At 47.8% G+C, this 141,245-nt stretch overlaps 3 protein-coding genes across 5 annotated transcripts in view; 2 read left to right on the plus strand and 1 right to left on the minus strand.

Annotated features, from left to right (window-relative positions):
* MINPP1 (multiple inositol-polyphosphate phosphatase 1) overlaps positions 1-1,886 on the minus strand; it is a 16,083-nt gene extending 14,197 nt beyond the window's left edge. The window contains exons 1-2 of the mRNA XM_058810365.1: positions 1,343-1,886; positions 636-824 (exon numbers count right to left, since the gene is read on the minus strand). Of these exons, the coding sequence (XP_058666348.1) occupies positions 636-824; positions 1,343-1,886 (733 nt within the window). The remainder of the gene's footprint in view (positions 1-635; positions 825-1,342) is intronic.
* A 23,244-nt stretch (positions 1,887-25,130) lies between these two features.
* SGMS1 (sphingomyelin synthase 1) lies at positions 25,131-121,165 on the plus strand. 3 transcript variants are annotated; one of them, XM_058810448.1, is made up of 10 exons: positions 25,131-25,262; positions 30,331-30,431; positions 54,532-54,647; positions 84,864-85,086; positions 106,414-107,239; positions 110,951-111,068; positions 114,272-114,425; positions 115,143-115,309; positions 119,129-119,307; positions 119,477-121,165. In XM_058810448.1, the coding sequence occupies exons 5-10, from the start codon at positions 106,620-106,622 to the stop codon at positions 119,496-119,498; spliced, it is 1,260 nt and encodes a 419-aa protein (XP_058666431.1). In that variant the 5' UTR covers positions 25,131-25,262; positions 30,331-30,431; positions 54,532-54,647; positions 84,864-85,086; positions 106,414-106,619; the 3' UTR covers positions 119,499-121,165. The 3 variants fall into 3 exon arrangements, with proteins under 3 accessions (XP_058666431.1, XP_058666433.1, XP_058666432.1); XM_058810450.1 differs by lacking the exons at positions 30,331-30,431; positions 54,532-54,647 and having other exon boundaries at positions 25,134-25,262; XM_058810449.1 differs by lacking the exons at positions 25,131-25,262; positions 30,331-30,431; positions 54,532-54,647 and adding an exon at positions 74,708-74,831.
* An 8,337-nt stretch (positions 121,166-129,502) lies between these two features.
* Positions 129,503-141,245, plus strand: part of LOC131561459 (putative neutral ceramidase C) — a 16,814-nt gene continuing 5,071 nt past the window's right edge. The window contains exons 1-15 of the mRNA XM_058810764.1: positions 129,503-129,629; positions 131,014-131,102; positions 132,072-132,221; positions 133,203-133,379; positions 133,705-133,832; positions 134,227-134,304; positions 134,779-134,899; positions 135,488-135,613; positions 135,905-135,991; positions 137,354-137,458; positions 137,606-137,687; positions 137,991-138,106; positions 139,467-139,561; positions 140,394-140,433; positions 141,229-141,245. The exon at positions 141,229-141,245 is cut by the window's right edge and continues 79 nt beyond it. Coding sequence (XP_058666747.1) covers positions 129,503-129,629; positions 131,014-131,102; positions 132,072-132,221; positions 133,203-133,379; positions 133,705-133,832; positions 134,227-134,304; positions 134,779-134,899; positions 135,488-135,613; positions 135,905-135,991; positions 137,354-137,458; positions 137,606-137,687; positions 137,991-138,106; positions 139,467-139,561; positions 140,394-140,433; positions 141,229-141,245 — 1,538 coding nt within the window. The remainder of the gene's footprint in view (positions 129,630-131,013; positions 131,103-132,071; positions 132,222-133,202; positions 133,380-133,704; positions 133,833-134,226; positions 134,305-134,778; positions 134,900-135,487; positions 135,614-135,904; positions 135,992-137,353; positions 137,459-137,605; positions 137,688-137,990; positions 138,107-139,466; positions 139,562-140,393; positions 140,434-141,228) is intronic.

The raw sequence follows: 141,245 nt of genomic DNA on the forward strand, positions 1-141,245 counted from the left end.
ATTACATCATGATAAGAGGGAAAACAATTGCATTCCACATTAAATGCTGTCCATCAGCTGATGTGAAACAGGTGTCAGCTGCTGGTGCAGCCACACAGGTCAGAAGAGTCAAAGGGAAGATGTGAGCTCATGGACAACACCCCCTCCACATCAGCAGCTGTGTACAAGCAGCACCAGGTTGAACTTTGTCTCCAGCATGTCCCTGATGCTGCAATCCCAACAGCAGCACTTATTTTGGGGTGATTTTCCCCCCAAAACCATACAGGGAAATCCAGCACTTCTGTTGTGGACAGGAGTTAACACACAGGACTGCTTTTCCTCAAGTCATTTATGTGCTGGAGTTGTAATGGGTTTCACAAAAGCAAAATTAAAACATTCAAATCCCTCCAAAACCAGGTAAAGCTGATTTTATCTACGAGAAAGATGTTTTCAAGCATATTTTTTCTTCTGACCATTATCCAACAAGCATTCATTACTCCACCATCAAAACAGACTTACAGTCTCATGCACTTAATTAAAGACTGCATCTCCAAGTCACAGCCACTCCAAATTACCTTCTCTGCATAATTACACATCTTGGAAGCTGCTCTTGGCCAGCCTTGGAGCCAAAGCCACCTGTGATAGGAATTCCTTACCTGCATTTAGCTCCTCCATTGGTAAACATAAAGCACTGGCCACCTTCTCCAGGACCTTCTTCATCTCAGGCCCCTCTTTGAAGGCGTTCACCTGGCCCATGGCTGTGTCATTCTCCTCCACCAGCACCACAAACTTGGCGCAGTGATCAAAGAACCGCATCAGGGAGTCGTTAACTTCAACCTCCACCTCTGAAAGAAACGTGGGCGTCAGAGGGAGCAGCACCACCCCCAAAGGCGCCAGGACGTGACACCCACCAAGGGACAGGCTGTGTCCCCATGGAGGGGGTGCAGGGTCCCTCTCAACCACGGGGAGAGCAGGGAACATCCCCAATGCCTCTGAGAGCTCCTTCAGGGAGGGATTCTTCCAGCCACCCATCAGGAGTCCTGCAGACCCTCAGGGATGGATCATGGCTCCAGCCATGAAAGCACAGGGTTCCCTCAGGAAAGGGACGGAGATCCCGCAAAGAGGCTGTGAGGCACCTCCATCTCCTGTGGTGGAGCTGGGAGTCCCAGGGACTGCCCCAGTCCCTCAGGGTGGACACGGGAGCCATTCCCTCAGAGCATGGGTCTCCCTCACCCCTCAGGGAGCAGGTCCCCAGAGAGCACCTAAAGAAAGCACGGGAATTCCCCCATCCCCTTGGGACAGCTGGGACCACCTCAGCCCTTCAGGAAAAATCTCAGGGAAGGGGGCGGTGTCGCTCACTCACCGTCGCCGCCGAAGTCGAGGGTGGGCCCGAGCCCGCGGCGGAAGGCGGCCCCGCTCTGCAGGCAGCGGTGCTTGGAGCTGCTGGCCAGCGCCAGGCGGCGGCGGGCGGCGAAGAGCGCGGGGAAGCGGGCGGCCATGCGCCGCGCCAGCTGCTCCATGTCGCGCCGGCCCTGCGGCGCCAGCCGCCCGTCCAGGCTCTCCTCGTACCACATGGGCCACTCGGCCAGGGCGGCGGCGGCGGGGCAGGCGGCGGCTCCCGCGGCCCGGCGGAGCAGCCGGGCGTGCAGCTCGCCCAGCCGGCGGATCTGCCCGGCCGTGGGGTAGCGGGTGCCGTGGCGGAGCACGGCGCGGAGCTGCAGCGGAGTGCAGGAGGCGGGCAGCGACCCGCCCGCCCCGGGACCCAGCGACAGCGGGTCGCTCACCAGGTGCGGGTTCACCTCCTCGTAGCGGGACTTGGTGCCGAAGTAGCCGCTCAGCCCCGCGCTCGCCAGCGGCAGGACGAGGAGGAGCAGCAGCATCGGAGCGGCTTCCCGGCGAGGCGCCATGGCTGCAAGTGCGCGGCTGCCGCAGGAAGAGGCGGAGCGGGGCCGACTCTTCACGGCTTCAGTGGCCCCAGGGCCCGCCCCAGCCCCAGCCCCAGCCCCAGCCCCAGCCCCAGCCCCAGCCCCAGCTTCTCCCGCCCCTTCAGGGCTTCACTCGCCTCACACCAGCTCCTCATGGTTCCTCACAGCATCACCTGCTCCATCCCAGCTTTAGCCGACCCCTCTCGGCTTTACGGGTCCCCTCACGGCTTCGTCCGCCCCAGCCCGGACGCCCTGAGGGGAGCCATGGGCCGTCCGACCTATACTGGCATCGGCTTTGCCTCTGTGAAGCCTCGCTGGCTTCGCGGAGCTCAGTAAAAGCAAAAAAAGTCGATACGCAGTCAGACACGAGGGGAATGGTTTCATTTCTCCGTACAGGTAGAACTGGATGGACTGCAGTAGGGAAACAGAGACAAGGTATGTTGTCTTTCTCTGTATGTAAAAATCAGAGCAAACTCCGTGAAGCAGATGGGCTCAGGACAACCCAACCTTCTTGGTGGTCAGTGTCCAAGATGCGCTAGTTCTGAAAAATTTAAAATTGCTCCTCTTTCTTCTCTACAGTTGTGCAATGTATTACCAACTCTAAGGTTTATTATTACCAAAAATGCACTTTGTTTAACTGGTAACAAAATGTGCTGCTGTCCCTTGGAGTCCTGTTTTAGAGAATCTACCTCTTGACATAAAGCAACAGCAGAAACTTGCTAACAAGTCCCTACCATGTTTTATTCATAAAATTAGTCTAATTAGCATTTAAATTAGCGAAATATTAAGGCCACTTCAGTCAAAACCCTGGGCCTAGGCAGTGTTGGGAATGGGGCAAGTGAGAATGTGGAAGTAAACTGTAAAGCTATCTCTGTTTCTCAGAGCTCTGTGAAAACTTCAGCTTTGTGAATGATGTATCTCCATCATTAGAGAAGCTGTGGCATAGATAGATTTTTTAAAAGTTAGTACAATCTTCTCTATATTGCTGCTTCATGGGAGAAATTCATCCCAAACCAGGAACACTGCCAGGGACTGCAGCTCCCCTCAGAATTCACTTTATTCTCCAACATGAGTGACCAAAGCTAAGAAGGATCTTTCACAGGTGGTTTTGGCTCTTTTTTTGCTAAAAACCAGCTGGATGGCACTCAAGGTAAGGTAGTGATGGTGTGAGGGGATGGGAGGTGGCTGCTGCAGGGGTTGGCAGCGTGGGGCATGTGGAATTTCCAAAGAATCATAGAATCTCTTGAGTTGGAAGGGACACACATAGATCACCAAAGCACAGAATCCAAGGGTCACTGAGGTGAGAAAAGTGGAGTCCCAGCTGTGCCCAGTGCCCACCTTGTGCCCAGCCCAGAGCACTGAGTGCCACCTCCAGCCCTGCCTGGGACACCTGCAGGGCTGGGCACTGCAAAGCTCCCTGGGCAGCCCCTGCCAAGGCCTGAGCACCCTTTGCATGCAGAAATTGCTGCTGCTGTCCCAGCTGAGCCTCCCTTGACACAACTTAAGGCCATTTCCCCTTGTCTTGGGACCTGACTCTGATGCTCCCCAGGCTGCACCATCCTGTCAGGGAATTATGGCGTGATAAAGACACCCCTGAGTCTCCTCAGAGGAGTCCAACTCCTTTTAACTCTTTTAGCTCCCAGCAAGAGCAGGTAGGAATAAGCAGCTGTGTTAAAACAAGTGGAAGCGCCAAGTCTGCAGCCAGGGATGCTTCCAGCTGGGAGCTGTGTCCAGAAGGCCACCAGTATTGGTTATAAACACAGGATGCCAGGGTGTGTGAGGCTGCAGGAGCTGAGTGTCACCTGGTGTCCCCTCCCTGCCCCAGCAGGGCCATCCCAGAGCCCAGGGCACAGCATTGTGTGCAGCCAGCTGTGCCCCAGCCCCAGGGAGGAGAGCCCCCAGGCCGTGTGGGCAATGTGCTCAGGGCTGGGCACTGCCCAGGGCACAAGTTGTGCCTCCTGTGCAGGGCAATTGCTGGGCTCAGGCCCTGCCCGTGGCTCTGGTGCCATCGCTGGGCCCCGGAGCAGAGCCTGGGCCCTGCTCTGCCCCTCCCTGCAGACACTCACAGCCCCCTGGCACTGCTGGCAGCATGGAATGATGGCATTGTAATGACCCATCCAGAAAAGCTTAGAGAGGCTTAGAAAAGCAAAGAATAAAAAGAGGCATCCTGTGGAAAAGCCTGAGCAGCACAGTGGTGACACATCAGGTTATAAAACAGTTTGGGCAAAAGCATAAGCAAAACATCCCCATGCTGATTGTAGCCATTTTCAGCTAAAGCCTCACTGCTGAATCGATACCAGCTTGTAGCTAAGGAAACAGAGTCATCTGAGCTTTTGGCCCACAGCACATCCTGGGCAAACCTGGATTTTATTCAGAGTCAGACTTCACTCCCTGCCTGCATATTCAGGCTATTGAGAATTTTCAGTGAATAAATAAATTTTCATGATCTATTTAATCCACTAGTGAAATTCTGTTGGAAAGTGTGTACCTCACCTGTCTCCAACCTCCTCAACATCCAAAAGAGAGTGTTAGTGCAAGAGTGTGCTAAGGCTCAAACAGGGTAGGGAAAGCTTGTAATGGTGAAAGAGAAGAGAAAATATGGGAATAAATAAGTGGTTTAAAGCTTGTGGGCAAAGTCATGGGCTCTCTGTTAGAGCAGGGCAGTGTGACTCAGCTGTCTCCCTGTGACTCTGTGCAGGGCTATTTGGCCCCTTTCCTGTGGCTCAGTTAGTTTATATTAGACATTTCTCCCACAAATCACTTCTAGCATATCATCTTTTATAACAAAACCAGCATGAGACTACAGGCAGTGTTGATTTGAAACCTATTGAGGGTATTTTATAAATACTGAGAAAAATTCCATTCAATTTTCTGTATAATTATTCACTGCAAGGAATCTGTAGTTGGTTTTAGTAGGAAAAGGATTTTACATATTACATATAATATTTTTTTCATTTTATAGTGTGCCTGTGAGCTGCTGTGAGGGAGAAGAAGAGAACTCAAGGAGTTTTCTGTCAGAGACAGAAACTGTAATGATTATAAACTTCACTGTAAATGTGAAGTTAAAAGGTAATGAAATAAAAACTGGTTTGTGATCCCAGTTTCCGTTCCACAAAGGAATTTCTGTGTTCTGAGTTGTCAAGGGCAGACAGTTACCCCACATGGGATCCCTTCCTTGCTCCTCTCACATCCCATTAAATCATCACAGCCTATTGTATCCCATGAATGTATTTTGAATGGTTTCACAGGATATTTTCTATTAGGACAGGGAAAATCTCATCAAGAAAATATCATTCCATGAGGAGTCACAACACCTGTAGCTCATATCCCAAAACTCTGGACAAAGCATTTACACAGCAGCCACATTGCCATTTTCACCCTCCACAAGTGTTGTGATGTCCTTTTTTTGGTTCTTTGTGTCTTTTTTACATCTAAGTTAGAGGCCAAAACCATTTACAAATGTTCCAAATGCAACATTATCAGATTGTTTTCCTTTACTGTTTTTTTTTTTCTTTCCATCTTCAGTTCTGGTGCTGCTGAGGGTGGTGAGTTCCTGACTCACATTTCCACAGCAGCATTGTTTTTTTTGTTGTTGTTCTCTTGTAGTGCAATCAAATAGCCCTGTCCTGAATAATTTCCTTGTTTCTGCTCATCTATGGATTTTCTGTAGAGGTACAGCCATTTCCAAACCCAGCTCTATTCAAAATGCAACTGAGAAAGGTAATGTTCCAACCTATTCTGAAAACACCTTTTTTTTCTTATAAACCCTTCTGCTTCTCCCTGCTTTGCTGGCCTGTAATTGCCATTAATGGAAGTGTATTTGTTTAGCAGTGAAAGAGAGAGAGCCCAAATTTTCCTGTGTCCCCAGCTGAGTGTATGGCAGGTCCCTGCTGCTCCTTTTGGGGTGTGGGCTCTCCACAAACACTTTCTGCTCTTCTGGGCAGTCCTGTGCCCTGTGTGTGTGTGTGAGTAGGGACAGTTTATTCTCCCAATTAAAACAATGGGATTTTCCATAGCTGATGCCACATTTTGGTTAGCAGTGAGAGAACTGGGAAAGGAATGATACAAATAATTACTGCTTTCTGCAGAAGGGCCTGAATTCAGATCTCATCCATGAGTGCTCCACATGCTCTCCCCTCAGGCACAATCCCATTTAAATGTGTGTGACACAGCCTGTTCTCCCAGAAAACACAGAAACCTCTGGGGATCCTGAGTGGTTTGACCTCTTTGCAAGCAGAGTTTCTGGTCTTGCAGTGTGGCTTCACCCTGTGTGGGCAACATTGGCAGCCTGGCCACCCCATAATTATGTGGTTGCCTTTCTGGAACAGGGCAGGCCCTTCCAGTTCTGGAGCAGCATGACCCCATGTCAGGCTGGGGCACAGCTTGGAGATTCAAAAACCCAGAGATAAATTCAGAAAGCCTCAAACCCCAGCCAAAGTGGGTTTTCCAAAGGTAAAAGTAAATTTAAATAAGAGTTTCCTTTTCCACATAAGTAAGAGGAAGACAGAAACTACAGAAACTGTGTGGATCTGTGCTCTGTATATGGAAAGGTAAATTTCTTGGTTGTATTTCCACCAAAATACAGGCACAAAGAAAGCTCAAAGATTCAGGCATGCTAAAGGCAGGGGACTGTTCAGGATAGTCAGGACTGGGACAGGACAAGGGGAAAGGGCCTCAGGCTGGGCCAGGGGAGGCTCAGCTGGGACAGCAGCAGCAATTTCTGCATGCAAAGGGTGCTCAGGCCTTGGCAGGGGCTGCCCAGGGAGCTCTGCAGTGCCCAGCCCTGCAGGTGTCCCAGGAAAGGTGTGACAGTGTTTATAGGGGTCTTAGGATGAGGGAAGAGATGAGGATCTGACTCCATGTTTCAGAAGGCATGATTTATTATTTTATATGTTTCATTAAAACTACACTAAAAGAATAGAAGAAAAGGTTTCATCAGAAGGCTGGCTAAGGATAGAATAAGAAAGAATGATAACAAAAGCTTGTGGCTCGGACAGAGAGTCAGAGCCAGCTCACTGTGATTGGCCATTAATTAGAAACAACCACATGACACCAATCACAGATGCACCTGTTGCATTCCACAGCAGCAGATAATCAATGTTTACATTTTGTTCCTGAGGCTTCTCAGCTTCTCAGGAGGAAAAATCCTAAGGAAAGGATTTTCCATAAAAGATGTTGGTAGCAGAAGGGCTGGAGGTGGCACTCAGTGCTCTGGGCTGGGGACCAGGTGGGCACTGGGCACAGCTGGGACTCCATGAGCTGGCAGGGATTTTCCAGCCTCAATGATTCTGGAACTCTATGAACAATTAATTAATCAATTAATTAATCCAGTTCTTTTTAGTATGGTTCTGTCAGACAGGGTTTTTCTGACAGAAGACCATGGTGAGGAAGTTTGCTGACAGCACAGTGCCCCAGTACAGAGAACAAGTGACAGATAGGATGGAGTTTTAACAGAGAGCAATTCTTGCAGCAAGCAGGATTTCTGCTGCAAACTCCAAACTCAGAAGGACAAAGGAATAGAAAGGTTTGAGCAGACCAGCAGATAATTTTAACAGAGAGAAATTCTTGCAGCAAGCAGGATTTCTGCTGCAAACTCCAAACTCAGAAGGACAAAGGAAGAGAAAGGCTTGAGCAGACCAGCAGATCTCCAGGCAGCTGGGAGCCCTGGGTGTGGCACGGCCACCTAACGGCAAACAGGAGTTTGGGCAGGTCAGAAGTGACATTATCAGCACACAGGGAGAGATTGTCACTCCCCACTGTGGGTGCCCACAGCCAGCCATGGGCAGGGCTGCAGGGAAGCACTGTGATGGTGCACAGCTTCTGAGAGGGCACTCAGGTGGCTGCAAACCAACATGAGTGAGCATGGATCATGGATGGGACATCAGGAGGAGTCTCAGCTGGAAAGGCACATTTTGGGAGCAGCCTTCCTGCAGTAAATTGTAGCCCCACATTCCTCTGCACAGAGAAAAGCAAGGCACAGTTCTTCCCAAGAACATTTCTGGGATTCACATTCTTTGAACCTCAGAGAAAGAAAACACAATTCTTACTGTGATAAATAGGTATGATTCGTGCTGATAAAAATTGAAACAGTAATCAATATTGATACAGTAATTAATATTTGAGAATAATAAAATAGTTAATAGCTAAAAGTTGTAATGCCAAAGAAAAGAGGGAAAGGAGGGGCTCCACCCACTCCCCCCTTCCCAGCGGATGTTTTCAAGGACCACAGGAAAGAAGCTGAAGATACAATTGCTAAAAATGACCAAGAACCTGGTTGGGTCCAAGAAAATGCTAATTATAAGGGACTTATTGCTTTGATATGGAGATGCAGTGATACGTTTGTCTTGGCTTACATTGTACTGGCTTGGTGCGCATGTGTAACCCAAAGGTGAATTACAGGACAACGAAGAAGACTACAGGGCCTTCATCAGTGACGACCCCCAAAGACTTGTGCGACCACCAGACCGAGTGGTGGCGCATGCGTGGTAAAGGTGGTGAGGAGGCGGGAGACAGAAAAGTGACGAACCAAAAATAGGAGGAGATGGCATTGACACATGGCATATAAGGGGTGACTTTCACTTGGCAAGCTTGTACGTGAAGTGGCAAGGGTCATTGAACCCTGCCCTCTGTACCCCGCAGTATCTTTTGCTTATGCGCTATTATTTGAACCAAATTATCCCTTGTTTACATATTTTCTAAACTATTTAATTAAAATTGTTACTACTTTTAATAGTTTGGCCTTTTTATGATGGGATAACTGGGCAAACATAACATTACCTCATTTGCTGTGCCTGTGTTGTGCAGAAGTAAAATGCAATATGGAGATTGTTTACCCAAAGTGATGAGGTTTTGTTTCCTTGGCCTGTCAGGGCCAGGTGTGTGTGTGTGTTGGGATTGTCAGCTGACAGTCATGAGACTCAGTGCAGGGTGGGCAGGGTGGAGTGCTTGGCAGATTCAATTTTAGATATACAGAATAATATAGTATAATAAAGTAATTAATTAGCTTTCTGATATCAATGGAGTCCTCCTCATCATTCCTCCTTTGTCAGGACCCTCACAGCATTGCCAGAGTGAATGACCCAGCTGACCTCAGGTGAATTCAGCAATCTCAGTGAGGTTCTCAATCTCAGTGAGGTGTTTGATTATTGAGGATCTCAATCAAGGAGCTGCTTGGTGACATGGGATGTTTCCATCCTGTTCCCTGTTCTTCTCCTCTGCTTCCAGCCAGAGGTTCCAGCCTGCAGAGCTCTTTTACAAGCCAGCTCTTACCCAAGACAAAAGGGATGCTATGGCAACAACAATAGTGTCATTTCCCCTGACCAGTGCCATCCATCCCTGCAGGAAAACAGGGGTGGAAAAGCTCTGAAAGAGCTTCAGAAAAAATCAGTGTCAGGAGTTGGCATGAAACAAATCCAACTGTATCACGCTGCATTCAAAGCCACATCTTATAAAATCATTCAGGACCAAGGACTGGAAACAGGGGCAGCTTGCCAACTTATTCAGCAGATGTACACTCACAGCTGGTCAGCAGCTTTCTAAAATTACCACAGTCATCTAAGACAGATTTTCTTCAGACCAAGGCAGGTTTTTAATAGATTCAGGAAACAAAATGTTATCTGGTAACATTTCTCCTAATTCTAAGGCAGTAAATTATCTTTGTGATACTGCTTTTTAATTCCTTCTGTGTTTTCTATTGCAGTTCAGAAGTTTTATTTTCTTTTAAAAATGCTGATCACCTCCATTTACCCTTAGAAGAGTGAAGGCCATGCTAACTTCTGTCTAGTTGTAAAAGGCTGGTTTCATGGGAATTATTTCAAGAAGTTTGGTGGCAATTAAGGTACAGTTCAAATTTTTTTTTCCGATCTAGACAAGTTAACTTTTGTGACTTTATTTTTTCTGCAGGATGTAACAACTCACTGCTGCTCACTTTGCTTCTCTGCCTGCTCTTCACTGCCCTGTTTTATGAAGTTTAGCTTTCATCTCCTCTAGGCTTGAGAGAAAGTGAGGCATTAGGAAGCCAAGCAAATTACTGTACTTGCCAATACACTCTTACAAGAAGAGAGGCAAATATTGAGAGTGAACTCCCAGAACCTTCACCATTAGAATGAAGACAGGTGCTTGTTGTTGGCTGCAGCCATGCCAAAGGTACCTGATGGTTATGGAAGGTGAGGGCAGTCCATACCAGCTGTCATACAATCATAGAATCACAGAATCCCAGAATTATTGAGGCTGGAAAATCCCTGCCAGCCCCTGGAGTCCCAGCTGTGCCCAGTGCCCACCTTGTGCCCAGCCCAGAGCACTGAGTGCCACCTCCAGCCCTGCCTGGGACACCTGCAGGGCTGGGCACTGCAAAGCTCCCTGGGCAGCCCCTGCCAAGGCCTGAGCACCCTTTGCATGCAGAAATTGCTGCTGCTGTCCCAGCTGAGCCTCCCCTGGCCCAGCCTGAGGCCCTTTCCCCTTGTCCTGTCCCTGTTCCCTGGCAGCACAGCCCGACCCCCCCTGGCTGTCCCCTCCTGGCAGGGAGTTGTGCAGAGCCACAAGGGCCCCCTGAGCCTCCTTTGCTCCAGGCTCAGCCCCTTGCCAGCTCCCTCAGCCCCTCCTGGGGCTCCATTCCCTGCCCTGGACACGCTCCAGCCCCTCCAGGGCTCTCTGGCCAGGAGGGCCCAGAACTGGACACAGCCCTGGGGTTCCTCAGCAGGGCCAGCCCATGGGACAGGCCCTGCCCTGGCCTGTGGCCACCTCATGGCTGGCACACCCAGGCCCCGTTGGCCTCGTGCCCCCTGGGCACCCCTGGGCTCCTGCCCAGCCCTGGCACAGCCCCCAGGGCCTTTCCCCAGGGCCCTTTCCAGCCCCTGTGCCCAGCCTGGAGCTGCAGGGCCTGGGCTGAGCCAGGGCAGGACCCAGCACTTGGCCTTGCTGAACCTCAGCCCATGGATCCAGCTCTGCAGAGCTCCCTGCCCTCAGCACAGCCACACTGCAGCCAGCCTGGTGCTGTCTGTGAACTTACTGAGGGCACCCTTGGGAACTCTCACACTCAGATCTGTTCCCTGCACTCACACTCTGGTTTTGGCTCTTACATATTGTGCAGTTTTTATGCTCCCCAGGCAGTGTGGCTTGCAAACAAAACATATCATCCATTTATACTTTTGGCAAGGTTTTGCCCCACCCAAAGCCAGGCTGAGGCTGGTGGCAAACAGAGCTTTGCAGAGGAAATGTGTTGTGTGCTCCCAGCTCTGCCCAGGGCTCTGCTGATGCTGTGTTTAGAGCACATTCCAATAGCAGGAATGAAGCAGCACATCAGTCACCAGGCCCTTTCTTTTAGCACTGTTAGCAGTTACACCACAAAAGGCAAATGAACATAAAGAGGCATTCAGCTGGGGCTAGCTGAGTCTTGGTCTTTTGTCTGGAAAATCCTTAACATCCCCATTGAGGGCTGGAGTAACAAATTAAAAACTTTTGTGTGCTTGCCCCTCGCAATCAGCACGTGTGAGTAACACTGGGAGTGGATAAAGGAAAAGGGAGTTGTGGGCTGGCTTCACCATTCATTAAGGTAAAGTCATTTACTCTTCTTTACACAGGCTTGAAAGGGCTGCCCAGTGCAACAGTGCTTGGGGCATGGATCTGGGCACAGCAGGGGTGGAGGAATGGTGCTGCCATGTCCTGCTTTGGGAATGGCTTTGAGTCCTGTGCTGAAAGCAGAAAGCTATGAAAAATATCTTATTTTCTTTAGGTGTGCATGGAGAATCCACTCAAATTAAACAATGAATGGGATGTTTTATCCCTCTTCAGGATCCTTGGTGTTTGCAGGTCTTTGGTTACAGAGTGGTTAAAGCCAAACCTTTCCTGGCAGGGACAGGGAGGGACCAATGGCCCCTGACCCCAGACTGCAGCTGGGGGGTTCAGGGTGGGAGTGGGCTGGCACTCCTTCCATGGAATCACACAATCACACAGTCATTATGGTTGGAAAAGGCCTCCAAGGTCTCCAACCTCTGATGGAACACCACCATGCCCACTAAGCCAGCAGCCCCAGGAGAGACACCAGGAGGGTTTAGGAACCTCCCTGAAACAGCCCATGGATGAGGGACCAGTGCAAGACTGAATGGAAGAGATGGGAAAGCTTCCTGTGAAGCAAAACTCCAATACTTACCTTTGAAGGTAACTCAAATTCATGTTTGACAGCAAAAATAGTGTTTTTCTCTTTTCAAGTTTTCTGTGTTGTTGTGGCTGAGGAAACAAAGCCCTGTGCACAGAAACAAGCTCCATGTGGGAGGTGCTGCCTGATAACATGGTCAAACCCCAGCAGTTTTCCTCTTGCTTTCTGTGGGAGGTTGCAGGGGCTGTGGTGGTTCTGTGGAAGGCACTGCTCCATTCAGGAGCCATGAACTCAAGCTTTAGAGTTTCACAAGCAGCAGAGTGTGAAACTCTCTTTTTTAATCACTGCTTTTATGTCTTGGGAAGCAGTGTAGAATGGAATTCTTATTTCTCTTGGCTTTCCTGACACCTACCCTGATTGAATGTCTGGTTTTGTTTCACTCCTGTCAGGATAACATCTCTTGGTTTTGGCAGATCTCCCGTGCTGGAATTCACTTTTGCAGCTGATACGTTAATGGCGCACGGCTGCAAATCGATTTTGTAAAACATTTTACTTAAAATGCCAGGATAATCATTTACCCTGCTTGTCATTAGATCTCTTTTTGCTCAGGCACTCCCTGCACTTCTTGAGCTCTGGATGTGAAATAAGGCTCAGTGAAATCTGGCAGGATGTGAGCTGCAGCATTAGTTGTATGAGGTGGTTGTACCCAAACCCATCATTTGGGAAGTTCCAGTGCCTCTCCTCCATAAGGTGCTGTTACACATGTTCACTACATGAACACAGGCACCTTTGTGGAAAATGTTCTTCAGCAGAGCCACAATGTATGACTGTTAAATAAATTCACTTGTGAACTGATTCTGTGTAAAAAGGGAGCCTTATACTCATTTATCACAATGAAAGGAATTCCTTAAGCACTATGGAAAACAGCCACCTACAATTATCACTCAGTAATTTAAAATGCCAGTTGCTTTCCTTTCTGACACAGAAAATATATGTCTACGCATGCAGTAAAGGTAGTTAATGATCACATGCTGCATTAACAGGATGGGAAAATTAATCCCATCCAATATAAAAGTATAAATATCATTAGCTGAACCAAGATGAATGTGACGTTCTTGGTGAGTGAGTCTATTTTTGGGAAATCACGGGGTTGGAATAAGATTAAAATAAAAAAAGGTGACACTTGGCTCTTCTAACTAACTGTAAAATACTCCCTTTTCCACTAAGAGGTTACAGCTTGTTCCTTTCATAAAGCCTCTGGTTTAGCCTCTCTATAATTTCAGCCTGAGAAGAACTTTAGGGTTGAAGGACTGCAAACCATGGAGTGACAGGACAAGGGGGAGTAGGTGTAGATCAGCTTTTAGGAACAAATCCTTCCCTGGGAGGGTGGGCAGGCCCTGGCACAGGGTGCCCAGAGCAGCTGTGGCTGCTCCTGGATCCCTGGAGGTGCCCAAGGCCAGGCTGCACAGGGTTTGGAGCAGCCTGGGACAGTGGAAGGTGTTCCTGCCATGGCAGGGGTGGAATGGGATGAGCTTTATGCTCCCTTCCAACCCAAACCCTTCTGTGATTCCATGTAACCAGTGTTGCTTATTTTTGCAGAACAAGTTTACAAAGCAGCTCAACTTGTGCCACCCATAATATTTCTCCTGACCTCTGAGACTACTTAAACTTCTTATAAAGTAAAATTCATTTGGTTGGACATAGCCAAAGCTGTTGTTTATCTCATGGAATATTTTAAAAGCCAATCTGTTCCCTCTGTTGGTGTATTTTTACTCTGATTTAAATAGACACAGAAAAAAACACTTGTGGTCTGTGTGTTTAATGGGCTGTGTGTTTAAAGATCCTGCCCTGCCTTTTCTGGTCCTACCAAAGCTGCTGATGGCAGCCTGAATATCCTTTGGTCATTATAAATCTTCCTGCTAATGAACAAGGCTGGTTCCTCAGAGTTTATTTAAGCAGGAGAAACGCTGGTTGCATTTGAAACCATCTCACCATTATGATTTTAAGCCCCCAGGTATTTTGCACAAGGAAAAGACACTTTGCAAAGCTTGGGTCAGAGATCTCCTCCTGGAGGCTCTGACTCCTGATGCACGTTGGCATCTGGCTGCTGAGGCAGCAGCAGCAGAGTCAGGGAACCCATTCCAGCACGTGTGCTCAGAACAAGGGCTAATTCATCCCCAGGAATAACTTTGAACTGACACAGAAAGTCAGCACTTCTCCCTGCTCAGGGAAGCCAGCTCATTCTTCCCAGGCCTTATGTTTAGCTGGAGATAACCATGGGCTGTTAAACACCCAGAGAAGCTGCTAGAAGCCTTGTGGCACCAGGAGAGCCCTGCTGACTACACCTGCACAACAGCCCCCATGGCATGGAGATAATAAAGTGGGGTTTGAAAAAAGAACCTTTCTACGGTAACAGATATCATATATATACATACATACACACATACACACATACATACATATATACATATATATATATATATATATATATATATATGTATGTATATGTATATGTGATTTGCTTTGCTGCTGCCAAGCAGACAAGGGCAGGAGGCAAACCCACAGGCAGGATTTGCCCACTGATGTGTTTAGATACAGTAAGTGGCAGATCTTAGGTGGAGAAAAATGTTCTTTAATCAGTATCTTTTACTTTATCACCATTAACTCTGTCATGCTAATACAGTGTTACTGATTAAAGCTCCTGAGCTTCCCTGTAATAGTCCTGAATTACTGTCAGGATAATGAGATTTCCATTTTTTCCATTTCTAAATGTCCTGTTCGTGCCATCCAAATCACATCTGCATTCAACAGGAATTATTCTCCCTTCCTGCATCAAAGATACCACACCACACTCAGCTGGAAGCAGCTTTCCCCTGGTTGAGTGCTTGGTTCAGGATTATTATTACCAGCCCTGGGTTATTCTGCTGTGTATTTAAACAGGCATTGAAGGACATTGGTGCACAAGGCTGAGCTCTGAGGGACAGGGGATAATGGGTGACACCAGATAAATTATTTGTGCTTATTAATCATAAATCCTCCTTGTACCAAGGGTGCTCCTGCAGTGGTGATAATCACACCCAGTGATGGTTGGGCATGGAGATCAAATTGCTGCTGCAGGACAGAGGCAGTGCTACCAGAAAAGAGAGAGCAACAAAGGGAATGATGGCCAGGAGGTCTGACAGTGAAGCCACCACACTGGCAGTGGCATTTGCTGCAGTTCTGTGACAATCTCCAGCTCCAAATCTGGACTCCAGCACAGCCTATCTAACAAGAGGTGTTTCAGCCACCTACAGCTTGTTTTAGGGTGAGGCTGTGTGGTGTTGTGAGGTCCCCAGGATGAGGTGAGAGATGAGAATTTCACTCCAAGTTCTCAGAAGGCTGATTTATTATTTTATGATATTATGTTATATTTAAAAAGTGATATACTAAAAGTGTACTAAAGAAAGAGAAAGGTTAGAAAGGAATGAATAATAAAAGCTTGTGAGCGACTCCTCAGAGTCCAACACAGCTGATGATGATTGGTCATTAATTAGAAACAATTCACATGTTTGGATAAACAATCTCCAGACCACACTCCAGAGGAGCAAAACATGGAGAAGCTGAGGCTTCTCCTCTTACCAGGATTTTTCAGAAAATATCACAGAGGCAAGGCTGCTGTGTTAACCTGAGCTTTGGAGGATCTCTCATGATGCCATGTCCACAATCTGCATTTTTATGCAAAAACTCAGGGCAGCCTCTCCCTTTGCTGGCTGCCAGGTCACCTGGGTGTCACAGCACCCTCCATGACAAAGCCCAAGCCTTGGCTGACTTGAGGGGCTTCAAATTTGGTTTTGTTCCAGCTGTCTCATTCCAAGCCAAGAGCAAAATAATGTTTAGAATTGTATTATTATCAATCAAAAGATTGACAAATTTATGTTGTGAACATATTGACATCTGCTTTGTGCAAGCAACAGGGTTTGGTGACATGAATCACCTTGTTCAAGCCCCTAGGTTGTTCTGGAGCTTCATTATTCAGGCCCCTGTTCCACTGTTGCTCTTGTATAACTTCAGGTACCCAATTGAAATCAACTTGAATTTGTATGGCTCTCTCACTAGAATATGGGGAGACAAAGCATAAAAGATTAAACCAATCTCTAAAAAACCCAGCAAAATACCAGTTAACAATCATTCCTTGGCATGAAAGCAAAATCACATTATGATCTGGAAAAAGAAGAAAGTGCAAATAGGATTTCAGTGGATAAATACAATAATGGTTACCACTCTCATGCAAGAGCAAAATTCCAGGAACAGCTGAGTACAAATTAGTATTCTTTTCTTCCATCTAGAAGTGCTTACAGCCAAAGAAGTGGATCCTGCAAATAGAACACATTAGATCCTTCTGGGCTCCCACTGATGGTTTCCAAAGCAGAAAATATTAAATTAATAGCACAAACATGGGGAAGCACTAAAGGCACAATAAACACATAATATACTATTTTTTGCAGTTATTTTTAGATCAAATTTATTTTTTAATACAGCTCCTGAACTTGGTTCAAAGGTATGTGATGAGTTCCAGAGAAAGACCAGAACAACAGAAGATTTCAGCCCAGGTAAGCTAAAGTTAAGGTAAAATCTATTTGCAATACCCACTGCTAAGCAATTAAATGTTCAGCATGACTCTCATTTATTGAACAATTATATAGATTGAGAACTGAGGAGAAAAGAAGAAATCACAGCAAAATTTGTTTGCTCTGATTTCGGATGTATTAAACACTAAAAAGATGGTGGTTGTTATTAATGACATGGAAGCCTTCCCTAGCTGTTATTTACCCTAAGATTGGATCGGAGCTAACACAATTTCAAGGAAACATTCTCTGCTGTGATCTCCAAACACGGTTACACATCCTCCTTTATGCTCCGCACAATATTAGCCCCATTTGCAGAACAAACACATTCAACCCTGAGCCCTGGGGCCGTGACCCGTGAATAACAGCGCTAATGGGATTGTGCTCCACACAAAACTCCCGCTGGATTTGTGGGAGCCGCTCCACCTCCCACCTCCTTCCCACACACTCTCTGCCATCCTCTCCTCCGGGCCCCAGCAATGCCTCAGCCACCACGTTGCTTTGAGCTGCCTTTTCTTTCTTTAGCACCGGTGGAAATGACATTTTTTTGCAGTTATAAATTGTGTGGCCACGCTGAAGGGGTCCAGGCTCAGCAGGAGTGAGGAGGTTGTATCACTCTGAGCTTTCTATGGCTTATACTGCATTACAATCCCACCAAGTACTGTACTCTAGCTCCACTAGGACTTGGGTGTTAAATCTTCAAATTATCATCATTTGCCATCAAAATGAGAACCTTATCATCAGCTTCTCCTCTTGTTTCATTTCTTCCCTGAGTGGCTGGCCCTCTGCTGAAATTCCATATTGCACAGGATGCCTCCAGACCCAAGCTGCCACCACTGCCAATTCGGGCTGCTTTGACAGTGCCAAGTGCCTCCTGCACAGTGACACCAGGAACCTGGACTGGTGAGTTTTGTTTCCCAGGGAAAAGGGGTGGTCTTGGTGTTTGGGGGCCTGTGGCCCTGTGAGGGTGACTGCTTGCAAGGATTCTGAAATCCACAAAGCCCAGAGCTCCAGGCATGCTGTAGCTGCAAAAGGCATCCCAAGGGGAACACAAAACTGCCACAACATGGCTTCCACCAGAGCTTTCTCCTTGAAGCAGCCTTAGCTCTAGGCTGTGTTTACTGCCTAGAGTTAGGGTTCCAGCTAGGGTTAGGGTTTTGAAACCACAAAGCCCAGAGCTCCAGGCACCCTGCATCCCAAGGGGAACACAAAAGGATGCCTCCCAGACCCAAACTGCCACCACAGCCAACTTGGGCTGGTTTGAGAGTCCCAAGCACCTCCTGCAAAGTGTTATCAGGAACCTGGGCTGGTGAGTTTTGTTTCCTAGCAGCAACAGGTTATTGAATCCAGAGGCTGTTGCAGGGAAATCTGTAGAAGCCCCTGTAGAAGTGGAAAAACATTTGATGCTCCTTCTCACATGGAGAACCTGATGCCCTTCAAGGTTTATTTAAGTCTATATATTTATCAAGCTCATAAGAGGATATCCACATGTTTTATCTGATGTTTCCTTGAAAGGATGAGAGGATCCATACAGAGATTTCACCTGTTTTAAGGAGAGAAGCATAGAACACCCAGAGTTGGAAGGGAACAAAGGGATCATCAAGCCCAGCTTCTGACCCTGCACAGACATCCCAAAATAGTCTCACTGCTGCCTGGGAGGGCTGTCCAAACACTCCTGGAGTTTGGGCAGCCTTGGGGCTGTGCCCATTCCCTGGGGAGCCTGGTCAGTGCCCAGCACCCTCTGGGTAAAGAACCTTTCCCCAGTAACATATCCTGAATTTCCCTCACCTGAGGCATGACCACAGCAGTGTTGGGAAGGGAGCTCTGGAGATCTCCACTCCAGGGCAAGACTATTGCCTGCAATCAATCAGGACACTGAAGAGATATTTTATTATTAGTATTGTTGTTGTTGTTATCATCATCATCAAAAGCAGCTTGATTTATAGACCTTATGCTAATTTGAGGAATGGAGCTGGCTTGGGGACACAGGATACAAATCACTCAGCTATAGGCACTGAGTTCAACATGATGACTGCTAAACCCACTTAGCAGAAGCTTATTCTGACCTTAGTGCTGTTATCAGAGCTGCAGTCACTGGGAACAGGAGTTTGTTTTTAAAATACAGATATTTTTCTTCCTTTGGGCTGGCTGCAAAGGCAACTGCTGCCCCTACAGGGAAAAGCGAGAAAATCCAGCTTGGCAATGAAACTCGTGCTCTCCCCGGGTGCCAGCACAACAGGAGCACAGAATCCCCAAACCTTTGTTTGGCAATGGCAGCTCCCAAAATCACATGAGGTGAAGGACAAATAGAGGGGATGATAGGAATCAGCCTCCAGGATGGGATCCTGGCATTGAGCAGGAAGGAGACCTGGAGCCACTGGTGACTGCAACATCTCTGGGCTCAGCAGAAAACCCCACAGAGCTTCAGTGGGAGCCTCCAGGTGTCCTTTTGCTCTTGCCCCTTGAGCACCATGGAGGTGACACGGTCTGGAGCTCAGTGGCCAGGCACAGGGGGACAGCCAGGCTTTCCTGAGTCTCCAAAAGAGGTGACTTCAAGATGATCTGGAGGCATCATCCTGTTTGTCAACTTGACATCAGGTTAAGGGTGGACATTTCCTCCTGTTCTGCACTGGGGAGGCCGTGGCTGGGCACTGGGACCGGTTTGGGGCTCCAAGGCATCTCCAAAGCAAAGTGAGCCTGGGGACACCCTGGCAGGGGTGGGAAAGCAAGGAGAGGCTGTGGGAGCCAGAGAGGAGGCAAAGGGGGATGCAATGGCCTCTCCTCCTGCTCACAGACATCTTGGGGACATTGGGGATGGGCTCTGCTCCGGGGGGCACAGCTGCATCACGGGAAGCCCCAGCCAGTCCCAAGAAAACAATTCTTATTCTTACAAATTCACTGTCAGCCCCTTGCCTCAAGAAATCTGCCTCTTCCCAGCCTCTGTTGTGCTGTAAGCTCAGCCCTGAGCGCTGGCAGAGCCTTTCCCTCCTGTTTTCCCAGGATTTCAGCATGTTGCTTGCAGAATGAACCGGCTGGCAAAGTGAATTCAGGGAGCATCCTCAAGGTAATCTCTCCTGAAAGCCTGGAGCTAATCAGGCTTCCCTGAGTCACTGCAGAGCCACAGCACTGCTAAAACCCCACCTTGGTGCTGCTGGTTTCCCAGAGCAAGGCTTTCTTCTCCCAGCTCCTGCCTGGAGAGCTAACTGAGTTTTAATGACTCCCTAATTAATGGCTTTGGGCGGCCGGACCTGCCCGAGCACGCAGGCTCCGTCTGCAGGGAGGAGGATGAGGAGGATGCAGCAGCGCGGGCTCCGCTCCAGGCTCAGCTCAGCCCTGCTGGTGCGTCTGGAAATCCCTTTTGGGGACAAGCACCGGTTTTCCAAGGAAACAGGCACGCCGGGACATGCAGCACAGCAACCATCCACATCCACTCCAAGGTTTATTTAGTCACAGTTCATGTGAAGGAGTGGGGGAAAAAAAGCTTTTGGGATGAGCAGTAGGAAAAGCCAAAGGGCTGCAGCACGTGAGGCATTGTTTCTGTAGGAATTTCACAGCAAATCAGATCCAAACTCCGCAGAGATGATGGCCCCGTGGAGCTGCTGCTGTCCCTGTCACCCCGTACCACCTGGACAGAGAGAGGGTGGCACCGTGCCCTCCTTGCTGACTCAGCAAAGCGCTGCAAAGCACATGCAGGTGTACAAGGGGGTTGTTAGGAACACCCTGCTCCACGAACGGCTGCTGAGGAGCTTTGCCAGCCCGGGAACGCCTGGCGGGTTTTGACAAGCCTGGTCGGGAGCAGTGCTCGCTGTTTGGGAGAGGAGGCAGTGCCAGAGCCAGGCACAGGGAAGGAAAGGAGTGAGGGATTTGATGAGCCTGGGAGCCACCATTCTCAGGAAATACAGCACTTCTGGAAACTGCTTTTACCCCTAAGAGGAGAAGCAAACCCCGTTAGCAGCAAGGAAAGAGGGAGCAGAATCACTTCCTGGGATGCTGGAGAAGCTCGCTCGCTGAAGGGGCCGGGAGTGGGGATATCTGCAGTGGGACACCTGGAATCCTCAGCTCCATCCTGCTCCCACCTACTCATCATCCTCAGCCCAGTGGGAGCTGCAGCTTTTATCCCAGAGCCGTTTTTTGGAATCCTCTGTCACCCTTTCATTGTCTCATGGGAAATGCCTGGCATAGGGCTAAAGGAAATGCTGTAAGGATCCACCCAAGGCACGGAATGGTGCTCCTGTTTCTAGTCCTGAAGCCCAGGGACACGTGCAGTCCCCAGGACCCTGGGGAGAGCAGTGCCCAGCCCAGCCAGGATTGCTGGGCTCTCCTGGAGCTGTTTTTCAGATCCTCTGTCACCTGTTCATTAGCCCACGGGAAATGCTGTATGGATCCACCCAAGGCACGGATTGTGCTCCTGTTTCTAGTCCTGAAGCCCAGGGACGCATCCAGAACCCTGGAGGGAGCAGTGCCCAGCCCAGCCAGGAGATCTGGGCTCTCCCAGAGCTGTTTTTGGGATCCTCTGTCACCCTTTCATTATCCCACAGGAAAGGCTGTAAGGATCCACCCAAGGCATGGATGGTGCTCCTGTCCTGAAGCCCAGGGACACATTCAGGACACTGGGGACAGCAGTGCCCAGCCCAGCCAAGACATTCTGCTTCCAAGGGATGTTCCAAGGCAAGGCAATGGCAGCCTGTGCCTCTGGAAAACCTACCAGTCCCATCTGGAAACCTGCTGATTGATTTCCCCTTGGAATTGTCTTGTCTTCCTTCTTTTACCATCTTCCACACTTCATTTTTCTTTCTTCTGTTTAAACGGGGAAATATTTTTGCCCTCCCTCCGCTAAGAGTTTCTCCTTTTACTTCCAATTTTGACGCATTTCCCCCAGACGTGCTATTTTAATCAGAAGCAATCAGCCATTAAAGCCAGATTAATTAAAGAAATGAGTTTACGTATTTTCCTAATGATCTGAAACAATCTTGCATTTCTAATGCTGTTTGTCTGCAACCCATCACTGCTTAATATCCCTGATCAGAGAGGATGACGCCACCTCACCATTAATCACTGCTTGAATAACAAAGTAGCAGAATCGGGATCTCCTGCATCCTTTGGAACAGGGGGATTTTGGTCTCTTTTGCCATTTACACTGCAGCTAACAGCCCTGCCCTGCAGTTCCTTAAAGCCACAGCATGTGGATTCACTGTGCTTTTTGCTCAGCTCCATTCACTATGTATTTAATTCTGATTTTTGCTCTGCTCCCTTTTTCTGAACAGCCCTTGCTACCATCAGGGGACAGGGACAAAGCCCTGTGGGACTCTTCCCATTTGGAACAACGACCTCTGTGTCTGTTTCTATTTCTAAAGCTTTTAAAACCATCACAGTCAGTACAACCCCATCAAACATCAGGGTTTGGTGTGAAGATGCTGAATTAATGGGTCAAAATGATCCCAAAATGACATCTCAAAGACACTGAGCTGATGGTGCTGTTTGGTGTAAATGGTGTCATGGATAAAGGCACTAAATGAATGATGCAACCCACAGAAATGATGTCATAAATACCATCAATGGGGGAATGATGTCACCAAGTGGTGGCATAAATGAGGGGTATGGGGTCATTGCTGCCCTCAAAGAAGGACCCATGGTGAGTGAGGTAAGATAAAGGTAATTGGAATTTTACTTAAGTTAGTTGAATATTATTTCATTAATAAAGTGTCAGCATGCTAATAATCAACATACCTTTCTAAATAAAAATATCTCTTCCCTTGGAACATCATTGATTTATGGATTATTGATCAGTGCCTTATGATTATGACCTATTAGCATCTCACTGTTGATCCATTCCCATTGATTCTGATTAATCAATTTATTCCAAGCTCCAGCAGAAGAAACCCAACATGGGCAGGGACACCTTCCAGGGCTCCAAGCCCCATCCAACCTGGCCTTGCTGGAATGTCCCCCACATTTAGGGGCTGGTAATGCTGTTTGCAGTGGCTCAGCAGGATTAAGCCCCGGCAGCAGCTCAGGACAGCCATTCCTAAGCCTCTTGGATGGCCCTTTGTCATTCCCAACAGGGAGGTCAGGCTCCCAGGGAAGCAATTTGCACAGGCTTCAGGTTCCTATTATCTGCAGGAAAACGCCCATCCTGGGGGAACAACCCCGGCAAGGGGGGATTTATTGTACAGGGAAGTGTCAACAACATTAATCCTATTAGAGCATTGTGAGATGGGATGGCAAGAAACCATAGTCAGGAAGGAAACAGCGCCTGCTGAAAAGCAGGAACCCCCTCAACCCCCCCTGCCTTGATGGCATCGCACAAGGGGGGCAAATGGAAAGATAAACTGGAATTGGGATTGCCAAGCCCTCCACTGCCCCAAGGGAGATGCAGCAGCACCCCAAAAAGCCTTCCCTAATCCTAAGTTCTTCCTGGTTTACTCTTCCTCATGCAAGCCAGCCTGATCAACCTGGGAAAAACCAGAACAGAGCTACCAGCATGAGATCTACTCACAAATAAATCCCTCCTCAGGGATGACAGAATCAAAGCTGTTGGCATCTGGTGTCCCCAGCACCGCTCTCCTGGACTTCTCCAGAACCCTTCTCCAAAGCCGTTCTCTTCCATCTGCATTTCCCCTCCTAACTACCAGTTTGCACAGGGTGAAAGCTGTTGCCTGGATCCTGAGGTCAAACAAAGCTTGTCCACTCTTCACTGGCACTGGTGAAAATCTGTGAGGAGCTGCAGGTCACAGCAGACTTTAAAAAATGAACTAACTGGCTCTAAATTTTCATTTTATTACACAGAGAATTTTCTCTCAGAATGGCTCAACTCCATTTTTAGAAAGTGCAGGATCTGACAGCTCTTTACAGAGGCCCAGGACACCCTTGTGTTTCACCCGTCCCACTGCATAAATTACTATTTATTCAAAATTAATTCTTAATTTTGCTTGGGTAATGTCTGCAATCACTTGTTGATTGGGGTATGTCACGAGGGTTTTTTTTTTTTTTTTTTTTTTTTTTTATTTTGTTTTGTTTACGTGCCAAGATCAGCAAAACATGTCTCTTGCTCGGTGTTACTGAAACACACCGGTACATCCAGTCCCTCCCATGTGTGTTGTCATCCTCCCATGCCTGGGACAGGGGGAGCTGGATGTGTGGCTGTGCTATCTGCACAATCTCCTGGCTGGAAAAATGCCTGAAATACGGGAAAAGTTTTAATCAGATCTTGCAGATCTTCCCAGGCTGGGGAACAGCCCTGCAGGGAACCAGGCTCAGCACATGCAGGGACCCCTCTGTGGGCACCAGGAAATGATTTTGACTTTTTGGCATGGAAAAAAAAAAACAGTTTTGTGTTAGAAGTCATAATTTATGAAGCACAAAGTTTGAAATGGATGTTAGTGCTCACAGGACAAAATTTGAGCCTCTTTCTGCCTGGAGATGGTGACACTCAGGGGTTGTCCCGAAGCTAAATTGTCCCATGAGTTTATTTTAACTGAGATTTTATTAATAACAGCTGACTTGTCACAGCTCCAGAGCTGACAGAGAGCTGAAGCCCAATGGCCAGTAGAGCTCCTGCAGAGTGAAATAAAGGCAGGTAGCAGAATTTGCTCCAACACCCTGCACTCCGCTTTTGGGGATTTTGGTTGTGGATTTCCTATAGGTACTGGAAAGCTGCCAGATGGATTTAGGAGGAGAACTCACACACTGCTACTCCTCAAGTGCTCTGAGCAAGCTACACTGATGGCAGAACTTAATCTTTTGGGGGCACCCTCCTAAGGGTTCAGGGTGACTTCTTTGAGGGCTGTGTCCAGTTTTGGGTCCCCAGTGCAGGAAGGACATGGAGGGGCTGGAGCGTGTCCAGGGCAGGGAATGGAGCCCCAGGAGGGGCTGAGGGAGCTGGCAAGGGGCTGAGCCTGGAGCAAAGGAGGCTCAGGGGGCCCTTGTGGCTCTGCACAACTCCCTGCCAGGAGGGGACAGCCAGGGGGGGTCGGGCTGTGCTGCCAGGGAACAGGGACAGGACAAGGGGAAAGGGCCTCAGGCTGGGCCAGGGGAGGCTCAGCTGGGACAGCAGCAGCAATTTCTGCATGCAAAGGGTGCTCAGGCCTTGGCAGGGGCTGCCCAGGGAGCTTTGCAGTGCCCAGCCCTGCAGGTGTCCCAGGCAGGGCTGGAGGTGGCACTCAGTGCTCTGGGCTGGGCACAAGGTGGGCACTGGGCACAGCTGGGATTCCAGGGGCTGGCAGGGATTTTCCAGCCTCAGGGATCCTGGGGGTTCTGTAAAACACAGCGAGCAGGGGCTGGTCCTGTGCTGGGCAGGGGAAGCTGTGGATCCCTCTGGCAACGGGAATGGGGATGCGAATGGGGATAGGAACGGGAATGGGGATGGGAAAAGGAATGGGAATGGGAATGGGAATGGGAATGGGAATGGGAATGGGAATGGGGATGTTGAGGCGCAGCGCTCCCCGGCACGGAGGGACGGGCACAAGATGGCGGCCGGGATGACACGGCGGTCACGTGGCGCGCGGTGCCCCCGCCCCGCCCGCGGCCGCCGCACGGGACACGGGACACGGCAACGGGGTACTGGAAACGGGACACGGGCAGCGGGCTGGAGCCGCCGCACCGCCCGGGGACCCGCCCGGCGACCGCACCCACCCGGCCCGCAGCGAGCCGCGGCTCCGCACGGTGAGTGAGCGGCCAAGCAGCGGCCTCCGGCTCGGCGCAGGCCCGCGGCTGGCGGCGGGACGGGACACCGGCGGTGACAGCGGGGACGCGGCCGCCGCCGCCCCAGCAGGGACGTGCCGCGGCGGGTTCCGGCTCCTCGTCCCGGCGGCGGCCCCTGCAGCCCCGCGGGGTGCGAGGAGAGCTCCGGCCCCCGCAGGCTCCGGGGGGGCTTCGGGTGGCTCGGCTCGGGGGTGTGACAGAGCTCCGGCCCCGCAGCACGGGCGGATCTGGGCCCCGGGCGCACCGCGAAGGTGCGGTCTGCTCAGCCCTGGCCGGGCTGGGAGCGCCGCTCGGAACCGCGGCCATGGGAGCCCAGCTCGGGACTGCGGCCATGGGAGCCCACAGGAGCCCTGGGAGCCCAGCTCGGGGCTGCGGCCATGGGAGCCTACGGCAGCTCTGGGAGCCCAGCCCGGGGCTGCGGCCGCAGGTGCTCCGGGAGCCCAGTCCGGGCTGCGGCCCCGGCAGCTCGGTGCTGTGCCCGGGGGAGCTCCGCATCCGCGGTTCGGGGGCCGCAGCCCTTCGGGGGAAGCTGCGGGTCCCCGAGCTCGTGGGGCCGCAGCGGGTCCCGGGGGAGCTCCGGGAGCCCGAGCCCGGGCGGTTGCAGGTGGTTCCGGGGAGCTCTGCAGCCCCCTCAGCCTCACGAACCGGCTCTGTTCCCTTCAGCCCGGCCAGGTCTGTCCCTCCTCCGTTGGGTCTGGTGCTCCCTGCCCCAGAGGCTCTGCGGGACATCTGGTGCCCTTAGCTCCGGTGGCAGTGTGGGGGTGAGCCCGCTCCCCTCAGCCTCGGGCTCCTCTGCTTGCTGGGATGCAAAGGCAGGGTGCTGCCTGCTCCAGAGGGAGCTGGAGGTGCCTGCTGGGAGTGCGAGCAGCTCCATCCCATCCCATCCCATCCCATCCCATCCCATCCCATCCCATCCCATCCCATCCCATCCCATCCCATCCCCATTGGGGCTGTGCAACCTCGCTGGGGCTCAGGTTTAGCAATGGGATGATGGCTTTGTCCCCCTCTTGGTGATGTACAGAACCGGGGTGAAAAGGAGAGATCTCCCCATCACGGGCACCCCGGCAGGAGGGTGTGCTCCCTCTTTGCTCGTGGAATGGTTTGCTGACTGCCTGGCTGCAGTGTTTGGATTTTTCACGGTGTATAAGGCATGGGGCTGTCTTTGTACTGTGTTCCTGCTGGAGGCCCTGTTTTGATCAAGGTTTCTAATTTATTCTTTCTTGTGTGAAAACCTCATTAAAGAGTGCCTCGGTGCCTTCAAGGCACTGTAAATACAGGGAGAGAGGATGGGAAGAGAGAGAAAAAGATGATTATTTGTAAAAAACGGGAGCTCTGCCATATTGACATGGTGCTGCTGAAGCTTGCTGATGCAGGCAGGCTCTCCTAGCAGAGCAGCACCGGGATGTCGATGAACGTCCTCGTGTCACTTTGGCTGATGATGCAGCCTGGTGTCACAGCAGCATTTGTACTCATGCCTTCAGACTCCCTTCTTCCCCAGGTCCACATGGCTGAAAATGCCTTTTTTTTTGGCTTCTGTGAAGCAGTGCAAAACACAGAACCAGTGCAAACCACCTGGCTGAAGTCAGTGGAGGTGGTGCTGTGAATCTGGGTGGGTTTGGGCTTGGCTTTGTGTTTTTGGGGAGTGGATGCTGTACTGGGGTTGCATTCTGGTTTGTTTTGTGTAGTGTTTTGTGGGTGTTAAAATTGCTCCAGCTTTGTGAAGTTGTGTGGAGTTTGGAGAGAAAGGGCATTCGCCCTGGTTGGTGGCAGACAAAATGTAAAGGCTGCTTTTAAAATATGGGAAATAAACCCTCTCTAAATCCAGAGAGATTTTTTGCTGTGATTTATCTGAGTTTTTGGGCATGTGGAGCAGAACTAAATTCAGCTCAGATGCCTTTAGACTGTGTTTGTGATCTGTGCAACAAATGCTGATTCCCAAATTATTACACTTCTTTCTCCTTCCACATTATCAACCTGGGAACAGCGTCTCTCATATTAATTAGCTTTTGATGTGACAGAAATTTAATAAATCCAAATAGGTGGATGATTTTCTGGACTTGGAAGTGTTATGGATGTTATTTGACTGCTCAGAGTTAAAGGCAGTGATTTGTTGTTTTCCATGGATCTCATTGTTTCTGTCAACACTCATTGAATAGGGGCTACTTTTAATTAGATAATTCTTGAGTTCCCTTGAAGTGGACCCATGCACTGTGGGTGATGGTGACTTAAAAGTTCTTCCTTCTTCTGGCTGCTGCCTCTGTGCATCACTCAACGTTGGTTAATTGGTGCACTAAATACGGGTGGCCTGGGACTTACTCAGATTTAAAAGCAATTTCAGCCTGGCCTTAAGGAATGGTTGTGGAATTAAAGGCTTTTTAATTGGGGCAGCAGGACATCCTGTGAGGGGAAAAAAAAATAAATTGCTCAGAAATAATCCAGATCCTTGTTGGAGAAAGGGCCTGTTTGAGTGATAGAATAAATCCATGTAGCATCACCAGAAAGTGAAAGGGGTGCTGAACAGATGCTTGAATGGTGCTGTTGTTGGCCATGGCATGAGGTCCCTGTCCCCTGGGGAGGTTTGCAGGCACTGCTGGAGGGCAGGAGGGATTTCTGAGGCTGCCCAGCCAGGTAGGTCCAGGCTGTTCTGTGCTGAAGTGGAGCAGAGCACCTGATGCTATTTCAGTCGTGATTCAAGTGCAGCACATCAAACCCAACCGTGCGGCTCTGAAGTGGAGCTGAGCTCAAAAGGAGCTCAAAAACCTGATTTTTTTAGAGGTTTCTTGGATCTGGTGGTCACAAACTGAGCTCCCAGGTACTGGCAGTGCTTTCCAAAGGATTTCTGGTGTCATTGGAGGCTTTTTGGGGCAGGAGCCTTCTGGAAGGGCTGATGTTCTGCATGGAATCTCCAGCTTTTAATACAGCTTGAATTCCCAAAGTGTGTGGTGTGATATCATTAACTTAATTATTAAATCCTGTCCCTCTCCTTCCCCAAAATGCTGGTGGAAATGCAAAATACTGAGGAACATGTGAAACCTACCAGCTTTTTGGGATGATTTCATCATCATCATATTTTATTATTTGATGATTATGATGATTTAATCATCATATTTTATTATTTAAAAAATCTTAGCAGAGGCAGTGTTTGGTGCAGGTTACTTTGCCTTTTCATGAAAGAGCATCCATCCTGATAAGCTGCCAGGTGTAACTGTGTAGTAGGGCTTGGTGGAAGGTGTCCCTGCCCATGGCAGTAGGGTGGAAAGAGAGGGTCTTTGAGGTTATTTCCAACCCAAATCATTCTGGGATTTAAACATCTCTAAAATATTTGTGTGTATTGTTTCTGGTCTTTTCAAATGTGGTGTTGTAGTTGAGGGGAGGAAAAAAAAAAACCCAATTCCTAGAAAGTGACCCATGAGCTTTGTTCTGATAGTCCTTGATCATGAGCTGGAAAGAGAAAACTTGATTTTGGAGACTGTAACATGTTTCTTAAAGAAATGCAGTTATGCTGTTGCTGGGATTTACAGTTGTCTCATCCAAATCAGGGAGCAAATCTCGAGTGGGGCAGATGTCCTGTTGGAATTTCCTTTGTGCTGCTGCAGTCCTGCTCTGCTGCCCCATTACACATCCACAATCAAAGAAAACCACTAATAAATCCTTATTGGGAAAGCATCTTCCCTGGCTTTTGCCTGATTTGCTGATTTGCTTGGAGTTAAATGCACAACAAAATAAATCTCCCTCTGTTTAGAGCCAATGCTCCAAGACTGTTTTTCTCTCTGACTTCCCAGCCTGGTCTGCCTTGTGTCTCCCTGACTTTGAAACTGCTTGAAGGTAGCTTTTTCTGTTTAAATATAACTAAAGCAAAGCATATTACCAGTTGGGAAACAAAAAAGGAATCTCTGAAGTGCAGTAGCTTTGGGTTTTTCTAGTGCAGGAAAACTGGCAGCTTCCTTAGCAAGCTGGGTAAGGAATTAATTAATTTAATTAATTCCTTACCCAGGTGTGGTAGCAGAATTGCTCAGGTGGCTTTGCTGGCCTGGCTCTTTGGGTGCTGAGGGCACTGTCACATCCCTATCAGCTGTGTGGGACAAGGCTTGGGAATTTTATCCCTGCTCTCTGTGTCTGGGGAACAACTCACAGTGGGGGTGTGCTGTCTAAGCTTCATCAAAAAAAAGTAGGAAGAAGCAGAAATAAAACCAGGTAAATCCCGTCTGAAGGACTGAAAGAGCCTTAAAAATGCCCCTTTCTGAGCAGGTGGATCTGGAGAGCTTTTGCAGGATTTTTCATAGCTGCCATCTCCTCCTGTCCACTGCAGCCTAGTCCTTGAATTTCCTTTCCTAAAAAAGAGCATTGCAATTGGGAGTGTTTTACAATTTCCCTTGCTGGTCCATTAGTGTATTAGCTTAGCTCCGTGTGTGTTGAATGCCACTAAATGTCACTTGCAAATTTAATGTTGGGAGCACTGAGATTTGTGCTAATTGAATTTAAAGTCTTATACTTGAATTTGTTAAAATGGCAGAGGCAGACAATTGAAATGCTTTAATGGGAGAGTGGAGGAGCACTTGCAAATCTGCTCTTAAGAGAGAGTGAATCCAACATTTGTGTAGATGGAAGGGGAGACCCTGAGCAGACAGATCAGGGTTTGATGGGGTTTTAGTGTCCCTTTGAACATTGGTGACAGCTGCCAAAATCCACAGTGTTGAAAGTCTTAATGCTTGACGTCTGCTCAGGGTCATTGTTGACACCAACTTAACCTGAAATACTTAAAAATGGTAAAGATTATTGAGCCTTTCAGTGCAATTTTAATTTCTGCTTCTCCAGCCATAGTTTTGGGCACTGCTGGAGAAAGGTGAATTGTTTGGGTTGTTGGTCTTTAAACTCAGTTGTCTGTATCTGTCTTCTGGGGTTTTTATTCAGGATATTAGCAACTCCTGCACCTGAGGGTTTGTTGTTCTGGGAGGGGCTGGGGTGTTTTTTGTTTGATTGATGTTTTCTGTGGTTTTTTTTTTAATTATTTTTTTTTTCTGTTAAACAGAAACTGTGGCCTTAAACACTTCTTTATGCTTAACTTCAGCCAAATACCCAAGGATTGGCTAGGCACAGAAAAGGAGACCCTACTGCTGTGCTTTTTGTGAGGTAAAGTGTTACAGAAATAACCCTGGCTTGGAAAAGAGTCATAAAGCTTGGTCCTTGGCTTTCCAAGTGTGTCAGTCTGTGCCTCCCTAGATAGCACAGAGCTTTTAAGAAGTTTGTCTGGAAACACTTGCATTAAATCTCCTGATACCAGGCTTTGACCTTGTGCCACTGAGCTGGCATTTCATACAGGCTCCTGGCATGGGCCCTCCTGCCACTTTCAAGTAAAATCTTATCAGGCATTGAAAAGTTTGACTCTGCAGTCGAGCACTGTGCCAGAGCTGTAAAAGCCCTATTTGTACACAAAATAGATTTTTGCTTGCTAGGAGGGCTGGGGTAGTGCTCCAGTAACTGCAGGAATGGCTTTGAATCTACATAGTAATGAAACAGCTCCATCAAAATCCAGTGTCTCCTCCTCCTCCTCCTCTCTCAGCTCTGCTCTTTGTCTTCTGTGTGTCCCTGCCTGGAGTTTTACACAGCCAGCTTATATTGCTCTGGCAAAGTTTCTCAGGGAAAGTTAATTTAAAGCTATTTGAAAGGCTTAAAAATGGCTCTGCTGTTAGGATGATGAAAAAGACCTTGAAAGTGCCTTGAGGGTGATTGCTGCTGGAATACCTGCTTGGCCATGTGAGTGGTGAGCTGTTCCCAAAGGGAGCACTCCAGGGTGTCCTCCTTCAGTCCTGGCAGCCACAAAAATGGTGAAATGTCCCAGGCCTTGTTGGACAGAGCTTGGAAATGTCCAAGGCCAGGTTGGACAGAGCTTGGAAATGTCCCAGGCCAGGTTGAACATGGCTTGGAGATGTCCAAGGCCAGGTTGGGCAGAGCTTGGAAGTGTCCAAGGCCAGGTTGAACATGGCTTGGAAGTGTCCAAGGCCAGGTTGGGCAGAGCTTGGAAATGTCCAAGGCCAGGTTGGATGGAGTTTGGAGCAGCCTGGGACAATGGAAGGTGTCCCTGCCATGGCACTGGTTGGATTTTAAGGTCCCTCCCAACCCAAACCATTCTGGGATTCTGTGATGCACCAGAACTCAAAACCCACTTGCTTTAACTGGGAAGGAAAATCCATCACTTGAGGGTGAGCTCGGAGTGCCAGTGGTCTGAGGGATGTTAAATACATTTTTAGTGGAATGAGAAAGTATCCCAGACCTAGAGGAAGGGAGAGGAACACCCATGTTCCCAGGGGCTGAAGTTTGGGGTGCTCAGCAGAGGCAGAGAGGGGGAGGTGATGCCCAAAGCAGAGCTGTGAACAAGGCAAGAGGGGACAGAGAAGGGAGAGTGCAAGCACATGAAGATCCCTGCTAAATGACTCGACAGAACACATTGTTCTCTTTCCCTGGGTGCTTTAGGGATGGCAGGATCCCTGTTTAATGGAATCCACCCTTTGCCAAAAGCAATACTCAGTAATGGGTTGGGGGTTCTTATCTGCTCTCCATGAAACACTGCAAAAACCTTTTTTTGCAGTAATGAGCAATTACCCACAAATTAACAAAACTCTTTGTCAGATATTGCCTTTGTTTTTGTGCCTGTGCAATTTCCTAATTCATTTTTTCTCCCTTTCAAAACATAAATAGATGGGTTATCAAAGGCCATTTTAAAAACAAAACCAGAGCCCTCAGCACATTTATCAGAAGGGGATTATTTGAGTTCTGATGGTTTGTTCAGAGTGTCTGTGCTGAGAAGACCCAGACCCATCCAGCCACATGTCTTGTGTCCAAGAATTGAAATGTTTTTGAGAGGGAAAGCCAGAGTTCAGGGTTGAGGAAGTGCAAGTGGCTGGGAGGGCACTTGTGGAGGTGACAATCACAAACCACAGGCAAATCTATATGACTTCCTCCTCTGAGCAGGCCTAACCCCAAAGAAATGTCAGGTTTCTCAGGGTCCCACTGGGGTTTGAAAATACCCAAAGAAGGAGATGGGGAGAGGGATTCCCAGCTGGTGCAGGGAGATCCCTGCAGGCTTGGTTCAGTGCCAGGGGAGCAGAGGGAACCTGAGACCCAGCTGATATTGGATCCAGGTGCTCCAGATTGATGCACTAAAGGCCATTTGCTGTTTTCTCCTCTGAGCCTGGCCAGCTGAGCTGATGTTCTTAATGAACTACTCCTTAGCTGTCTTAATTTCTGACTGCTGCTCCTTAACTCATGGAGGGAATTGAGCAGCATCATTCATAACTGTCTGCAGGGAATTTCCTTGGCCACTTTATTGAGTGGCTTCCACTCTGAAATCCTTTTATGATTCTTCCTGTTAATGCAAACAATCTCCTTTAACCTCATAACTTTGTCATCCACCCTCACACTGTAATTGTGCTTTAATGCTGCCCATTTGTAGCTGGATATAAGCAAATATTTAAAATAATTGTCCACTCTAGAAAATGTTGATTGATCTCATAGATTGTTTTGATTTCTGTTTATTAACTCCCTGAGGATGTTGTTTCCATGTTCAGGACATCATTTAGGTCTTTCCAAGGTAAAAGATTGGAAAGCAGATCAGAACTCCTAGGGAATGCTGTATTTCTTCACGTGCTTGCACTGTCATGGCTGTGTGTTGAAATCCAGCCTGCAGGATGTGATGTCATGCTAATAAATTAATGACTGGTGTTTATTTGAAGATTGGATAATAACCCAGGCATGGGATAATAACCCAGGGAGAGCTTGGCCCTTCTGCTCTGAGCTTCCCAGAAATTGTGACGTGGCTCAAGCTTTGCCTGCCTCTGTCTCGCTGCACTTTTCACCATGAGTATGATGGGGTGGGAGCCTTGTATTCATAGAGACACCTTGTAAAAGGGGTTTGGATGTGTGCTCTGACACAGGCAGCTGTGGGGACACAGAGATCCCAGCCTTTGCAAGGTGCAGGTTCCAAACTCTGGGTTCTGAACTCATCAGAGATTACCTTGAGGGTCCCTTCCAAGGCAGGATGGGATGGTTCTGTGCTCACTGTTGAATTTCCCAGCCTGGAACTCCGCTGTGTTCCCTGTGAGGGAGTGGTTGTGGTGGCAGGGTGGCTTGTGGCAGGCAGAGAGAGGTTCCCACCCTGGCACTGTCACCTCTGATCCCTATCACTCAACCTCTGCTTTCAAACCCAAGCTTGGGGCTCATCTGTTCCAAGGGAGCTTTCTGGGCTGATTTAATTCATGGCTGTTAAAGAGCAGTCTTTTCTTCCCTCACCTTCTAATCATATTCCACATTTAAAGGGTGCTCCATGAGGTTTTGGAGACAGGCTCTGTGGTTTGACAGGCAGGTGGGGCCTTATCAAGAGGGAAATAACAGCACTGAGGGAAACAGCAGCACAAGATATATCAGTAATCTTCTTTTAGGTCTGGCTCATGCAAAGCTTTCATGACATTTTCTGCACCCCTAAACTGGAGTAACTTCTGCAGTGACTCTGTCAGCTGTGTCAGCAAGTTTTGTGCTTGGGACTGAGGTATTGTTGAGTTTTATTTTTATTTAAAAGCTAAAAAAGGCAGCTTTATTTTTATTTAAAAATAAAAGAGGCAGCTGAGGGTCTGCAGTGGGCTGAGCTGAAGTGGGTCTTGCTTTTGGGAGGACACTTGCTGGTGGTGAGCAGCCAGTGCAGTGACAGGATGGAAATGCTCAGATTTGCTTGCTTCCAGTACTGCCCTAAATTAGGATAGTTGGGATAGAGCCCAGTGCAGCTTGTGGGGTATTTTCCAGTGTAACATTTGCACACCAGGCTGTTCCCTGTTCAGTTACTCCCTGTTGGGAAGAGATACTCAGGTGTTGTGGAGTCTCTTTGCCTGGGATTCTGGATTTGGGGGTGCTGGAGCAATGCTTGAGGGAGAAATTGTGGTTGTTGCACCCTTTTGTCTGTGTGGTGTTGGTGGTAGTGGAAGAAGCCCCACAAACTTCAGCTGGAAGGGATGAAAAGTCCATTTGTTTCCACAGACACTGCAGAGTGACAGGAGAAGGATTTGGAGAGCTGAACATGCTGGTGCTGCTGTTTTTATAGCCTTAAAAGTGGGTGAAGAGTTAAAATAAATAAAAAGAGGAATGGTTTCTGTAGTGGCTTCTCTGGATGCAATATTATCTTCTGGTTCTGAGGATTTGTTTCCTTTCCTGGTCTGGTTTAAAAACATTTCCTTTTTCATAAAAGCACTGAATTACTCCATGGACATTTATGTGAAGGAGCTGCTGAGTGCTTAATAACCTACTTATTTTATTTGGGCTGGACTTTTGAAAAAATGAAGTGTTCAAGTGAGGCCCTTAGAAGACAGATTGTCCTGCCTGATTGTCTTGAGCAAAGTCCCTTTTTGGCTTTAATTGGGGTTTTTATTGCTATGATTTACAGTGGCAGGGTGAGGGCAGCACCGTTCCTGCAGTGCCTCAGACAAGTGGGAAGGGAAGGAGAAGGAGCAGAGCTATTCCTTATCTGGACACTTTCTTAGGTGCTTCCAGAGCTGTGGACTTAAATAATTCCTCCATGGCAGTGTTGATGTGCAGCACAATCTTTAATACAAGTATTCTCAGCATGACTTTGCAAATATTCCCAGGTTTGGTTTAACACCTCTGGTGCTGCCTCTTGGCATCAGAGTGAGGGGCGTTTGTGCAAGGCTCAGAAATGCAGATAAAGTCACCCACTTGGAAATCACCTCTGGGAGCAGTCCTTGTGCCTTTCCTGGACTGGTCTGCCTGCTGTTCCTCTGTGCCCACTGCCACCTTCTGGTGTCCACTGCCATGTCGTGGTGCCCACTGCCACCTCCTTGTGTCCATTCCCACGTCCCCCTGTCCATTCCCACCTCCTGGTGCCCGCTGCCACCTCCTCGTGTCCATTCCCATGTCCTGGTGCCCACTGCCACTTCCTTGTGTCCATTCCCATGTCCTGGTGTCCATCTCCACCTCCTTGTGTCCATTCCCACCTCCTGGTGCCCACTGCCATATCCTGGTGTCCATTCCCACCTCCTGGTGTCCATTCCCATGACCTGGTATCCACTGCCACCTCCTCGTGTCCATTCCCATGTCCCGGTGTCCACTGCCACCTCCTGCTGTCCATTCTCATGTCCTGGTGCCCACTGCCACCTCCTGGTGCCCACTCCCATGTCCTGGTGTCCAATGCCATGTCCTGGTGCCCACTGCCACCTCCTGGTGCCCACTCCCATGTCCTGGTGTCCAATGCCATGTCCTGGTGCCCACTGCCACCTCCTGCTGTCCATTCCCACCTCCTCATGTCCACTCCCATGTCCTAGTGCCCACTGCCATATCCTGGTGTCCATTCCCACCTCCCCCTGTCCGTTCCCACCTTCTGGTGTCCATTCCCATGACCTGGTGTCCACTGCCACCTCCTCATGTCCACTCCCATGTCCTGGTGTCCACTCCCATGTCCTGGTGTCCATTCCCATCTCCCCCTGTCCATTCCCACCTCCTGGTGTCCACTGCCATGTCCTGGTGTCCATTCCCACCTCCTCGTCCCCACTGCCACCTCCCCCTGTCCATCCCCACCTCCTGGTGTCCATCCCCACCTCCACAGACCCTGTCCTGTCCTGTGAGCCCCAGGTCCTGCCCTGCTTTGGGGCCCCTGTGCTGCATTTGGGGTTTTTGGGGACAGGGGAATGTGGCATTTCACAGCAGCTGCCTTTGGCAGGTCAGCCCCCTGTCAGTGTGTGCTGTTCCCTGTGCTCAGCGTGCAGGAATGTTGGTCAGACTTGGACTCTCCTGTCATGTGCAGATGCAGTGAATTTCCTAGAAACTTCAGGGAGGGGATGAAAGTGATGTAGATGGTTTGTAACAAGTGGTGATTCAGTCATTGGAGCATAAATTGGATTTTTAATGTGCTGAAGAAGGAAACGAAGCCTTCTTCAGCTTGGTGAGGTCAGCGTCAGAAATTTAGGGGCTGTGTTGATTTTTCTTTTGTATCACAGCTTATGGAGGATATTTTATTTTTCCCTTAATTAAACTGCTTTTGCAAGGTGTGTCAGTCCATCTTAAATCCTGTGTAGGAAGATCTGTGTCTGTATTTGATAGGTGGAAAATTGAGCTAAATCTTCCATAAAATGGGAAAGTGCTGCAGACAAATCCTGTGCTCAGGAGCAAGGAGTCACTATTAGCAGAAAAGAGCTTCCCTGGTGGGAATGGACTGACACACCTTGGGCAGAACCTTCTGCTGCTTTTGGGACTTCAGCTCCCCTTTCTGCAGCTGGGTTGTGTCACCAAGTTGTTTTTCATCCTTTCCCCTGTCGGTTTGTTGAGCAAATTTCCAAGTGCAGGACTGTGGGCATTGGGACACTCCTCAAAATGCAGGATTGGGACATCCTTCCAAGTGCAGGAATATGGGGATTGGGACACTCTTCCAGGGAAACTGGGACACCCCTCAAAGTTTAGGATTCTGGGGGACAGGGACACCCTCAAAGTTTAGGATTGTGGGGATTGGGATACCCCTCAAAATTCAGGATTGTGGGGACTGGGGCACCCCTTCAGAGTGGTTTGTGGGGATTGGGATGCCCCTCAAAGTTCAGGATTGTGGGAATTGGGACCTCCCTCCAAGTTTAGGATTGTGAGGATTAGGACACCTCTCCAAGTGTGGGTTGTGGGGTACAGGGACATCCCTCCAAGTGTATTGGGGGAATTGGGATACCCCTCCAAGTTTAGGATTGAGGGGATTGGAACACCCCTCCAAGTTTAGGATTGTGGGGACAGGGACACCCCTCCAGGTGTGGGGTTGTGGGGATTGGGACACTCTCAAAATGTAGGATTGTGGGGACTGGGACACCCTTTCCAAGTGGGTTGTGGAAATTGGGACACTCCTCAAAGTTCAGGATTGTGGGGACAGGGACACCCCTCAAAGTTTAGGACTGTGGTGACTGGAATACCCCTCCAAGTGTGGAATTGTGGGGACTGGGACACCCCTTCAGAGTGGTTTGTGGGAATTGGGACACCCCTCAAAGTTTAGGATTGTGGGGATTGGGACACCTCTCCAAGTGTGGGGTTGGAGAGGATTGGAACACTCCACAGAGTTTAGGATTGTGAGGATTGGGACACCTCTCCAAGTGTGGGTTGTGGGGGCAGGGAGGATGCTCTGCCACACTTGCTTCCCTTTGTTTAAGAACCAGAGCGCCGAGCAGAGCTGCAGGGCAGAGGAGGGAGGATCCTCACCCTGCAGGGTGTCAGGGAATGTGTCTGCCCTCTCCCCAAGCTCCTGTGGTGAGCCAGGATGGAGCTGGAGGCATCCCAGTGCTGCTGATGCCAGGTCCCAGTGTCCCTGTGCCAGTCCTGCCTGTCCTACAGGACATCTCCTGCATGTTCCCCTCCAGGATCCCATTTCCAAGGGGTCCCTGTGCCAGGTCCTGCTTGTCCTACAGGACATCCCCTGCATGTTCACCCCCAGAAGTGCAGCCAGGATCCCATTTCCAAGTGCTGCTCCCTCCCAGGTCACAGGTGTCCCTGTGCCAGGTCCTGCTTGTCCTACAGGACATCCCCCTGCATGTTCCCCTCCAGGATCCCATTTCCAAGGGGTCCCTCTGCCAGGTCCTGCTTGTCCTACAGGACATCCCCCTGCATGTTCCCCTCCAGGATCCCATTTCCAAGGGGTCCCTGTGCCAGGTCCTGCTTGTCCTACAGGACATCTCCTGCATGTTCCCCTCCAGGATCCCATTTCCAAGCTGCTTTTCCCAGCACAGTGCCTGAAGCTGGAGTCAGGGCTCAGCATCCCCCCAAGGGCAGGGCAGGGAGGGAGAGCTGGCTGCAATTCCAGTTAAAGGTGGTCCCCTTCCAGCAATTAGGAGGAATTAATTGTTTGGCCAGAGCCCCAAGATATCGCAGATGGCTCTTAGAGGGATGGAACAGATTCCTGATGCTGAGGTGTGTCCAGTTTTGCAGAGGTGGATCCAGAAACTGCATTTTGCCAGATATGAGGTCAGCTGGCTCGTCACATCTGCAATAGAAAAGTTTCTTTAGCTGAGAAATGGGATATCTTGTTCTGCTGGTATTTCTGAGGATGAGGGAGCTTAAATTTCTTGCTTGCATTGGGAACTGAAAGCAGACAATCAATCCCCACAGAAATGAGGACAAGCAGCCATTTTTAAATGGGTTTGGTTATTTGATGACTTTGGTGGTTTTATGCAGTGCTCCTCTTGCTGTTGTATTCCTGTTATCCCTTTTGAACAAGGCATCTCTGCATTCCAGGAAGCTCTTTTCTGCTAATAGTGACTCCTTGCTCCTGAGCACAGGATTTGTCTGCAGCACTTTCCCATTTTATGGAAGATTTAGCTCAATTTTCCACCTTATTTTCTCCTAATTTTTAGCAAAATTCTGTTGCTTTGTTCAGGTCAAATTTGCAAATTTGTGGAGCTCAGTTTTTCTCTTTCCTGCTTTTGCACCTTTCATAAATCATCTGATGAATGTTGAAGCTGGAAGAGTCTGTTTGGCATTTACAAAGCTGATGGAAAACTTGAGTAAAGGATGCTTTGCAGGAAATGGCCTCTCAAAAAGGGAAGTAGTGCAAAAGCCAGTTCTGTTTTCCTTGTTCACAAACTTGTTTGGAAGATATTATTAATTAATCCCTCACATCTGTGCAGGTGCAGCCTTCAGCCTCCCAGCTGGGTGTTTTAACAGGAGCAAACCACAGCAGGGAATTCCCTCCCCTCTGTTCCAATCCAGTATTTTGGTTTCTTTAGGGAACTTGTGATTCTTTCAAAAGCCACAGTTTGGTAACTGAGTGTCAAAATTTACCACAGAAACTTTCAGGAGAAAAAAGGGGAAGGCAGCTCCTGCTGAAATACCAAAACCAAGTGTGAAAACTTTGGGGTGGGATGGATGGGACTGAAGGGGTCAGAGTTAAATCACAATCTGATTCTGCTCAAAATGAAAGTGTGTGTTCACTTATTGCAGCTGTTTATGCTGGGGGTATGGGGGGAATTCCAGGAAAAGCTGAGGAATTCCAGGAAAGCTGAGGAATTCCAGCAAAGCTGTGGAATTCTAGGAAAAGCTGAGGAATTCCAGGAAAAGCTGTGGAATTCCAGCCAAGTGCCCCTGCCAGGTGCCAGATCTCATGCTGAGAGTGCACGGCCAGGTTTGCGTGTCCCAAAGGGATTTTTCCATGAGGAAGGCAGAGCCTTAGCTAACAGAGTACTCTCCTGGATATATTTCTGAAAGGATATATTTCTTTTTATATGGAATTTCTACCTGTACACCCATCAAATCCTGGGAAATTCCATCCCTTACCATTTGTTTACCTGCACAGGAGGATTATTGCAGCAATGCCTGAAAGAAGCAAGATTAAAAAGCAATTACTGCAGCCTGGCAGGGGTGTGTTGTGCAGAAAATACCTTTTCCAAGTTAAATTCCTTCTCCAAGTTGATGCCTTTGAGGTCAGGACAGAGGGTAAAAAACCTCTGAAAAGATTTTTTCACATGAAACAAATTTCTGCTGCAGTCTATGGGAACCTCTGAAAGTTGACATAACTTGTGTAGCTGGAAGTTTCAATTTGTTTAATTTATTTTGCTTCCTTAGGGCTCAGCTGTACTTGTTTTGTCGAGTTAGTTTATTTATGGACACATTGTGCTGTTCTTCCACAGGAATGACCTCTCAACTCCAGCAACTTGTTAATGTTGGTGTCAAGCCTGTTTAAAATCTCTTCCTGAGGTTTGGAGGTTTTTTCCATCAGTCTGGGGAGGTGTGGATGGTTAGCACAGAGCAATTGCTGCTCTTACAGCTGCTTTTTACTAATTAAACACACTGCTGATTGGCACAGGTGTCATCTTGTAATGAATCAAGTGCAAACCCAGCTTGGATTCCTTGTGTGCAGGTGGCTCATTTGTGCTTTCTTTGCAGTGGCCAGAAGAATCTCTTTACCCAGGAGAGGAAATGTTCCTGCTGAATTTGATGTGTGGGGCAAAGCCTTGCTGGGAATTTGAGGTCTGTGGTCCCTCCCTGGGTGTGATGTCCTGGCAAGAGCTTTGCTGCTCACCTGCCATGAGAGAATAAAGCACTGCCAGCACCTGGAGAGCACATCCTCAGCCTCTGGACACCCAGGGAACAGGCTGTGTTTGTAGGATTTGGGAAAATAAAGCTCCTGGAGAGCACATTCCCTGCTCTGGACACTCAGGGAACAGGCTCTGTTTATGAGATTTGGGAGAATAAAACACTCCCAGCACAGGAAGACACATCCCATGCCTCTGGACACTGAGGGAACAGGCTCAGTTTGTGGGATTTGGGGAGAATAAAGCGCTCCCAGCACATGGAGAGCACATCCCCTGCCCCTGGACACTCAGGGAACAGGCTCTGTTTGTGGGATTTGAGAGAATAAAGCCCTTCAAGCACCTGGAGAGCACATCCCCTGCCTCTGGATACTCAGGGAACAGGCTGTTTGTGGGATTTGGGAGAATAAAGCACTCCCAGCCCATGAAAAGCACATCCTCTGTCTGTGGACAGCCAGGGAACAGGCTCTGGTTGTGGGATTTGGGAGAATAAAGCACCTGCAGAGCACATCCCCTGCCTCTGGACACTCAGGTAACAGGCTCTGTCTGTGGGATTTGGAGAATAAAACACTCCTAGTACATGGAGGGGACATCCCCTGCCTCTGGATACTCAGGGATCAGGCTCAGTTTGTGGGATTTGGAGAATAAAGCACACCCAGCCCATGCAGAGCACATCCTCTGTCTGTGGACAGGCAGGGAACAGGCTCAGTTTGTGGGATTTGGGAGAATAAAGCCCTTCAAGCACCTGCAGAGCACATCCCCTGCCTCTGGACTCTCAAGGACCAGGCTCTGTCTGTGGGACTGGGGAGAATAAAACACTCCCAGTACATGGAGAGCACATCTCCTGCTTCTGGACAGCCAGGGAACAGGCTCAGTTTGTGGGATTTGGGAGAATAAAGCTCTCCCAACCTGTGCAGAGCCACTCTGGAATTGTTTTCTGTGCCTGTACCTGCACTTGCTGCCTTCCAGCTCCTCCTGCTTGCCTCTGATGCCTGTGGCACCAACAGGAAAAGCAACATGTGAGACAATTGGAGCGTAAGAGCAGAAATGCTGCCTCACTTGAGCTGCACTTAACCCCTGGCTTTAAGTGGCTGTGAGAGGCTTGTGAGATGTGCTTGATACATTTAAGAAATGAAAAGCTGTGAGAGAGGGGAGGAAGGAGCTGCAGCAGCGCTTCAGGCTGCTGAGGCATTTCTGGGTGTGCATCCCTTCCTTGCTGGCTGTCTGAGGTGACAATGGGCTCTCCAGCAGGAGAGATGCTCCAGGAGGAGCTGTGCTTGCTGATGGGCAGGGCAAAAATCAGTTTGCTGAATTTTCTTCAGCTCTGTTTTCCTGCCTTGTGCAGGATTTGCTGCCCAAGTCTCCCTGTCAGCTCTTGCTCTGATGTGGTGTGTTGGGTTTGGTGGCTTGGAAAGGAGTTTCACTCACTTCTGGCTCCTCACAGCAGACATTTCCCTGCTCAGGAGTCACCTGCTCAATATTCCTCCCCCACACCTGACCCAGCTTGTTCAATCCTGTTCTTTCCCTGTGAAGCAAGAGACAAAAAAAAAAAAGGAAAAAGCAGAATTTGCTGTAGCTCACAAAGCTCCCAGATGCATTTAGGTTGGAAAACACCTCCCAGACCACAGAGTCCAAGCTGTACCCCATCCCCACCTTGTCACCAGCACTGAGTGACCTCCCTGCTCACCCTTTCCAGGAAGAAACTCCTCCTGGTGTGTTGTCTTCTATATTAAGAGTTCTGTTATCATTATAGTGCCAGGATTCCATATCACCAGAGCTTCATACCTCCTCAGTGTTTCTCATAGGCATCTCCTCTAAGCACTGACTCTTCCTGGTCCTTGCAGTAACCATCTGACTCCAGTGCCCACCAATGCACTCTTTTATACCACTGTTCTTATTGGCTACAGCTGTGGCCTGTTATCAGCCTTGCTCCTCATCTTTAGTAATTGGTTCAGCTGCAACTCTTTAGGGGATAAGATTACATTCTATACCACCTTCATTTACCCATACTGTATCCCCCTACAATTCCCCCTTTTTCTTCTAATTAAAGAGTTACAGCATTTCTAGAAGGACATATTCAAATAAATTACCATTATGACACATTTATGCATTTCATTTAGAGCTAAGAGTTACCCAAATGTTCAAACAACATATTATTGTACAAATACGTATATATTTAAAACATTAGTTCAGTTTTGTAGCTTTCCTCAGTTTACAAAGTACTTTAACAAACATTAATAGCTGTAATTGATAGATTTTGCCAATAGTTTAGTATTCAAATCTGTTTCTACCGAATCCACATGGCAATATAGTTTAGACCTGAATCATGTCAGGAGCCACCACTTGTTGTCTTATATATCAACAGTTCTGTTATCATTGTAGCACAAGGATTCCATATTGCCAGAGTTTTGTGCCTCCTTGATGTTTTCCATAAGCACTGACTCCAGTTCCCACCAATCCACTCTTTTATATCACTGTTCTTATTGGCTACAGCTGTGGCCTGTTAACATCAGGCCTGCTCCTAATCTTTAATTGGCTCAGCTGCAACTCTTTAGGGGCTAAGATTACATTTTATACACCTTCATTTACCCATACTGCACTGATGTCCTACCTGACCCTCCCCCGGCACAGCTGTTGGGATGGTGACAGGCTCTGTGCCTGCTGGGAAGCCACATGAGAAGGTGACATCCATGTGCCAGGACAAATCCTGGCTCCAGAAATACTCAGTGTGAGGTGAAGGTGTAGCTGTTTTAACAAAACATCAAGTGGAGGTGGCTTATTTTTGGTTTGCTTGCAGCTGTTGTGCCCTTCTTTCCATCCTGCATCAGGAGTTATGACCTAAAAATAAACAGTGTTGTGCAGAGGAGTGGGAAATGAGACAGCATCACTGATTTCAGGTTTTATTGCTGTGTACACACACACACTCTCTGTGCTGAGAGATTTTCTGCTGGGGCTGAGCAGTGCAGGCTGTCACCACCCAGCTGGGACCCAGCTCTGCTCTCTGGCCTGCTCTTAATCCACACCCCAAATTGAAAAAAAACCCCAGGATTTAGACAAGGCAAAAATGTTGTTAGAGTTTCCCTGAGGTGAGGATAACCCTTGTAGATCTCTGAAAGGGAAGGGACAGGTTTATTTGCTGTGCAGTGGTTTGGAGAGGTCTCAGGTGAGGTGAGGTGGCCATGGGCTGCTCTGTCACCACAGAAGGGCACTGTGCTGGGTTTGCTCTGCCTGTGCCACGCTGATGGCTTCATTGGGACACTTGTGTCACTCCACTGCTGTTTGGAGAAGAAATGGAGTGCACAGTGAGGCCTGAAGGTCACTTCTGTATTCCAACTTGTCTGCTTTAGTGTTGACATTAAATTCTGGGTCCAGGGCAGCTCTGCCTGTTGCTCTTTGTGCTTTGGCAGCAAGGACAGAAATCTCTGTTTGAGCTGGCAGCTGTCCCAGCTGTGACCGTGTTCACAGGGGTTCTTGGATCAGGGAAGAGATGAGCATCTAACACCATGTTTCTGAAGGCTTGATTTATTGTTTTATTATATATATTACATTAAAACTATACTAAAAGAATAGAAGAAAGGATTTCATCAGAAGGCTGGCTAAGAATAGAAAAAGAAAGAATGATAACAAAAGTTTCTATCTTGGACAGAGAGTCCGAGCCAGCTGACTGATTTGCCATTAATTAGAAACAACTCTATGAGACCAATCACAGATGCACCTGTTGCATTCCACAGCAGCAGATAATCAATGTTTGCATTTTGTTCCTGAGGCCTCTCAGCTTCTCAGGAGGAAAAATCCTAAGGAAAGGATTTTTCATGAAAGTTGTCTGCGACATGGTGCCTCTTGCCTCATGGCTTCTGTGTGGCTCAGAATTACTTTCCAGAGCTTTGGAAAGTGTCTTTGGACAAAGAGGGGGAGGGATCCCCTTTTTACAGGTGATGGTGGTGCTGAATGAGCCTTTTGGTGAATTACAAGCCTGCCTTTCTGCCCCTCCAGTGCTCTCAGAGGTGTAAAACAGTTCTTTCCCCTCCTTTTTTCTCTTTAAGCACTGAGGATCTTGTGTGACTTGCTGACTGTGTAGTCTGTACCTCAGGAAGTGCTGCAGCTGGGTTGGTGTGTTGCATTTAGGCAAACCAGCTAATTTTGGCACTTTGCATGCCTGGTGTGTCTACTTTTCTCTCAGGTGTAAGGAAAAAAAAAAGGGGAAATAAAGTCTGGTTTAAAATCACACCAGGCAAATTCCAGCTTGGAAGACAGCAGGAGTAAGTGAAGGTCTGTGTGGGGTTTTTTTGTGTTTACACTTGGTTAATTCTACTGTTGCAGCAGAAAGAGGTAAGTCCATTAATTAATTAGGCAGTTAATGGATGTAAGGAGCTGGTGCAGAACCAGCTGCTGGTTGGGAATTCCCTGGCAGGAGGAAAACAACCAAACCATATCCCAAGAAAAACATGGATCTGGAGCTCTGGGTGGTGAGCCTGTAGAGAGAGATAAGGATTCAGCCCAGGAAAATGCACTAATTGATAACTGCTCCAGAACCAGTGGGGTGGGAGATAAATGTCCCCTTCCTCTCCCAAAGAATTCCCCAGGCTCAGCAGGATGAGCAACAGGGTCCAGCACATTTAATTTCCTCTGCTGAAACAGGGATTGTGTCTGCTGCAAATGAGAAGAGCTTTGAGCTGGAAAACGAGCTGCTTTTAGGCAATAACATTCTAAATATTCCTGTCCTGCAGTCCTGGGATAACTGGGATCAGCTGAATTGTGATTGTTGTTTGATGTCTCTGGTGACCACTGTGCTTGATTCCTCTTGTTTTAAACAGCAGCCTTGCCGAGTGCTCGGGGCAAAGCTGTGTTTTAAGGTGGCTATGAGTGTTTTAGGGCTTCAGGCTGGCGGGATTTCACTCCTGTAAAGGAAATTGTGGGCCAGGCTGCAGGGAAATTCCCTTTATTTTCATAGTGGTTCTCTAGAGCTGCTCACTGGGGAAGACCCCATAAGTTTTGGTTTCCCTGCTGCACCCTCAGGTTTTTCCTGCTGTTTGATCAATTATCTGCTCCGAACAAGTGAGCAAGACAGAAATTACAGCCTTGCTGTGACAACCCTTTGCAGCCCATTACTAAAAGATGACACTTTTTGTTTGTGGCTTTGCTTTAACAAGATAATCCTTCATAGCTGGAAAGCCTTAAGGAAAAAAAAAAGTTTCTGGCTGTGTCTGTAGGAGTTGCAGTTCTTTGCTGTGCAAATGCTGAAATCTACATCTTGCTTTAATGTTTCTCAGAGCTAAAATATTTTTGGATAAACAAAGCTTTTCATATACTGTTCAAAGTGCTTACAGGCAACCTTTACCCTTGGAGTGGAATGCAGCCATGGGGAAAAGTGCAGTGGGAACAAGGACCTCAAACAGAGCTGATGGCCAGGAGTGGGATGGAGTGGGGCAACATGTCAGATTTAAATGTTCATTTGGATTGGCATATCACATTCCAAGCCATTCATTGTATGAAAAATTACTGGCGTCCATAACCAGATTATTTTTTTGTTTTATGGAACAGTTTGCAGTCAGCTTTTCTCCCCCAAATTTCCACTGGATATTGCTGGGTAAGTAATTAGGAGCAGCTAGTAATGTGCTGGAAAACCATAATGTGGCATCTTAGGAATCATGGAGGAACCTAGTGAGCTAAAATCTGCTTTGCTTCCAGAGGAGAAGCACATTTCTGGTATTTGCTGATTTACAGTAAAGAACTTCCAAAGTCTCTTCTACTTGCAGGGTAGAAGAGTTTTTCCCCAACCTGCTGTCTGTGAGAGAGCAAACCCTCCCAGCTTGTTAGGCAGCAATTTAAACATAGCTACATGGCCAGAAAAAATGATTTTTTTGCATTCTTGTGATTGGGAAAGGTGGGATGAGGCAGGGACTGGAATCCCAAGGAGTGGCAGTGGCACTGAGACTCCTCTCTTGGGGACATGTCAGACTCCTTGCTAGAGAGTGTTGTGAATACAGAGTTTCAGTGGGATCAAGTTGCAGGGAGTGGAGGGAAGCTGAGCAGCTCTTGGGATGAGAAATTTCCCAAAAAGTTGCTAAATCCAGGAAGCTCCTGGAGCAGAAAGCAGCCAAAGCCTCAGGCAGAGCCTGGTCTGGTTGGGGCAGTTTAGCTGCTCTGAAATGTTGATTTAACTGCTAAGGCTGAGCAGCTTTGAGGGTTTGGGTTTGGGTCATGGTTTATTTTTGCTTCTTCTCTGTGCTTTTGCTTGTTTGTGGTTTTGTGTTGCACTATGAGGCTACAGAGGAAATAAAAACCCCCTAAAGCTTGGGGTGACTGACTTTGAGGCTTGTAACAGTGGAGGCAAAACCCTGACTTTGCATTGAGTGTTTGCAGCCCCAAGGGGAATCTGCAAAAAATTCATCCGTGGTCTTGGCTGTGCTGACTCCTTCCATGGGGGCCATACTTTCCCTTTTCCCATTTTTCAGCCTTTCTTTGGTGGAGTTTTCCTGGGCAGGAAGATGAATTACAAAGGTTAACAAGGGATGGCTGCATGCCTGGACTGATATCAATACAATTATTGATAAAATCCTCACTTTAGGTGAGACCCACATATGGAATTATATTTTAAGAGCTCAAAGAAGCCTCCTTTATAAATTTTAAGCGCCAGCAGCACATTTTTTATACTCAGAAGATCTTTTAATTACTGGAAGCTGCTTGGGCTCATTGTGAGGTATTTGCCACATTGTGTTTAGGTGTGCTTTTTCCCATTTCAGTGGAGCTCTCAGGGTTCTTCATGGCACAGGTTGTTTTTAGCTGTCCTGAAAGTATCCCCTGACCTCCCTGCCCAGGGGAACCACAGCATCCTTGCGGAATTGTGGAGTTGGCTGTGCTCCATGTGTCCTTGGAGCAAGCTCTGTGCCTGGGGTGGCTCACAAAGGGGACATTGAGGCAGTCACCAGCTCAGGATCCTGTCCCCCTGAGTCTGCACTAATGCTCTTAACCCTGCTGGGGCTGGAGAAACAGCCAGCAGCTCTGGGCTGCTGCCCTGCTCCTTTCATATTGCTCTGTGACTACATTTATCTGTCTATATTTTATATTTTATATTTTATTATTTATATTTATATTTATATTGTATATATAATTATATATTATTCTATTGATATTATATATTATTATAATATCTATATTATTCTATTTATTATATTCAACTATAAATGTTCCCCTGCACTAATGCTCTTAACCCTGCTGGGGCTGGAGAAACAGCCAGCAGCTCTGGGCTGCTGCCCTGCTCCTTTCATATTGCTCTGTGACTACATTTATCTGTCTATATTTTATATTTATATTTATACTATCTATATAATTATATATTATTCTATTGATGTTATATATTATTATAATATCTATATTATTCTATTTATTATATTCAGCTATAAATGTTCCCCTGAGTCTGCACTAATGCTCTTAACCCTGCTGGGGCTGGAGAAACAGCCAGCAGCTCTGGGCTGCTGCCCTGCTCCTTTCATATTGCTCTGTGACTACATTTATCTATCTCATCATCATCATCATCATCATCATCATCATCATCATCATCATCATCATCATCATCATCATCATCATTATTACTATTATTATTTTTACTATATATTATATAGTATATATTATATAGAATACATTATATAGTATACATTGTATAGTAATATAATGTAATGTAATAGAATATAATTATTATACTAGTGATATTATTATATTAATAAATATAACAACACAACATATCTATATATTAATAAATATAATAAAATAGAAAATATATTAATAAATAAAATAATAAATATAGTAAAATAATAAATATAATAAGATATAAATATATATATTGTATTATTTTATATTATTTATAGATAATATATAAATTATATATTATGTAATAAATAATATAATATATGTTATTTATACATTATTTATATATTATATTATATAAATATAATAATCTAATATTTTAAATGCTATTATTAGTATTATTATATTCTATTTATTACATTCAGCTATAAACCTTTGTATTTACACTTTTTATTTGTACCAATATTTAAATTTAAAGGGACTTCCTGTAGCTGGGGCTTTCACAGACCTTTCACCCTTGCTGGGGAACAATTTCTATAAACAGGTTTTTCAATATGAATTGCAGGAACAGGTTGGGTTATGTTGTGTGAGGAAAACATAAATTCCCTAATGAGATGTGGTCTCTGCAGGCTGTAAATGCTCTGTCTCTGTGCTCTGCCCACCCTCCTTTTGGGATGTGCAGGGATCCATTTATGCTCTGTCTCTCTGCTCTGCCCACCCTCCTTTTGGGATGTGCAGGGATCCATTTATGCTCTGTCTCTGTGCTCTGCCCACCCTCCTTTTGGGATGTGCAGGGATCCATTTATGCTCTGTCTCTCTGCTCTGCCCACCCTCCTTTTGGGATCTGCGGGGAAGCCCCAGGAGCCATCCTGGTCTCTCTCCTCCTTCCCAGACCATCACACCCCTGCTCTGCAGGAGTCCTGTTCCACTTAGGGAAGTCTCATCCTCCTAGGGATTGTTCTGGTGCTAAAAACTTGGAAATCTTGGAAATCTGATCCTTGAGGACCTCTTTTTCTGAAGGAATTCTTGTGATTTCTGTCTTTGCAATGGCTGAATCTCAGCTCTTACCTGTTAGAAGGTGGGATATGTCTGAGGTGCTGATGTTTCAAGGCACTTGCAGAGTGGGAAGAGCTAAATTCAAACTGCTGTGGCTCATTTCTGAATCAGTGGATAGCTTGACAGGCTTTTGGCTGTGAAGTGATGGGTTTAATTACAGTGGGAATTCTAACTTTATCTGCAGGTCAAGGTGAACCATTCCTGTCTCCATCTCTTTAGCAGGAGCATGGAGACCAAGCTTGTCGTGGAGTCCTCAGCTCTCATCCCATCCTCCTGCAAAACCAGAATAGGTACAGTCACAGGAAAGTGGTTCATGAGATGCCAAACACCAGTTTGATTGGTAAAATAAAGCTGTAGAATAAGCAATGTGAGGTGGTTCTTGTTGGTGATGGACAACAGGAAACTTTCTGATGTCATTACAGTCCATAATTCTGGTCATTCCCTGAATTCCCTATCCCTAACATGTCTAAATGATCAGATTCTGGATTTTTATCTTGGGTCTGGCTGTGCACATCCTGACAAGGCCTCAACAGTGAGCACTTGCACTGTGTTTTGTGTTATTAATGTATTCTGACCTAGCCATAACTTGCTTTCTTATCATTAACCAATCTTTCCTTTTCCCTTCAAAGTATTTTTGGGTGAATCTGGGGAATTCTGAGCATCTCACCCTTTGGGGACAGTTGAAAATATCAATCAGTGTGTGTACCAAGTCACTTCTCACTGTCCAGGCATCCATGTGGGGCTGAGATTTCCTTGGCTCCCTAAGGGGTGGGAAGGGTCATAGCAGCACTGGGGCCAGGTTTGTGGGGAGGAATGTGCCATGGAAGGTGTTTTTTGGAAGGATGAGCAACAATAAGGTGGGGGAGGAGGTCTGGGGACAGAAATGATTATTTTGGAAACAGGGAAAGAGTCTCCTGCTGCAGAGGTCGGGTGTATTCAGGTCACCATGATACTGCAAGAACTAAGAAAAAAAATAATCCCATGAGCAAATCCTCCTAATTCACATAATTATGTTGTTGTTGATTGCAGTAATAATTTTTTTTTTTTACTTTTTGGGACACTAGGAATGAGTTTGCATCGTGCTGGCAGGTCTCCTAGCAGCTTTCCATGCCCAAAAGATGGAAGGGATGTTTCTGGGCTGCCTCCCTGAGTTCATCACTGCACTATTTAGTGGTTCCCTAGTGCAGATCTGTCTACTTAAACCAAATGAGGATCATTCCTTCCCTTTCACATTGCTATTAGCTGGATGATTTTATTGTCTCTGCAGGAAGAGAGCACAGACAAGCAACTGTAGATTAGGAACAATTTGCAAAATAGTTCCCTGATTAGCACGCCTGTGGAGATGTTTTTCTGTCTAAGGTCTGCACCACAAATTTTACTGGCTCCCTACACTCAAAGAATTAACTGTGAGCAGGATTAAAATGACATCTTAGACATCAGCTAAACGTCCTCTCAAAATCCCTTACGTTGTCTTTAAATCAATTAATTTGATTTCTTCAATCCACAAGCAAACTGGGTTGTGAACTTATATGAGTGATCTATTTAGGCTGAATTTCTCCAGAGTATTTTAAAGAGCACTTCAGTGAAATGGTGCAAAAAAAAAGCAGTGAAATATGGAAATACTCTGTGCCAGGCTGCTCTAGTCATGGGGGTGCCTTCTCCGAGCAGCTTTCTTCAGCCCTCACAGACATTCCTGATCCCTGCTGGTTAAATGGAATAATAACATAAAACAAGAGCCTGCTCTTGCTCTTTTTCCCACAGTGCTGCTTGTGTGGATGTGGGAAGTAAAAGACACAGGAGAATCCTCAGCTCCAAAGCTTTGCTGATGAGCAGCACAAGGAGTTCTGTAAAGTCTACAAAAGTGGCCCTCAGCACTCAGATGTGGCCACTTAATTCTCCTAAATCCTGGTTTGGCTGTAATTCCACATGGATAATAAGGATGGTGGCATTCACCTGGGGAAGATTGGAATATTAATGAGAATCCTGAAGCTCTCCACTGGCTGTGACATCTCCAGGTGCATCAGTCAGAGATGGAGCTCCCACTCTGAGCCTGCTGCAGGCTCTGCTGGGGACACTGTGCTGGAAAATGGGGAATCTTCTGGGAATAAGGCAGCAGAGCTCTGCAGGTGTCTGGGTCCTGTTGCCTGGTGGTTCTGAGCTCTGCTGTGACACAGAGAATGAGGCTGCTGCTAATTTCACTCATTAATGCTCACAGCACCAAAACCTCCTACATTTCTTCTCGGCTGGTGCTCCTGCATAAAAAAAATGCCACAGCATTGCTGTCAGAGCAAGGGGTGGCGCAGCCAGAGCTGAGCATGGTCATGTTAGATGCAGAAGTTCACAGAATCTCTGGGTTGGGTTGGAAGAGACCTCCAAGATCATTGAGTCCAACCCAGCCCCAACACCCCAACTAAACCCTGGCACCCAGTGCCACGTCCAGGCTGGTTTTAAACACATCCAGGAATAAAGTTCTGCCATTCCAGAACTTTATCACCCTTTCTGTAAATAGCATTGGGCAGGATGCTTTTCCAGCCTAAATAATTCTGATTCTGTGGCACAGAATTGTCATTTATGTGCAGATATTCCCCAGCTCAGCATCACTTAGCAACTCCAGGAGCTGCACTGTTTCCACAGGGATACTGAGTTTAGGGAAACGGGGCCCTGAACCTTCTGCAAGCAGAAGGGTGTCCCTCAGGGGAGGGAGGGGTTTGGCTCATTGATTTGGGGAAGACAGCCCTTGTGTTTTCTGGAAAGTGTATCAGCAATGTAGAGTTGGGCAGTGCTGTGTGTGAGCTCTAATCAAACCTTGCCAGGCAGTCCTGCTGCCAGCATTGCTGCCAGTACCCAAACTGTCACTGTGCATTCTCCTCCTGTCCCTTCAGCAGCCCAGAAATCATTGTGGATGTGGCAGGAGACGTGTCCTTGCAGGGAGAGCAGAGGGAGAGGCTGCAGCTGTGAGGGAGCAGCTCGGGGTTCTCCCAGCAAATGCTGCTGATTCACAGCTTGCTCATCAAAAATGTGTGTGTGTCTGAGCACCACTCTGGGATCCATGAGAGCTGTCATGGCTGGGAGAGGGGCCAGGCAGGGTGTGGAGTTTCCTCCTGGGCTGGCTTTGGGGGCTCAGCAACTCTGCAGATAAGGGAGTGTGATAAGGCTGGGAGGGCTGCTCTGGTGAGATAATGGCCAGTTACCCATGGAAACATTCCTGGTGTGGCTGACACCTCTCATGGTCCTACAGCAGGCAGGCCAGGAGGCTGGAAAGGCTTTCTCTGGCTTTCCCATGGCTCTCTCCAAACAGACAAAACATGTTTGACTCCCAGCTTGTAGCACAGAAAAATCTTCTGGGATGGTGACACCTCTCATGATCCTACAGCAAGCAGGGCAAGGGCAAGAGGCTGGCAAGGCTTTCCCTGGATTTTCCATGGCTCTGTCCCTGGCTTTTCCATGGCTCTGTCCCTGCCTTTTCCATGGCTCTCTCCAGATGGACAAAAGCTGTTTGATTTCCAGCCTGTGGCACAGAAGAATCTTCTGGGATGGTGACACCTCTCATAATCCTACAGCAGGCAGGGCAGGAGGCTGGCAAGGCTTTCCCTGGCTTTTCCATGGCTCTGTCCCTGGCTTTTCCATGGCTCTGTCCCTGCCTTTTCCATGGCTCTCTCTAGATGGACAAAAGCTGTTTGATTTCCAGCCTGTGGCACAGAAGAATCTTCTGGCATGGTGACACTTCTCATGGTCCTACAGCAGGCAGGGCAAGGGCAAGAGGCTGGCAAGGCTTTCCCTGGCTTTTCCATGGCTCTGTCCCTGGCTTTTCCATGGTTCTGTCCCTGCCTTTTCCATGGCTCTGTCCCTGGCTTTTCCATGGTTCTGTCCATGCCTTTTCCATGGTTCTGTCCCTGCCTTTTTCATGGCTCTGTCCCTGTATTTTCCATGGCTCTCTCCAGATGGACAAAAGCTGTTTGATTTCCAGCCTGTGGCGCAGAAGAATCTTCTGGGATGGATGACACCTCTCATGGTCCTACAGCAGGCAGGGCAGGAGCTGGCAAGGCTTTTCCATGGCTCTGTTTGTGTGCCTGGTGTCCCCATCCCTGCAGCACTCACTGAAGGTGAGGCAGTGTGAAAACTCCAAAGCAAATTTCCAAGCAATCCTAAATGCAGCTAAAAAGGAGTCTCAAGAAATTAGAATTACCAGGCTTCCATCTGGCAGACAGCTCCTTGGGTTTGGTGCTGCTTCAACAAGCAGAATTTGATTTATTTATCCCCCCCTTCTTCCCCAACTTGTGTTTGAGTGGAAATGTATCAATTGCACTAAGAAACGTGAATGGAGCAGGGAGACTTCTGCTTTTGCTTTATCTAAGAGTGAAAGCTGAGTTGGAGGAGCCCTGTGCAGCACAGGGCGGGTTCTATTCCAGATCTCCACCCTGGTTTTGTCTCCCTTGGAGGCTGGAGGGATGGGATGAAGTGTGGCTTTGCTTCCCAGGGCAGGATGAGTGGTCTGTGTGCTGCTGCTGGCCACAGGGATGGGGACAAACCCGGTCCCTGGTGCTGCCACCTGAGGATTTTGGCCATGAGCATTTTGAGTTTGCTTCTCTTTGCTTCTTCCCCTCTCTCCTCAATGATTCTGGTTATTTTGGAGACTATCAGGAAAGGCTTCCAGCCTTCCTCCTTTGCTCCAGAGTCACTTGAGCAGCTCCCTTCAGAGCAAACATTGAGGTTAATTTCTTTACTTGGGGCTCCACGTGGCAGTGTGTATCCCATGAGTTCTCTGGATTGCTCCTGTAGTTAAGAAAAGGTGCTCTGGGTGTAGCAGGGTGGTCAGCAGTGGGAAACCCAGGTTGTTCTGGGAGTGGTGGTCTTCTCCTGTAGTAATTCCATATCCTCTGAACAGAGAGAGACATGGTTCTCCCAGGAAAATCATGGCTAGCTGTGTAGAAGCTGTGGGAAACTTAGAGGAAAGAATTCAAACAATAATTATCTCTCTTTCTATGACCATTGTTTATAGATATGGTTCTCCAGCTATTCATAGTTCACCAAGACTGTGAGAGAAGTTCCTAAAAGCCTATCAGGTCTTAGGTGCACAATTGTTTCTATAAGAACTGTGGATTTCTAATAATAAGGTGGCTTTTCATGCCTTCTGAGGATGGAGAGTCTGTATCACTCTTGGCTGTACCCCTTTGGTGATACCCTCCAAACCTCATCTAGGCCTGCTTGGACACAAGGATATTCTCTCTTTCTGAGTCCTGTGGGAAATACTATTTTTAAAAAGTAGCTGCTCTATCCCTGGAGGTGTCCAAGGCCAGGTTGGTGGAATTTGGAGCCACCTGGGACAGAGGAAGGTGTCCCTGCCATGGCAGGAGTGGAATGAGATGAGCTTTGAGGTCCCTCCCAACCCAAACCATTCCACGGCTTCCCTGTATATCCAAACTCCTGTTAGACCTTGAGGTCATCTTCACACTGAAACACCTCCTGATGCTCTAATGAAGGCTTGCTGTTAGCTCCACCTCTTCAATGTCCTTATTTTTATTTGTTTGCTGTTTTGTTCACAGTGACTCTCATGACTCTGTGAGAAGCTGCCAGCAGCAAGTCTGAGCTTCCACTCTCCTGTTCCAAATGAGTTTCTGAGCTGATGCATCCAGTGCTCTGGCTAGAAAAGCAGTTTCAGGTAGGTCAGGGCATCTTGCGTTTTGCATTTTCAAGTGTGTTCACCTTGTTTACTGTGACCTGAGTTGGGGCAAGTTCTTGTTATGGACATTTTGGATATTTGACAAACTGTCTAACTCCAGTACTAAACTGTAAAATCTTAGGGAAAGAAGCTGAAAGATCCCTTAGATCAATGCCTTCTGCCTGCTTCCAGGGAAGGATGACTAAGAGCAGAACTTGAAGGTGTAGCTTGTGGATAAATGCTCCCAAAATTCTGCTTGTAAGGAAATCTTTGCCCTTCTGGCTGTGGAAAGTGGAATGATAGATTGTGTAGAGAGCCAGAATGAAGGCTGGAATACCTGTGTTCTGTTCCCAGCTTTGGCTTTGGCATGGATAAATGACCCTAAAAGAGAGAATAAACAGGGTGTATGCCCTTTATTGCTGCTTGTAGTTGTGTTTTTGTCTTTCAGTAATCCTTTGAAGCTGCGTGAGGATTTGCTGAAAGGCATCTCATAAGATTTGTCATGGTTTTGTTGGGTTTGATCCGTGCTGGAAAGCTCCATGACTGACTGAAGAGGTAGAGGGGAGGTGTAGTGAGAATCAGAAAATAAAAGGGGAGTTTTGGGTGTACAGATTCTGAGGAAGAGTGTTCTGAAAGCTGATATTTGTTTGTGTGCAGCCCCAGTGTCCAGCACCTTGAGTGAACCAAGTCTCTAATGCCTCCCATTCCTGGTTGGGAAACCTTTTCCCTTTTTCCTGAGAATGTTCTGGAATATTAGTGAGCCTTAACTGGCTGATTGTGAGAGGCTGTGGTGGGAGACAGAGCAGAAAAGCATCTTTCAGTTGTGGTTCTTCCTAATCCAGCTGGATTCTCCCTGAGCATGTTTGTCTTTGGAAAATTTGGGGTTTGCCCCTCTCCAGTGGCTGTCCCAATTCTGCATCTCTCTGCATCTCAAAGGCTGCATAATTCAGATGTTCAGTGCCTTTTCCACAGAATCTGTAAGAAATACCACCAGAAATCCTGAGAAAAATGCTGTGACTAAACACCAAGTCTGCTGAAATAGAGGGAAATGATATTTTTGTGTGTCACAGGTCAGGTGAATGATGAGCAGGTTTTTTGCACTTGTTGCTCTCTGAAAGCTGCCTCTGTGTCAGTGTTCTGGACAAACTGTAATAATACCAAGGCTTGGTTTACAGCACTTGTGAAAAATTCCTGCTTTCCCCACCCTTCCTCAAGTACATCAGTGCTGGGAGCAGGAGATACTTTGAGCAGACACCTGAATCTCCTGTCACTGCATTGATTCAGCTCCTGTTTACTCTGCATCCAATACACAGCAGTGATGAATAATGCAGGCATCTATTACTTAAAGTTTAATGCAGCTTTAATCAGGCTTGGACATCAAGAGGTGCAGAGGAGGCTGCTCTGCTCTGTGCTGAAGGGAAAAGATTCAATCCACGTGTGGCTGGGTCTGTGTTATTGGGTTGTTCCTTTGCCCAGGGCTGTCACTGTCCCCTGGGCTGGCCCTGCTGAGGGACCTCCAGGGCTGTGTCCAGTTCTGGTCCCCAATGCAGGAAGGACATGGAGGGGCTGGAGCGTGTCCAGGGCAGGGAATGGAGCCCCAGGAGGGGCTGAGGGAGCTGGCAAGGGGCTGAGCCTGGAGCAAAGGAGGCTCAGGGGGCCCTTGTGGCTCTGCACAACTCCCTGCCAGGAGGGGACAGCCAGGGGGGGTCGGGCTGTGCTGCCAGGGAACAGGGACAGGACAAGGGGAAAGGGCCTCAGGCTGGGCCAGGGGAGGCTCAGCTGGGACAGCAGCAGCAATTTCTGCATGCAAAGGGTGCTCAGGCCTTGGCAGGGGCTGCCCAGGGAGCTTTGCAGTGCCCAGCCCTGCAGGTGTCCCAGGCAGGGCTGGAGGTGGCACTCAGTGCTCTGGGCTGGGCACAAGGTGGGCACTGGGCACAGCTGGGGCTCCAGGGACTGGCAGGGATTTTCCAGCCTCAATAATTGTGTGATTCTGTGGCACAGCTCAGCATTGATGTGCAGATACTCACTTGCAGCTGCCTTGGTGTCTGTGACCTCTGGTTTTTGCTGTGTTTATCTCAATCTGTGATAGCCCAGGTTCTGTATTTGTGGGGTCAGAGAGCATGTGGATGACTCTGCTGTAATCAGGGATCTCACAGTGGCATTTTAAGGCACTGCTGTCTCTTCAATGGCTTTTTTTTTTCTTCTTGGTACGAGTATTATTTTTTTAAACAAAGGAAAAATATCCCTTTCATCAATTGTTCCCTTTGCAGAAGTTGAGCCTTAAAATAATCCAGGAAGCCTTTTGTTATATAAATATACTCATCCTCCAGCTTGGCACTGAATGTGCTTGACAGAGCTGCTTGCTGAATTCTGTTTTAAACTTGAATTTCAGTGGCTGTGAAGGAGAAACCCTGGGCTCAGAGAGCAAAGCAAACACAGCTTGCTGTGTAATCACAGGGTAACAGGGACTATTTAGAGCAGTGGAAAGCAGGGGTTTGTGCCTGGAACTGTTTCTGTGTCTCAGTGATTTTTGTTTCAGCTTGTTACGGCCAGGTATGCCCATACCTACCAAATTTAGCTCCATGGGAAGGGAGCATATGTGCAGTCTTTTGAAAATACTCCTGTTTAAGTTGTTTGCTCAGGAATAGAATTGTGTGTGAATACAGCAAGGGTTGGAATGGTTAACAGTAAATTCCAGTGCAGAGCACTCAGTGGTGAGATCTCCCAGTTAAGTGGGCAACAGGTGACAAAAAAATTCCCAGAAACTCAAAAATCCATCAGCCACAAAAACTCACCAACCTGTGGATTTCAAATAATCTTTGTCAGAAGTGGTGGCTGTTTCCTGGGTGTGCACATGAAAGCACCTTGAGGGGAATTTATGAATCATGTGGAGTTTTCTGTGTCCTCTGCAGGTCACACTTTGATTGTGACATTGGCATTTTTAAGTCACACCTTTGGTTTGTTTTGCTACAAGCCTGAGCTTGAAGCTGCTGCTGACTGAGGAAATTGGACTCAGTGTTCTTGGAGATCTTTTCCAACCTAAATGTTTGATGATTCCTCCCAACTTCTCACAGAATCACTGGGCTGGGAGAGACCTTCGAGAGCATCAAATCCAGCCCAGCCCCAACACCTCAACTAAACCCTGGTGCCACATCCAGTCTGTTTTTAAACACATCCAGGGATGGTGACACCACCTCCCCAGGCAGGTCATTACAATATTTTATCACTCTTTCTGTGAAAAACTTCTTCCTAATATCCAACCTATATTTTCCCCGACACAGCTTGAGATGCATTCATCAGAACTATCCCAGAGAATTGGGGATGTTCAGAGGGTGTTGCAGGATGTGCCTGGGTGGTTTTGGTCCAAACAGGGACAGATTCCACCATCCCAGCCTGGAGGTTGCTCCAGGCCCCATCCAGCCTGGCCTTGGACACTTCCAGGGATGGAGCATCCCCAGCCTTCCAGGCAATTACATCTTTGCAAAACTAAAGGTTTAATGGAATTTTGGAGCAGAGATTTTATATACCCTGTGTTTAATTTGTTGGATCCATCAAGTTGGGTTTTGGTAGATTTTTTAGCTGCTTTATTCAGTGGCTTGGCTTGTTCTGGGTGCTGTAGATAATTTCCTTCTTGTCTCCTAATTTATTTGCCTTCAGACATGTAGCTGCTGCCGTGTGTTTCCAGGAAAATGGCAAGGATGTGCCAGCAGGAAATGGCTGCAGTTAATGAAAATGGGTTGTACTTGCTGATGATGAATCCTTCATCCAAAGAGGGAACGTTCCCTCTCCAGCTTTGTGGCCTGAATTAGCATCTGACTGTTCCTTTGTCCTGGGGCTGCCTCTGAATGACTCTGGAACTGATTCATGGCTTAGGGCCCCCAGTAATGGGATTTCCTGAGAGGGTGTGTCACCAGTTCTTGCACAGGTTCAAAGGGAAAATGGGATTTCCCTCCTGTCTTGTATCCTCTGGACTGGTGCCCCTTGCCTTTGGCTCCCTTTCCTCCCTGCCTCTGCAACCCAGGAGGTTTCAGCTGGGATAAACTGTCCAATTAAGAAGTGACACCCACATTATTTTTACTTTTAACTCAGTAACCAACCACCCATGGCCTGCAGTGCAGACTTTCTTTCCAAGCCATCCCAGCTCCTCATCATCCACCCAAGGCTTGTGGGGACAGGGCCGTGTTCTCCTTGGGTTCAAGAGTGATCACAGATACATTTAGTGCTTTCTGAAAGGCTTTCAAGTGCAGCACTGCTCTTTCTGCAGCTCTTTTTGCTTCCTTTGAAGGCTGAGCAGCACCACTGAACCCGGGGCTGCAGTGCGTGACTGCTCCCTCAGCACGCAGTTAAAACATCAGCTATTACACTGATGTGCAAATGTTATTTTGTGCTGAAGTCATGCTGGAAATAGTTCAAAATGTCTTGTTTATTTGGATTCACGAGGGGCACGCTGTCTCGCTGAGCTCTGATCTTGTTTTGCTCTCTGCTTGCTTTGCAATCAGCAGAGCTGGATTCAAACCACGCTGAGGGACTGAAGGTTCCTCTTGCTCTGAGGGCAGCACCCCTGGGTTTGTGCCTTTTGGGACAGCTGGGGTGTTAATCAGGTGTTTTCCCTCACTCCTTGGATGGGTGGAACAGGTTCTGCTCCTGGGTTGAATTAAACCCTGTGCTCAGGTGAGACCCCACCTGCAGAGCTGGCCCAGCACAGGAGGGACATGGAGAGAGCCCAGGGGAGGCACCAGCATGGGCAGAGGGATGGAGCAGCTCTGCTGGGAGGAAAGGCTGGCACAGCTGGGGGGGCTCACCTGGACAGGAGAAGCTCTGGGGTGACCAAACTGTGGCCTGAAGGAGCTGCAAGAAACACGGAGAGAGATCCTTTAGAAGATGGAGTGACAAGGGGGGATGGCTTCCCACTGCCAGAGGGCAGGGCTGGATGGGATATTGGGAATTAGGAATTGTTCCCTGACAGGGTGGGCAGGCCCTGGCACAGCTGTGGCTGCCCCTGGATCCCTGGCAGTGCCCAAGGCCAGGCTGGACATTTGGAGCATCCTAGCATAGTGGAAGGTGTCCCTGCCCATGACAGGCAGGGAATGGGATGAGCTTTAAGGTCCTTTCTGTGATTGTTTTAAATATCTCTTACTGGATAGGCACTGACTCACTTGGTCATTATCTCAATGACAGATGCACTTGTTTAAAATGACTCCACGGTTTTGCAGTTTTATTGCTCAGCAGATAATGCACTTATTGGGATTCTTGCACAAGATGCTTTCTTTCAGGTCACTCCCTAAATGTTTCTCTCTGTGTTTGCAAGATGCATGGAAATGGAAGGGTTTTTTCTGGCCTGTGCTGTCCCCATTGCCAGGGAGCAGTGCAAGGCTGTCAGCAGCTGTTTGACAGATTTTCATGTACAAAAAGTTACATCTCACATATTTTGCTGTGCAGGGATAAATACACAGCAAAGGGTGGGTGAAATATTTGATCTGAACACACTGAAGGATTTTGTAGTGATGTCTGCTCTGTCACCAGAGTCCTGTGTGACTGTCCCAGCTGTTCAAATGATGTGTGCACCCCTGCTGCATCCAGGCAGGTTTAAATATCCTCCTGTCCAGAGCATTGTGGAGCATCCTCACTGACACATCACTCAATTCCCCAAGCTTTGCTAGGAGTTTCTTGGAAAGCTGGGGAGCTCCCTGAGCTGTGTGTGGCACATCCAGAGGGGCAGGAAGGTGAGGGACAGGCTTTGCACTCAGGCTGTGTCATTATTAGGATATGTTAATGGTGTAGTTCCAGGTGTTTTTTGGGTGCTGGTGCTGATCCAGGTGAGCCGAGGCAGCTCCTTGTGTCTGGTGCTCTGTGCCAGCAGGAGTGCCTTGCTGGGCATTGGTTACCAATAAAAATCCTGCTGCTGCTTCCCAAACTCAGGGGCAGCCCCCAGCTTGCTCTGGATGTTTTGTTACAATTTCCTCACCTGTGTTTTGGTCTCCATGAAGCTTCTCAGGGAAGGCAGCTCAATAGCAAGGCAGTGTCTCCAGCTCTGCAGTTTTGCTGATGTGTTTGAAGTCCCCAGACAGTTGATCAGGCAAACTTGCTGCTAAATGGATGATCTAATTCCCGGTGAATGCTGTGATCACAAGCATTACCCTACATCACAGAAACAATTTGAAAACCAGTGCGTACTCCTCAAGTTGTCAGTTGTCTTTCAGCACCCTCCTTGTGCTCTTTCATCTTGAAATGCTCGTGCTGAAGCTCCAATAAACTCACCTGTCAGCAGCTGCAGGGATGTCTCCTCTGTCTCCAGCTCCTAGCTGTAGCTGGCAGTTTAAAAGCTGTTTACAGAGCACATACAGCAAGGAGCTCTCTTGGAGCTGCTGTTTCTCTAAATGATTTTTCTTACACTCCAGTTATACTCAGCACGAGGTTGTGTTGGTGCATGCTGAGGATTGCTCAAAGCCAGCACAGGAGTTCTGTGCTCAGAACCCCTGAGGACATGGGCAGGGCAGGAAGGTGTCCCTGTGCAGAGGGAAAATGGGATAGAGAGAGGTGACATCCTGGAAAAAGAAGGGGACACAGCACCCACCAGCCTGAAGAGTGGCCCCCAGCAGAAGAATGCTGTTTCACAGCCCACAGATATGTGGTTTGAATTTTGCAAGGGAGAGCTCTTTTGAAACCTGAAATTTATGGACTCATAAAATCATTAGGGCTGGAAAGACCCCTGTGTGCCCAGTGCCCACCTTGTGGCCAGCCCAGAGCACTGAGTGCCACCTCCAGCCCTGCCTGGGACACCTGCAGGGCTGGGCACTGCAAAGCTCCCTGGGCAGCCCCTGCCAAGGCCTGAGCACCCTTTGCATGCAGAAATTGCTGCTGAAATTCCAAGGAATTGATGCCTTGAGAAAGCTGACCTAGAATAAAGAATAAAGCAGGGATTTATTAAAAGGATCTCCTCCATGGATGCACCTTGGGCAGCACAAGAGCTCAGCCAGGGCTGCACCCAAGGTGAACCAGAATGGTCACAAAATGGATGAGTGGTCATGAAATCTCCCACTTGAATAAGTTCTGCTCCATTTGCATATTGGAGTTAATTGTCCAATTCCAGCTTTAGGTTATGGAGTCCCATCCTGCTTGTTTTTCTCTCTCCAGCCCACGTTGTTTGTGCTCTTGGGCTGAGATTTGGATCATTTGTCCTTGGTCCCCAGCTAGAGCAGGAATTGTTTTGTCTCCCTGCTCTGAGCAGAGAGCTCACCATCCCTTAGTGTAAAGCTCAGACCCACACACTAAAGCAGCACAGAATCTGAAAAATATAAAAGCTAAAACCTGAGACATCAGAATATCTAAGAGTCTATTTTTTGTGGACCTGTTTATTCTCTTTCTTCTCAAGGGGGGATCCTAGATGGTCATTTCAGTGAAATGCCTGTTCTCATCCCTCCTTTCTGTTCCAGCATACAGAACTCTGCAGTAGGAATATCTGACAAATTGCCCCAAGGAGCAGCTTTGTTTTTACATCACAGCCTTGCAAAAAGCAACTCTAAAAACTTAGATAAGTGAGCTTAATTTAAAATCTACTTTAAAAAACCAGCAAATTTTTGTTTTGATTCCTTCTGCTTCTTGCTTGTGCAAGAGGCACCATCCTTGTAAAAGTCTTGCTAAATCTGAAGCTCTTCTCTGTTTGTTTACAAAAACTAACCCATTGTTTCCATGTGGATGCACTGGTTGTTAAGTTTTATCTGGAGAATTCTGATACTCAGCCAGGATCTGCTTCTCTGTGGTAATTTGAGGTGGGGTGAAAATGGACACTTCAAAGCAATCCTGTGTTGTCATCCTGTGAGTTTGAGATGTTGAAAACAGTAAAAAAAAAAGATCTGTGTCCCAGCAGGAGTTTGAGGCTACAGCTCTCCCCTGGGTGTACTGTGAATTGCACAGAACTGTGGGCACTGTGCACATGAGAACAGGAAACCCAGGTGTAGGTGCTGCAAGGTCAGTGAGGCTGGAGACCAGCAATTGGTTACTAATAAAAATCCAGGACATTTTCTGTGCACCTCCTTAGGGGTCACTTTGCTGGTGCTGCATGAGGAAATAATAAATGTAGGTGACCTAGGTGTGTGTATATGTATTTATTTGATGTTTTATTACCAAAACCTTCTTCAGCTGAGGGGAGGAAGGCACATGCACAGCCAGGGATGTGGTTAATTCCTTGCTCTGCTGCTGTGGTTTAAAAAAAATTTTGGAAGCCTCTGTTTCAAGATATTGAGAGGTTCCTGCATTTTGCAGGCTCTTTCCTGTCTCTGAAGCCTAATGCTTGTTTTCTGCAACACTGACAGAAAGCAAAAGCATTATTAGTTTTGGGTTTTGTTCTGCTCTTGGGAGGCTTTTTTTCTGAATTGGGAGCTTTTTTCACTGCAAATAGCTGCAAAGCCAAAGTAGTAAATTAATAGATATTATTACTAAAGGAGTGGATAACAGGACAAGCTACTGTAAAAAAATAATTTTAAAAATGACCTTTTTCTCCACGATTCTGCATGTCCTGAATCCTCTATCTCCAAAAAGAAAAGGGTTCAGCAAAGGATGATGAAGGTGATCAAAAGGCATGGAACAGCTATTGTAGAAAAGGAGATAAATAAACTTTGTCTCCTTAGCATGGAGCAGAAACGATGGTGAGGGGAAGAAGCAAGGAGAGGAATGTTAAGCAGATTGGGAGCTTTGCATCTTCCAAAGAAAATGACTGTACCCAGGCCTTCCTCACTCATAAGAAATCCCAAAAAACCAAAACAACAAAGGAAGCAACAAGCTTATAAAAGGGAAAGCTTTTCTTTTGATGCTGTGGTATTCCTAGTGGCCAGGATGTTGCTGGAAGGTGAGAGGTTCAAAGGAGGCTGGATCAAACCCATCCTATTAAAAGCTGTTGAGGACAGTGACTCCTGGCTCAGGGAACAGGTATTAAAGCAGAGTTGGGAGGAATTCCAGGGTGTGTGAGGCTGCAGGAGCTCAGTGGGCACCTGGTGTCCCCTCCCATTGTGCGCACCCAGCTGTGCCCCAGCCCCTTGTTGGAAAAGGTGGCACTGTCTGTGTTCAACTTTTTGTTTCAGAAACCTGAAGCTTCCTTTTGTAAGCAGGTCAGAAATAACACCCAGCTGTTGTGTAGCTGTGTAACACAGGGGCTACAACCTGGAGTAGCAGATGAAATGTGGGATTTCTTGGCTTCCAGGCTATTTCCTGCTTTTGGTGGGTAATGGGAAACAGGCAAGCAGGAATAGCAAGTGATGCAGGTGACAGAAAGCTGGTGTTCAGGAGCAGATGATGGCAGCAGCTGTCTTGGCTGGCTGGGCTGTGTTCTTTCCCAAAGTCCTGCAGTCTGGAGTGTGCTGGGAGCGGGTGGGTTGGGGTGGCAGCTGCTGCTGGGGTGATGCTCAGGTTTCCCTGGGGCACTCCCTGCACACTCCATTCCCAGCCTGCTGCAGTGTTTGGGTAGAGCTGGAAGGCTGGGATTGCCTGGGTGAAGGTTCCTGATGCTGCACAGAGCTTTTTACCACACCCAGGGGGCTGCTTGGTGCCATCTGCAAGGACTGAATTTCCCTGGAGATGTTGACGTTCGGCAGCGTGTGGGTGTCAGGAGGCTTTGGGAGGTGGAGGAGGATGGAGTTGGAATAATGTCCTTTGAATCAGAGCTGTTTGATCTGCTTAGAAAGAAACTGGCTGCTGTAAAAGGAGGGGAGAAATGCTCAAACACTGGGCTACTCTAGGATTTTGTGCAGACAAGACTTGGAGCAGGAGCTGTATGGGAATTGATCCTGGTCTGGGTGGGGTAGAAACCCAAGTGTGGGTGAGCATGTGTGGAGTCACTGACATGCTGCACACACATTCCCAACAGCCATGCCTTGAAAATTGGCAGAAACTCTTAGTTCAGAGGGCTCCAGCCCAAGGCATGAGCTTGATGACCTGTGTGATAACTTGGAGAGTAAATTCCAAGTGGTTCATCCCTTTTCTGATCTGTCTTGAACTCTGACTGCTCGTGTCTGTTGCTGTCAAGTGGCTGCTTCTGTATTTATGAGCGAGGTGGAAACTACTGACCTGCTTTGCCTCCTCTGAAAGGCAAGTGATAGCTCTCTCTGAGATGGCAGGGGTGCTATTTCTGCATGTGCCTGGACTAAATTTACTGCAGGCAGCTGAAAAGTGTAAACGGTGACGACTGCTGGAAGGGAAAGCGTGTATTTACTGCTCCGTGGCAATGGATTTATAGACAGATAGTTTGGTTTATAGATAAATATTGTTGCCTGTATTTCTGTAGCCATAAGCAGTAGATTTTAAAGCCTAAACTTTGCTATCATCCAGGGACCTTTTAATATTTTTTTTCCCCTATCCCATCTGCCGAGTTCTTCGCTGGCGGCTGAGGCGTCACGTGGCGCCAGGAGAGCCAAGAGAAGTGACGCATCCTGGTATCCCATGGTAACTCTGCTTTTCCTCTGCTTTTAGCTCCTTTGCCTTGCTCCCAGATGGAATAACCTGCCTGTGGGATTGCACTGCCTCTGCTCACTCACAGGTGAAGCTGAGCTTGCAGGGTTTTCACTCCCTGCAAAGGGTTTGCCCTTGCTAACCCAAATTGAAAGGGGAACAAAGAGCACCAAGGCTCCAAACCAACACCAAGCCCAGAAATCTCCCAGTTCCCCACCCAAACTTCTCAACATGCAGGAAGCATCGGTGGGAGTTTGCTCTTTGTTTGCCATTCAGGATAGTGAAGCTTGTCTGAGAAGTTTCTGCAAACCACAGGTAGATGCCCTGCGAGTGAGGTACAATTCTCACCAAAGATTCGCAATTGTCACCTACATTGGCAGTCTGGGTCTTGCAGTTCTCACAGGTTTTGCTGCTGGCAACTTGTTAGGTGAGGCTTGCTCTTTGTTTTTTTTTTTTTCTCCTCTTTCTTCACCACCCCCTTCAGTTGTTTTTAACCTCTGGTTGCTGTATGCAGTTACTGCCTGGATTTTTGTTAGAAATATCCTACTTATCCCCCAAGAAAATCTCATGGTTTTGCATCCAGATATGCTGGTACTTTTTAGAGTTCTGGGGTTTTATTTGAAAAATGGATCATTTAATTATAGAATTATAAAATGGTTTGGGTTGGAAGGGACATTAAAGCCCATCTTATTATTAAACCCCTGCCATGGCAGGGACACCTTCCACTGTCCCAGGTGGTTCCAAGCCCCATCCAGCCTGGCCTTGGGCACTGCCAGGGATCCAGGGGCAGCCACAGCTGCTCTGGGCACCCTGTGCCAGGGCCTGCCCACCCTGCCAGGGAACAATTAACTGAAAGCCATTTTCTCCTCTCTGTCTTATATCCACTGTAACTTTACTGTATTAAACCAGCCATGGTATTTGCTGGGGCTGCAAATGGAGTAGCTCCTCACCAGGTGTAAACAGTGAGTAGAGCCCTTGCAGTGAGAAACCTCAAACCTGCTTTTGTACCCTGTTTCCAAACTCTTCTGTGCCTGTTTTCTATGTGCACTGAAGCACAGCTAAAGCAATGTGTGTCTGGTTTAACTCTGCCCTGCCAATTGGATTTTTGCTTTAGGGCACAGCTTTCACAAACCCAATTTATCCTCAGGGAGGAAGAAGAAAAAACTGATTTTGCTCACACACAGTCCCCGTGTAGTGGAGGAGTCGGTGGTGAAGTTTTTCAGCGTGGCAGGATTTGCATTTCTGTTGCCACAGCTACAATGAGCTCACAGCATTTCAGGAGCAGGAGTTTTCAGAGTGAAGGCACCAGTGCACCCAGATGAGTCATTCTGGTGTGTCCAAGGGCTGGGGAATCACTTCTTCAATGGGAGAGGATGCCCTGGAGTGCGGGGGAGGAGGCAGAGATGTAGTCTGAGCAGTTTGGGGCTGCCTGGATTCGTTTGGGGCATGACCTGGGAGATGTGTGCTGGGAAGAGGCTGCTGAGCTGTCACCTGATGCACAACATCCCTGATGTGGGCACCTGGATGTTGGGAAGTATGCCAGGATTCCTTTGATGTGCTTCCTCTGGCTTTGCTCCAAGCAGGTATTTAATACAAATCTCTCTTCTCATCCCAGTGGGGCTGAATTCCCTTCTGCTGTGTTTCAGTCCATCCCGCTGCCCTGGCTTTGCATGGGGACTGCTGCTGCCTGGCTAAATCCAAACAATGGCCTGCTTGTGGCAGCTGAAAGTGGTGCTGGAACAAAAATCCCTCCTCTGTAATTGCAGGAAAAAAACAAGCCTGTGTGCAGCAGGAAGCAGCATGACTACATTAACTCGTATTAACTCATACTTTTAATTTTTTTCCCTGTGTCTTCTGCACAGTCTGTGATGATTTAAGCATAAATTGCTTAGGAAAAGTCCTTGGCCTGTTATTTAATTACTGCTTGTGTGGCAGGGGGTTGGGAGGTTAAGGTCTCCTCCAACCCAAACCATTCCATGATTCTGCAGTTTGGGTGCATGGCAGAGGATGGTTACCCTGAATCCAGAGATTTGCCATTGTGACCATTGTAAGTAAATGTGGAATATTTAATAAGGAGATAATTGGATGTCCACCTTCATCTAGGTAAGATGTAAAACTTGAGCTGTCTTGATGTCAGGTTTCTTCCTTTTTCCCCAATGAAAACCTGTCTGGGTGCTTTTCACCTCCAGGATCCTGCTTCTCTTGTATCAGTGTTTCATAAGCTGCCTGCAATGGCCTTTTCCTGCTGATTCTTGCCCTTGGAATGGCCTAGAAGAAGCTGTTTCCTCTGTGTTATCACATGCAAAGTACTGCTGTGACACTGCTAAAAGTCTCAGAGCTGTGGTGTGAGACAGGGGTTGCAGGGACAGAAAAGCTGGAGATGGGAGAGAGCTGTGATACGTGGCCAGCTCAGTTAATCCTGGGATCTGGAACTAAAAACACAACTGAATCAGAAGTGTTCAGAGCAGTTGTGACACTTTTTCCTCAACAAACAGCTGTGACTTGTCACACAGGTGACACTGGCATCCTGTCTATTCACCTGGGCTCATTTAAAAAAAAATTAATTATTGCTCTTGCTTGGTGCTGTTGGAGTTTTGAATTTATATGTTTGAAAGTGCTTTTGTATTGATAATGTGCTTAATTTTTTTTTTTTTTTTTTGCTGTGTTGGAGGCCTTTTTCTGCTGTGACTTCTTATTTTTGGAGCTATGGATGTGTAGGTTTATGGATTAAAATAAAGAAGGAGGGGGAGAACCCTCCAAACAAATCCCAACAGGGAGCTCAGGAATCAAATTGAAACTGTGACACAGAGGGAGGACAAGGGTTTAGGGCAGCACAAATGCAAAGTGAGGTCTCCAGGGGGTATCTTTGGACAAGCAGGAGGGATGATACCCCCAGAGAAAAGTGATTTTTTTCTCATCTGTATTTTGAGGGGCATCTCCACTTTGCCTTCATGTGCACTCTGGAATAAATTTGGAAAATTCAGCTTGTGTTTGACAAGGAAATGCCAGGTGCCATAGCAGGTGGAAGAAAACAAGCAGCAGATCAAACATGTATACACTGGAGTAGACTTGGAATAGGGAAATTCAGTTTGTATTTGACAAGGAAATGCCAGTTGGAACAAAACAAGCAGCAGATCAAACTGAGGGCCACTGGCCCCCAAAGCTGTAGGAAGGGACATTTTTCAGCTTATGGGAGTCCCATCAATGTGTGCTGAGCTTGGGGGTAGGCAGGGAAGCTAAACAGCTAAATGATGGATTTGTTACTTGGGTTGATGATCAAATGGGAGAAGACTGAGGGCTATAACACAGCCAGGATTGTGAGACACAGGAATAGTGCTGCTCACTGCTTTTTTTGGACGAGGCTGGCCAAGGAACAGAGGTCACAATGACTGGGGAAAGCCTTTTGGCAAGGGAAGTTTATCCCTGCAGGCAGCTGCTCACCCCAGCAGCCCAATTTTGGCTTTTGTTGTTTGGTTGTTTGGTTTTTCTCCTCTTAGTAACTCTCCAAAACACACTGCAGGGTGTCTGCTTGCACCTAAGGGATTTACCTTTGTGGGCAGGAGAATAAAGAAGAAGAGAGCTGCTGTCCTGGAGATCTGCATTTGTGCTTCTGCCTGGATTTTGGGCTACCTGTGGTCCCTGTGTCACTGTGGTGAGCTGCACAGGTGACACAGTGTCTGGCTGCTCTCACTCTTGTCCAAAATCCACAGGGATTTTGTGGTCTGTTCCCCTGGTGGAAGCCAAAGGAGTGGATCTGAGCATGAAAATTATTGTGGTACCATCACAGTGGATCTGGTTTGGATGCATAAAGATGCAATTGAGGCTTGAGAGAAATGTTTTGAACACTTGTGGAGAGTTTGGATGGATGGAAGAGCTCTGCAGGATCCAGCAGAGCCTGGGGAATGCTTACCCAGAGTGTATTGGCACAAGGTATCCTGTGTTCCTTGAGTTCCTTTCACCTTGAAAAGACAAATTAAAAAGGAGTTTCTGCTGCCCAGTGGGTTCTGTGGGGTATTTTCCCATGGGAATCCTTCACCCTTCCTTTCTACTTGTTTTGATCTGACATTGTGGTGGGATATAATGCTTCCAGTACAAGAAATGAAACACAGGTTTAAAAATAAAAACATCCCCCAAATCTCAGAATGACTTTTGAACCAGCACAGGCAGGAGAGAGTCCCTGTGTGGATTATTTGCTCTCTTGGGTTTTGATCTCGTTTTTTTATTGGCCCTAAAAATGGCCAGAGGTTAAAATTAGAATAATAAACATTTACAAGGGAATTTTCTACGGTCAGCTTTCATTTAGCACTGAAAGCCCTGGAAAGCCTGGTCCATTTTGGGATGCTGAAGACAAAGTGAGTTTTTTCCTGTTTTATTTAAGAGCTGCGTGATGGATGTGGAAGCTTGAATTTTCCTTTATTTAGTAGTGTACCAAACCCAGCCTTTTGCTGTATAAACAAAGGGTCACATTCATAACAGCAAGAGCAACTAAGCAAGGGCAGTGACTTAGAGGGGGAATATCTTGGTATTGCAAGTGTTTAATGAATAATGGATGTCTTTTGTGCCAAAATCTTTCTGAATTTGTAACATGTTGACCACACAAAGTCGTGCAGCATTTCCTGGGCAGGAGGGAGAGCTGCTGTGTCTATCTCTGTCACACTGCCCTGCTACAAGGTGTGTTTGGGGAAGGAACACTATTCATTTGTCACCAGATGAACGATCCTAAACTCTGTTTGGGTGAGTAGTGATGGAAACCTGGCTGTGCTGTGTTGGTTTTATGGCTGGTCCCCATCCATGCCCTCAGTGTAGGGATGTTCCCTGTGCTTCAGTTCCTGCTTTTGGATTCAGGAACACTCCAAAAATTACATCTTGGGTGTGTAGCTGCCTCAGGTGATCCCCAGGCTCCAGATCTGCTGCTTTGGGGCAGAATGGAGGCCTGGCTGTGTCTGGGTTGATGTGCAATTTGCATATATAATTATTTCTCTTCATGTGTGTGTGCTTGTGTATTTATTGCTCTGATTCCCTGAAACTTTGGCCAGTTGTTCCTTTCTCAGCCAGCAGCTTCCCAGGATCCTTGGGGTGGATCACAGCAATGTGCAGGACATGCAGCATCCCTGATTCCCCCTTGGTTTGCTTTGTTCTGGGTTTCAGTGCCAGCTACAGCCTCCTGGTACCTTCCAGCAGGGGAAAGAGCCATGCTCCTCCAGCAGGGTGACACAGAGCCAGGGCTGGTGATGCTCTGCTGGCAGTGAGGAGCTGAGCTGGGCTGTAATTAGCAGCCTGTCTATTCCCTTGCAAGTCCAGAGGAGTTCTTTCTGTGTTTAGCTGGTTCTGCTTTATGGGGTTTGATTCAGTGTGGAGCAGTAGCTCGTGCTGTCCAAGAGAAGAGTCCTGTATAAATGGGAATTGTTGTGTGTCCTGAGTGCCACAAGTGTAAGGGAACTCCTCAGCCTCCCCAGGAGGAGCTGCTGTGATGGTTGGAGATGCTGGTCTGGTCTGTGTGTTCACAGTGCAGGAATTGTAAAGGTGAAACTGCGAGCTGAGAACCTGAGCCCCTGTGCAGATCTTTGCAGGGAGCGTCTGTTCTGGGGCTGCCTCTTGGTGCACCTACTCAAGGGATCCCAGAAGAGTTAAAAGGGACCCTAAATCCCATCTCATTCCACCCCTGTCATGGGCAGGGACAACTTCCACCATCCAGCCTGGCCTTGGGCACTGCCAGGGATCCAGGGGCAGCCACAGCTGCTCTGGGCATCCTGTGCCAGGGCCTGCCCACCCTGCCAGGGAACAATTCCTCACTCCCAATATCCCGTCCAGCCCTGCCCTCTGGCACTGGGAGGCCATTCCCCCTTGTCCAAAATCTCTCTCCATGTTTCCTGCAGCTCCTTCAGGCCACAGTTTGGTCACCCCAGAGCTTCTCCTGTCCAGGTGAGCCCCCCCAGCTGTGCCAGCCTTTCCTCCCAGCAGAGCTGCTCCATCCCTCTGCCCATGCTGGTGCCTGCCCTGGGCTCTCTGCAGCAGCTCCAGGTCCCTCCTGTGCTGGGGCAGCTCTGCAGGTGGGGTCTCACCTGAGCCCAGGGCACAGGGGCAGAATCCCCCCCTGCCCTGCTGCCCACGCTGGGGCTCAGCCCAGGGCACGGGGGGGTTCTGGCTCCCAGCTCTCACCCCCAGCACCCCCAGGGCTGCTCCAGGGCTGCTCTCCAGCTTGGTAGCCAAAAGTGGAACAATCCATAAAATCCTTCCCAATCTGCTGGATGGAGCCATGGTATGACTTAGGGCCATAGACCCTGCTAGAAAATGCACCAGCCTGGGGCAGGGACTGGGCCAGCTGACAAGAGTTCCTTGTTACATGGGGCATCTGGGTTTGGTGTCACCAGGCTATCACAGGGACAACACCCATGGCAAGAAGCCAGAACCCTGGATGGCCTTAAATCCCTGGAGTCAGTTTAAAACTGCACTGGTCACTGGTGCCTTTTTTTTGGTTTTTTTTTTTTTTTTTGCTGTGTGAAGAGACCTCGAGTGCCCAGCTGTGCCAGCTGCCACCACAGCAGAGCCCAGCTGGGCTCTCCCTGTCCCTGCTGTCCCCCAGTGTATTTGCAGAGAGAGGAGAAGGAGGAGGAGGAGGTGTGCTAAACTGAGAGGCAGGCAAGGCAAATGCACTGACAGATAGACAGAAACATGTTTTATTGGGAGCTTTTGGACAAAAACATGGGTATTGCATGGAATCTTCCCTGTCCCTCCTCTTTAGGGTGAAATATTGATAATTTTAAGATCAATTTTGTACTTTCCTCTATTGCTGGTGGCTCTCACTTGGCCTCTTCTTGCCATACCACTTTCATTCCCTGAATGGTATTCACTTTGCCATTCCATGTTCCTGTGGGAACAGGGAATGTTGGAGATTTAAAGAAATTACAACTTTAATTTATCTCTTGGCCTTCAAATAAAAAACTTCAGTATTTCTGTTGTTTTACACCAGCAAGAAGTAGTTACCTGCTAAGTTAATGAAGATTTTGGCTTGTAAACCTAAATCATATCCATGTCTCACTCTTCTTGCTTTGTTCTAATAGAGGATAATAATCCTCTGGGTTTTAGAAGTGTAACAGAGTATTTGTGGGGCTGAGGGCTTTTTTAAAAAAGTGGTGATGTTTGAGGAAAACAAAAGGCAGAAGGGAAAGAAAACTTGAGGGAGATGGGGTGGAATGAGATGGGAGACTGTGAGGGACCTTTATGGAATGGCAGTGATGCAACACCTCCTGCCTGGCGTGTTCACTTGCCTCTGACCCCTGTGTCACGTTGAGAAAGCAGAATGGGGCCAAACCATGGCCAAGGTGAGTGAGCAAGGGCTGGGAACTGAGACAGGGCTCGTGTCAGGCGTTGGTGCAGGGCTGGGGTGTGCCCTGTCAGCGCTGTGGCACTGTGCCTCACACAGGCTGAGGCGCTCCTCAATTCCTGGGGGTGTCACAGATCATATCCAGGCTGAGAGAGGGAATGGCTGGAGGCTCCCAGGATCCCACCCTGCCTGGGCCTGGCATGGACCTCTGCAGGGCCACCTTGGCAAGCAGGGTCACCCAGAGCTGCTGGTCCAGGGCCATGTGCCAGACTCTGCCCGTGTCTCTTTGCCACTGAGGAGTGCAGAACTTCAGGAATGCTGTCACCTGTGCTGAGTGGAGGGGCAGGGTCACTCTTGTCATGCAGCTGGTGGCTTTTTTTGCTGGCTCCTGGGAGTTGTTGCCATCTGTCCTGCTTGGCAGAGCTGTCCCAGCCTGTGCTGGCTCCTGGGGTCACTCCCCCCCGGGTAATGGAAGGACTTTGCCTTTGCTTTGTTTGAGCACCTTGAGGCTGCTGCCTGCCCTTTGCTCCAGCCTTTTAGAGTTGATCCAAGTGTCAGTGTGACCCTCTGGTGTACTGGCCACTCACCCCAGTTATTGTGTCACCAGCAAAGTGCTGAGGCCACACTCTGTGCATCCTCCAGGTCAGCAGAAGAGGTTAAATGATTTTGGGAAGTGTCTGTCCTCCAACTGGACTTTGTGGCACTCACCTCTCCCTGCTGGGCCCCTTTTCCACCCACCTCCCTGCCCTCCTGGCTGCTGCACACTTTGCCAGCTCATCTGAGGGTGTGAGAAGAGCCACACGTTGAAATTCTTGCCAAAGCCAAGACAGACAGCATCCTCTGCACTACATCCATCCACTGAGATTGTTTCATCCTAGGAGGAGGCCAGGCTGGTGAAACAGGATTTTTTTCCCTCTGTATGTCCATGCTGACTGCTCCTGATCACCCTCTTGTCCTTCAGGTGACTGGAGATGGTTTCCAAAGTTCATCAAGTGTGACCTCACAGTGACAGCAGCCATCAGCACTTGTGGATCCATCCCATCAGGTCCCAACCTGATCCTTTTCCACTAAGGATAAGCCTCCCTTGTCTGGTTTTCCCCTTTGGTCTCAGGGGCCTGCAGTTCCTGCAGGTTGGCCTCACTGGCACCCTTCACATCCTTTGTCAGATTCAATTCCAGATGGGTTTTGGCCCTCTTAGCCCCATCCCTGCCCCATCTGTGTTCCTGAGATTCCTCCTGGATCACCTGCAGGACCAGTGTTCCCAGATTTCTCCTGTATCACCTGCAGAATCAGTGTTCCCAGATTTCTCCTGTATCACCTGCAGGATCAGTGTTCCCAGATTCCTCCTGGATCACCTGCAAGATCAGTGTTCCTGAGATTTTTTTTGTGGATCACCTGCTCCTGCAGGATCAGTGATCCCAGATTCCTCCTGGATCACCTGCCCCTGCCCTGCTCTTTGCACTTGGTCAGTTCCTCTGATCAGGAGCTCTGTGCTCCTCCATGGAGGCCTCCTGTCCACTCAGCTGGATCAGCTTCTTGTTGGGATGGTCTGTCCTTCAGCCTGGAGGAGGTGCTCAGCCAGCTCTTTTGGGTCCCTTTTTATGAGCCAGCTCTTTTGGGTCCCTTTCCTCTCCAAGCCCCTGGGGTTCTCCAGGCACACCCTGAAGATGATGCCCATTCTCCTCAAGTCCAGGGCTGTGGTGCAGCTTTGTCCCTCAGCTCCTTCCTCTGAGGGCTCTGAGCACCTTCACACCTCTGACCAGTTCTTGTCTCTGTGTGAGGATGAGATGCACTCATCCAGGGGCAGGGCAGAGAGATGGGATGAGAGGGATGGGATCCACCATCCCAGGGTGTTCCAAGCAGGCTCTCCAGCTGGGTGGGTGGGTGCAGGTGGCTGTGCTGGTGTTGATTTGGATGTGCAGCCGTGTGTGTGTGTGTGTGTGTGTGTGTGTGTGTGTGAGCTCCAGGGTGGCAGCAGGAATAGCTCAGCTCCTGGCAGAGCCCGGGATATGTGAGATCCTCCCTCTCTGGCTGCATGCATGCAATATTTCTCTTGGCTCCTTCAGCCTGGCTCTGGTGTCCGAGTCGAGGCTGTGTGTGTAGCTTTAGGAAAAGAAAAGCTTTATTTCTGTCTGATTTTCTCTCGTACTTGCGTGTGTGCAGTCTCTCCAGAAGGGCTGTGCTTCTCCCTCCTTCTCCCCTGCCTATTTATATCCGCGGTGACGTCGCGGGAGTGTTTGCTTTGGAAGAAATCTATTTCTCCGTCTGGCTGAGCCAAACTGAAAGCAAACCCGCAGGAGGAGAAAGCATTCCGAGCTGCAGGAGAAAGCAAAGCATTCCTTTCTTCTCCTGCTGGGGAGAAGGGAGGCCGGGGGACTCGCAGGAAATGATCACCTGGCAAGGACAGGAAGCCTGGCAAGGTAAACGCCTTTTTCTCTTTGACTAATGCACTGACATCCACCCCCAAAAGCCGTGAACTTCTCATTCCGGGGGGCGGAGGCGTGAAACTCTGGGGTGGTTTTCAGAGAGGAGCTGTGAAATGAGTTGCTGAAAGCCTCCAGGCTCAGGACAATGGCTCTTTAATAATCCGGCAAGACTTGTCTCATCAGCTGCTTGCATGCACAGGGATTGCTGTGCCCCCTCATCAGGTGGTGCACGGGGGCTTTTCCTTCTCCCCCTGCTCCCCAAATATTGTGAGTGCACTGTGGAAGTGATTTCCTTACAGTAAAACTGAATTTTGCCTTATCTGTTAAGCCCTTCAGAAACTTCCCAAACCTTTCTATTATTGTTGTGCTCGGTCTGAATCTGAAATAAGGAATTTGCTTGATAGTTTTATAAACGGAATTTTCTGTATTGTGCTTATAGAGTAGTTTGCAAAATCAGAGCATTTACTTTTGGTTTTCTGACATCTGAAGCTGCATTTGCTACTTTTTGCTGCTTGTGAGCTGTAGAAGACACAGAAAGTAGCACTCAAAGGTTTTGAAGTGCTCAGTATGAAGCTGAGCCCTGGTTTTTGCAGAAGCGCCAATCCCTCAGCAAATATAACAGTCCAGCATAAATAAGCAGCCAGGAAGGTGAGTCTGCTCCCCAAATATTGTGAGTGCACTGCGGAAGTGATTTCCTTACAGTAAAACTGAATTTTGCTTCATCTGTACCTTTCTAACTCCTTCAGAGCCCTAGCTCTGAAACTTCCCGAGCCTTTCTTATTGTCAGCCTGAATCTAAAATAAGGGATTTAGGTGCTAGTTTTATAAAGGTATAAACTGAATTGTCTGTATTGTGTTTATAGAGTAGTTTGCAAAATCAGAGCATTTACTTTTGGTTTTCTGACATCTGAAGCTGCATTTGCTACTTTTTGCTGCTTGTGAGCTGTAGAAGACACAGAAAGTAACACTCGAAGGTTTTGAAGCTGAGCCCTGGTTTTTTGCAGAAGTGCCAATCCCTCAGCAAATATAACAGTCCAGCATAAATAAACAGCCAAGAGAGCGAGTCTGCCTCTCTAGAAAGTTGAAGTATTTACCTTCACTGTTTTACTCCCTATTAGACATTTTTAACTCCGAACCAAACTGCATTTTTGTGACCTGTAATTGCAGGGGTAAAACCTCTGCCAGTGATTTTTAGGAAGCACAACAGACAGTGGAAGTTCTGTGGAGATGTTCGGGATTGGAGCTCTTTGGTGTGCATGGAGGAGAAATGGAGCTGTTCTTGCTCTAGGAAATCGTGGGTGCAGCACAACGGTACCCAAGTGAGGTCAGCCCTTGGGAGTAGCTACAGGTCCTTAAAAAATGCCAGGGGTTATTTGGCTGAGAGCATGGCAGGGATGGTGCTGTCTCCAGTTTGAGATACACACCTACCCCACTTAACTCTTGTGGGATCAGCTCTGTGATAACCTTGGAAATCCACTGGGAATAGCCAGGAGGCAGCAGGGAATCACAGAATCATGGAATAATGGAATGGTTTGGGTTGGAAGGGACCTTAAAGTTCATCCAGTGTCCCCCCTGCCATGACAGGGACACCTCCCACTGTCCCAGGCTGCTCCAGCCTGGCCTTGGGCACTGCCAGGGATGCAGGGGCAGCCACAGCTGCTCTGGGCACCCTGTGCCAGGGCCTGCCCACCCTGCCAGGGAACAATTCCTAATTCCCAATATCCCATCCAGCCCTGCCTTCTGGCACTGGGAGCCATTCCCTGTGTCCTGTCTCTTCATCTCCAGTCCCTCTCCTGCTCTCCTGGAGCCCCTTTAGGCCCTGGAAGGGGCTCTGACCTCTCCCTGGAGCATTTTCCTCTCCAGCTCTCCTAGCCTGGCTCCAGAGGGGCTCCAGCCCTTGGAGCATCTCTAGGGCCTCCTCTGGACTCACTCCAGCAGCTCCAGACCCTTCTGCTGTCAGTATCCAGCAGAGTGAACCCCCTGTGTGTGCTCCTGGAGAGGGGTTTGTGGTGTTATATCCAGCAGAGTGAACCCCCTTGTGTGCTCCTGGAGAGGGGTTTGTGGTGTTGGTATCCAGCAGAGTGAACCCCCTTGTGTGCTCCTGGAGAGGGGTTTGTGGTGTTGGTATCCAGCAGAGTGAACCCCCTTGTGTGCTCCTGGAGAGGGGTTTTTGGTGTTCTGGGGTTTGAAAACGGGAACATAATCTGTGTGTTGGGACTGGTGTCAGGAGCAGAAATGCAAGTGGCAGCACAGTAAATGCCAGCCAAAATAGGCATGATGAATGCCAGGGCAAAGGTATTTGGCCATGGCTTGATTTAGCTGCTGTGTGTGTGTTGCAGCATAATTTGTTTATTTAAGTTTATTTAAGTTTGGTTTAATTTGTGTGTGATTATGGGAATTTTTGAAGGAGTTTTGAATGAGTTAGGGATGAGACTTTTGAGTTGTTTTTGATGATGTGGGTTTGTTTTTTTATCTTTTTTATAGGTAGGAAGGGTGAGTTTGGTTCATATCGTTATAGTATGGTTTAGAAGGTCACAAAACTTTTAGTTGCAAGGCTTTTTAAGGAGTTATTTACTAATAAAACACTGCTAACAAGGATATTTATGTTTTTACTTAATTTTAAAATATTTTGTCTTATGGGTTTATGTTATAGTGTAAGTTTTTTTAGTTAATTATGTTATAACACACAAACTTGCAGTACTATATTTTAATCTCTATTTACTTCTGTAACTATATTTTTTTATATTTTAAATTCTAAACCTCAACATTTTTAAAAATTAATTTAACGTGTTTGTACTTTAAACTATAAATCTACATTTTTACTTATAATACTTAAGTTCAAAAGCCTTTCCCAAGATCTCAAATCAAATCCTGTATTTAATTATAAACAATTCTTTAACTTACAAAATTCTTTAACTTACAAACCCAAAGGTCTAAAAGTTCCTTACATTTCAAATTCCAACATTTGATGAAGCCCAGACAGAGCAGGGTGCCCAGAGCAGCTGTGGCTGCCCCTGGATCCCTGGCAGTGCCCAAGGCCAGGCTGGACTTTGGGGCTTGGAGCAGCCTGGGATGGTGGAAGGTGTCCCTGCCATGGCAGAGGTGGAATGAAAAGAGCTTTAAGGTCTCTTCCAACCCAAACCATTCCATGATTTTATGCCTTTTGTGCTCAAAGCTGCTGAGACTTGGCTTTGGTGGGAGCAGGATGAAGTTCTTCAGGTCCCTGTTCAAGTTCCTTTTTGGAATTGTAGTGAGAGACACATAATTCAGGTGCTTGTAGTAAAGAGTCCCTGTAAGAAATATGAGTTGGGATTTCATTGAATGCTGATTTTTTTAGGATATATATCCCAGAAAGCAGAATTTGAATGGTCCTGCTAAAAGGACCAGGCTGTTATTTTTCATGCTTACATGGAGCTTGAACATTTTTTAAGAATAAATTGGACTGAAGGTCAAGGTCATAAAAATAACGTCTAGCAGGCCAAATTTTTATTGTATTTTGATCATTGGTGGAGATAAAAGTACAGTTAGATTTTATCTGAGTGACACCAAAAGCAGCCTTTGCTTGTGGTGGCATTGCTGCCTATTCCCTTTTTTGTAGGATGAGATAAGGGGACACATAAACACACTTCCCCTGAAAACCTTTTAAGCCTTTGAGATTAATGGCTTTGGCTTCCTGAGCATAATCTGTTCTTTCCAGCTCTTAATTAAGGTCATCCTGAGAACCCAGGTGAACTTGTGGCTGGGAAAGTCACAAGCAGGAGGATGAGAGCTGGAATGATGGAATTGCAGCCCTGGCACAGGATACTGGGAATACAACACCCTGCAGCCCTCACAACCAGCTCCTTATCACTCTGATAGACTTGTTCCCTTTGCCCTTGGGGCAGAGGAAGTGTGTGCTCGACTATTGATCCACATCATGCTTATTAATGACAGAGGTATTGGATAGGTGGACATGTCAGGGCCGTTTAACCTCTGGATATTGACTGCCAGCTCCACAGGGAGAAGGGAACTGGAGGCTGGGATGAATTGGGAACTGGATGAATTGGGAGCTGGAGGCTGGGATGCATTGGGAACTGGATGAATTGGGAGCTGGAGGCTGGGATGCATTGGGAGCTGGAGGCTGGGATGCATTGGGAACTGGATGAATTGGGAGCTGGAGGCTGGGATGAATTGGAACTGGAGGCTGGGATGCATTGGGAACTGGAGGCTGGGATGAATTGGGAACTGGAGGCTGGGATGCATTGGGAACTGGAGGCTGGGATGAATTGGGAACTGGAGGCTGGGATGCATTGGGAACTGGAGGCTGGGATGAATTGGGAACTGGATAAATTGGGAGCTGGAGGCTGGGATGAATTGGGAACTGGAGGCTGGGATGCATTGGAAACTGGATGCATTGGGAGCTGGAGGCTGGGATGCATTGGAAACTGGATGAATTGGGAGCTGGAGGCTGGGATGCATTGGAAACTGGATGAATTGGGAGCTGGAGGCTGGGATGAATTGGAGCTGGAGGCTGGGATGAATTGGAACTGGAGGCTGGGATGAATTGGAACTGGAGGCTGGGATGAACTGGCAACTGGATGAATTGGGAGCTGGAGGCTGGGATGAATTAGGAGCTGGAGGGCTGGGATGCACTGGGAACTGGATGAATTGGGAACTGGAGGCTGGGATGCATTGGGAACTGGATGAATTGGGAGCTGGAGGCTGGGATGAAGTAGGAACTGGAGGCTGGGATGAATTGGGAACTGGAGGCTGGGATGAATTGGGAGCTGGAGGCTGGGATGCATTGGGAACTGGATGAATTGGGAGCTGGAGGCTGGGATGAATTGGTGATGAGTGTTTTATCTTCACACTATTGAAGTGGAATGTCCCAGTGCTGGGTCTGCTGCCTGGCTGGGAGCGAGATGCTCCTGGCAGGAGCAGCAGGTGCAGTCAGGTGTTTGAGATAACAAACATCTTGCTGAAGAGCCCCAAAGATTGGATTTCTCACTGCCTGGTGTGGCTGTGGCGTGCAAGGAAACACTCAGGATGTGGAGACAGGGTTGATTTATCTTGAACAGGAAAAAGCCCCCTCCACACCCACAAGCCCTGCTGTTGAACTTTAGCACCAAACATCATCCTGTATTAACTCCTGCTTTGTTTTTTGGGGTTGTGGCTGGGTTTATTTTTGATTGCTTTGGGTTTGTTGTTTTGAAATGTTTGTTTTGCTTGATGGTGTCTAAGGCTTTAAGGAAGCCAGAGGATCTGATAGCAGCAGCCTTGTCCCAAGGTGTGGGGCAAACAGCAAACTCTTTAGATGGAAAAATCAATGGGACACCAATCTGTTTCCCATTACACTGATTGGTGAGGAAACTCTCTGTAACAGAGGCCTCTGGGTTGGAATTTTGGGTTTGGAAGAGACAAAAGCAAACTGGAATTTTGAGGTGGTGGTTTTTTTAACCAGAGGTTTTTAATACACCTGGGTGATGAGATTTCTGGGAGGGCAGAATAAGTGGATCAGGGAATAAGAGTGGCACTTCCCAAGCTGGAAGTGCTGGATGTGGGATGCAGTCACGTGGGAATGATACCCTGCCATGTGAAAAGCATTCTTATTGTTGAGTAGGGGGTTTGAAAAGGGTGTCTCCTTTCTATTTTTCTCTTTTGTGGAAAGCTTCACTCTTCCAGGCTCAAAAGGGACCTCAGTGGTGTTAAATTCTTGCTTTTACCTGGGTTTGTGATTGCACATGCCCTGGATGGAATTGCCATTGCAGAGTGTTTTCCCTGGAGAGGTGCTGGGTGTTGAGCTCTGCAGAGCCACCCTTGGGACAGTCCATGTGTTTCTCCAAGGATCTAAAGGTCAACCACAGCCCTGAATCAAAAAGAACAGAAGGCTGGGCAACACACATGATGAGCAGAGTGAGGATTTTATCCATTTAGATTAGATGAGAACTCCAGGAGCTGCTTGGGTGATGGATGGCACGGAGTGAAGACACCTCATTGTGAGGTCCCAAATCCTGGTGGACCTCAGGGGGTTGGATCCCATTGCTGCTTCTGCCGTCCCTTCCAGAGTGACACAAGGAAGGTGTGTCATCCCTCAGAGCTGTCCCAGTGTGTCTGGGGGTTTGTAGGGTTTCAGTGGGCTGGGAGTGCCCGGGATCAGCTCAGCCAGGCAGAGCATCCCGGGTTGCAAAACTGCGAGGGCAAAGGACACCCACGTGTCCAAACACAGCAGCACGAGGTGTTTCTTCACTCCCTGCTCAACCAGGAGGAGCTTCCAGCCGATTTTCCAGACGATTCTGGTTTGCTGCCAGGGTTTAAAATACACCTTCCTTCTTGCATACGTGCTGGAGCACATGATGCTGAAATGGGAGGAATTCTGCTCAGGGAACTCAGTTCAACTTGCAGGCGAGGCTGAGCTTTTTTTAGGGAGAGAGGGAGCAGAGTGGTTTCCTGCGGACGTTGCTCTGTGAGTCACACCGAGTTCCATGACACAGCATTCCTGCCGGGAAACTTCACTGCTGGAACTGATGAGCACATCAGCGCTCTGGAATCTCCCTTTGTGTTAGCAAACACACCTAAGCACTTCACCTGCTGCTTCTGGAACTTGTTCTGATAGTACTTGAGAGATTTTTAAACTCAGCTGTTTCAGAGTTTTTTAGTTTCTCTCAAAACCCCATTATAACATCAATATTTTTAGTGTCCATTAAGAGTCTTCCACACAAGAAGTTGTAATGGCTTTTAATGCTGTAACACAGATGAAATAATAATTATTATTTAATTACATGTGTAATAATGAAGTTTCACATTACTTCTCTAAGTGTTTTAATGCAAACACTTTTAAGGTCAGAGTAGCTTTATAATTCCTCTGTAGCACATTTTTTCTGATGTGTCAGTGACCAGGACAAGTTACTTGAATGGACAGACAGAAAAAAAAAAAAAGCTTTGAAGGGATATATGAGGTGGATGTATAGATTTATATTTTTGTTTTGAAGCCCTGTGAACACATCACACAGTGACAGTGATGGGCTGGCCCTGCTGAGGGACCCCCAGGGCTGTGTCCAGTTCTGGGTCCCCAATGCAGGAAGGACATGGAGGGGCTGGAGCGTGTCCAGGGCAGGGAATGGAGCCCCAGGAGGGGCTGAGGGAGCTGGCAAGGGGCTGAGCCTGGAGCAAAGGAGGCTCAGGGGGCCCTTGTGGCTCTGCACAACTCCCTGCCAGGAGGGGACAGCCAGGGGGGGTCGGGCTGTGCTGCCAGGGAACAGGGACAGGACAAGGGGAAAGGGCCTCAGGCTGGGCCAGGGGAGGCTCAGCTGGGACAGCAGCAGCAATTTCTGCATGCAAAGGGTGCTCAGGCCTTGGCAGGGCTGCCCAGGGAGCTTTGCAGTGCCCAGCCCTACAGGTGTCCCAGGCAGGGCTGGAGGTGGCACTCAGTGCTCTGGGCTGGGCACAAGGTGGGCACTGGGCACAGCTGGGGCTCCAGGGGCTGGCAGGGATTTTCCAGCCTCAGTTATCCCAGGATTCTGAGCAGTTTTTTCTCATTTGCCCAAGACTTTCATTGCCACCCTCAGTGCTGGATTTCACCTGCTAATGCAGAATTCCTTTCTGATTGATAGGATAAAAGGGGGCTCAACATAACCCGCCTGTTTTCCGTGTTTAGGCAGATTTAAGCTGTCAAGGCAAGGAAGGCATTTCCCCACGCCTTTGGAAGGACATTCCAAATGACTCTTGAATGATCAAGACACAGCAGCAGTGGAGCACTGGGGTAGCTTCCCTTTCTCCTCAGTGCCAGCAGTCAACCTCAAATCTGGTTTTTGCCACATTGCTCGTGTTCTGGTGGGAAATAAACAACATGTCTGTGGCCATCTCTATTCTTCAGGCATTTTTTGGGTGATTGTCACTCTCCTGTTGAAGCAGGATGGGAGAAGGTAGAGGTGAAACAGCAACAGCCACTGAACTGAGGGCAGTAGTCCCAGATATCCAGTCCTATAGAAAGAAAATTATGTCATCAGCTCAGGCTGTCCTCTCCTTCAGCCCTTAGGCTAAATATGTCCTGGCTGCACTGTGTAGGAGAGAAAAACACCCTCCCCTTTGCACATCCAGTGGAAGAGTTCATTGTGTTTCTTTTTATTTGTTTAGGGCTTTTCAGGGTGTTATGTTGTATCTGTCTGGACACATGCAGTATTTAAATTCACCACGGTTGAAAAGGTGTTCTCAAAGCTCCCTTTTAATTACCTGTAATACTCGTCCAACTGTCTTTTCTTCTCCCTTCTGGCCCCACCTGACTCGTGGGAACACAGGGCTGCCTTTGTTATGTGCCTTGAGGTCACTGAACTCACACAGGCCTGGATCATGGGGGAAAAAATATCACCAAGATAAGATCTGCTGGAGGAGCACAAGAGCATTTCTGTCAAATATGAACGCATTTATTGTCTGGAGGGAGTTACTGAGTTGGCCTCTGGCCTCACCAGGTGACTTGTGCTGTCCTGAGAGGTGTGTGAGTGTCCTCAGCATGACAAGGAGTCCTTCTTGGCCTGTGGCATCTTCTAATTAGGCTGTAGATTCCTCATGTATATTCTCAGTGGGAGGGATTTATAGGATTGTTACTGACTAAAGAATTTTTAGGTGATGAGCAATTCCTGTTTTCACTCCAGAATCCCTCCTGGAAAGGAGGCCCAGGTTGGGCAGATGACATCTGTTGTTATAGAGTCCAGTCACTAAAAGACTGCTGGAAAAAAAAAAACTCCAGAGCTCACTGGTGCCTCATTCCATGTCTCCTCAGATTTTAAATAAAATGGGAGTTGGACTTGACCATGGGGCATTTTTAGGTGTCTAAACTTTGTGGAGGAGCTGATGGTGAGCACATTGTTCCACTGGATGCTTGGCTGTCTCCATGTGTTAGGAAAAAGCACTGCTGGGCCATGCTCTGGGGTGTGGATCTACTAAAAAACCCCAAAGCAGCTACTCCTATAAAATACTTGTTTTCTGTGTGATAGGATGAGTGTGGAAGGATTTCTGTGTGCAGCTTCTGAAAATTCTTTTTCCACCCTGTAGCTCTGCAGATTCCTCGGTATTCCTGGCAGCAGGCTGCCTCTCTCGGGATGGAGCTCAGAAATGCTGCTATTTATTCCTGCTAGTGCCTATTTTTCAGTTTCCACATTATTTAATCCATGGAGTCGAAGCAGGCTGCTTCCTACGCCTCTGACTTCACTCCTGGCCAGTGTCTCTGTTGGATCCAGCAGGCTGGGGAGAGTCCGTGCTCTGCTGGAAAACACTGCCAGCGCTGCTGCTCATCCCATCAGTGTTCCCAACATGACTCAGCCCGCTTTGTGTTGTGGTTTTGTACCGAATTACAGCAGCTCCCCGCTGCCCCGAGTTAGCAGCCAGCAGGCATCTCTGCTCCCTCTCACCTGGGATGCTTTCCCCGGCCTTTCCCGCTGGATCCTGGAGATCCTGTGTGCTTCCAGTCCGTGCTGTGCCCTTTGGGATAGAGGCTGGATGCCAGCCCTCGGGGGGAGGTGATGCTGCCTGGCCAGGGACTCCGCTGCTGCTGGAGCCAAAAATTCATGGAAAGCTTGGGGAATGAATTGGTTGTTGCTTTGTGTTAGTGTGGTGGAACACGACTTTTCTTTTTGGTGGAGGGATTTTTTTTTTTTTAATTTCTAGGGTAGGACTGATATATACTGGAAAAATGAATCCTTCCTCCCTGCAGTGACTTTTAAGTGACACATAACGAAAGCGTTCCGCATGTCCAGCAGGAATCACCAGACCGAACATGGGCGATGTCCCCATTTCCCCGTGTTTCAGGCGCCGTTTGCCGGCAGGGCAGCACTGCCGGGATCTGTTGCACCACCCGCGGCCGGGCTGGCACTCCCGGCCTCTTCCTCCTCCTCCTCCTCCTCCTCCCGCTGCTGCTCCTGTGGCGGGCGCTCCGTCCCCTCCTCTCCCGGCGCTGACGCACTGGCGCGCCCGCGGGAGGAGCGGCGGCAGCGCTGCCGCTCCATCCCCTCTGGATCTCGGATCTCCGCTCACCTCTCCGCCTTTCCCTCCGCAGGCGCTTCCCGCAGGGCTGGCGAGCAGCCGGCAGAGGAGCTCTGAGGAAGCCCAGCCCGGGGGAAGTTGAAAGGCGAACTTTGAAGGCGAAGGAAGTCGGGGCTCCGCGCTCCGGGAGTGGCCGCGCCGCCGCCGTGTCCCCGTCCTGCTGCTGCCGTGAGCGGCTGCGGCTGCCAGAGGACAAGCCGCGTTTGCTGCTGCTCTCTGCCGCCTCATTTCCAGCAGTGAGTAGCTCTTTCCCCTCCGGATGGTCCCGTTGGAGTGTTTGGAGTTGAGAGGTGTTTGGCTCTGCTGCGTTTGAGGAGGCACAGAGGGGCTTGGGTACAGCCAGGTATACAGCGCAGCTATGGGGAGCTGGTTGTCTTTTTGCCTGGGTGACTTTTTTGAAAGTGGCGCTTAAATTTGTGGTTACTTTGTTGTTCACTGCTTGGTTTTAATCTTAGTTTTCAGTTTAGGTTGAGGTCTTTTTTACTAGAAACCAGCCAGGCTGCCCGCATGTGGGACAGCAGTGACCTGCTGGTGGCTTGTCCCCCAGGTTGTGTGGGACAGGGTTGTGTTTCCATCAGGCAGCTTCACCTCCTGCCGGGACACGGAATCTCCCCCTGGTTTCTGGGTTTGGAGGTTTGTTTGCAGCACACCTGTGGGAGACAGCCAGAGTTACACAGCGTGGCAACGGCACAAACTAAAAGCCAGGGACAATCTGCTGTCCCCTTTGGTGGCACCTTGGGCTGCTCTCCCCATGCCTGACCTCCCCTTGACTGCTGCCAGATATCCCCAGGGCGGTTGTTTGCCGTGTTTGTAGGAAGGAGCAGGAGCAAGGAGGTGTTTTAGACTTTCTGTGATGTTGTAGAGTGCCTGTGCCTGTGCCTGTGCCTGTGCCTGCTCCGTGTGTGTCACAGTGTCACCGCTGCCCGGCAGCATGAACACAGCTGTGAGTGTACAGCAGGGTGGCCCCGGGTGTGAGCAGCCCGTGAGTCACTGGGAGAACACAGAAACGCTCTCAGAGGGCACAGGGGAACAGAACTTCATCCCTGGATCTGCTGCGGAGTCTTTCCAGGGGCTGTGATCCTATTTGTGCGTTTTGGGCACGGCCGCCTCTTCTGCTCAGCCTAAACCTCTTTGGAACTCAATGCTTTAAGCTGGAAGCTTTATAATAGATTTAGAGCCATGAGTCAAGGAGGTTTTCTTTTTAATTTGACTTCTGGGGAAGAAACTGAACCAGATTGCCTGCAGTGGCTTATCTGTGTGTATTTTTGATACATATATTTGTGTATATGAACACACAAGTGCACACACAGAGAAGAGCTACTCCAGGCGTTGGTTCTTAGGCTGTGTGTGTACAGATGGGCACGTGTATCTGTATTAAAAATGTGTTTTTATAGCAGGATGGTGTGAGCAAGCTGAGAGGAGCATTTTAATTTCTTCCTGCTCTGTCAAGTAATAGCCTGCCTTCTTCATTTGCCAGTTGATTTGGTTATGCAGACAAAGGCAGGAAAACAGACCATAACAAAACCACTCTTATCTAATCTGCCTAACAGCACTGTCAGGTAAATCATTAACCCACAGGCCTGGTGCCTGTAAAAGATGCTAAAGAGGTTTCCCTGAAATTCCCCTTTTCCAGAAGGTAAGAAATGAAATTAGTTGCAGATCTTGGTTTCACACGTGGGTGTTTGCTGCTGCTGTGGTTTCTGTGCCTGTTAACAAAGTGCTGCAGTCCAGTGGATTAATGATGGGAGAGGACCTGCTCACCCTGAGGTCTTTTTCCTAAGAGAGCAGCTCCAGCTAAGGCAGAGGGGAAACACAGTATTTACTTACTTGTAAACACTGTCATTCATTAATGAAATGTAATTTCACGTGGGTTCATGGCTGATGGAGTGTTTTTGCTCAGCAGCTTCGTTTCCTGGCATCCTGTGATTCAAATCCCTTTGAGCTGGGAAGATTTGCTGTGGGTCTTGCTGTGCTTAATTCCACACCAGACTTCTGTTTTGGTTGACTTTTGTTTCTGTAGGCATGTAAGTGATGGGTTTCTCTGAAGCATTTAATACTCAGAGTCTGTACAGTCCTGTCTGCAGTTGCTTTACATTTTGATTGATCGTGTTGGCAGTGAGTAACTTAAAGCATGGAAAATCTGTAGCACATGGACAACAGCTGAAGTAGTTCCATTTGTGATGTTTGCAGCCATTGCCTGAACAAAGAAAAAGGGTTCAAGAAGGGCTTAAGCTGTTCTAGCTGCCCATGTCCAAGAGCATGACTCAAAACTTCCAGCTAAACTCCTCTAAGCTTCCTGAGTCGGTGTTGGAGTGGTGCCTTCCCCCCCTAAGCTGGATCTGTTTAAAGTGCCAAACTCTCAGTCTGGCTGTCTTCTGCCAAAGGTCTGCCTGGTCCTACCAGGGCATTTTCAGGCATCTCCAGGGAGAGGATTAATCCAACTGGAGGGCACAGCTCAGAAAGCTGGACCTCACCTTCAGGGCTAGCCCATGCCCCGAGTGCTGCGCGCCCAAGTTTGGCACAGCTCAGCACCCTGCACAGCCTGTGCTCTGCTTGCCCAGCTTTCCAGCTGCCTGGGAAAGCTCCAAACTGCTCCTGCTGCTCAGGAAAGTGCCCTTTTTGCTTGGTTAACTTTACAGCCTGGCTGCACATTAGCTTTTTAAAGCTGAGCTTTTTAAAGCTGCTCTCCCATGTGAGGAGAGAACTCAGGGTCTGACACCTAATGCCAAGTGCCTGGGGGAGGAGATATCCAAACCTGGAGGAGAAGGTGACTCCAGACCTTTCCCCAGGAGGTGGGAGCTTGTGGAAGGAGGTCTCTGTGCTGGGAACACCCAAGGCAGAGTGGTCCCTCCTCCCTGTCCTGGGATCTGCTCCCAGTACAGGAGCAGATTCATGCTCTGGATCCTTTCTCCTTTGAGGTTTTAGGGACCAGAGGTGCTGACTGGGCTCTGAGCCAGTTCAGGTGAGCCATGATCCTTTGGGTAACCAGGTTACCACACTCTGTGTGCAGTCAGAACTGTTGTGGCCACAAGGGACAAGCAGAAGGAGCACACCGTGGCAATGTCCCTTGTGCACTCTCCTCTGGCCTGAGGATGGTTTTTGGCCAGGAAAATTGCCCTGATGGAGCACTCTGTTGTCTCCAGCTGCTTTCTGCAGCTGTCTGCATGGCAGAGGAGGTGGGGGGAAATGACTCTGGTTAAAAATAGAAAGGTGGATTAGGAAATGTGAGCATTGGTTTCAGCATCCAGCAGGGCTGCTCTCACAACTCGCTGCTGCCACCGAAAGGGGAAGGACTTGCTCATACTCCTTGTCTGCAGAAAAGCAGGAGAAGAACAGGTTTTCCTGCAAAAAACCAGCAAAAGAGCAGGTTTTCCACCGTGGAATCACCCAGGCACAGGAGAGGAGGAGGGGGATGCCTCTGAGAAAATCTTGTTGAGCTCTGCTGGCACAGGTGACAGAGCCCAGGTGTGCAGGGACTGGAATTCAAGTGAAGGCTCCCACTGGAAAGGTTTGGTTTAAGCTCATCTGGGTTAGTCTGCCCAAATTAAGGATGAAGATTTAAGGAGATTTACTCTGCTCTTTGAATTGTTCTTATTCTGCTGTTTTATGAGGAGAGTTCTACTTGTAGGGGAAAAAAAAGCAAAACCAAAAGATAGTGAGGGTGTGATTTCGCTGAATGTGAATGTGTAATGTGACACTCTCAGAAGAGACTTTATTTTGCAATAAGTGTGTGAAGTGTCAACAGATAAGCCAAGGGGAAATAACTCTGCTTTGGAAACTGTGGACTTCTAAAGTTGCTTTTAGGAAGTGTTTGCTGTACAGTGTTTTGTCACCAGCCTTTAGTGTTTATCACTGTTCCTTGTGGTTATCACTGGTCCTTTAGATATATTTTCTGTTGCCTTTCCTAAAACAACTGAACTCCTAAAACCAGTTAGAAAAACATTTTTTTTTATTTGGGAAAAGTTTGTTTCCTGCTGCTTTTTTTCCCCTTTGATTTTGGGAGTTTGAATTTACTTTTATTTGCTTTTTAAATTTTTTTTTAAACTCTTTATCAGCTTTTAGAACAGTTTGAGTTCTCCTTGGTTCAGCTGCTGTTGTTGTAGCGTGTGTTGTAGCAGTGATCCAGTCTGTACAGTGTTTAGAAAGAAATATCCAGGGACATTTCAGATATCCTAGATAGATCCTAAAACCCAGGATTCACCCTGTACCAAGCATTCCCTGCACAGGATGTGGTGAAGGGACTGCAGCAGTTATTTTTCATAGCTAAAGAATGTTTATCTAATACTTAGTTTAGAAAACCTGTCACATTTCCTGGGTAAATACTTTGAAGACAAAGAGCATTTATTCATTTTGAGAAGCTGTGAATACAAGGTGGAATTCAGTATCAGTTTCCCTTTACCTGGAGTTGTTCTACCTTTTAAAAGTGAATTTAAGAATTGAAGTTACACTTCTCTGAAAGAGAATCTTAAAGACAAGCAGGTATTTTTATTCATTTAAGTTTCACAACACTTCAGCATGATTTCTCACAGATTACTGGGCTGCTTTAACCAGGAGTAAAAATTCATTGGTCTCAGTGATAGGTATATTAAATTTATTTAATATATTTAATATTTAAATTATGTAAATTTAAAAGATCACTTCAGCAGTCAAGCAGGTTTTTTTCACCACTAAGAATATGGATGCTGTAATACTTGATTTATTTTTTAAAACAATGAAGTTGAAGACATTTGACTCCAGTTTATTTGTATTGGAGAAGCTGATGCTTTGGGATTGTTGGGTATTAAGCATTATGGGTGAGAAGGATTTAGTTGAAGGACCACCAGCAAGTGAGTTTTGGTGTAACTTTGATTTCAGTTTCATCTTCCCAGCTTTCTGGGTTTTTTCCATATGATTTCAAACTCCTTTGGTGTTTTGCAATTTTCCCTTTTCATCTCAGCCACCTGCTTTGCTCTGGGGACATTGGTTTGTCTGTTCTAAACCAGTCACACCCCACCTAAATCCTGGCATTGTTCAGCTCTCTCAGAGTGTTTGGATGTTGCACTGAGGTTAAAACAACACAGAACAACCTCACCAACAGCACAGGATGCTGGAGGAGCTCTGTGGGACAGACCTGGGGGACACCGAGCTGTCCCTGACCCATCAGAATGTCCTGGGGACACCGAGCTGTCCCTGAACCAGCAGAGTGTCCTGGGGACACCGAGCTGTCCCTGAGCCAGCAGAGTGTCCTGGGGACACCGAGCTGTCCCTGAGCCAGCAGAGTGTCCTGGGGACACCGAGCTGTCCCTGAGCCAGCAGAGTGTCCCGGCCCAAGGAGGCCAATGGAGCCGGGGGCAGCAGCAGAGCATTGGCAGCAGGGCAGGGAGGGATGCTGGCCCTGGGGCAGCCCTGGAGGCACCTCTGCAGTGCTGTGTCCAGCTGCGGGTGCTGAGCACAGCAGGGCCAGGAGCTGCTGGAGCTGAGCAAGGGCCTGGAGCATGTGGGTGCCCTTCCAGGCCAGGCTGAGGGAGCTGGGGCTGCTCAGCCTGGAGAGGAGCCCCAGCTGAGAGGGGCCCTCAGGCCTGGCTGGGCCTGGCTGCAGGGAGGGGCAGAGCAGGGCCCAGGCTCTGCTCCGGGGCCCAGCGATGGCACCAGAGCCACGGGCAGGGCCTGAGCCCAGCAATTGCCCTGCACAGGAGGCACAACTTGTGCCCTGAGCAGTGCCCAGCCCTGAGCACATTGCCCACACGGCCTGGGGGCTCTCCTCCCTGGGGCTGGGGCACAGCTGGCTGCACACAATGCTGTGCCCTGGGCTCTGGGATGGCCCTGCTGGGGCAGGGAGGGGACACCAGGTGCCCACTCAGCTCCTGCAGCCTCACACACCCTGGCATCCTGTGATCTGTTGGGCAAACCTTGAGAAACTTTATTTTTTCTTAATACAATTGCACAGAGAGAGTGGGCAGATGTTTCAGGTGGTGAGGGGATCTCTAATTCTGGTGGAGTTATGAAAAGTGATATTGCAAAAGCCAAATGAGAAATGAAAGCAGCTTTTCTGCTGTGTTTGCCTTCACAGATCTCCTAGCAGCTTGTGGGAACAGAAGTGGTGCAACTGTTTGCTGGGAACAGGATTTTAGAGGAGGGAAGAAATGCTTCTGGGGAGCTGAGAGTGAAGCCTCATAGCCCAGAACCAGTTTGCCCCTGGTTTAATTTCTGAGCTCCTAAATTTACATCAGCACCTCTCTCCCAAACCACATGTGTTTTAAATGATAACAATATAAATGTGTTTTAAATGATAACAATATAAATGTGCTTTAAATGATAACTGTTTAGCACAGGGACTGTTTGCAAACATTTTTCTCTCTGGTAGTGGCCTGGCTTTTATCAAATGTGAAAGGAAAGGTAGGAAAAGAATTGATCTGGTAATTCTGGGTTACTTAAGCTAAGAGCACTGGGTTACTGATTTGGATTTATCTGGGAGAAAAGTGACCCAGACTCAGACTTTTGTTAATGTTTAATGTTGTGTAACGTTCTGCCCAGGCATAATTGAGCCATCAGTGCAGGAGTGATCCTGTTGGGGGGGGTTATTGTGAGTGATTACAGAGCCTGCTGTGGCTTTCATTTCATTGCAGCCTGAGCTCATTGATGAACAGGGTCATCATTTATTTACAGTTCTTGGGATCCTTTCACACTGATTCTCTTTCTTTTGGGCATGGAGGAGGAAAAGGAGACCCCACAAAGTTATCTAAAATATTCTGCCCTCTCTTTTTGGTGGTGGTTTGGCATTTCTCTGGTTCTAGCAGCCTCTCCACTTTCTCCTAATCCTGGTGATTTTCTGGATTGTGGATTTTTCTGGATTTTCTGGACAATCTGGATTATGCCACTGGGCTGGAAAGCATTTGACCTGGGCTTGGGAGGAGCCTCAAAGGATGGAGGAAAGGGGAGACTGAAGAACACACTCTACTGAGATAGAAAGGAAAATAAGGAAGAAAAAAAGTCAAAGAACACAAACACTCCTGTAGGTTCTTGTCTAGGTCTCATTTTGAGATGGATGCTCCTGATTTTTCTCAGCCATTTCCCTGATTTTGTGAGATTCCTGAATAATACAGTTTGCCATGCAGAGCTTTGAAGCAGATAGGGAGTCCTGCCTAAAAAGTACCTTGGAAAACAAGTGAGCAGAGCTGCAAGGAGCAGCTGGGGCTGCCCCTGGATCCCTGGAAGTGTCCCAGGCCAGCTTGGAGCAGCCTGGGATAGTGAGAGGTGTCCCTGCCCATGGCAGGGGGTGGAACTGCATGGGCTTTAAGGTCCCTCCCAACTCAGACTGTTCTGAGACTCTGTGAAGTGGATTTATACTCAGAAATAACTTTGGGTTGAAGATTTCAGTTCTGTTGAATCTTTGAATAATCAGAGGAGGAGGCATCCACAAGTGAGTGTTAGGACAGACTTGGCAATTTCTGGATCTTCAGTGGGGGCCTGTTGAGCTTTGTAAGGCAGGAAAGAGAAATGTGAAGTCCCTGAAAGACCTGAGCACTACTGGCTTGGAGCTTTGCATGTCCTGTCCTAGAGAATTCACTGGCACAGCTCAGCACAGTCTGAGCTCATCCACCTGCCTGCAAGATCATCTCAAGTCTACAGAGTAGTAAAAAGGTAGTCCAAAAAATACTTGGGGTCACATTTTCACAGTGGAAAGTGGTTTTCAGCTGCCTCCAGGGTTGTCATGACTGAACTTGGAGGTTGCTGGCTGCCACCAGCTGTCTGAAAGCTGCTGTGCCTTTTCAATCAAACTGTACAAACACAAAAAAGGCGAGATGTTGTGCATTGGAAGCAGCAGTGTTATTTGTCAGTCAACTGCCTGGAATAAAAAAAATCTCAAGAAAAAGGAGATGGCAGTGATTGGGAGCAAGTTTTCCATAAAGCAGCTATTACTCCTCCCTAGAGAAGTTACATAGCAACACTTGTAACTGCAAACACTTGAAATTGTAAAGATGTTGTGTTTGTGTGGCAAAGCTCTGGAAAATAGACACAGCAGTGAGTTTTAGCAGTGCAGTTCATCACTGCTGTCGTGACCCCAGGCAGGGAAATCAGACAGAAAGGAGCATTTTGGTCATTCTGGCTGAATTCCCAGTGAGACTCCTGTGGGTGGGCAGGCCCAGAGAATTTGTGGCTGCCCCTGGATCCCTGGCAGTGCCCAGGGCCAGGCTGGACATTTGGAGCAGCCTGGGACAGTGGAAGGTGTCCCTGCCCATGGCAGGATGGGTTTTATCAATTTTTATCAATTCCAGACCATTCTGGGATTCTATGCTGTTGCCATCCCAGTCCAAGTGCTGGGTTTGGTGGAGGCCCCCACCAAAATCATCTGAAGTTTGTCTTGAGGCTTCATTCTGCCTTTCACCCATCTGGCCTGACTAAATAATCCATGAACTAAAGTGGTTTCTGCTATTTTTAGGCAGTGCAGATCACAAAGGAGAACATAGATGCAACATTTCTTCATATCAAGCTCCCTTGCCTGCTGTCTGACCCCAAATTCTGTGCCCTCCCTTAGGGGACACAAGTCCCCTTGTCCTCAATGATTTATGCAGCATCTACAATAACAGGGCCTGTTGCTTTCGGACGTGGGTGCATTCATATTTTATGTCTCTGCCTGCCCTTCATGTTTTATTTACTGGAGAGTGTAAGGAAATTGGTTACTTGGCAAAAAGTGGCTTTTAGTGGGCTAAGGAGCTCCAGGTCTCCTGAATTTTGGGCTGGTGCTGTGTCTGCTCTGCTCCCCAGGGGCTGTTCCACTGTTTCTCAAGAGCTTTCTGAATATTGATCCTTCCTCCTTGCTGCTCCAGAAAGGAAGGAGAGCCTGCAGCCTTGCTGCTGGCAGCCTGTCTGCTGCAGATTGTGTTTGGGGAGGGCAAGAAATCCCAAAACCAGCCAGGAACGTGGTCTCCTTGTGCTGTCCAGGAGCTCAACTGTGTCCCCATTAAATCTGAATTTACATGGTGCCATGTGTGGCATGTCTTACATTTCAGACTGATCCAGACCAGCACAAGTTTGTCTTGGGATCAGATAAATTCCAGACCCCTCATTGTTTCACTGCTGATGTGAAATCAAACCTAGAATTAGACCCTTGTTGTCAGTGCTCTTGTGGCTGCATATTTCAGCAGGAGCTCTGCCACTGTACTTTTATGCCCTCACCCGCATGAAATATTTGTGAATTTAAGTTATTTTCAGACCCAGTGAAAAGCTTTTGCAATGCTCAAGGACAAATAAGAATATATTTACTTTTAAAAGAGAACCTCATGTGTATTTTTATTGTATTTATATCCTGTGCTATATCTGGTAGCCCCACCCTTACCTCTAAAAACCACACAAACAAAACAAAAAGACCTGAACAACCCCCAAACTCCAACTTCTGTGACTGTTTAACATCTTTTGGTGTGTACTTTAGTGTTTTTATCTTGTTTCCAAAACACCACTTGTATTTTTCCCACCAGCAGTCATTTCAACAGCTCTTGTGCGGCTTGCAGGAAGATTTTTTGTTTCCTTTTTAACAACTGGAATAATTTAATAACTGGAATGTTGTATTTTATCAGGTTTAGGAGGTGTGGGAGATTTATCTAAAAGTTGCATGTCAGAGCACAGCTCCTGTAGAGCAGGTCTGGTTGTGGGCTGGGTGCCCCTCATTTGTTTTGTACTCCTGAGATATTCTGGAGGCTCATATGCATTTCCCAGGCCTGGAGGGAATTTTGGGGAGTCACAGAGCCTGGCATGAGGTGTCTCCATGGGCTTTTCCTGCTCCCAGGGGCTCCTTGTCAGATCACACAGTCCCAGCATGGTTCTTCTCAAAGATCTTCTCATCCCAAGCCCTGCCATGGGCAAGGACACCTTGCTGCTCCCTGGGCTTCCCCACCCTCCCAGCCTCCAGTCTAAACCCCCAGATGAATTCCTGCAGTACCAGAACATCTTTTCTCACCCCTGCTGCTCAGAGGAGCCCCTGCACATCAGAAAGAGCAGCAGAATTGTCTTTCCCTGGTTTTGTTTGCAGCAGGGATAGTGGATCCTGCTGGACATCCCCAGGGGATGTGTCTCCTGAGTATTTACCTTTGGGAAGGGTTTATTCAGGTAAATTCCCAAATTTAGTTATTTCTTGTGTGGCTGTGCTGTAGGGAGATGGAAAGCAGCATCACACTCTCCTACATCTCCTGATTTTTCCAGACCAACTATGCAATAAAAGGCTCCCTCTCCTTCCTGCACATGCATGTGTTGAAGAGACTTTTTTGATTTTTGGTGCAACTCTGAGCAGGTATTGCTGGAAAAAGTGGACTCTGTTCAAAAATTCAGACTGCTGCTTCATTGTAACCCTTTTATCCTCAGCCTCAGCAGCTTTTTCCAATACTCCTGCAATCTCCCATCCTTCCCCAGCAGTCACAGAGCCCTGGCTCCATGGCCACGGATCTCCTGATCCAGCTGAGAGAACAGATAGGTCAGAGTGGGGCTATTTTCAGGCAGCACCTCATTGGCATCCCTGCCTTGCTGTCCTTAATACCTTGCTAATCTGAGCTTCACCCACCTACAGATTGAAATCTTTCCTCCTCTCCCTCCCTCTCATCTGTTCACACTTAACAACAACAAATAATTAAAGATCTTTAAACCAGATGCCTCTGGAGCTGCTTGGTCATGCAATACTTTGCCTCAGAAGGGAGGGAGGTTGGTTTGTTTGGGTTCCTCTTTCTGGAAGAAGAGCAGAGCCACCGAGTTCCTGCAGTTGTGGCTGCTGTGAGATGCAGGCTGGGCCTTGTTGCATTTAACTGTTTGTGTAACAGCAGCTGGGAAAGCCAGGCTTGGTTCTGCAGTGACCCTCTCAGAGACAGGCATTCCTTTGTTAATTAAATAGTTAATTCTCATGTCCACTTCCCAGGGTGGAATGCTGGCTTTTATTAATTGTTTTTCCAAGGGTAGATGTGGCTTTTGGGTGCCTGAACCAACTGAGATTATCTAAGCAATGGGCTGTGTTGGCTGTGTTTGCTGGGAGCAGCGTGTGGTGGGTGCCCTGCAGAGAGCTGCACTAATACTTTGTGAGATTGTGAGAAACACAGCTCACTATTGAAAAGTTTTATAAAAGTTTGTTAAGGGATAAAAGAGATAAATCCAAGTACTGGGATGCTTGGCTATTTGCACTCTGTTAACTTAAACCATGTGGTCTATAAAACCGTTCTTAAACCATGTGTTCTCTATATGCTGTTACATTAATATTCATAAGGATTTTTATATATATTCAAATTTGAGTTTTAACCTTTGACTTATCTTCATGCCATCTTGTAGATAAGACCAATATATTTTATTTTTTCTTGTTGTATTTTCATTCCCTAATAATGAGGGTCAATAAATTCTTCCCTTTTTTTGGGTGCTCTGGCTTCTATTTCTGTCATCTTGTCTTTCAGATAAGACAGTCTGTGAATGGGGCAAATCACTTTTAATTCTTTTACACCATTTTCTGAGTTAGTTACATAAAAAAATAATTTCAACATTATGCTACAGTCTAAGATAGGACATATGACACTGCTAGTTATAAAAGCTATATGGTGCATACATAAACTGACAGATTATACTATACCAAAAGCAGTAATTACAAATTGCACTATATCAGGATTTTTGTGACCAATAATAACTTGCAAAACAAAAGTTAATACAGAAATGCAAAAGCCAATAACTATTTGTTATTTATAACAAGAGGAAACACATGCAGGAGGGCATCTTCCAGTCTGTGCTGTAAGTTTTGGCTTGCCTTCTTTTAGTTAAAATAAAATGTTTAGACTGGTAAGGAAAATTTTCTTGAGAGTGTGCTGGCAGCTGGACACCCCTGCATTCTTTCTGTGGCAGGAGCAGAGGGATCACATGCCCACCCATTCAGGAGGCATCTGATGGAAGTGTTTTTAGTTATTTCTGGCTGTGAAGGGTGGACAAAGTGCTGGCTGAGCTTTGCAACTGTTTTGGGTTGCTTTGCACTTTGTTTTGGGTTGCTTTGCTGTTTTATGGGCTGTGGGTGAATGCTGGATGACAGCATTCCCCAGGTGGGGGACTTTGGAAGGTGAAATCTTGTTCAATTTCAAACTCACAGCGAGCAGGGTTAAACTGGATATCAGGAAAAATTGTTCCCATGAGAGTGGGCAGGCCCTGGCACAGGGTGCCCAGAGCAGCTGTGGCTGCCCCTGGATCCCTGGCAGTGCCCAAGGCCAGGCTGGATTTTGGGGCTTGGAGCAGCCTGGGACAGTGGAAGGTGTCCCTGCCATGGCAGAGGTGGCACTGGATGGGCTTTAAGTTCCCTTCAATTCAAACCACTCTGGGATTTCACAGCTTCACAGCTTCATTTCCATGGCAGGATCACAAGCTGCTCACACATACTCAGTACCTCCGGCTGAGATTCCCTTGTTTGGCTGGAATTACAGGTTACTTTTGGAACTGATTTAATTGATGTGCTCAAATCCTACCAGTTCAGCCTGTGGATCTGTTACCCAGCCATGCAGACTTTCCTGTTCAGTGTGCCAGGTAGTGGAGGGATTTGCTGAAGAAAGGATGGCTGAGAGCCACAGTTCCAGAGATGTTGCCTGGGATTGTGCACAGCCAGGTGCCTGATGACATCTCCATAAAGGTGTGAGGACAGCATGGCACAGGCACATCCCTGTGCCTCAACTGTGCCACTAGAAAAGGAATTTAGAAGCAATTGGATGTGTCTGCAGGAGGAATTTACTTCTGAGGCTTGCATGTGGTTATTGAAATATTCATAATTTCCAGAACAGTTAGATGGTGAGATCTGAGGTTTTTATCTTCCTTTATTTCACCTTCTTTGTGAACCTAATTGATCATAACTTTTGAGCTGAGGGGAATATGTAAAACATATTTTGCAGCCTTTGAACACACTGTAATGACTTTGAGTGACTCTGCTTGTGACCTGGGCACTGGTTTGATGTGTACCTGGTGGTACTGTCACCATTGCTGTCAGTGTGGAAGGAAGTGTGTTTTCAGTATTATTTTGTGATCCTCAATCATCTCTCAGTTAAAATTGTAAGGAATGCTTCATGTTTCAGGGAAGATGTTTGTGTATTCCTGTTCTTTGGGTTCAGTGTCAGCAGCAAGATTTGAGCAGGATTTGCTGGTGTCACAGATCACTGATGGGAGCAGTGTCACAGGTCACTGATGGGAGCAGTGTCACAGGATTTGCTGGTGTCACAGGTCACTGATGGGAGCAGTGTCACATCTGACATGGATTGGGAGCAGCTGAGTAGGAGCAGTGGATGGAATGAGTAGGAATAGTCTGACACACAGATAAAGCTGTGAGCAAGGCACTGGGCAAGGAATAGCTTGAGTTTCTGGAGGCCAAATTCTGAAATTTGGAGCCTGTTGAATCATCAAAGTGTGGCATTCAGTGCCCAAAACACTGAGCAGCAGTGATGAAATTGCCTGTAAAAGGCAAAAGCCCCCCTGGAGCAGGAACCAGAGCTGCTCTGAGTTGTTTGGCACCCTCCTTGTGGATGGCTGGGCTGGGAAGGGGAGGATTTGTGTCCCCAACCCCACTGGGTTTGCTGTCAAGGCCAAGTGGAAGATCTGCACTGCAAACAGAGGGATTTGGCTTCCTGTGATGGAGTGTAAAGAAAGTTTTTGGGATTTGGCAAATAAACCACGAGGGTTTTTCCTGCTTGTAGCATAACCACAAAAAGGAAGATGCCAGGACAGTTCATCTGCAATGTCAGGAGATGTAAGACACATCACCATGCAGGCTGTACACCCATAGTTTGTTGGCAGTCAAGATGGTTTGGGATTTTTTCCTTTTTCTTCCCTTTTCTGTGTTTATGATTTTTCTAGGCCAACTATGCAATGGGAGCCTTTCTCTCCTTCCTGCAGATACATGTCTTGAAGAGACTTATTTGATTTTTGATACAACTCTGAGTAGGTATTGCTGGAAAGAGGAGGACTCTGTGTTCCAAAATTCAGACTATTTACACAAGAAATAATCTTGAATACGTGTGGTGTTTTGTCTTTCAGACCAAGGAACACTCAGTGTTACATGAAACTAAATTAATAAAGGCAAACCCAGGGATTGTTTTTGTTTTCCAAGAGGAATGGCATTGAAAATGAATAATGTTGATGGTGTGTCTTTTTGGGTGGGTTTATGAAAATAACAGCTGAAGTGCAGAGAACAGCATTGTGCATGAAGATATTCACATTTCAGCTCTGGAGGCTTGGAGTCTTTGATGTGGGTCTGATGTGTTGGGACTTCAAAAGCTGGATGTTTGAAATAAAATATTTATATTGCTAATGAAATATGGAAATATTATTCTAGGCTGGGAATCGTAGCGTGTAAATTTAGTTTTCTTTTGCTTTAGTTACAACCCTGGCAAAGGCACTGGGGAGGGAGCAACTCTTGTGGTCTGGCTACTGTCTCATACATCGCCAGTAACAAACCCTAATATTAAAAAAATATGTCAAGTAACTGATTTAAGTCTTCAGTGAGGATCTGTTTTCTCTGTGATTTCTGCCAGGTTTCCTTTTCATAATCTGCATGGCTGGTTTGGCAAATTATGCTGGAGTCTGCACTTCAGAGCCACGTTACCATCAGTCACAAGACTGCTCTCAGTTTCCTTGGGCACAACTTCCCTTTCTGTTCCCATGATTTTTTAATTTTTAAATTCATGCTGCCACTTAGATTCCCAGAGGTTTCCAACAAATCTGACTTTCTAATAATAAATGGCTTTTAGGTAGTCACTGGAGGTAAAAAAACCCTCATAAAAACCTCAAAACACCTGCACTAATTGAATTAAAATATGGAGCATGTCACAAACGTTTAGCCTCTCCTTATTTTCCTGCTTCCATCCTTGTAGGGAAAAAACCCCACTTTTTCTGCCTTTTTAGTGTTTCATCTGTTTCCCTTTGAGGCTGTTTGTGGTTGTGTATCAGTGAGGGGAGGCTGGGCAGTGTCAGGAGCATCGCTGTGCGCTCTCAGTGCCCGATTGTCTGCGGGGTTGCACGAGGACGTGGGGCTCCATTTCCAGCCCTGACCCAGATGCTCAGGCAGCACAGGGAGGTGTGCTCAGCTCTGCTCTGCTCTGCTGGGGACAGAGCCTGCTGCTGCCTGAGCACAGAGCCCACAGCACTCAGGGCTGCTCTGTCCCCATCCCACAGGGGCGAGGTTTGAGCGTGGCGTGGTGCCCAAGGGGTGTGGGTTGGTTTGTGGGGTTGGTTCTGCTGTAGGAAGCTGCTGAAGCATTGAAGGTCCTGAGGTCTGAGCAGGTTATTCATAAAATCACAGAAAAGTTTGGGTTGGAAGGATCTTAAAGCTCATCTTGTTCCACCTCCTGTCATGGGTTGCACCTTCTGCAGGTGCTCCATTCCAGTGTGGCCTTGGACACTTCCAGGGATCCAGGGACAACCACAGCTTCTCTGGGCACCCTGTGCCAGAGCCTCACCACCCTCACAGGGGAGAATTTTGTCCTAATATCCAGTCTAAACTAATTTTGAAAGATTTTGTGATGTTCTGTTAATGTTTTCACCCCGCCCCCCTGTCCCTCTCCCTTTGCATTTGGGGTGGGGAGCATGGACTTCCTATTGCAGCTGTTCAAAAATAAGCCAATATTGGTCCCACTTCATTGCAGATGTTGAATTGTTTTAGGATTGGGACATTAGGATTGTGGAATGGAGTACAAAATGGGATGGGTGCTTGGGTTACACCTGGAATAGGCAGAAAGGCTCTGCCCCCCTGACTTGGTGCAGCTTCCCAGCCTGAAATAATTGCAACTTAAACCTGCCCTGCTCCATCCTTTCCGTTCCAGGATCATTGGAAGCAGGATTTCTGTCCTGGGAAATAAAAGCCCTGCTTGGCAGCTGCTCCTGGGGTGGGACTGCTGGTCAGGTGAGGCCTCCTCCTGAGTGTTTGCTGCTGTTCATCACTACTGCCAAGCACCAGGAAGGTGGGAGAGGAAGAAAGCTGAGCTGTAGGGCTGTAAACCACAGAATTGGGGAATTGTTTGGTTGGAAGGGCCTTGAAGACCATCCACTTTCAGTTTCTGCCATGAGCAGGGACACTTTCCACTCAGACCAGGCTGCTCCAAGCTCTGGTGGAAACTCATGGAGGGAAATACTCCCTGGTGGTGCTCCCATCTGGAGGTGGGACCTGTTTGGTTCTCCAAATGTGCTGCATGTACTTTGGCTTTTAAATCCTCCATGCTCAACTCTGGGCTTGTGTTCTGAGCTGTTACACCCATGAGTGGATTTTCATTTCTGGGTGTTTTTTTAATTATTCAATTAGGATAGAAAATATATGGTGAGGGTTTCTTTTTCTTCTTGGTATCAAGTAATTTAGAAAAAAGCAGACTGCTCAGGGATTGATGTGGTATTCAGGCTGGGCTTTGTGTAAGGAGCTGTGTTCAGGGGATGTGGGTGTTGCTTTGCATTTTCACCCCAGCCTCTCTTTTCATAGTAGCAGCTCCTCTTGCTCTGACTTCCTGTCCACAGACCAATGTTTTCCATCTGAGGGTGACCTTGGAAACCTGTCTTAGAGCTCTGTGCAACTTGTGAGCCCACCTGTGCCTCAGTGCTATACTTACAGCTATTTTATATTTGCATATATTTGCATTTCCAGCACAAACCCAGCTTTACTGGCCTGTTTTACACTGCCAGCAGTTTCTTGCTTGTTATGGTGCAGAAGAGGTGATGCTGGTTTGGAGACAAGCATGTCCTGGAGGGAGGGAAACACTGCTTGAGAGCTTGCTAGGGCTACCCAGCACATAATTTGTGGCAGGCAGCTCCCTTCCCTTGCAAATTGGTGTGCAGAGGTGCTTGTCAAGCACAGGATGTCCAGTTATTGAGGTGTCACAGTGTTATTGTTGGCCATGATGAAATGCCTGGACAGGAGGTGACTATAGCAGTGACTCAGGCCCTGCTGCTGTGAACAGTTTGTTTTGTGCTCTAAAAAACACAGGACAAGGGCTCCCAGTTTGTTTTGTGCTCTAAAAAACACAGGACAAGGGCTCCCAACTTTTATTGGGGGCACTCGGTCTCTAGGTGACTCCTGCTCATCATTCATGGGGAATTCACTGCTGGGCTGGGTTGTAAAGCATTAAATCTTCAGCCCTTACAGCAGCTGCTTTCTCTGCTTATTTGTGTGCACACATTATCAGTGTGAACCTCAAAGTTTGGTTTCCAAGGGCCAAATGTCACTATTGTACCTTCCAGCTGTGCTTATGAACCTCTCTCATTTAGACTCTCATTTTTCACCAAGGGTTGAAATCTTCTCAGCTTCTCTGGGCTGTCTGGGAAGGATGCTGAGGGTTGCAAGTGGAGCACAGCAGTGCCTCTGAAAGGATTTCCTGGCTCCTGGTGACGAGTTGCTGAAATAGCTTTTTATTTGACTGATTTCTATAGTGACTGTTGCCCTGGCAGCAAAGCTTAGAGAGTAGAAGCACAAACACGAGCAGGGCACAATTTGATTTTAGTAGGCTTAGGTTTTCTTTGCTTTGGTTGGGTTTCAAAGTGCTTTAGGAGGAGTTTCAAGATGAACAAACAGATAAGGGAGGTGGTTTTTTACTGGTTTGAGTGGATGTGGTTTTGTCTCATCAATGCTAATTGTGAGAATTAACCATTTCTGCTTGCAAGGAGATCCCAGACCTGGGCCTTGTCCTCAGCATGGGAAAAGTGTGGAGCTGGTCCAGAGGAGGCCTTGGAGATGCTGCAGGGCTGGAGCCAGGCTGGGAGAGCTGGGGGTGCTCACCTGGGGAGGAGAAGGCTCCAGGCAGAGCTCAGAGCCCCTGCCAGGGCCTGAAGGGGCTCCAGGAGAGCTGGAGAGGGACTGGGGACAAGGGATGGAGGGACAGGACACAGGGAATGGCTCCCAGTTCCAGAGGGCAGGGCTGGATGGGATATTGGGAATTAGGAATTGTTCCCTGGCAGGGTGGGCAGGTCCTGGCACAGCTGTGGCTGCCCCTGGATCCCTGGCAGTGCCCAAGGCCAGGCTGGAGCAGCCTGGGACAGTGGAAGGTGTCCCTGCCATGGCAGGGGTGGCACTTGGATGGGCTTTGAGGTCCCTCCCAAGCCAGATCATTCCATGATTCTCATGTGGAGAGAATTCATCAGCTGATGAATTCATGGCTGATTATCTTGTTCTTCATCCAAAAAGTTTGATGCTGTTTGCTCTTGTGCCCAGCTGATCTGAGAAGAACAGGTCTTGATGGGCAGGGTTGTAGCAGTGCACCCCAAATCCTTGTTTAACCCTCTAGCCAAGGTGTAGGTGGAAGTGGTGGTGGGAATTACACCCCATGTTTTGAGTTAGCACTTCAGTGTTTGCTGGCAACAGGGGAAAAAGATCCTGTAAACACAAGGAGGTGCCACCTTGATGAGGTTGTTTCATCCTGCTCACTCTTGTTGTGGGCATTTTGAGGTACTGGTTTTCCACAGCGCCATAATCACGATGCAGTTGGTATTGTTATGGTAATCACATTGTTATTTATAATTCCTTGTTGGGTTCAGGCTCCTTAATGAGGCAGCTCTGCTGCAGGTGGAGGGAATTTTTAGTCAGCCAAGCTGAAGAACCTGTGGCAGAGCTGGGGAGGTTTGTGTGTGCCTCATCCTGGGCTGACACTGCTCCCCACCTTCTGTCTTCAGGAGAGGAGAAGACCTTTTGTGGAAGGGAAGGGCTCAGGGAGAGCTGTGAGTCCCCCACAGTTTCTGCAAACCAAACCCCATCAAGCTTTCATGGATGCACCAGAGGGAATGAGGAATTTTTAATGTGGCAAGCTGGAAGGTGTGAGTAAAGAAGCTTTTTTGCCTTTCCTCCCCCATTAGGCAGGCTGTGAAAACAGGCTTGAATAAGAAATGGTGTTAAAAATTTTAGTTGGTTTTCTTCATTTTAACTCTCAGTGAAAACAACTCACCTCCATGGCAGAGGATTACCTTTTCTCCTGTATCATTAATTTGCTTTTACAAAAGGTGCTTGATAGTGATTTCCACTGGTGGTATGAGAGCACATTTTGGAACTGAAGGTAGATTCCAGCAATGTTGCCCAAATCTGCAGTTTTACTGCAAGGCACACTTTTGTTGGTTTTTGTCAGGCTGCCAGGCCAGGTATCCTGGGGTCACACAGCATTTTGGGACTCTTGTGCCAATATCCAAGTGCTATTTGCAGCTGGCAACAGATTTTTCCATCTGGAACTCATCTTAGCCCCTGCTGGAAGCTTTCATGGAATGGTTTAGTTTGGAAAAGCCCTCTAAGCTCATCAAGTCCAACCGTTCCCCCAAGCACTCCCAAGGCCTAACCCCTGTCCCCAAGTGCCACATCTACAAATGTTTTAAATCCCTCCAGGCAGGGATGGTGGCCCTGGGCAGCCTCTTTCAGAGCTAGACAACCTTTTCCATGGAGAAATTTTTCCCACTATCCAGTCCAGACCTTCCCTGGCAGTGGACATGTAGTTTGGAGGTTGCCTACAGGCTCTTGAGCTGTGTCTTTAAATGTTGTTGGGGTGGACAGGAGGCTGCTCTGTCAGGTTCAGGGATTTGGGAAATGAGGATTTAGGCACTCCAGTGTTGAAAACTGAAAAGATTTAGTTAATATTGGCCCACCTTGTGTGCCCACAGAGTGCTTAGACATCCCCAAAGCCAGGTTGGATGGCTGCTGCAGGCCCAGAGCTTGGGTGGGGGAAGCAGCGTTAAAAATAAATAACTTTGGCTTTATCATTGTGAGGCACCATCCTGGGATGCAACAAGAAGTCTGTCAGGATTGTGTGTTGGGAATTTGTGCTGCCAGAGCTGGGATTGGAAATGAGCACATGGAGATGGGCAGGTGGAGCTGAGCTGCTGCTCAGTCCTGGCCTTGTAGGAGCTTCTAATGTGGGTTACCATGCATAATTCAGGCCATCCTTTTGCCGTGTTCAGAGCTCTGTAACTAAATCCTGATTTGCTAAACACAACTTGAATAATGAAGCAATCTGTGGCTTGAAAGCCTTCCTCAGTATTGAAAGAAAAGGAAGCAAACAGAGCTGTGTCCTCACTTCTGCTCTAAAACAACACAGATTTGCACAAAGTGGAAGAGTCATCTTCATCCCTTGCTCTGTGGATTTAAATGTCTGCACATTCCTGGTGTCCAGAAGTGAGAGGTGGCCTGTCCAAAGTACTGCCAGTCCTTCCATCCATCCAAGGCTTTTTCTTTTCTCTACCATCACAGTTCCTTCCATGGAAAACCAAATTAAAAACTGCACCTTGTGTTTCTTGCTGAGCTTGGAGGTAACAGATCAGAAAATGAATTGTGTGTGCAGTGTGGTCATGTTTGCATAGGAGTAAAGCTCTGTATCTGTTCTGAGCCACTTCAATACAAATCATGCCAGTAGGGTAAATTATTTTGGTTTTCCTCAGTCACAACTTTGCTCCCTTTGATGAAACACAAACACTTGGGAGCCTGTAAGAGGCTAAAAATATTCTTTCCGCTGATAAAGGCTTGGTTTGACTTTTGAAAATATGAAGTGGTTTTTTTCCCTGTGCTGTTACCTTCTCACTTCATGTTTATGAGCTGCAGCAGAGCACGTGGTCTGTGGGATGGTGGGGCTTTCACTGCTTTCCTCTCCTTGCTCTGGGGAGGAGCAGTTTGGGTTTTTGGTTGAATAAACACCTCAGATCTGAGGATTTGCTGGTGGTGGTTGCTGCCATCACTACCTTGTTTGTTGCCCTTGTCTCAAAAATTCAGGAGGAGACTCCAAGCAAGTAACTTGTGTGTGCTTGTAACTTTTGTACTGGAAGCAATCAGCTTTTCTAAGCTATTTCTGCAGTTCATTGAATATAGAAGTTTCTTACCTAGTTCCTCTTTAAAAAAAAAAAAAATTCTCCTGGTTCCTTTTTTTTATCTGGTAGTCAACATTTCTAAACCTAAATGCTTCAGTTTCTTTTCAGGCTAATCTGCTTGATTATTTATTTTCCTGCTGCTCTTTTGGCTCAGACAGTAGATCCTTGTTTATCTACATCAATTTTTTGTGTTGATGACTGTATGTGGAATCTGGAGGAGTTCTAGGGTGGGTTGGATGGGGCTTGGAGCAAGGTGGTCTAATGGAAGGTGTTCCTGCTCATGGAATGGGATGAGCTTTAAGGTCCATTCCAACCCAAACCAGTCTGGGATTCTGTGATTTTATGATTTTTGCTTTGCAGAATGAAAAACAGGTTTTATATTCAGTCACTGGTGCCACACATTCCATTAAGGTACCAGTCTGTAAGAGGCAGAAGAGATTTCTACTGCAAATAATACCAAACATTTGCTCTGTAGCTCCTTAAATTCATGAGTATGATGATTGTAAGAGGAGTTTGGGTGCTGCTCATGGGCTAGAGCATTGAAATGGAAAATGTAACAAAATCAGAGCAAGAGGGAAGCTTCCTACAGCTGGACAGTGGTGTTCAAGGTGGTGTTGTTTTAGGAAATCAATGGTGAGCTTGGGAAGGATGATGCTGCATGTACAAGGCTGCAGCTCAGATCTCCAGAGTCTGTTGTCCATCCCAACCCAAGCAGAGCCAGTTTTGTGCAGGAATTTGGGCACTGAATGCCATGCTAATGCCTGGTTCTGTGTTTCCCTCCCCAGGAAGAAGAATGCCAACACGAAGATGAAGTAGAGCGTTTCCTACGCTGGCCGCACGCCGGTGTCGGCTGGGTAGGGACGGGCTCTGCCTCTGGCCAAACCCATTGCAGGGACAACAAGATGAAGCCAAGGAGGAGCTTCCCACCACGCTGGAGCCGCAGTGAGTGCTGCCCACTTTAAAAAGCCCATGTGCCACCGTCCCCGGCGAGATGAAAGAAGTGGTGCTGTGGTCACCCGAGGAGGTGACCGGCTGGCTGACGGACAATGCCGTGCCGGAGTACTGTGAGCCCCTGAAGAACTTCACCGGGCGGGACCTCATCAACCTGACGGAGGAGGATTTCAAGAAATCCCCTCTGTCCCGGGTGTCTTCTGACAGCGGGCAGCGGCTGCTGAACATGATCGAGGGGCTGAAGATGGCTCACCACATGGAGGCTCACAAGAACGGCCACGCCAACGGGCACGTGCGCGCCGGCGACGCCGCGCGCCAGAACGGCTTCGGCACCGCGCTCAAGCTCAATGGGGGCATCCCCAACGGGTTCAAGAAGGAGATGATCAAGATCCCCATGCCCGAGCCGGAGCGCTCGCAGTATCCCATGGAGTGGGGCAAGACTTTCCTGGCTTTTATTTATGCACTTTTTTGTTTCGTCTTCACCACGGTGACTATCTCGGTGGTTCATGAACGAGTGCCTCCCAAGGAGGTGCAGCCTCCCCTCCCAGATGCATTTTTTGATCGCTTTGATCGGGTGCAATGGGCTTTTTCTATTTGTGAAATCAACGGCATGATCCTTGTAGGACTGTGGTTTGTTCAGTGGCTGCTCTTAAAATACAAGTAAGTAAAACCTTTTCAACACTTGAGTGCTTCTGGCAGCTTTTGGAGGGCAGATGCTGGTTTGCACCCAAACAAAATGAAGCTCCTTGTGATCTTCTTATGTCAGTTTGCAAAGGTGAGGTAGCATGCAGTGTGAGCTGCTTGTGCAGAAGGCAGAGGTCCAAATGTTCCCTAAGAAACTGAGCAACACCCTGAGTGTTTAACTCAAACCTTTTTCATGGGTGAAAAGCTATGGATTGGATGAAATGATGTTCTGAACTCACTGTTTGTTCTGAGGGAACACAACTCATGCTCTTGTGAAGGCAGCTGTGAACCAGGATCCAAGGGAATGGCTGGACATTTAGGTTGGATTTCAGGGAAAGGTTCTTCCCCAGAGGATGCTGGGCACTGCCCAGGCTCCCCAGGCAATGAGCACAGCCCCGAGGCCACCAGAGCTCCAGGAGGATTTGTGCAATGCTCCCAAGGATGTATGGAGTGGGATTATTGGGGTATCTGTGCAGGGACTGGAGCTGTATCAATGATCCTTGTGGGTCCCTTGCAGCTCAAGATATTCCATGATTTTAAACCCAAGAGAAACAGCCAGAGGAGGTGGTGTGGGATTACCCCCAGTAAGGAGGTGTGGGGTTAATAGGGCCATCCCAGGGGTCAAACACCCTGTGGTGGAGCTGAGCAGAGCCTGTAGGTGAGGAACAGCAGAGTCCTTGGAGGTTTTGAGGCAGTGAGATGTGGGTTGAGTTGATTTAACATACGTTTATTGGTGTCACTGGCAGATGTGAAGGTTCCCCCTGCCGTGTCCCCATTGGCTTTGGGGTGTCTGTTTTTATTTATGTTCTAGAATCACAGAATGTTTGGGCCTGGAAGGGACCCTAAAGGTCATCCCATTCCAACCTCCTGCCATGGGAAGTCTCCTTGGGAAGGGCCTCTTCTGGTGTTAGGGGAAGGTGCCAGAGCTTGGTCAGTCTATGCACTGATCATGGAATGTTTGAAGGACCAAAATGCCTCTTTTCTATCCATGAGCAGAGGTCTGAGACGCCCAAGCTGTGGCTGAGCAGCAGAAAGGGAAGAGGAGGAGAGGAACAAGAGCCCAGTGAGGTGGCTTCATCTGGAGAACCTTGTTGTTGTGGCTTTGGATGGGGCACACCAAAGGGGTGCAGACTCAGTGCTGCAGAAAAGCTGAATCCCTTTTGTGGTGGGGTTATCCCCTCCCTTTGAAACTTCATTCAGGAATAAAGGGAGGGCATTGGGCCAGATGGGCCTTCCTCACTTCTGCTTCCCCATCCCTGGAGGTGCCCAGGGCCAGGTTGGACACTGGGGCTTGGAGCAGCCTGGGACAGTGGAAGGTGTCCCTGCCATGGCAGGGGTGGCACTGGATGGGCTCTAAGGTCCTTTCCAAGGCAGACATTCTGTGATTCAATGATTCTGATGCTGTCCATGGCATGGGGTTGGGCTGGTGTCTCTCCAGAAGGCAGGAGCAGGTCTGGCAGGGCACTCTGGAGCTCAAGGAAGCTGCTGAGGCAGATGAACTTCCCTGGGAAGCATTCCCAGATGCTGTGGGAGAAGCACAGTGCCAGGATTGTGTTTGGCTCGTGGGGCTGAAGGAGCAGCCTGCTCCTACTGAGGTCTGCAGAGCTGGGATGGAGCTCTCTGGTCCAGGAATATGTGTGGAGGTTGCACTTGCTGGCTCTGAGTCTCACACTCACACAAATCCTCCTGGGAGAAAGGGAAATATGAAGCTTTTAACATTTATTTTTACTTTATATTAAAGTGAAGAGCTCTCTCAGATTTTCCCAAGTTAAAATATGCCAAATCCAGCAAAATCAAGTGGTAGTTTTAATTAAAAAACTAAATTCAGTGCTCAGAGAAATGCTTCTTTGGTCTCTCAGAATATGGTGTTGCTCAGCCTAATCCCCAAACCCCTGTTTGCCTTAATGTTAAAAAGAGAAAAGCAGGTTCGTGTCTGGTTCTAAAAGCCACAAGGGTGAGATATGAGAGGAAAAATTCTGCAGAGGAGAACCTGTGGAGTTCTGGTTCTAAAAGCCACAAGGGTGAGATATGAGAGGAAAAATTGTGCAGAGAAGAACCCCTGCTCTACTGGAGTGGTGCCCTCCACACCTAAATTTCAGTTTGTGGAACAAGATGAATAATTATCATTCTTAACTCACAGCTTTGCCCATGTTTACACCAGGAGAGGGAAGAAAAAGCCTGGAATAGTGTGTTACAGCAGGGAGTGCTCCAGTGCAAAATGTGTTTAGCCTGCAAGAGTTGAAATTTTCCTGATAAATCAAGGCACTCAAGGTGTTACTGATCTGGCACTGCAAACTCATACTCCTCCAAGAGTGGAGCACTCCAGTTTAATAACCATGCCAAAAGCACTGAAAAATTTAAAAGGTGGCCAATTTTGACTTATGAAAGAGCTCAGCTTGATAGGAATATTTTTTTTTTAAAGTGAGCAAAACAGCAACAACTGAATTCCAGTGCCTGAAGGGAAATTCTAAGAACGAAGGAGACAGACTGGGGACAAGGGATAGAGGGACAGGACACAGGGAATGCCTTCCCAGTGCCAGAGGGCAGGAATGGATGGGATATTGGAAGGAATTGTTTCCTGGGAGGGTGGAGAGAGCAGCCCAGAGCTGCCCCTGGATCCCTGGCAGTGCCCAAGGCCAGGTTGGATGGGGCTTGGACAGCCTGGGACAGTGGAAGATGGAATGAGATGATCTTGGAAGGTTTCTTCCAATCCAGACTGTTGTTGGATTCTGTGAATGCCAGAACCTGCAGCTTGAAATGGCCATGAGTGCAAAGAGCAGTGATTTAAAATGAACCAAACCCCACAGGGTCTGTAGCCAGTGACCCACGAAGGGTGATTGCTGTCATTGGATTGACCCCAATTTCTGTAACCCTGGCAGTGATCTCTCCTTAGGATCTCTCCAGAGGCTGCTCCTGTCCTGGTGGATGTGCCAGGAGAGGTTTAATTGTCTTTCTCTGAGGTGTTCTTAGGTGTTACCCCAGTGGGGCAATTGAGGGGCTGGCTGTCCCTCCTGAGCCCATCCTTTACCCCAGGTGCTCATGCTGGTTTTGCAGAAGCACCTCACAGTACCCCAGATGTGGATCTGCCCTCTCTGTGAGCATCAGCCCTCACTAATAAATGTCTCTGCAGCTGTGGCTGCTGAGTGGCTTCCCTACAGACACCCTGTCCTGCAGCCAGCCCAGCTCTGCATTTTTATTTGGGAGCTTTCCTTGCTGATGTGAACTGCTTCCTTTATGATGCTGCTCAGGAAAGATGTGTTCTCTCACTCCTCTGGGTTACACAGGAGATCCTTTGTAATCACTGAATTGTGTGTCAGCTGGAATAAACTTACTCCTTTTCATCCCACAGTGAAAATCCTGTAACTTTATCCCCTGCATCAGATAGGAATCAGTGACTGGCCACAGCTGATGGAGGGGTGTGGGGCATGAAATTCCCTATTAAAGTCTTCAGCACCCAATCTGCACAGGATTCTGCATCCTCACCCTTAGATTGCCTGTATTCACCTTCAAAGGCAGTGTGAGCTGTGTTGCTCCTGTGTTCCTGGAGTATTTGTGCAGTAGTTCAGCATTCCCTGATAGTGTCACGAGTTTCCAAAGCCTCAGGAGAAACCAGCTGCTGCTTTGTTTTATTTACCTTTGTGGATTTTGTTTCCCTCCTCATTTGTGGCTGTTTTTCCTCCCTGGCAGGTCTATAATTAGCAGAAGGTTTTTCTGTATCGTTGGCACACTATACCTGTACCGGTGTATTACCATGTATGTGACTACACTTCCAGTACCTGGAATGCATTTCAAGTGTTCTCCAAAGGTAAATTCCTCATCTGCCTGTTTCCCCTTCACCCTGCTCTTCCCAGAGCTGCTTTCTCAAAAAGTGTTTCTAAGGGAGGGGATTTGCCCCCCTGCCCTGCTCAGGTGAGGGCCCACCTGGAATTCTGAGCACAATTCTGGTGTCTCCAACATAAGGAGGACATGGAATTGTTGGAGCAGGTCCAGAGGAGGTTATGGAATTGCTGAGGGCTCTGGATCCAGGCTGGGAGAGCTGGGAATGCTCAGCCTGGAGAAGGGAAGGGTGTGTGGAGACTTCACAGCTCCTTCCAGGGCCTGAAGGGACACAGGGGAGCTGGAGAGGGACCCTGCAACAGGAACTGGAGGGACAGGACACAGGGAATGGGTTCAGAGTGACACAGGGCAGGGCTGGATGGGATATTGGGAATTAGGAATTGTTCCCTGGCAGGGTGGGCAGGCCCTGGCACAGCTGTGTGCCCCTGGATCCCTGGCAGTGCCCAAGGCCAGGCTGGACTTTGGGGCTTGGAGCAGCCTGGGACAGTGGAAGGTGTCCCTGCCCATGGCAGGGTTGGAATGGGTGAACTTTAAGCCCAAACCATCCCAAACCACTCTATAATTTTAATTTCAGAGTGCTGGTTTGGTGTGACAGGGACACCCTTCTGCCCTCTCAGTGGAGATGTTGACAGGTGCTGCAGGGCAGTGCAGGGATTCCCACCCTTCTCAAAGCACTGAGCTACCCAAATTCTGTGGCATTTTCAGCTAATTGGCATGATCAGCATGTTCCTGTCCCCACTGAAGCTGCTGAAGGTGTGCAACCTTTGCCATGTGTGAGTCACTGATTTCTAAATGAACACACACCTCAGTGTGCCAAATCCAGATAGGATTTGTGGTTGAAAATGGCCCAGAGAGACTTTCCTCAGCCTGTCTCCTGCACATATTTTTGCAATTCTGGTAGCACAAGGACTTCTCGCCTCCTCCCCAGCCCAGCCCTAACTCCCCAGCCCTAAATTGTGAAAGCCATGGCTGAAACAAGGCTACAGGGACAGAGGTGCTGAGCCTTGTGGTCAGCCTGGAAGGGTAATTCAGTGCTCAGGGTGGAGATGGGACAGAGCTGGTGGTGTTGCATCCACCCCTGGTCACTCCAGCATTGCTGGAATCCTGGTCCTTGCTGCAATTCCTGGGGCTGGCTGTGCTGTGACACAGCTGAAGCAGGAGAGAGGGCACAAGCACAGCCATAAATCAGCAGGAAGCTGCAAAAATCACTGAGGTACAGGTAATAAAAGCCTGATTGGACTTGATCCACGTGCTGAGGTACAGGTTGTAAAACCCTGATTGGACTTGATCCATGTGCTGTCGTTGTTTTGGTGAGGATTGGCACTTCCAAACAAAGCTTTGGTTCCTCAGGGAAGTCCAGCCAGAACTTTTGTGGGTTTTTGAAAGATTTTGGAAAGAGAAATGAGTAGGAGAGGATCAGCACTGTGCTTGAACAGCCTGCTGCTAGGAAATTTAAAAAGGGAGAATACCAGGTATTTATGGGCTGGAGTGAATAAATCTGCCTGTTTGGGGAATTTGGGGAATTTATGGCCTTGGCAAATCCTTCTCATGACTCAAGTAGAGACAAGCTGAGGGCCCTGATAAGATTAAGGAGTTTTCTTGAAAGCCCTAAATGTACTGGTGGGAAAAGAATAACCTCTCAACACCTTATTGAGTTCTGTGTGATTGTGAAAAGTGGGCTTTGGGGAGCAGTTTGGTGTTTGTGAGCAATTGTTAGCAGGAAATGTTTAATTCTTGCAAAGAACATGCTCCAGTCTGTCAGAATTTATTAATTTCCACTTCTTAAAGCAAGGCCAAGCTTTAAAATAAAAACCATAATGGCCAGCCTGGGGTGGGGGGAGTCTGTTTCCTTTTGACAGTTCAGTGATGTCCATGAATTTTTAAACATCATAAAATGAAGTAAAGATGCAGCACCAAGGTGTGCATTGATCCATTAGTCCCTGCTTCCTGATGGGTCCTAGAGGTTCTCCACACATCCTGGTTGTCATGTTTTTTGTGGATTTGTTTACTATTTGGCCTTGGCTAAGAGCTGAGAGCAGCAAAAGTGTTGGGCAGTGCCAGCTACCCTCAGTCACTCAGGGGAGGGAGCAGAGTGTCCTCTGGGAAGGACTTGGTTTGCTTGGATTTGCCTTTCCTTGGGCAAACTGAAGCTTTTCCAGGAATGCTCCATGAGCCATGGTTGGGGTGGGTCAGAGCACATCTGGGTGTAGATCCCTGTGTGGATTCAAAGCACAGGTCTGGCCCTGTGCTCTGACAGACAGCACAGATGTTTCTGTTGGAGTGGGAAGCAGAAGGAAATAATCTAGCAGGCTTTTCCAAGGCTTTGGGGTTTGGAGTGAGATGTTCCTCTGTTCATCAGATCCTGGATTTGGCTGTTCAGTCTGGGCAGTTCCTCCTGGTTTCTGTTGGATGATCACCAGTAGGGCCTGTGCTGTTACCAACAACGTGAACTAAATTAAACCTCGTTTATTTTAGAGTCTGCTGCCTCTTGAACAGAAGGAAAATCTCACCTGAGCACCAGCTACAAGATGTGCAAAGCACCAAAACACTCCTGTCTCATTCCCAGTCTTTTTCCTGCTAGAAATGTGCTGCCAGCTTTTAGGAAAGGCTGAGGATTTATTTATCTGCTGATTGATCTTGTGGATCAAAGCAGAAGGGGAGGAGAACTGTGACACTCACATTCTCTGAAAAAATCCCTTTGCCCAGGATTTTTCTCCTGGGAAGCTGAGAAACCTCAGAGAAAAGGAAAACAATTCTTATCTCATTTGCTTCTCCTGTGTTTTGCTCATGTGGAATGTGTTTGGAGATTGTTTACTCACAGGTGATTGTGTCATTGGATTCTGGTGTGGGTTGTTTTCACTCTGGACAGCTGGGGCCAAGCTATGTCAGGACTCTAGAGAGAGTCACAAGGTTTTGTTAGTAGCTTTAGAGCATTTAGTAGGTATCCTTTTTGTATTCTTTAGTATAGATAGTATAGTATTCTTTAATATAATATAGTATTATAAAATACTAAATTGGCCTTCTGAGAACATGGAGTCAGATTCATCATTCCTCCCTGCCCCAGGAGTCCCTGCAAATACAATAAAGAACTAAAAAGCCAAATTGCTGCTTAAAACCATTGCTTTGAGCTGTGATGTTTCACTGTGCTTTTGTGTTTTGCTGTCCCACCAGCTCTTTGGAGACTGGGAATCTCACCTGAGAAGGATAATGAAGTTGATTGCTGGCGGAGGCTTGTCCATCACGGGCTCCCACAACATGTGTGGGGATTACCTGTACAGCGGCCACACCGTCATCCTCACCCTCACCTACCTGTTCATCAAAGAGTGTGAGTGCCCTGCTGCCCTCCCCTGCTGTGCTGCCTTCCTCTCTGAGGGGTTCTGTTGTGCTCATGAGCATAATTCCAGTTAAAATATCTGTGTGCTCCATGGTGAAACAGCCTCACGCTGGGTATTGGGGAAAAATTCTTCACTAGGGGGATCGTAAGGGTTTGGGTTGGGAGGGACCTAAAATACATCTCATCCCACCCCCTGTCATGGCAGGGACACCTTCCCCTATCCCAGGCTGCTCCAAGCACTGTCCAGCCTGGCCTTGGACATTTCCAGGGATCCAGGGGCAGAAGCCACAGTTTCTCTGGAAATCTGAACCAGGGCCTGCCCACCCTGCCAGGGAACAATTCCTAATTCCCAGTATCCCATCTAAACACAAGCAGGTTGATTTGACTGGCCAGGGTATTATATATCTTAATAAATATATATTATATATAAATATCTTATATATCTTATATAAGATATATTCTGTCTTTCTCAAAAGATTTCATAACCTTTCTCATTTCCAAGCATGTCATTACCCCTGAGTACAATTTTAAGCTCCACCTTTAAGAGAGTGATCCTTATTTTGTGATCTCAGCGTTCCTGCTGTTAATGTGAGCCCAGGCACCTCTGTGGCAGGCAGGATTGCAGTCCATGACCTCAGCTAATCACTGCAGCACTCCTGATAAGCTTCCACTGATGAGTAACCCCTGCTTGTGCTTCTTTGTTTGCAGATTCCCCACGGCGACTCTGGTGGTACCACTGGCTCTGCTGGGCTCTCAGCATGGTGGGGATGTTCTGCATCCTCCTTGCTCATGACCACTACACTGTGGACGTGGTGGTGGCTTACTACATCACTACAAGGCTATTCTGGTGGTACCACACAATGGCCAACCAGCAAGTGAGTTCCTGCCACTCCTTGGATGCTCCTGCTTGTAGCCTGGGGTGGGGTGAGAATATCCAGGCTCACCCATGTCCTGTGGAGAGTCCCTCTCTTCCTCCCAACTGTTGGGTTTGTAGGGGAGAAAGAGGGATCATTCATTGGGTTCTTGACCACAAAAATATGGGAAAGGGTTCCCAAAGGCAGGCAGAGCTCTCCCACCCCTGGGTAACCTCAGTTTTTTGAATTCTCCTGAATTTGGGCCAGGTGGCCACATTTGTGACAGAACAACAAACCATTTAGATTCTTTTGTCTTGGTTTTGTTTAGTTTGGTGGTTGAGGCCAGCTGGGGTTTTCCTGTGCTCTATGGCTCTTTGCCACAGGTCCCTTGAGGTGCAGGAGGAGGCCTCACTAAAAAGGGAACTGGTTTTTGAAAGGGTTTTCAGGGGGTGGAGAGTTCTCCTGGCTGGTGAACTGGAGCAGTCAGGGAGGAGCTGACAGTGCTGAGGTGAGACCTCCTCTGCTGTGCAGGGCAGGGTCAGGAGATCAGGGCAAGGTTCTTCCCCCAGAGGGTGCTGGCACTGCCCAGGCTCCCCAGGGAATGGGCACAGCCCTGAGGCTGCCAGAGCTCCAGGAGAGCTTGGACACTGCTCCAGGGATGCCCAGGGTGGGATTGTTGGGGTGTCTTTGCAAGAACAGAGGCTGGATCAATGATCTCTGTGGGTCCCTTCCAGCTGTGCATGTTCCATGGTTCTCTCAGAGGAAATGCACAAGTCTTTGCCACAGATAGTAGACAAGGGAGTTAACAGATATTTTTAGCTCCATAAGCAGCACATTGGTGTCCAAATACTTTCTGTGCTCGTGGTCAAAGATCTTTTGCTTATCTATGACATATGCTGTTAATTATGTGTAATAAAGACATCCTACAATGGTAGAAGATGAATTTATGTTGTGACAGTGCAGATTTTAGATCCTATCACAGAATCATGGGCTGGAAGGGGCCCTCAAGGTCATCCAGGTCCCACCTTGTTATTCCACTGGTTTGGTGCTGCCTGAAGCAAAACACCACAGCCATATTTGACTAATTGTCAATTAGGTGCCCTTTGATGTTCACTCAGCTTGGGAGGCACTGTGCCCATGCTCTGCAGCTCTTGTCTCACAAGAACTGAGGATTCCACACACACAATCCAGAGCATTCCACACTTTCACTCTGCTCCTGGGCTCCCAGAGCAGTGGTGCTTCCAAGCTGGAAGTGCTGGAGTGCCCCCAGTCCTGCTGAGGAATTGCTTCAGCAGAGCTTTGGTGTGGAAATGTCCTGCTACCCCGAGCTGCCAGGCTGTTGGGAAATGCCAGTCCCTGGCTCCTTCCCTGAGCACACACTGGTGTGCTGCTCTCTCCTTCCTCCTGCTGGGGCTTGTGCCTGGCTTTAAAACTAAAAGCAACAATGGATTTATTTGATACCTGAGCTTGACATGGAGATGAAACTCGAGAGTACGAGCCCTGTGTGTGCTTGTGTGCACACGTGTGCTCATGTGTTCCCTTTGGGGGGTGGATACAGGGATCCCTGGCTCTGGTGTGGATAATGGGCAGCAGGGGGGTTGGATGTGGTTGGGCTGGGACTTGCTCATGGCTGAGGGAAGCAGAAGGTAGGTGGGAGCAGTCTGGGAGCATGTGGAGGGCAGGGCAGGGTTCTGACTTCCTCCAGATGGGTTGGGACATGCCCTGCTCATAGCTCCATGTTGCAGTAAGGTAGAAAATGATAAAGAAAAGCCTTATAAAATCAGGCCTGCTCTGGCTGGCCTGTCATTTATTCTAAGGGAAGCTAGCACTGTGCAAGTTCCTGTGTGAAAGCAATCCTGGTGTGAGCAGTTTGTTAGCATAACAATCTATTCCTGGGTGAAAAACAACCAGCACCTGTATAAACTGTTTTCACACCATTAGATAGAAAAATTAAAACTATCTGTCACAAACAACTTTTCCTGCACATATTCACTGGGGGTTTTAGTGACCAATCAATACAGAATATAACTTGTTACTAAGAAATAAATAATTGGCAAGAAAGCTCCTGACTAATTAGAGTCACACACAAGGTCTGTAAAACTGTACAAAAAGGAGTTATGTGACTAAAGAAGGGGCTTTTTCCTCCATGAAGAAAGTGGAGTAATTTGTAATGTATTCCCATAGCTGCACAGGCACACAGCCAGCCCCAAAGAGATTCCTGAGCCCCATGGAATTTCAGAGGCACTTACAGAACATCCTGCTTTGGGATGGCATTTTCATTCCCAAAGGAGAGCAGACACCTGTTTTGGGCCACTCCTTCTTTCCTGTGGGCCCATCAAACAACTGAGATCCTGCAGGCAGGGGTGAGCAGGTTTGGTGTGTGGGATCTGTTTGGGAGGTGAGATTTTGGGAGCAGCAGGAAGCAGGACAGCACCTATTGGAATATTTTCCAATTTAGCCAGACAGGATGTGCCTGAGCTTGTCTGGCCCTTGGTGCTGAACCAAAGAGTGGCAACTGTGGTGTTCCACCCCAGAGACACCTTTGGCTAAGCTGGATCCTGCAACTGGGCATATGGAGGGAAGTCCAGGCGTCTGCTCCTCAGGTTTTCCTCTGTGGAGAAGCTTTAAGGTGATGGTGAAGGAAATGAGTCAGTTCTGATGGAGGGTTTCGATCCAGAGCTTTATTCTGGCCCACAGGCCTCTGAATGCAGCTACAGCTCCAACAGAACTCTTTGAACTGCATGGTTGATGTTCTTTTACCCAGGCCACCTCCCCAGCCACCTCAGGCAGCAGGACAGGAACATTTCCACGCCAAAGCTCTGCTGAAGCAATTCCTCAGCAGGACTGGGGCACTCCAGCACTTCCAGCTTGGAAGCACCACTGCTCTGGGAGCCCAGGAGCAGAGTGAAAGTGTGGAATGCTCTGGATTGTGTGTGGAACCCACAGCTGTTGTGAGACAGGAGCTGCAGAGTGTGGGCACAGAACCCAGTGCCTCCCAAGCTGAGTGAACATCAAAGGGCACCTAATTGGCAATTAGTCAAATATGGCTGTGGTGTTTTGCTTCAGGCAGCACCAAACCAGTGGAATTATGAGTAGGACCTACAAGGGAGGAGGGAAGGGGTTGGGAGCCACCACCAGGTACAGGAGAGGAGGTCTCAAGGGACAAAGGACACTTGGAGGGCATCCTTTGAATCTGCCTGTGACGGTGTTCACAGGGGTTCTTGGATGAGGGAAGAGATGAAGGCCCTGACTCCATGTTTCAGAAGGCTTGATTTATTATTTTATGATATATATTACATTAAAACTATACTAAAAGATTAGAAGAAACGGTTTCATCAGAAGGCCAGCTAAGAATAGAAAGGAAAGAATGATAACAAAAGCTTCTATCTCGGACAGAGAGTCCAAGCCAGCTGACTGTGATTGGCCATTAATTAGAAACAATTCTATGAGACCAATCACAGATGCACCTGTTGCATTCCACAGCAGCAGATAATCAATGTTTACATTTTGTTCCTGAGGCCTCTCAGCTTCTCAGGAGGAAAAATCCTAAGGAAAGGATTTTCCATGAAAGATGTCTGCGACATCTGGCAATCACTCAGTGATGCCTTTTGGAATTCCAGGATTGACAGTGCTGGGAGGGGAAAGCAGAAATGACTGACACACCTGGGAGGGAATTATCAGGGGAGGAACCTGAGGTTCTGAGGTAAACCCTGAAATCACAGCACAACAACCACCGACAGCAACAACCACAGATTGGCTGAGCTCGTCACGGACGCGCGGTGGCGCGAATAAAGGACCTGCCCTTCAGCAATCCTCTTTTTGTCCTCCTTCCCCCTGCAGGTGCTAAAAGAAGCTTCCCAAACGAACCTCCTTGCAAGGGTGTGGTGGTACAAGCCCTTCCAGTACTTTGAGAAGAATGTGCAAGGCATTGTACCTCGCTCATACCACTGGCCCCTGCGGTGTCCGGCGCTGGCGCGGGGCCGGCAGGTCAAGTACAGCCGCCTGGCGAGTGACACCAGGTAACAGCAGTGTCACCCCGCAGGACCTGCCCCAAGTGCTCACACCTCCCACAGAAGATGCCATAAACAAACACCCACCGCTCCCCGACCCCTTTCTTTAGCAGCTCCCCCCTGGACCTGACCTGTTCAGTTACCTGGTAAGCACTGTGATCTTTTTTTCTCTCCAAAGGATCTGCGTTGGACAACAATAAAAGAGAATTTAACTGATCATGCACTGTTATACATTTCTTGTTGGTAGAGTTGGGATTTGCATTTTGCCCATCACCATTGTTCCTTTGTATATGATGCGACAACATAGATGAAAAAGCTTTTATATCATGAGTTCTGGTCTTTCCAGTCACGTCTGGGAACAAAGCATATTATTTTCTTGGGAAAACATACTTTTCATATCTCTTGCCCCAAAGATTGGGCTGTAAGCCATTTTCTAGCAAATGACTATATGAAGGTTTCTAAATATCTGCCTTGGGTGAAATCAAGAAATCTTTCTACCTGTTGCACCTGCGCTACGAATAAGATGATAGACACAGAAAGGTTTGGTAAATCCTGATTTTGTAGATTCTGCAGTGACTGACTGTGTCAAAAAAGTGCAAAAAAAAAAAAAAAAAAAGAAAAAAAAACCAAAAAAAAAGAGAGAAAAAAATGTAAAGTGATTTTCTAAGTATTTCCTAACTTTATTTTTCAAAATGTGTATGAAAAAAAAAAATTAAATTTAAAAAGATTTTTACATGTCAGAGAATAGAGAGTTAAAAAAATTTAAAGAAAATGCTTCTTGGGAGAGAGAGAGATTTGTCTATGTTTCTAGTGCCTTTCTTGTCTTGATTGTATGGTCAGTAGGCAGTCTTAAATGTTTTTATTTAAAATAAAGTATTCCATGAAAGCAGAATTATATATACTGTATAATTACTAATTTTTGCATTTATAGCTAAATTAAACTGGAAATTTGCTTATAATGTTGAAATTGCCACGTGTAGGGAAAAGCCTCCCACCCCACCAAATACAAAAGGGTCCGACCTTGCTCACACATTGTGGGCAGGTCAAGCCAAAAAAGAATCACTTTATTGTTCTACTTGGTAGCTGGGTTTTAAAAAGCAAAACAGCCATGAATTCCTGTTTTTTAAGAATTTTACAAATGATCACTGAGTGAACTATGAATGGTTTCTCCATCCCCTTATTGGAGTGTTGTTGAAAAACAACAAAGATAATCTATTTCTTTAAAATATTTGTGCAGAAACTGCATGGAATTCTTAAGTTTCCACTCCTACCATACATACTGTATGTTTGGGGAAGTCTCCTATCCTAAAACTTGCCAATGTGCAGAACAAAAATAGTTTTTATAAAAAAAAAAAAAAAGAAAAGAATGAAGAAGAGAAAAATATATATATAAATATATATATATATATATCCATTCTGTATTTTACGTGAAGCAGAGTTATCTTCTGTAGGTTTTTTGTGTATTCACAAGGTGATATTTGTATTGTAAAACAACAATGGTGAAGGAAAATAAAAAAAGGCTTTTGAAAAATGTAGTTTCCTTTTATCTTCTTAATAATTCAGTTGAAATTTAAAGCTGGGTTTATTCTTCCAAACCTTGCCTTTAAGTTGATGTTATTGCACTGTAGGCCATCCGATGTGGACTGTATGGAAACTGCATTGATGTGGAATTGCTGTTGGGCAAAACAGTGCCTTAATTACCTGAAATAAATGCTATGCAATCGGGAGGAGCCTTCCTGGGAGCCATCTCCAGGCCTTGAAAAATCTACCCTGCAACTGCTGGGATGCAGCACAGGGCAGGGTGGGCATCCCTTCCCCCAGCAGCTGCCAGAAACAAAAAAAAGAAAAAAAAAATAAGAGAAGAGAAGCCAATTTCTGTGCGTCCGTGGCGGTGAAAGTGTCATTTTTATTGTAATTATTTTCCTCCTTTTCCTTTTCCTTTTCCTTTTCCTTTTCCTTTTCCTTTTCCCTTTCCTTTTCCCTTTCCTTTCCTTTCCTTTCCTTTCCTTTCCTTTCCTTTCCTTTCCTTTCCTTTCCTTTCCTTTCCTTTCCTTTCCTTTCCTTTCCTTTCCTTTCCTTTCCTTTCCTTTCCTTTCCTTTCCTTTCCTTTCCTTTCCTTTCCTTTCCTTTCCTTTCCCCTTTTCCTTTTTTTCCCTTTCACTCTTCTTTTCTTTCTTTTTTGGGGATATTTTGTCTCTGCCTCTCTGCCCTGTTCCTCAGCCTTGGCCAAAAACCTGGAGAGCTGATGGGGTGCTGGTGCTGCTGCCTGGGGATGTTCCTTATCAGTTCTGTCTCCCTTGGAAGGATGGAGGGATGGAAGGAGGGAGGGTTCCTTGGCCAAGCCCTTTGCAACAGCATTTGCAGAGCTGGGTGGGAATTTAGGGCTCTGCTCTGCCTTCAGTTCTCTGCTTTTTGGGGCTAAAAGTCGGTTTTTCAACAGCCCAGCTGATTTTTGAGGTGATTTTTGAGAGATTTGGTGCTCCCAGACATAACCCGAGGAGTAGATTTTTCAAGACCTGGCATCACGCACACCCGAACCATTGACATAAGTAAATGTATGGATATATATGCACATGACATTAAATGGAATCTGCTCAACCCTGCCTTGTGGTGTGTGACTTTGTGCATGGCTCTGGCTCCTCATGGTCCCATCTGTGCTCAGCAGGGCAGGGAGCCTGGCAATGGGCGCTGCTGGCTCTGGAGAAGGGACCAGGGGTGGGTTTGGGACACAGGTGCTGGGCATTGGCTCACTGCAGGCTGTGGAGCCTGTGCTGCCTTGGCTGGGTGGGATGGCATGGGATGTGCCTCAGGGTCAGGGCATGGTGCTGATGGATCCCAAATTTCCCTCTGTGTTTTCCCCCTGTCTTGATTTGGAAAGCCAGGAGTCTGCTAAGGAAGGCAGGAGCCTCCCCTGAAATGGAGAATGTAAACCCTCCCCACCCCTCCAAATTGCTATAAATTTTAAATTAGGGGCTCTCAGGCAAAAATATGGGAGCAGGAAATAACAGTTCTTTAATAGGGAAAAGGGGAAAAATAAAAATAAAATAAACAATGCAGTACACCAGAACAACACTGACAGAGTCAGAACCCAACCTGACACCCTGTGGGCTGTTGGTGACAGTCCAATTGGAAATGTGGCTGCAGCCCTCCTGCAGTGTCAGGGGTGGTTCTGTTGGAGCAAGGGGGATCTGTAGAGAAGGATGTATTCTTCCTCTGAAGATCCAGTGGAAGGAGAGACAGCTGCTGTTCCTCTGGGGAATCCCGTGCAGAAAGCAGTGCTGCTGTCTCAAAAACCTCTGGATTATATCTGGGTAGCAATGCTTGGCTCCTCCCTCTGGGCAGAGCATCTCCCAATGGGCTGTTATAGTTCTTATCAGCCATGCAGTGACATTCAATAGTCTGTTATCAGCAATGTCCCCTCCCCAGGGAGGTGTGAACATGGTCTCTCAAAGAGAGAGATAAGGCAAACTGCCCACCTGACAAAGGTAATCTGCCATACAGATGGTAATGGAAAACATCTTGCATTGCAACCTTCAACACCCCCAAACCTCAGTTGAGATCCACCTGCAGCCTCTGCTGTCTGGAGAAAGCAGCCAGGGCTGCTGGGGCTCCTCTGCCATCACCTGGCCTGTGAGCTTTGTGTTCCTGGGCTGGGACCCTTGGGTGACTTCAGGGACAGTCACCACCTCAGCGATTCCCTTGCCCTGGGCATTGTTGCCTCTCCTTCCCAGCTCCTGCTGCTCCTCGTTGCTTGGTGCCCTCAGAGAGGTGAACACAGCAAACCACCAGGCTGTAAAAGCTGGAATCTGGCATTGTGCTGCCCCAACCCCACAGAAATCATGGATCTCCCAATGAATCCATCCTCTGTGGCCTCCAGCTGAGCTCTCAGGGTGTCTGTAGGGACAGGTTTGGGTGTGCAGAGGCAAACATGGACAGGAGGCTGAAGTTGGGAAAGAGGGGTCTGCAGCAGAAAAGGCTGGAAAAGGAAGGTTCAGGAAAGAGCTGGGCACACCAGGATCTCTTCCAGGAGGGTGTGCACTGATGTTGCTGAGATCCATCTGAATACAGGAATTTGGGGAAGGTTTGATAACCATAAATACAGGCAAGGGAGGTGTTGGAAGAGCATGAGAGCAAAGGCAGTGATTCCTTACTTTCCTGTGCTCTGGAAGGATCAATCCCATCAACTTCCCCTCCTGCTTTTACTCAGGACACAGCTAGGTGCTCATTCCTGGATACAGGAACATGGGGAAGGTTAAATACAGGGATGGCAGGTGTTGGAGGAGCATGAGAACAAGGGCAGTGATTCCTTGGCATTCCTGTGCTCTGGAAAGATCAATGCCATCAATTTCCCTCTCCTGCTTTTCCTGGGTGCTCATTCTCTTCCTGGATACAGGAATGTAGGGGAGGTTTGACACCCATAAAAACAGGGATGGGAGGTGTTGGAGGAGCATGAGAGCAAAGGCAGTGATTCCTTTGCTTTCCTGCTCTGGAAGGATCAATCCCATCAACTTCCCCTCCTGTTTTTCCTCAGGACACAGCTGGGTGCTCATTACTGGAGACAGGAATGTGGAGAAGGTTTGACACCCATAAATACAGGAATGGGAGGTGTTGGAGGAGCACAAACCAAGAAAGGACAGTGTTTCCTTTGCTTTCCTGTGCTCTGGAAAGAGCAATCCCATCAACTTCCCATCCTGCTTTTCTTGGGTGCTCATTCTCTTCCTGCATACAGGAGGGTGTAAATACAGGGATGGGAGGTGTTGGAGGAGCATGAGAACAAGGGCAGTGATTCCTTGGCATTCCTGTGCTCTGGAAAGATCAATGCCATCAATTTCCCTCTCCTGCTTTTCCTCAGTGCTCATTCTCTTCCTGGTGCCAGAGCACTGCCCAAAGGGAAGCCACAAATTCCTGTTTTGGCAGCTTCTCCCACCCAGCTCCTCAGCTGTTGGCCACAAATGTTTGCCAGAAGCTTCTGTGGTTTCCTTTTGCATCCTCCCAACGCCTCTCCTGCCCCTGGCTGTCCCTGTGTGCTGCAGGTTGGGCAGTGAATGCCAGTGAGAACCAGGATTTGGGCATGGCACCCTTTGTTTAAATCAATAAATGTTTGGGCACCACTCTGAGGCACTCTGCAGGACCAGGAGCTGGATTTTGATGGTCCCTGGGGTTCTCAAGGTTTGGGAGCAGACAGGGCTCCCATGATCTGGCTTTCAGCAGCAGCACAGCCCCTGCTGGCATGGGTGGACACAGATCAGCCCACCTTATTCATTTTATGACCATTTTTTCCCAAAAAAAAACCCCAGTGGGATTGAATTTGGATCTGCCCAAGTCTGCATTGCTCTTGAGGTTTTCCCAGTTTTGTGCCAGAGATTTTTAGCTTGCCATGTGCTGCTTGGCCCTTCCTTGGAGTGATGCTTCCCTGGGGTCTCCCACATCCCAGGGAAGTGCCCTGGGGCTGCTGCTGCAGCTTCTGATGAGGGATGGCACAATATTCCCTATTTGTGGTGAAGCTTTAACCCCTGGATAGATTTAAGGCACATCCCCTGGGGAATTTTCGGGTGTTCACATGTCTGGCCATAAATTATTAGCAGCAAAAAGTCAGCATGAGTTGATTTTCCAGAAGGGCCGGGCCGGAGAGTTCCTGCTCTTGAGGCAAGGCAAGGGAGGGTGGGGAAGGAAAGACAAAGCACCCCAGGACAAAATTTTAATTAAATTTGCCAGGTATCCCTTCAGCTCAGCTGTCTCTATGCAGGATTTTGAGTTCAGAAACTGCAATTTTGCTCCCTTTCCACTCAAGCTGCCCCTCCTAAACTCTCCATGTGTGTGTTTTCCAGCAGGAAAATCACTTTTTGCCACCACAAAGAACCGCTCCCCCTTCCAGCTGCTGCTTGGAGCAGGGCTGTGTGTTTAGACCAGAGAAGAAAATCCACGTGTGGTGTTGGATTTTCACAGCCCTGGCGTGTCCTTGCCAAAGCCTGGCAGGGCTGTCAGCTCTGTGCAAACACTTTTATCTTCTGCCAGAAAGGACTTTGGCCATGTTCTGTTCAATGAACAACATTATGTAAGAGGTTTCTTCATTGCTGTGAGAGCTCTGAGGGCCCTCACACCCCCTGAGGGGCTCAGCTCTGCTCATGCTGAGTGATGGTTGTCCCAATTTTTGCTCAGAACCTGCCCAAACAGGCTGGAATCAAGGTTTTTATCCTGCAGGGATGAGTGAGGCCCTGACACTGGGGAATTGCCCATCATTACAGGTGATTCAAGTGGTTTCTCAGCAAAAAAGGGATTTTTTTTTTCCCCCCTAGAACAAGTGGGACAAAAATTATGCAGCCAGTTTCAGGAATCCTTCTAATATTTTTTTTAAAAGTAATTTTTTAAAGTAATTTTTAGTCTCTTCACTGCCCATCAGAAGAGATTTTGTTTCAGAAGTTTTACAAAGAATATTGTGGCCTGAGCATATTTAAGAGAAGAGTTTGGTTTTACCCAGTTAGTTTTAGTTTTACCCAGTTAGTTTTAGTTTTTCCCAGTCCCTGGATGGTTTACAGAAAGGGAGCTCTCCAAGAGACCAGGAAATGCTGGTTTTAAAGTGAAATTTGGGTGCTGTAGGAAAGGGGCCACTTCTCTGAAATTATCTGGTCTTGGGAGGGAGGAGGAACTGAAAAATGAGGAAAGGGAAGTAAATGCTTCATGGGTTTATACTTCAAAGCAAATTTTCTTAATTTATTTTATTTTTCCTCTATAGAGATAGTTTGAATCCTCTTTCTTAATGATGTGAAGCACAAATTTCACTAGGGGAAGAAATGCACATTTGGCCATCTGTGTTGAGTGTTTTCCTTTGTGCCTGCTGTGCCTGGTTCCATCCATCCATCCATCCATCCATCCATCCATCCATCCATCCATCCATCCATCCATCCATCCATCCATCCATCCCAGGTGGGTTTGGACACTTCTCCTGCTGAGGATGGAATCCCTGGGCTGTTTGCAGCAGTGCTGAGGCAGCACTGATGGGGAGGAACCTTTTCTCAGCAGGATGAAGATTATATAAAAAAATAATCATTTTCTTTAGACTCCTTTGGCACAAAATGGGGAGAAGCTGGAGGACTCCCGGTCTGGGGAAGGAGGATGCTCTGTGGGAACTTCTCACCTTCCTCACATTGCCACAGGCAGGGAGGCATTCAGAGAGATCTACCAAGCCCTAAGGTGTTTGCAGCCCAGAAATTGCCTTTTCTGCACCAAAAATCTCCCTGTTTCTGCAGTTCTGGGCCTGGACACAGCCAGGGGGAGGTGAGGAGCTGTGTGTGCCCAGCACCTCAGCAGGAAAACAATCTGAAATATTCCCCAGGGCATGTTTTGAGCTGTCACCAGTCTTCCTTTCCCTCCTCCACCCCAGCCACAGGTGGTTACAGAGCCACTCGTCCTCCTCAGCTGTTTGCATTTTGTGGGGTGAGGCTGGCAGCACTCTCCATCCCAAGAACAATTCCTGAAAATTCAATCTCTAATCAGCTTCTCCTGATGTTCCAGCAGTTATATATCATTTGCAGGATATAGATCACCAGCTCTTGCCCAGCCTGTTCCTGGCTCATCCCTGTGCCAGCAGAAGCTGCTCCATGGTTCTGTCTGTCCCCTCCAGTTCCCCCCAAGGCTTTGGGACCCACTTTGGGACCTGAGCATTCCCAGGGAGATCTGCCAGCCCACAGGGCTGTTTTCCAGGCCCTGCAGGTTCCTTGGGGATTACAGCCAGCAGATAAGGTATCTGGCAATCTCGTTTCTCCCCAGAGCCAGTCCAAAAAGCACCGGAGCCAAAGGGCAGAGCTGAACGTGACCTTGGGGCGCTGACGCAGCCGTTCCTGCTGCGTTAACCCTTGGATCAGGGATGCACCAGGGAAAGGTGATGGAAACTCTTTTCCCTTCCCTGAGAGGGCAGGCAAATCCCAGAGGTGCTCCCAGATTTTAATTCTCTCTATAATGCTGGAAGGAGAAAGTGCTGGGGCTGGTTGGGTCTTCCCTCCCTGCTGCGCCAGCATCTGAGGGCGTGATGGGTCCTGTCCCCAAAGTGCCAAAAGCCTTTGGATAAAGCTGTTTGAGCAGCTGGAGAATTTATCCAGGCCTAGCTGGGACTTGCAACAGGTAGGGGAAAATAGCTGGGTTTCAACAAATAAAGTTTTTGCTAAATAGAAATGCATTGATAAAAAGTATTTTACACTTACAATCGTGTTTCCAAGCTCTTCTAGTAGAGCGTGGAAACCCTGAGCACTGACCCTCCATGAGAATCAGGAATCACATCCAGCCACCATTCCACAGGCTGGACAAGCTGTGATAGGGCAGCTATCCCAAATTCCTCAAGCAGTACTGCAGTCCTGGAAAGGTTATTTTGGGAGAGGGAGATGCTGTCTGCAGCCTAACACAAACACACCAGGGGAAAACCTTCCGTCACCTCCTTGTGGGATCCCAATTATTGATTGGTTTCTCCTTATCTTGTGCCACTCTTGACTCACCATGGGGTTATTCAGTGAGAATTTTCCACCTGGACTTTCCAGCCTGGAGCTGGGAGCTGCTGGGGCAGGCAGGGGAACTCAGGTAAGGAGATTCCCTGGGATCCCATGGGGTTGGGGCTCGCACCTTGCAGTGGTTTTGGGGCAGTTTGATCAGTGGGGTGGTGAGCAGTGTGGGTGTGTGTGGTGCTGAGGGGTTCAGGCTGGTGCTGGGATAGTTCTGGGCAGCTCAGGGAACAAAAAGGGCAGGAAGGAAACCTGTGGCTAGAGATTTTTTATCACTGAAATATTTGCTCTGTGAAATTCAGCCCTGGCCACAGGTGCTGTGGCAGAAGGAGCTGATAAGAGAGGTGACCTGGAGGGAGTCTGAGTGACCCCTTGGCTCTCTGCTGGTGTCATTTCTCATCACTGCAGCCTTCTCAGGAGCAGCAGTGCTCATTCCAGCAGTTATTTCCTGCAGGTTCATTGTTCCCAGGGCACTTTCCCTGTGAGGAACACCCTGCAGGCAGGAGCTTCACCAGAGCTGGCAAAGGTTCCAGCCAGGAAAATCAGATTCTCTGCTTCATTCTTCCCTTTCTTATCTCAGAATAATCAGACTGGTGTGGCTGGGAGGGACCTTGAGGCTGAGATTCCTAAACTGATGTTTGTTATGGTGACAGTATCATGCTGAGCTTCAGCATCTCCTACAGCCACTCAGAGAGCACAGGACCTGGTGGAATATTGTGGGGTTTGTTCCCAGATCTCTCCAGAGGGGTGAGCAAAGTGTCTTGGGAGACACAGGGCTGAGAATTTGTCCTGCCAGGCCTGGTGTCAGGGAGTGATTGCTGCCAGCAGGAGACACATTTTTGTCATAAATTGAAATATAAATCTCCAATTCCCATCCTTGTCTATGCTGCTGCTGTCTCTGATGCTGAACCGGGGGACACAAACTGTCACCGTGATATTTTATGAACAATCCCTTTGCCAGGATTTTTTTCCTGAGAAGCTGAAAAACCTCAGAAAAGAAATGCAAACAATAATTATCTGATTGCTTGGAATGTGGTTTGGAGGTTGCTCACCAACAGGTGCATCTTTGATTGGTTCCATGTGAATTGTTTTTAATTAATGACCAATCCCAGTCCAGCTGTGTTGGGCTCTGGTCAGTCACAAGTTTTTATTATTCATTCTTTTCTAGCCTTCTGTCTGGATACTTTCTCTTTCTTTAGTATAGTTTCAGAATATAATGTAATGTAATAATATAGTAATGTAATATAATAATACAGTGATGTAATATAATATTATAGTGATGTAATATAGTAATATAATATAGTGATGTATTATAGTAATAGAGTAATATAATGTAGTATTATAATGTAATATAATGTAATGTAATATAATATAATAATATAATATAATAATGTAATATAGTAATATTACTATATTACTGTATATATAGTATATATATACTGTATATATAATATAGTGATGTAATATAGTAACATAATAATATAATATAATGTAGTAATATAATATAATATAATATAATATAATATAATATAATATAATATAATATAAATCAACCTTCTGAGAACTTGGAGCCAAATTCTCTCCCCTCCTCCTGGGGACCCTCACACCACCGCGACAACAAACAGCTCTGTGAGGGTGGATGTGAGTTCTGCCTGGGATGTGCCCCTCGCTGGGATGTCCCACGGGCTCCCTTCTGCTCCCACAGCGGCCCCACCATGGCTGGGAAGAGGTCCCGGTGCTCCTTCTCCAGGCTGGAGCTGATCCTGATCGTGTGCCTGGTGCTGATGATCTCCCTCACCGTGGTGCTGCTGGTCCTGCACTTCCTCGCCAGAAACACCAATGGCAAGTGCAGCCACCCCAGCCCTGTGCTCCAGGGGTGCCCAGGGCAGGATTTCAGTGAGGGGGGACAGGTGGAGGTCTCCAGGTCACTGCTGAGCTGTCACCACCACCGAGCTCGTGCTCCTTCCACCCAAGCGCCGCAGCAGCGCTCTGGGCATGGATGCACAGCCCCGGGGTGGGCTGGGGTTGTTTGCAGGGATCCATCCCTTCCTTCCATCCTCCCTTCCCTCTCTGGGCCTGCTAGAGCCCCTCACTCCCAGGACTTGACCAGCTCCATCACAGCCCCCTGATTCCTCCAAGCCCATCCCCAGGCACAGGGAATGAAGGTGTCAGGAGCTGGACTCAACATCCCACCACTGGGACCTTCCAGCTTCCAGATTTTGGTCTCAAATTGGATATAATTCACATTTGGAACTCAAAACTTCATGGTTTTAGGCTATAACATGTCAGAGTTTTGCATAAGTGATTCTCCTCTGTGTCAGAGCTCTTGGAGGAGGAGGAAGGATATTTCTAAAGGGGTGTCTCAGTTGGCTGGTGCCATTTTAAATGACAGAAGTGGCATCAGCCTGTGGCCAGTGTGTTTCCCTTCTCCTGTGTTCCAAGTGAAAGGCCAGGCTGGGAAGAAAGAGCATCCCCTGATCCCAAAGCAGCTGCCTGGGCAGGGCTGTGGGAACAGGGCAAGCACACAGAAATATTTCATGTTTTCCCACAGTGTTATCTCAGCCTGCAGTGATTTGTGGCTCTGGGATTTCCTGCCATGCAGATAGCTTTTCTGATTGATTATGATTTGATAGCCATCCATGGCTTTTCTTCCACGGGTTTGCCCATCCTGGAAGGATTCCTGCACCTTCCTGGTGGCTGGGGTGAGATGTGATCTCCTCTGGGAGAAATTTTCCTCACCATTTGCCTGGGAATCACTGCTCAGAACTGCTTTTCCCAGCTCTGAGCTTCAGCTGGCTCTACTGTGGTTTTTTGGGGGGAAGACCAGGGCACCAGCACTGGACACAGGATGTGTTGGATGTCTCTCTCCTCTAGTCCTTTCCCAACAGCTCCTGACACACCATCCCTTTTTCTTACCACAGCTGAGCTGAATTGGCTGTGTCAAACAGCACCTGGACCTGGTTCCTGTGTGGTACTGGTGGGCTGGGAGGGTTTAACTGGGAGTGCTGGGCTGGTTCTGTGCATCTCCTCCCATCAGACACAGCCCAGGGACCCTCTGGAGAGATCCCTGGGTGGTTCCTCATGCCTGCCTTGCCACCCCAGGGCCTTCACAGCCTCTGCACATTGAGAGATCCCCTCAGAGCACTCAGCCAGAGCCCTTTGGCCTCCTCTGTGCCCAGTTGTGCTGCTGGTGTGTTCCCTGATCTGCCATTTGATGTTCTCACAGATTGCATCGACAACATAGCAGAGAAGGCAAAGTACTTGGTGGGTGTTGGCAGAGCTGATTGCACGGGGCCTGTGGCACAGGTGCCTCTGGTGAGTTGGGGGAATTCCTCATGGGGTTGCTGAAATACTGATATTTTTCATCCTTTGGGAGTATTTTTTGGGCAGGATTTCCTGTTTAGAGCCTCTGCCTTGCCAAATGTGCGTTGCCTTCAAACAGAAATTGAGATTTCCTTGAGGTTTGGAGCAATGTGGGCTGGTGGGAGGTTGGAAGGGGGTGGGCCTTGAGGCCCCTTCCCAAGCCCAACCATTCCATGGAATGCAGGGCAAGCTTGGAGTTGTTGAATGACCCCACGGAAAAAGCAGAGGAATAAATGGCTCAATATTTATGATGGAGCTCTGTCAGAACTCAGGACATCCCTCTGGCTGTCCTGGATGGCTCCAGCCCCTGCCAGGGGGCTCAGAGACCCTGGCACAGAGCCCAAGACACCTGTGCCTTTGTTTATGACCCATGAAAAAAATTACCAACCTTCTATGAAGAATTACAAGTCAGGAGAGTTTAAGTAGAATAATAGTTAGTTTGTCACGGGGTGAAAAATAGATTTTTGGGGTTTTTAGAATGGGAGCTCGCGGTCTCAAGATAGAGGAATTTGGGTGTGGCCTGTCCTTATTTTTTCTTCTTCTTGGCCTCCATCTTCTGGGTGATGTTGGCACTTTTGGATTGGTTTAGAGTAGAAGCTCACTGTCTAACATTGGTGATGGGTATTGGGAAGTTATGGTAAATAATGTACATGTAGTTTTTAGTATAAAAGACAACATCTCCTCTGAGGGCAGTCAGAGTGCCTCTGTGTGACCTGCTGAACAGACCTCAGCAGGCCAGAGACAGAATATTATAGATAAGAAACAATAAACAAAAAACGAGAAAAGAGGAAACCTGGTGAGGAAAATGAGAACAGAGGAATCCTGACTCCTCCTTCGACCGCCAGGCTGGGAAAAGAGACTCGTACGTGTCTCAGAGTCCCCGTGACCAACAGAAATGCCCAGCGAGCTCCTCTCTTGCAGATGGGCTATGCCAACCCCGAGCAGGTGGGCGGGGGGCTCCTGTCCCGCCTCTACAGCCGAGCCTTCATCGTGGCAGAGCCCCAGGGCTCGCGACGCGTCGTCTTCGTCAGCGCCGACATCGGCATGGTGTCCCAGAGAGTCAGGCTGGAGGTACCGGGGGCTGCAAGCGAGGGCTGGGAGCAATCTTTGGGAACTCTTGGGATGGTGTCTCTGCTGGAGAAAAGCTCAGTAAATGAGGCTGGGCTTTGCTTGCTCTTCTGCTAGTGGGAGGATTACCAGGAGGTCATTGGAACCACAACTAAATTGTTGTGGTGCCTCTAATGCAGCAGAAGGATGGGAATTAGAAAAATAGAAACTTCCACAGACAGTGAAGGGTTTGATCTGCTGCCTTGGGAGAAGTTTGGATTGATGTAAAAATAAAACACACAGATATTAAGCAGAAAAGCCATAAACTTGTGTTTCCATAGTTGTAAGTAAGAATATGCCTTAAGTAAGTGAAAAACTGCACTGATAAGATGGTGAAGGGTTTATAATGTAGAAAACTGCATTGATAAGATGGTGAAGGGTTTATAATGTAGGGGTGTGGTTGTATAGAGTGAGCTGAGAGTTTAGAAGTTATAATAGAAGCATATAAGTGTGGCAGAAGGCCATTGGGCAAAAGTGAAGTGAAGGAGGTAGGTTAGAAAAGCAAAATAAACCTTGTGGCATCTATCCATTGGGATAGAAAGTTTTATGTTGCCTTGTAATGAAGAGACTTCTGACTACTTTGAGCTATGGCCAAGTGCTTGCTCCTCTAAAATCTCACAGCCTCTGAGACTGATGTTTATCTGAGCAATAAATGGCTCTTAGCCCAAAAAAAAGTCCCATCCCTTCATTACAAAGCAGTGACAAGGATAGGGAGGTGCTGGAGGACTGTGGATCCTCCTGGGATGATCTGGGATGCGCTCTGGGTTGGATATAAAGGTCTTGTACCAGATATTCCTATTTTGAGCCTCCTGCCAAGCCAACAGCTACAAGCCCGTTGTTGTGCCAGGCGGAAGCAGAAGGGTGAGGAGGGGGATGGATGGATGGATGGATGGAGGTGTTTTTGAGCACAAGGAGGGGTTTTTAGGAGCACTTTCTCCCGCCCAGGTGCTGAAGCAGCTGCGCAGCAAGTACGGCGAGCTGTACCGGCAGGACAACGTCATCCTCAGCGGCACCCACACCCACTCAGGGCCCGGGGGGTACTTCCAGTACACCCTGTTCTGGATCACCAGCAGGGGCCTCATCCAGCCAACCCTCAAGTCCATCGTGAATGGCATTGTGAAGGTCAGTGTCACTCATTTCAGGGTGTTGGTGCCCAGCGCAGCTCTGGCTGGGGTGTTTGGGGTGGCACAGCCTGCTTTGAGGTGGGCTTGCTTGTTTGTATTCTCAAAAAGCAGGAGATTTGCACCCAACCCTTTCTTCAGAGACAGCTGTTGGTAGTTTAAAAACGTTGTCGTAATTTTTGAGAATTTTACATGAGTTTAGGAAAAAATCCCAAGCAAGCACCCTCAGATTACTAGAAAGGGTTGGGGATGGACAGGGAGGGAAAGAAAGAGATTTTCCAGATAACCTCCCACAGACTGACAGTGCCTGTCTTGCTACTTTGCAGAGCATAGATATTGCCCATGAGAACATGAAGAAAGGAAGGCTCTTCATAAACAGAGGCACAGTAGAAAACAGCCAGATCAACCGCAGCCCCTTCTCCTACCTCGCCAACCCGCAGTCCGAGCGGAACAGGTAAAACCTCCCTGGGCAGGAGAAAAGAAATTAACTGTTTGAAAAGGGCTTGAAAGCTGTAGCTGCCCTCTCCAAGCATGAGGAATTGGTCAAGGATGTGACCTTGTGCTTTATTTAACAAATAAAGAGTCAGAGGGCATTGAAGTGCCATCCTTGGTGCACGAATTAGTGTTCTCTCCATTCCCTGGAGGAGCAGTGCCTGGGGACAGTGACAACCACAGCTGTCCCCTCATCTTCCCACCTGGGTCCAGGCGCTTCTCCAAGGCCTTGCTGTGTGCTGGTGGTACCTGGAATGACCTTTTCACATCCTTGCTCAGCCTAGAGGGGATTTAACCTGCAGAGCATCAGAGCACAGCCCTGACTGATGGGATTTCCCTGCTCTGTTCCCATCCAGGTATTCCTCCAACACGGATAAAGAAATGGTGCTGCTGAAGATGGTGGATATGGAAGGACATGAGCTAGGCCTCATCAGGTACTGACCAGCAGAGCAGCAGGTTTTTCTCCACACCCTCATTATTTTTGTAGGAATGAAGGTGTTCTGTTTTCCCACCTTTTTTTTTTTACATCACTGACTCCTCCTGGTTTCTTTGAATATAAAAATCTCTGCAAAATAGAATTATGGGTTACTGCAAGAGTCAGTTCGGGTCTGAAGGAGCTCTTGGTGGCCCTGATAATGACAGTGACAAATTCTTGTGGTCTCAAGGTGTGGATTGTTACAGTCCCCCTGGTTAGGAAGGGACAGGATGGGAATATTCCACTCTTGTTAATCCATCCCTAAGCACTACGAGTCTCTGTGTGTATTCTCCCAAAGAAAATTCCCACAAATTTGGAATAGGAAAATTCAATAGGATTGAAATTCAATAGGTCAATTGCTGCTGCATAGAGTGAACAGAGCATTTTCACTTTTGTAATTTCACTTTAATTTCACTTTTGACCTCCTCCTCAGCTGGTTTGCAGTGCACCCGGTGAGCATGAACAACTCCAACCACCTGGTGAACAGTGACAACGTGGGCTATGCCTCCTACCTGTTTGAGCAGGAGAAGAACAAGGGAATGCTCCCTGGAGAGGTGGGAGCACCCAAAGGAATGGGGGAAACAGGGCTGGGACAGGGAGGGGTCAGGTGGGACAGCAGGGACACACAGGAACATAAGGACTGTGGTGGCTGCTTTGATTTATTTCCTTTTTCAGAAGGGAAATTGGAAAGTGTGTTCTTGACTTTCCAAACTATAATCAGTGGTAGTAATTCAGACTGGAGGAATAACTCAGATTTATTTTGATTAAAATCTGGGGAGGTTTTGGTTGCCCCAATCCTGGAAGTGTTCAAGCCTTGAAGTGCCCCTGCAGTCAGCTCCAATAGTTCTCACCCCATAAATCAGTCATGGTGAGTGCCTGGAAGGGAAAAAATCCTGTGCCAGGTGCTCCAATGACCCATAAACATCTGATCAGCAACATGAGAAGCTGAGGAAGAGCTGAGGTGGAAGAGGGAGACGAGGAAACACTGCACACCCAGGAGGTGTGAAGCTCCCCCTGAAATGGCACCGTGTGCATCCAGTCCTCCCCTGCTCCTCCTGGGATGTGCCTGAACCCCCAGTCCAGAGCTCCCAGTGACTTTGGGAATAATCCAGAGTCCTGCTTGGTTCCTCTGTCCTTGGCAGGGCTCTTTTGTGGCCGCCTTTGCCTCGTCCAACCTGGGAGACGTGTCCCCCAACACGCGGGGCCCCTTCTGCGCCAACACGGGCGAGTCGTGTGACAACCCCCAGAGCACCTGTCCCATCGGAGGGGTGAGTGTGTCCCACCTGTCTCCACCCTCTGCTTCACCACTGGCCATGGGGAGGGCACAAAAAAGTAAAAAATCCCCCTTTATTGGGCCATCCTGGGTGCCATTCCAGGAATTTACCGCGCTTTGTCCCTCGCGCACCCGATTTTCCGGTTGTTCACCCCAAATTTAACCTGAGTGTAGCAACCCCGTGGCTAATTTTGATGTGGCCTGCAAGAAGCCCTCAGTTCCCACAGCCTGGCTGTGCCAGATGCTCTCTCCATAATCACTGATCACCACACAAATTTCCCAACAGGCATCCATGTGCATGGCCAAGGGGCCCGGGAAGGATATGTTTGAGAGCACCAGGATTATAGGGCAAAACATCTACTTGAAAGCAAAGGTAAGGGATGTTCTGCTTTCTGAGTGTGTGCGAGTGCTGCTATGACAGGAATTCATGCTCATTTGAGCAGCTTGATGGATCTCTCCCCTCTGGATATTCCATATTCTATCTCCTACATTCCATAGTCTATCTGTCTTGTACCTGCTTTGGTGAATGTTTGTAGATTCAAATCACTCTAAAGTTCCTTGGTTTGGTTTTTATTGGGTAAATGAGCTCTGCAACCAACTGGTGATGCCTCTGCCTGCTGTGGAATCAAGAGGACTTCAGAGCCTGGAATTTGTTAGGACAGTGTAGGAAAACTTAATGGTAGGGAAAAATTTCCTCAGGTAGAACACTTCTGAGGAAATTTAGAATTAAAAAACATATTTTAGAATTAAGACTTAAAAATTTAGAATTTAGACCTAAAAACATAATTTAACATGAATTTAGACTTAAAACACATACTTTTATTTAGCTACATCCTTGCAGGTGTTGACATTTGAAAATGCTGGTTTGGGGTTTTGATCTCAGCATTCCTCACTGGGATATGATGAGGATGTCCCCTCTCATCCTCTCCCCCTCCCTCCCATTCATCTCAAAGGCATCATGATGGGAAAAACTCTCCTGAGAGAGCTCAGAGACACCACCACACAACACTTGTGGGTCAGCTGTCAGGAGTGCAGTAAATACCAGCAGCACTTCGAGGCAGTGAGTAGAGCAAAACTTCTTTCTCACAAAAAAGATTTTTTCTGCTTGGTCTAAGATGTGAGAAATGCAACCAGGGGGAGTTGCCATCCTGCTGCAACATATTTGAGCTGTAAAAGAGAAGTGTCCTCCCTCCCTGAGACAGGGAGAGCTTGCAGGTGACAGAAACAAAGGGACTTTGGGAATTAGAGATTTGCATTAATATAGAATTTGCAGGCAACGAGGGGAGAGAATGATGCATCTGACTCCATCTTATCAGAAGGCTAATAATTACTTTATTGTACTGTATTATTCTCTATTATATTACACTATATTACATTACATCTTAACTGAACCTGCCAAGCACTCAACTCTGCACATAATGCACAGAATCTCGTGGCTGTCACCCCACAGTCCCAACACACACAAGGAAACAAAACCCCATCACTCTGGATAAACAATCTCCATATTGCATTCTACTTCTGCACAAACACAGGCACATCAAACAAGATAAGAATTGTTTTTCCTTTCTCTGAGGTTCAGAGAATGTGAATCTCAGAAATATTCTTGGGAAGAACTGTGCCTTGCTTTTCTCTGTGAAGGGAAATGTGGCCACACATTAACATGAGCAAATATCCATACGGCTGTTCCTGACCGCTTGTCCCACAGGGATTTTTTTCCACCTCATGTGTCCCTTAGGAGCTGTATGAAAAGGCCTCCCAGGAGGTGACAGGACCCCTGAGCTCAGCCCACCAGTGGGTGAACATGAGCAACGTGTCCGTGGAGCTCAACGCCACACACACAGTGAGAGCAGCAGGAAACCCCCTGTTCCCCCAGCAGCACCTGCCACCAGCAGGGAAAATGGGCTTTGTCCCGTTTTTTCCTGCATCAACACCTGACACAGTGAGGGAAAATGTCTCTTTTTCCTTTTCTTCTCCCCTCCTGATTTAGGTCCAGACCTGTAAACCAGCCCTGGGGCACAGCTTTGCTGCGGGGACCATTGACGGAGTGGGGGCTTTAAACTTCACCCAAGGTAATTTGGGGCAAATCCCAGTGGGGCATCCCCCAGATGGACTGACAGCCCTGCAGTCACTTCACAGCATCCAAATTGGGAAGGTGGAGGAAACCAAACAAACCTTGCAGGTTTGTCTGTGGCCATTTGGGAAAAGGATATGGCCAAAGGAAGGAGAGCAAGGGGATGGGATGGGGAACAGGGAGAAGAAAGAGCTGGTTTGGGACTGTCCTGCTCATTTGTCCTCCTTCCCTGGGAGCAGGGAGTGTCTGAGAGCTGCAGGGGCAGCTGAGGAACAGAGTTTAAAGGTGTTTCCCCCTCAAGGCTCAGTGGAAGGGGACCCGTTTTGGGATCAGATCCGGGACCAGCTGCTGGGAGAGCCCTCGAACGAAACCAAAGCCTGCCACCAACCCAAGCCCATCCTCTTCAACACAGGAGAGGTAAGGACACACCTGGGGGGGGTGCAGGGGTCACTGGGCTGGGGTCAGGGATCCCAATCCATCATGGCTTTGTCAGGGAGCTCTGGGATGCCTGCTGAAGAACAAGGATGGAGCATGGGCTGCCTGGGATCTGCTGCTCCCCCGATCCAGCCCATCCCCATGCTCAGGGCACGGCCTGGTGTTTTCTGAGCTCTGCTTTACAACTCTAACTGGAAATTGTTGCCCCTTTTCCCACCTGATGCTCCCTTGGCACTGAGGCAGATGCTGCTGCTGTGCACAGGGATCAAGTCCAGGGTTCTTCAGAGCACTTAAACGAGGCCATCTGCGTAGGGAAATTCATTGTTATTTCTTTCACCAGCCTCGTTAAAAGCTTCCCTGCTGTCACTCCGTGTTCCATCAGCTCCTCACCTCAGCTGTCCCCAAAAGAGGCCCCAGCTCCTCCCAGCCTCCTCCTCCTCCATGCAGGATTGTGTTACTGAGAGTAAATTACACTTTATTCTTAGGGCTTTTGCACATTTTAGGGATGCTCTGGCAGCCCTCCTGCTTCTGATGTGCTTCACAAGCTTTTGTCATTCATGGTTTGCCCCCAGCAAATTGCTCCTCAGAAAAAAAAAATTTTTTTGGCTTACTGGAATGGGATTTTTCATCTCCTCACCAATCCCACTTCTATCCTTTTTCCATGCAGATGAAAGGTTTCCAGGCGCTACCCTGACCTTCTTTACCCACTTTCCCTAAACTTGCCCCTCTAGCAACACCTTATTTAGGGTTTTTTGCCTTATCTATAGTATTCACTTGTGCCTTATGTGACTCTTAGGGTCAGACATCGCATGAAGGTAAAACACGTTCTCACGTGTTTCACAAATAAATTTAGTTTACAAATAAATTTTAGATAAATATATATTATAATAAAATATATAATATTGAATAATATATAATATAATAGTAATAATACATATTATATATTAGTAATAAAATAATATATAATATATAATATATAATATATAAAATATAAAAATTAATTTACAAATAAATTATATATAAATATATTATAAAAAAATATATAATATTTAATAATATATAGTATAGTAATGATATTATATATTATATATTATATATAATATATAATGTATTATATATGATATATGATATATGATATATGATATATGATATATGATATATGATATATTATATATTATATATTATATATTATATATTATATATTATATATTAATTAATTTACAAGTACATTTAAATAAATAAATGTATCTGCCTGGATGATGGCTGTAGGAAGGAAAACACCTCAGATTATTTATTTTCTACTAAACCAGAGTATTTATATGCCCTTTTTCCTCCCCCTCAGATGACGTGGCCCCACCCCTGGCACCCCGACATCGTGGATGTGCAGATTGTTGCCATCGGGTCCCTGGCAATCCTTGCTGTGCCCGGGGAGTTCACGTGGGTATTCCTTGGCTCCTGCTGCATTTACTGCAGCCAGATTTCCCTCCAACCTCCTGGAGCAGTTCTGCCTGCAGGTAGAAAGGGGGGCAGGCTCAGAATTGTCCCCAGACTCACCCTGAGAATGACTGAGATGCACACAGGCATCCTGAATCGTTTTGGTTGCAACAAAATGCAGCTTCAAGGAAACCAAAGGAATTTGTTAGCTTTGATTCTGTTTTTGGCACCACAAACGCCCCAAGGATGAATTGTACTGACTGTTGGTGGTGCAGTGATGCAAATTTAAATGGGATCATGATTTATCTCCAATACCTTTATTTCTACCCTGCCCTGGGGTGCCTCCAGCCCCTCCCTGGCTGTGGTGATGGGTGTGAAATATTTTCAGGTGTTTTGGTTGAACTTGAGCACAGAGACTTTTAAAGGATGTTGGGCAGTGCTGTGGGAATTCCTGGTGAGTGCTGCAAGTCCAGCCAGCAATTCCTGCTTTAGATCCCAACTCCAGGGGGGGTCGGGCTGTGCTGCCAGGGAACAGGGACAGAACAAGGGGAAAGGGCCTCAGGCTGGGCCAGGGGAGGCTCAGCTGGGACAGCAGCAGCAATTTCTGCATGCAAAGGGTGCTCAGGCCTTGGCAGGGGCTGCCCAGGGAGCTTTGCAGTGCCCAGCCCTGCAGGTGTCCCAGGCAGGGCTGGAGGTGGCACTCAGTGCTCTGGGCTGGGCACAAGGTGGGCACCGGGCACCGCTGGGACTCCAGGGGCTGGCAGGGATTCTCCAGCCTCAATAATTCTGGGATTCCATGATTCTGGAGCCTGACTTTGTTCCCTCCATGCCCCAGGACCATGTCTGGACGCAGGCTGCGGGAGGCTGTTCAAAGGGTGAGTAGCTGAGGTTCCCCTGAGCTCAGCACATCTGGAACTCTATTCTCTTCAGCTCCTGCTTCTTCCCTCCTCTCCTCCCAGCTGGGCTCACGGGGCTCGTGTCCCACAGATGTTTCCTTCTCCCATTTTCCTCAGACAGATTTTCCATCTGCTTCCTGACAGGCAGGAAGAATGAATATCCTCCCCAAAACAGCAACTGATCGGGTTTCAGTCCATTAAGGCAATTCCACAGGGATCCAGGCACAACTGATGCCAGCAGGAGCTTGGCTCTGGGATGGAGGGGCTCAGCTCCTTAATCCCTACCAGAATTCTGCAACATTAGAACAACTGAAAAAAAAAAGGCAAAAGTATTTTTTCCATTTGATTGACACATCCTGGTTGCAGCCTAAATAAAATCCCAATCCCAGATGCTGTCTCCACAATTCACTGGGCCTTTCTCATACTTACACCCCTGATTTTTTTAGGAGTATACAGACATCAGCTTCCAAAAAACCCCCCCCTAGATTTACTGGAATGTGAGGCCATTTGTCCTCTTTTTCTTTGGAGAGTGAATAGGTGACCTTAAAAAAGGAAAATTGCTCTTGTATGTTTGCATTCCTGGGCATCCAGCCCCCTTCCCACCATAACTTTGTATTCTGTCCTGAATAATAATAGTAGTAGTAATAATAATAATAATAATAATAATAATAATAATAATAATAATAATAATAATAATATATCAACAATAAAAAACCCAATATAGTTGTGCATTAAGCACTTGTTTCAAGGTAAGGGTTTTATTTCCTTCCTTAGGAATTTGATTCCCATGG

The sequence above is a fragment of the Ammospiza caudacuta genome, chromosome 9, assembly GCF_027887145.1.
Source record: "Ammospiza caudacuta isolate bAmmCau1 chromosome 9, bAmmCau1.pri, whole genome shotgun sequence".
In the NCBI taxonomy this organism is placed as follows: domain Eukaryota; kingdom Metazoa; phylum Chordata; class Aves; order Passeriformes; family Passerellidae; genus Ammospiza; species Ammospiza caudacuta.

Bases quoted from the DNA above. Each gene is read 5' to 3' on its own strand.
- SGMS1 (XM_058810448.1), top strand. From the start codon at position 106,620: ATGAAAGAAGTGGTGCTGTGGTCACCCGAGGAGGTGACCGGCTGGCTG. The intron at 107,240-110,950 runs GTAAGTAAAACC...CCTCCCTGGCAG, and splicing joins TGGCTGCTCTTAAAATACAA to GTCTATAATTAGCAGAAGGT. The intron at 115,310-119,128 runs GTGAGTTCCTGC...TTCCCCCTGCAG, and splicing joins ACACAATGGCCAACCAGCAA to GTGCTAAAAGAAGCTTCCCA.